Source organism: Lynx canadensis, chromosome D3 (genome assembly GCF_007474595.2).
Source record: "Lynx canadensis isolate LIC74 chromosome D3, mLynCan4.pri.v2, whole genome shotgun sequence".
NCBI lineage: Eukaryota > Metazoa > Chordata > Mammalia > Carnivora > Felidae > Lynx > Lynx canadensis.
Window position 1 is genome coordinate 10,621,208 of NC_044314.2, and position 144,179 is coordinate 10,765,386.

The 144,179-nt window shown below is 37.4% G+C and overlaps 1 pseudogene; it reads right to left on the reverse strand.

Annotated features, from left to right (window-relative positions):
• Nucleotides 1–31,913: 31,913 nt before the first annotated feature.
• On the reverse strand, nucleotides 31,914–78,738 carry LOC115527991 (annotated as a pseudogene).
• Between the last annotated feature and the right edge of the window lie 65,441 nt (nucleotides 78,739–144,179).

Sequence of the window (144,179 nt, forward strand, 5' to 3'; positions counted from 1 at the left end):
AAAATATGTCATATAGTAGGCATCTAATAGTTCTTTTTAATCTTATTAGAATAATTTTTAAAACATAAAGAAGAGAATTATAGAAATAAAAAGAGTAGCGAATGATATTGGCCAAAATATATATTAAATGCATATCCTATGTGACATACTACCAGTTTTGTTATGTATAGGTTATTATAGTACCAACATTTTATACATCAAAAAAAAAAGTCAACACATAAAACAATTATTGTTAAGGACTTAGCATTGAAGAAAAATTCAAGTAAAGTAAATGAAGTTACTATAAAAATCTACACAGGAATTGACTTTTATAGTTATTCTACATGTAAATATATCTGTGATATAGCAGTATTCTCTTAAATTTTATGAAACATTATATAAGTATTTAATATTTACAGGAAATATGAAACTTCTTGATAGCTATTCATCCAGTATGTACTGTTTATCCTTGGATCTTTTCAGTAGTTTAGATAGAAAAGAACAATTTGACAGCAACTGATGCTTTATATGTTAGAATTTTTAGCTAAATTCTTGGGCCCCAGTAGTATTGAGAGACAGGCCAGGGGTAATGATCTGGGCAAATTGAAAAGTGTGATAGTGATTAGGCAAATAAAGAAAGATATCACTGCTCTGCATGAATCATTACCAAACCATTTGATAATGTTCTCAGGCATTACCCACTGACAGACTTTTATCAATGGCTAATTAGAGGAGTCCAAATAAAGGAACAAACAGAGCTCCTAATTGGACCAATACGATAATCATCTGTTTTCAGAAGGAAACAGATATAAAATACTTAATAAAATTGGATATATGCGTTAATATATTTTTAATAATAAAGATACCTGTGTGGAAATGTTACAAGGAATTAGAAAAGTGTGTAACACTTTGTAACTTCAGGATTTGAAATGAGAACCACTATTGTCTGCTCATCTGTTGAGGTATGCCTTTGGTTTTATTTCATTCTTCACAGTTGCTCTAGATAACCTAGCCATCATCATTACCTCTACTGTCCAAAAGGAAAAAATAGCCATAGCTTTGTCTCTTAATCCCTCAGGCAGTGAGCTGTAAAATAACAGTAGCCACAGGACCAAAGTATAGAATGATGCACCATAATGGAGAAAATTAAACATTAGAGCTTCCAGAATAACGAATGAGATTCTTACTTAAGTACATATTTGGCATATCGAATAGATTAGTGTGCTAAGGCAGTATTTCTGGACCATCTTTCAGATACCACCTAATATCAACCAAATCTGATTTTAGAACTTTATCAAACTGCCAAATTAGTCAGTATGCATTTGTCACCACAGGTAATTATGTTTATGAACATATCTGACACATTTGCAACCGATTTCTTTCTCCACTTCCAATGTGGACAAAGTAGAGACAAGAGTTACTGCTCGAGCTTTTCCAAAACTCAAGTGACCAGAGGTTACAACAGATTAAAGAGAAAAATCACAACAGAGAAACAGAGGGAAATGAAGGAAAGTAGGAAGAGAAATAGAGAGGAGCCTCCTTGCAAGAACAAAACAGAGGTGATAATCAAGATCTGAAAATATTAAAAAGATATTAAAAGTATTAAAAGACCACTATGCACACTCTAAACTAACAGTTGCAGAAAGATAGATGAGATTGATCAATTCCCCAAAGACATAGATGTCACAACTCGGTGAGATGACCCTAAAACTCTACATTCATCCAAGCACTTTAAAGAGGAAAGCCTCCTTACAAAAACAAAAACAAACAAACAAACAACAACAACACAATCTCGATTCTCAAATAGCTTCCAGGTGAATATCTAAGAGTTATAGAGAAACAATACCATTTCAATTCAAATTCTTTGAGCAAATAGAAAGAAAACTATTAGATAATAGAAGAGAGGGGAAGATGTCCCAACAATTGTATAAGGCCAGCAATATCCTGATACAAAATGATATGTGTACAAGGTGTTTCATTGTTTTTTTTTATGAAAGAGACTGGGAAAACCTCAGATGTCTATGTATCGGGACATGATGCATAAAAGACGATATACCATATAATGGAATACTTCGAAATCATACAAGTAAAATGAGAAGCTTTCTATGTATTATACTTACTCTGCACAATTGTATGACATTTAAAGAGCCCCACGCTTGTTAATGCAAGAAGTAAGAATTGGAATAATGCGAATATTTACGCGATAACATGGAAAAACATAAAAATATATACCCATGCTTGTTTGTGCTTGCCATTTTAAAAGAAACACTGGAACAAATGACCAGAAACCAATAAAGTTTATTTCTTCAGTGGAGAGAGGATAAGATAATGTTGGGTTAGTCATAATAAACTTAGCTGAGCAAGTGATATGCAAGCTAGGATTCGGAGCATTTGTAGCAACTTGCCAGTTGGAAAGAAACAGGGAGAGTTCTTCCAGAATAAGGCTACAACATTTCCAAGAGAATGTAGGCTGAGAAATTTGGCACTGATAAAAGCCCAGTGTGGTGGATACTTACAGATCCAGGAGAAGAGAAGGTCAGGATGTGGTGGGGAATTCCAGCCTGCTTAAAATTGAAAACCCTGTAATCAGCCTTAGTATATCCATAATTCCCTTGCAGAGTGACATCATTCCTTTCCCAAGAATAAAATGATGGCATTGTAATTAATCTTATGATGCTAGAGAAGATAGCATGATGATTTTATTAAGCTCTTTGAAGTTTTAAGAAGAACAAATGAGCAGTATTCTTATGGCACTGAAAAGTCCTGATACCAGGGATGAATCATTGGCCTCCATGGATACAACAGAAAGATCAATTCTTTGAAAGGAGGACAACAAATCTTCATTTTTAAAGAATGTTCAGACCAGCAATGTTCAAACTGGGAGTCCATTTGGCCCTGCAGTTTCATCTCACAAGTAAAGATACTAAAGGAGGCAATTATTTGCTCAAAGTTCTAGCTTCAGAACTGGAGCAAGAACATACCATTTCCAATATGAGTCTACTGCTCTTTGCTCTAAAACATTCCTAATTTTAAGCAAATAGTTAGAAATTTTCTAAAAATACATAGTCAATAAGCCTCTAGTCCTTTAGGCACCATGTAGATCCACATATAAAGTATAAACAAAAGACATTTTAAAAAAATCAATTATTTTAAATTTAACCGAAGTCAAATTTGCTCGTGTTTAGACAGAGCTTTATTCTCTATATATGCAGGTTGTCTCACTAAAGAATACATGGTCAGATGACAACATCCCTTCCCCAGGCATTGAATAATGAAGAGTCATCTATTTTTTGGCATGTATAGTTTCCATAGGAATTTCAGAAGTCAAAACCTGAAATATCCTTTTCATGAGTACAAAAAATGTAACATATGAACATATTTAGAATAGCTTTTATAAAATGCTATATATCTTTCTAATTTTTTTAAATATTTTTTAAGTTTATGTTGAGGGAGTGAGAGAAAGAAAGAGAGAGAGCAAGCGGAGGAGGGGCAGAGAGAGAGAGACAGAGACAGAGAGAGAATCCCAGGTAGGCTCCACACTGTCAGCACAGAGCCTGACATGGGGCTTGATCCCATGAACTGCAAGATCATTACCTGAGTGGAGATCAAGAGTTGGTTGCTTAACCAACTCAGCCACCCAGGCACCCCTAAAGTACTATATTTTTAATCAGTGGAATAAATGGTTTGACATCTGAGATTTAACTTGATGCACCCTACATTACATTAGTTACGATTTATGACTATTAGAGAAAAAAATAACATTAAGACAAAAACCAACTGTACTTGAGTTTAGTCGATAAAGCTTTCATTTTAATGGGGATTTTTTTAGTTCTAAAATGCTTTAAAGAGTATTTTCAAAGTTTTTTTTAAATATATGGTTTAAAAGTTTTACAAATATGTAACAATTATGCTTCTGTATTTATTTGATGCTTGAGTATATTAATGCAAATCTCACTAATTAGTGGAGATGCTAAAAAACTTTTATCATTGATTATAAAGCTGTATGGCAGTCAGGTCACTTTTAAGAGAATTCAAATATGTGCACAGAGTTCCAAATGACACATGATGATATGAATTGTAAAAGCTTTATTGTCATTTTTTTTTCAATCTGAACTTCCAATTTTCCTTCTAACTTTTAATAAGAAATGGGGGTAAGAGCACAGTCGTTATACCTCTCCATTGCTCTCCATTCACTTTTACCCACCTATATGATTATTGTTTATTGACATAAAACAAACAAACAAAAATGGTAGTTAAATCACCTGATGGAGGTGTTAGCTAACTCTATGGTGGTAATCATTTTTCATTATATAAGTGTACCAAATAAACATGTCTCCATTCACTTTTTACAAAAATAAGATACCTTCCTAAAACTTAAAATGACAGTCTTTTCCATCAATTAGAAAACCCATTCTTAACTACATTTATTATCAAATGAAAGCATTATATTACAATCTCATAAATGGAAGGTAATCCCGTCAATAAAATGTAGCTATAAAATATACCAGTTTTTTTACAGATATAGCCAAATTTATATAAGTCATCACTAATTAAGGTTTATTTCAAAACAAGTATAACGATATATTGCAAAATCTAAATTATATTGTTTAACAGATCATAGAATTCTTCTGGATTTTAGTCATCAAGAACCAATTATGACCAAAAATTTGTATAAAGTGAATGTAATTATAACTTTTAGAAAGCTCACTAATATCAAGTTGAATTTTACTGTCTATCTTTCAGAGATTTTGATTCAGAAGATGTCTAATGAGACGGGGAGAAGCCATGTGCATTCTATAAGTTACTCAAGTAATTGACGTTGCCATACAAGATTGGAAATTTTACTATATGTTAAAAAGAAAATCAAGACTATCAGTATTTGAGCTGAACTTTCCAAATACTTAGGTTAATTGAGTTTTTTTTATTTGTAATCTTTTTTTTTTTTTTTCTTGAGAGAGAAAGAGAGAGAGAATTCCACAAGAACCAGAGAGAGAGAGAGAGAAGTGGGGCTTGTGCTCACCCAAATTGGGGCTCAAGTTCACCTGATTCAGGACTCAAACTCACGAAACTCATGACCTGAGCCGAAGTTAGATGCTTAACCAACTGAACCACCCATGTGTCCCTATTTGTAACCTTTCTTGTGTGAACAAATATATCTGATTTGCTGAAAAAGCACTTTGTCTTTACAAAGAAACTTTTTCTTCTTGCCTTGTTTATTTACTAGGCATACCTCCTTTAGGTTGGGTATGCAAAATATCCCTCAATTCCCTGCATGAGTGAAGAAAAATTCAGAACTGCATGAATAAATTGGTGAAATAATTTTTTTGTAGGGATTTATCTAATTTCATTGGAAAACTTCTGAAGTCCTGAAACATAACTTACATGGGAAAATGTGATTTGGATTCTAAATTGGTTATTACAACATAGTTCCATTATCAAGAATAAAACCTAGGGGCGCCTGGGTGGCTCAGTCAGTTGAGCGTCCGACTTCGGCTCATGTCATGATCTCACGGCTCATGAGTTCAAGCCCTGCATTCTCTATGCTGGCAGCTCAGAGCTTGGAGCCTGCTTCCAATTCTGCGTCTCCCTCTCTCTCTGCTCCTAACCCACTCACATTCTGTCTCTGTCTCTCTCAAAAATAAATAAACATTAAAAAAAATAAAAAAAGAATAAAACCTAGAAAAATACAGAGTAACTGCCATAATTAATGAAAAAGGATAATGTAGATACATTTACATCTTATTTTTGCCATTAAGGACTTAGGTAGACAACCCAGCAAGGATAGTTATTGCTATTTTTATATGAAATATGAACCTGAAATGGTTAACTATTGTCTTATAATTTCAATGATAAATTATATCTTATCATTTAAATTGTAATCTATTAAAGTATAACTTATTACTTTAAAATCAGCTAATATGTTTAACATCTTAAAATTGACTAATAAAAATCCACTTCATAGATTTATTGGGAATATATGTGATAGTGTGTTTTGTGTGGTTATCACAGTGCCGGGGAAATAGTAAATCCTCATTAAGTAGTTACTAAGCACCAGGAAACAGTCCCTGAATCAAGTGTAATTAAAGAGAAATAAAACATAGGTTGTTTTATAAGAAAAAACCCCCACAAGAACATACGTTTAAAAATCCATTTAAACTGCTACTACATTTATGACTGCATATATCCATAAGCTATATCTGAGAGTAAAATAGAAACCACAATATCCAAACAATTTTGCAATTCATCATTCTTTCGTTATTCTAAAAAAACGGGGAGGGTGGGGAGTAACATTATGGCAAAAGTAGCAAGATGTTTGAGGAGGGACTAAGTATAAGAGACAATATGAAAACCACAGCCAAGGCTACTTACGGTATCAGTTGACTCAGAAAAAATGGCTCAAAAAATTGAGGGAGATAAAAGAACAGTATGATTAATTTCCAATCCACAAGTATTAACGAGGGTAAGAGAGGGGGATAATGGGAAAAGGAGGGTGGGTATGGTAACAAGGACACTGTTAGTAAAAGATCAGGCTATGGGAATTTAGGTTGGGATTTTCAACATCTTTTGTTATTTAATATCAAGTATATTTTGTAGTATGTATATGTGCATGGCACTCAGGGTATCTCCATAAAAAACAAACAGCGCCTGGGTGGCTCGGTCGGTTAAGCGTCCGAGTTCAGCTCAGGTCATGATCTCACGGTCCGTGAGTTCGAGCCCTGCATCAGGCTCTGTGCTGACAGCTCAGAGCCTGGAGCCTGTTTCAGATTCTGTGTCTCCCTCTCTCTCTGCCCCTCCCCTGTTCATGCTCTGTCTCTCTGTCTCAAAAATAAACATTAAAAAAAAATTAAAAAAGAACTAATGAAAAAAATAAAATCTTTAAAAACAAACAAACACGTATGAAAGTATTAGTAACTATAATGACCCACGTAATGCGATGGGCTATGAAGCAGCTTCCAAGCTCCTGGTTAAGAACGTACTAGTCTCTGCCGTGTGCTTTCTTTCTCTTTTTTGCTAAAGAAAAGATGAAATACTGCTTTTGGCAGGAAATATTCACTATATCTGCCAAAATTACACTTGGTAGACAGCAATTCAAGTAGTAAATATATTTTTATGGATAATTAGTTGATTGAATTTCTGTGTGAATTAGAGGCTTTTTAATATTCATGACTAATTATGTCTATGAATATTTTATTAATTTCTGTTTTGTTTGAAATAATGATGCTACAATAACATGGAACCCAAATGCTTAATATTAATAAACTCTAAATAAGTCAATGGCAATTCTGTGATTAAGTATCACCCAAAGCTTCCTTGATGGAACAATATAATATGCAAAATGCAAATATTGTAGCTTAGGTACAGAGACATGCAATCCATTATTTTCCTTATAAATCAGAAAATCTCTATATAGAGCCACCCTCATTATTTTCAACACTTTTTACAGAATCACTTGATTATAAGAAATCACTCGATTACAAGCCCGTTCTTTGGTAACAGAATCCACAGAAAGGATTTCATCACCTGCCAAAGACATACACACATTGTTTTAAGCACACTTTTATTTACGGAGCTCACAAGTGGCCCCACTTTAAATTTGTATTTAAGCACTAATGCCAAAACATTGTAGTTATTTATTTACTTTTGTTTTTTTCTTTCACTGATCTGTATGCTTTTAAGGACAGACATAGCACATACATTATATTTTGGTTTTGCTTATTTCTGTATTTACTGGCATTAGCAAAAAAAAAAAAAAGTCTTCGGTGAATAGGGAAATAATTTTCTCTGAAATCCTAAATGTTTTAAGAGACATAAATTTTGATATTTAATTCTAAATATCAAAGCATGGGATGATTAAATATTTTCATAGTGACCCGATTTCTTCTAGAGTCCTACAAAAGAATGTTTTGTACGATAGCTTTATCTTTCACATCCATGCATCTCTTGTGCCTAATTACAGCCATAGCTTCACTGCCTTCAACTACTGCAACTTTTTCACTCCTGCCCAAATCTGAAACAACCACCATGGGAATCCAAGCAGGTGCATTTAGTTTTGAGACGGAAACTGAAGGACTTCATAGGAATCTGCTTTAGGTTCCTTTTCCTGCTTCTATTTTTTTTTTTACATCTTTTTTTTTATTTATTTACATCCAAGTTAGTTAGCATCTAGTGCAACAAGGAGTAGATTCCTTGATGCCCCTTACCCATTTAGCCCATCCTCCCTCCCACAACCCCTCAAGTAACCCTCTCTTTGTTCTCCATGTCTAAGAGTCTCTTATGTTTTGTCCCCCTCCCTGTTTTTATATTATTTTTGTTTCCCTTCCCTTATGTTCATCTGTTTTGTCTCTTAAAGTCCTCATGAGTGAAGCCATATAATATTTGTCTTTCTCTAATTTCGCTTAGCGTAATACCCTCCAGTTCCATCCACGTAGTTGCAAATGGCAAGATTCCATTCTTTTTGATTGACGCGTAATACTCCATTGTACATATACTTACCACATCTTCTTTATCTACTCTACCATTGATGGACATTTGGGCTCTTTCCATACTTTGGCTATTGTTGATAGTGCTGCTATAAACATGGGGGTGCATGTGTCCCTTCGAAACAGCACACCTGTATCCCTTGGATAAATACCTAATAGTGCCATTGCTAGGTTGTAGGGTAGTTCTATTTTTAGTTTTTTGAGGAACCTCCAGAGTGGCTGCACCAGTTTGCAATAATCCCACCAGCAGTGCAAAAGAGATCATTTTTCTCTGCCTTCTCGCCAACATCTGTTGTTGCCTGTTCTTAATGTTAGCCACTCTGTCAGGTGTGAGGTGGTATCTCATTGTGGTTTTGATTTGTATTTCCCTGGTGATGAGTGATGTTGAGCATCTTTTCATGTGTCTGTTGGCCATCTGGATGTCTTCTTTGGAGAAGTGTCTATTCATGTCTTTTGCCCAGTTCTTTACTGGATTATTTGTGTTTTAGGTGTTGAGTTTGATAAGTTCTTTATAGATTTTGGATACTAACCTTTATCTGATATGTCATTTGCAAATATCTTCTCCCATTCTGTCGGTTGCCTTTTAGTTTTGCTGATTGTTTCCTTCGCTGTGCAGAAGCTTTTTATTTTGATGAGGTCCCAGTAATTCATTTTTGCTTTTGTTTTCCTTGCCTCCAGAGACATGTTGAGTAAGAAGCTGCTGCGGCCAAGATCAAAGAGGCTTTTGCCTGCTTTGTCCTCAAGGATTTTGATGGCTTCCTGTCTTACATTGAGGTCTTTCATCTATTTTGAGTTTATTTTTGTGTACGGTGTAAGAAAGTGGCCCAGGCTCATTCTTCTGCATGTCGCTGTCCAGTTTTCCCAGCACCACTTGCTGAAGAGACTGTCTTTATTCCGTTGGATATTCTTACCTACTTTGTAGAAGATTAGTTGGCCATACGTTTGTGGGTCCATTTCTGAGTTCTCTATTCTGTTCCATTGATCTGAGTGTCAGTTCTTATACCAGTACCATACTGTTTTGTTCATTATAGCTTTGTAGTACAGCTTGAAGTCCGGGATTGTGATGCCTCCTGCTACTATTCTTGCTGAGACCTGAACCTCCCCACCTCACTTTACACAGGCCTTGTAATGCAAATAGCATATGTCCTCCTTGTAAAGGAGTTAATGATTTCTCTAGAATAGAGGGACCAGATGAGAATGACCTAAGGAAGCTATTCCAGACCACCTGTGCTAGATGCTAGGCATCTGGATTCTGAGGACTCCCTGGCTCCAAGGAGTAACACCTGGGGCCTCATCTTTGCTCTAATTGGTTCCAAGATGTCTGAGGGGATATGTACACCAATCCACTGTCCTCAATAAAAAATTCCCTAGATCCCAAGCAAAGTAGAGACTTCCTCTTTTCCAAGTCTCCTGGACAGTCTGTCTCTATACATAGTATCTTCAACAATTTCTGCTTTCACCTCCTGCTGGCTCACATTTGATTTCCATCCTGCATGAAGTCAAGGACCCTCTTGGTTGGTCCCGGGGGGACCCTCTTGGGCTCCTCAGACCTGGCTTGCCTGTATCAGTTGTCCCTCATGGAGACCAAATCTCTAATCATTCCCACTGAACTATCAGAAACAACTTGTTGAAATATTTGAAGAGCTGAAAATGATAGCTTCACTAGAAAACTGTCTCTGTGTGGGTGAACATTCTGACTCATGTCAGTATCCATAGCAGGAATATTTCTTTAACAGAAAGCCTACAGACTAACCATTGAAATTAATATGCTGTAAGTGGTTTTCTTAATTTTTGGACCCCACTGAAGCTACAAAAGTTACGTATCTCTCAAAACCTCTTCTCCACTTTTACTTCCCCTATTGACTAAACTCAATCAAAAAGAGAAAATAAGCACAACGGGAAAGCCCAACATTAATCTGAGTCTTGGTGTCTTATATCTTGTACAGTAGACCTTTCTTTGAGATCAATAAATGATTGTTCAGCTTTTGAAATTGTTGTTATTATAAAGGTGTTGATCAAGAACAGGGAGATACCCCGGTATTCAAGTCACTTTCTTTTTTTAAATTTTTTTTTTTCAACGCTTTTTTTTTTTATTTATTTTTGGGACAGAGAGAGACAGAGCATGAACGGGGGAGGAGCAGAGAGAGAGGGAGACACAGAATCGGAAACAGGCTCCAGGCTCCGAGCCATCAGCCCAGAGCCTGACGCGGGGCTCAAACTCACGGACCGCGAGATCGTGACCTGGCTGAAGTCGGACGCTTAACCGACTGCGCCACCCAGGCGCCCCTCAAGTCACTTTCAATATCCACTGCACATGGGTTATGTTTGGGAAAGCTTTATCTATAAATATAGCAAATAAGAATAATACACATCTTGTAATTAGTCTGTATTGATACAAAATTCCAGCTGTATGCTTTAAAATCTTATTCACATTTCTAAAATGTTTCAAAAATAAACTATAGTATAAATGTTACAATTTAAGAAATGGAAGTCTAAAATAATTCAGTTTGAGCCTCTTCCCTTCCACATATTAGTATATAAACAATGTTAGCTATAGTAATCAAAACAATGTGTCACTGGCATAAAAACAGACACATAGACCAGTGGAATAGAATAAAGACACCAAAAATAAACCCACATACACAATAAGCTAATCTTTGACAAAAGCACCAAGAATACATAACGGCCAAGAATACACAACGGGGAACGGATAGTATCTTCATAAATGGCGCTAGGAAAACAGAATATCCACATGCACAAAGACCAAAATTAGACCCTTATCTCACACCATACACACAAAAAAAACCCTCAAAATGGATTAAAGACTTAAACGTAAGACCTGGAGTCATCAAACTCCTATGAGAAATTCTAAGGAAAATGCTTTTTGACATTCATCCTAATAATTATTTCTTTTGGATATGACACCAAAAGCATAAGCAGCGAGAGCAAAATAAGCAAGTGGGATGGCATCAGACTAAAAAAGCTTCTGTACAGCAAAAGAACAACCAAGAAGATGAAAGGCAACCTATGAAATAGGAAAAAAAAAATTGCAAACCATATATCTGATAAGGAGGTTAATATCCAAAATATATAAGGAACTCATACAATTGTTAAATTGATTAAACAAGGAAGCCAAGAGACTGAGTTGACACTAACCTCTCAGTGAGCAAACCAGTAAGCCTGTAAATGCCTCGAGATTAGGAAGCCAAAACATTAAGGACAACCAATCCCAAGCAGCCTAACAGGCTTTTAGCTATAGCCAATCAAAAATTTCCTTACTTTGCTTCTGCCTTTTTTTTTCTTCCTATAAAAGCCTCTTAAGCTCGTGTGGGTGGAGCATTCTTAACCCTGTCCTTTTTGCCTCTGCTGTATTTTAGCCAATTTTTACTCATGGAAACCCTTGGAATGTTTAATATGTCTCAGTCTACCTTTTAACAGTTCTAGTGTCAGGATAAGAAACCAAAGGAGGTCCCCAACAATACCAAAGAGCAAGTGTGGGTACCTATTGAGCCTCGGTAGCTCACTGCTTTCTTGCTGCCTCCAGTGGGTAAATCCCTCCTATGTCCTGGACCCCTGCTCTGCAGGTCTTCATTAGGAGCTTTGAGACTTGACCTGAGGTTGTGTGTGTGTGTGTGTTTTCTTTCCCTGGGCTGGTGTCTTACTGGCTCCCATTTAAAAACTCTTCCAGGGGAGGGTCTGACTTAGAAACCCAACCCCTTCTGCTGTCGGACTATCTCTGACTTAGAAACCAGAGGGTCTAGGGTCAGACTGGGGTCGACTCAGAAACCAGACCAGTCCGGGATCAGAATGAATCTAAGAAACAGGGCTGAGGCCGGCGTGAGGTCTCAGGTGAGTGAGATTTTGTTCTAAGGCTCAACCAGCAGGTTAACCTACCAAAGATAATCTTGAATTACAGTGGCCACAGCAGAAAACTTTTAACCATCTTGGATAAGCACATCCATTAGGAGGTGCCCTAGAGAAAAAAGAAACCTCAGCCAAGCATTCACCAAAGTTTATTTGTCCTCCTCGACAGTTTCTGGTGACCAGGATGGGACTTGCTGGGATATCCCACTCACTCCACAGCCTGCAGTCAGATTCGGGGAAAACTGGCAGGAGACTGCAACGGGTAAGAACTCTTAGAAAGCCAACTCTCCCACACCTCTGTCTGTGGTGCCTGGTGGAGAAAGGAAGGCAAAGTTTCACACTGCCCCTTCCTTTCTAAATTCAGATGGGGAGGAGAAAACATTGGTTATTGATCTTTTCTCTCCCAGGGACTGCTTTTTGCTTCTTTTTTTTGTCTTCGGTTGTTTCCTGAGAACCTGGCTTGGCAACTGTCAGGTTAGAGCATCCCAAAATATAGCCAAACAGAAATGTGGTTGTTCCCTATTTGTGGTTATATATGGCTGAAGAGAAATGTGGCTGACACCGCATTTGCCCTTAGGGTTCTATGCACTGTGCTGGCTCCCAGGGGAATTGTCTAAAAGAAATAACCTTTCTTTGGTTATTTTTGGGAGTAGCTTGGATCTTGGGAGAGTAGTATCTTTTTCACCCTCTTTGGGTCCATGTTTTTTTTGGTGTGTGTGTGCGCGCGTGTGTGTTTTAATACTGCCAGGAATATTTTCTGTTTGTTCAGGCTGAAGAGTAACAACATGCTTGAACTTTGTTGTTGTCATGTTTAAAAGTAGCTCCTAGGGGAACCTGAGTGGCTTATTCTAATGAGTGTCTGACTCTCGGTTTTGGCTCAGGTCATGATCTTGCGGGTCTTGAGTTCAAACCCCACATTGGGCTCTGTGCTGACAGCACAGAACCTACTTGGGATTCTCTCCTTCTCTCTGCCCCTACTCCGCTCATGCTCTCCCTCTCAAAATAAATAAAGAAAAATAAATAAATAAATAAAGTAGCTCTATGGTATGAAATTGACCAAATTGGAAGGTGGTACTTATGGTCTGATACAAACTTATTATTTATTTTTTTATTGAGGAGTAACTGACATATAACATTATATGAGTTTCATATGTACAATGTAATGATTCACTATTTGTATACCTTGGGAAATGATCACCACAAGTCTGGTTACCATCCATCACCATGTAAAGTCACAATTTTTTTTTTCTTGTGATGGGCACTTTTAAGATTTACTCCCTTAGCAACTTTAAATATGCAGTTAATCATGCTATAAATTATATCCCCATGATTTATTTGTTTTATAACTGGAAATTAGTACCTTTTGACCCCCTTCATCCATTTTTCCTATCCCCAACCCCCTTGCATCTGACAACCACCAATCTGTTTCCTGTAACTATGAGTTTCATTTTGCTTTGTTTTGTTAATTTGTTTTGTTTATTTAGATTACACACCAAAGTGTGTATTAGTCTTTCTGTGATTGACTTATTTCACTTATAATACCTTCAAAATCCATCCATGCTGTCCCCAATGGCAAGATTTCATTGTTTGTTATGGCTGAGTAGTATTTTATTGTATATATAAATTATGCATTATATGTAATAGATATATGAATTATATATATATCACACCTTCTTTATCCATTCATCCATCAATGGACACTTCAGTTGTTTCCATGTCTTGGCTATTGTAGAAAATGGTGCAATGAACATTTTTTTTTTAGATAAATACCCAAAAGTGGAATTGCTGGATTATATTGTTCATTTTTTAATAAAATAAAAATACATGAAATAATAAAAAAATAAAAGTCAGTTTAAGATTGCTGATTCAAGAAAGGCATACCTTTAGAGTTATCAGCATTAAAGACAATAATTCCATTCTACCTAGGTTCACTAAAGGTCAAATAGGCTCATGTTACTGATATAGACCCTATGGAAAATATTATGGAGGTTCTTCAAATAATTAAAAAACAGAAATACCATATGATCCAGCAATCCCATTTCTGGGTATATATCCAAAGGAAATAAAACCAGTATCCCAAAGAGATATTTGCACTCTTATGTTTATTTCAACATTATTCACAATAGCCAAGATATGGAAACAACCTGAAGGTCTATCAATAGATGAATCGATAAAGAAAATGAAAATATATACACACATAGCAGTGTGAGTCACTGCTCTTTCATATATTAGTATATAAACACATAAAAATCAAATATTTTTGAACTTCAATTTTCTTCTTTCAGCCATATATGTATAAATATTAAATACATATTTTGGGTCAAGTATTTAATAGTTGAGGCAGATATAAAGATGTATAGTTTTGGGGTGCCGGGGTCGCTCAGTCAGTTAGGCGTCCAACTTTGGCTCAGGTCATGATCTTACCATTTGTGGGTTCGGGCCCGCATCCAGCTCTATGCTGACAGCTCAGAGCCTGGAACCTGCTTCCGATTCTGTGTCTCCCTCTCTCTCTGCCCCTCCCCTGCTCACACTCACATCTCAAAAACAAACATTTAAAAAATGTTAAAAAAGAAACAACCAAAAACATTAAGAAAAAAGATGTATAGGCTTAAACCAAAACCCAAAGCAGCAGTTTATTTCTTCCAAAATACCTGAAAAAAATTAACGTTAAGAATTACTTTTTCATGTTTGTTTTTATTTTTATTTCTAATTGTGTAAAATAGTTGGGAAATAAAAGGTAAGCTTTCAGATGTATATATACATACATACATATGTTGCTTTCTTTTTATAAATGTTTTCATTTCCTCCTGTTCTCCAAAAGAAATTTCGCTTTGTATACACTTCTTGGTTTTGTTATTATATCTTCACAGCACCATTAAAGTTATTTTTCCACTGTGACCCAGCTTCCATTTTTGCTGTTGAGAAATTCAATTTCAATTTAATATTTTTGTACTTTGATGTAATGTGACTTGCTACTTTTAATTCTAGTTTTTAATTATTTACAGATCTTACGAATTGTGTTTCGTCAAACACATCATGTTGTTTCTTTTTTTTTTAATTTTTATTTTTTAGAGAGAGGGGGCGAGTGGGGGAGGGGCAGAGAGAGAGGGAGACAGAGAATCCAAAGTGGGCTCCACACTGATGGCAGAGAGTCCAATGAGGAGGAGCTCAAACTCACAAACCCTGAGATGCTTAGCTGACTGAGCCACCCAGGTGCCTGCATCATGCTGTTTCTGTAGAGAGTTGCACATAACTAAGGATATAAGCGTTTCCTCATTACCTCTTTGACAGTCAGTGAAAAGCATATTTGTTGTGCCATTATCATTGCCCCTTAAATTTGTTTGTAGTTGGTCTTCTAATACTTTGCACACCTGGACAAAAAACATCAAAATTTTAACTTGGGGTTAAAATTTCTAAGCAGAATGGAAAAATGCTAAAACATTCTGTGTGAATATTTATTTTTATTTTATTTTTTATTTTCGAGCCCTGCCCCCTCGTGAATACTTAAATTTTTAGAGAACGTGTAAAATCAACATTGAAACTATCTATGCTTGAATTTGATGTTGACTTGATCAACTCTGTGAAAGTAAAAGCTAAAGCCAATATTAATTTTTTGTTAATTTCTCTCATAGAGGCAGTTCATAGGTTTTTAAGAAAAAAATATTAAAGTTATAAGCATTTTATTTCCCCTTTGCAACAAGGATTTATAAATTCCAAAGCCATATTTAACATTCATTTTATAAGTGCCTCAATTTACAGAAGGTGAGAAGAGAAATTTTCTGTCTGCCCTTGTAACCAGGGGAAATTTTTATAGCATTCGTGACATTAATGAGCTGAGACTTAGAGGAATGTATGCTTACCTGATTATCTCATCATGGGATTTTCACTTTTTGCATTTGTTTCTGGTCAGTTTCTGCTGCCTGTGATATTGAGAAACCTAATGGCCAGTAATGACCACACAATGACTCTGTACTTATTTGGATCCAGATTTTCCTTTGTCATCAAATCAGACTCTGTGGTATCTCTTAATCTTGTCCTACATCAGCCCGCACAATTCAAATAAGTTTGTTCCTTTATTTTATCAGGGCTTAATCAAAAATTGAAAATTATTTTCATTTTCTGCTTGCCAGTTCTCCAGGAACAAAATCTTTATTAAAAAAGGTGCTTTGTCTAATGCGTCATCTCTCTGGTTTTACTTGTTATAACATTAATGCATGCATCTGCTGGTGTTTCAAAATGTAAAACACTTCTGTAATTCTACTTTGTGAAATACTGGAGATAAAGAATCTTCGGGGGTTTGGGGGACAGAAATAAGAGCCTTGTCTATATCAAGTGCTATCTGAGGTGTTCTCCTTAGTTTCTCAAAAATCTTTTCCTCTACACTTGTTTCTTTTTTCATTGTCAAATACCTCTCCATGAAGCCACAGTTGAATTTAAAAGTTTTTAATAGATTTTTTGCAAACTTGAATCTTTCTTAGAAGCCTCAGATCAAACGATCTTTAAATTAATTCCAGTAGTACAGTTGTTTTTGGTCCCCAAAATCATACTGAACCATAAATTTTATCCCCATCTCCATGGAATAAGTCATCTATAATTTCTTTGATGTTTACTCTCTAATACAAAGTGAAAATTTGGGTTAAAATCTTCCAAGTCAACAGCACAATTGCTCTAAACCTTGAGAGAAAAATGCTTGGTTGGTAATATTAGTCACTATATTTTAGGTAATAGATTCTCAATACTGTTAAAATGCTCTATGCTTGTAAATCACAATACAAAAAAAAGTATATTCTGTGGGCATGTTTATATTGAGTATATGTGTATACACATGTGGTTATTTGCATTTTTATGTACTTGACAGATAATCTGGCCAGAATATTTCTCCAAAAATTCTGTTGTTTATTTCAAGATTACTTTAGGAACGATATATACCTAATTAATTATGTTTTACATCCTAATCATTTAAAATTGATGTCTTTTGATAGTTGATTACAAATACAGTACCTAGAAAAAAAGAGAATGGTACCCTTGTACATTTTTTCTACCTTTAGTTCTGTCAGTTACTACCAAAGACATGTTTCTTACGTTATAATGACAGCTTACAATATCCTGACATAGATTTCTATTTTATTTTAGTAAGCATTGAGTGTTTTGCTTAGTTCTAATTATTTTAATAAGATTCATTCAGCTAATGTATCTTTTGTTATTTATTTATTTACTTTTTTTGGTGGTTAGGTATTTATTTGAAAATAAAATGCATTATGGGAAATTGATTTCAGTTTCAATAGAAAAGTACCTAATAGATATGCAGACAATGAAAAAGAAAACTAAATTAAAAGATCCATTTTGAAGACAAAGCTTGTCTTTGAATTCCCATTTATAATCCATTACTTTTATAACACTACACCTCTTCAATGATTCTGAGTAACACTCTGTGAATTTTGCCTGAAATCTGGTTCAGACACTTTTCACATTTGAAACATATTTTACAACTGTAGCACTCAGTTAAACATATTTAACCGCTAATCTATATGACAAGGTATATTGACCATTAAAGAGTTCTTAGATAAAATCTGGGGTTGATTTTACTTTAATCAGCAATTCTGTAAAGCCAAGAATTAAATAACACTGGATTAAATATAACAAATATTAATAAGGAGTAAGAACAAGTAAAAATAAATTATTAAGGAGAGAGAGACAGAGACAGTGAGATAGAGTTCTTCTACATTCCAAAGAAGGAGTCTGATTTCAATAAAGGTGAGTAAAATGTAATGTAGCAAGAATTCTTCGCAGACATTTTAGCATTCAAATTATGGCAGGCATGTTGCATGGTACAGTTTTACAAGCCTGCAAAACAGTAACATTAATGGTCCAGCATCTTTAAAAATCATGTCTGCAAAATGATTCACTTGCACGCATACTGAATATTAATAACACCAAGGAGTTGTGTTTATTAACCTTTTACGTTAATGGTCAGAAATGGAACATGCTGAGAACAATTGCACGACAGAAGGGGGGAATGTTTCTGACGACTGTTGGGTTCCATTTGACAGTTCATAAAAACCATCAAGTACATATTATGTTCGATTAGCTGAGATCTGGATTCCATATGACAAGTCATTATTATTAAAGGCAAATGGAGGGTATTTTCAAATACACCCTGGAGTGAGGTAGACTAAAATATGATAGTGCACTCTTGAATGTCAAGGACATTTTGTGCAGTCTGTAATGGAAAACCACATGTAATGTGCAGTTTGGGAACTATTTCATGTTCCTCTGAAGACCTCAAAGCATCACACTGAATATTTTATTGGAATCTGTCACACTCTGCTATAGGTTCAAGTGCATAACAAATATTTATAGACAATCATCATTTTGATGACAGAGAATGTGTGAGAGCGAATAGTTAGAATATGAGTAAGTGTGTAATGTCCTTACTCTTTCTATTTCCTCTTCATTTTTTTTTACTTACAAATGATCAGTCCAGTTGCACATAATCTATAAGTCACTCCCTGTTAGAAAAGCAGAGTTATGAATGACTGCATGAGTTTTCAATAATGTAGTAAGTGATGAGCTATGATTCTAATTGTGCCTTCCTAAATGTCAGTTACACTCATTAAGAAGTGTGAAGACTTTTGGGAGTAGGGTGATTTTGTTTTAGGAATATTAAACTTTTGGGGCACCTGGGTGGCTCAGTTGGTTGAACGACCAACTTCGGCTCAGGTCATGATCTCATGGTTTGTGAGTTCGAGCCCTGCATCGGGCTCTGTGCTGACAGCTCGGAGCCTGGAGGCTGCTTCTGATTCTGTGTCTCCCTCTCTCTCTGCCCCTCCCTGCTCATGCTCTGTCTCTCTCTGTCTCAGAAATAAATAAATGTAAAAAAAAAAATAATAAAAAAAAAGAATATTAAACTTTTAAAGTATTCACATATTGGTAACCTCAGAAGCTAGTGCTTTTTTAGGGTACAGAAAATCTAAAATTTGACCACAAAAAAGGTACAGCGTGAGAGTTTTGTGTATAATAAAAACAAAGAACTTGGAATCAGAAGACCCAAATGAGACTGTGTTCTTAGCCTGCCGTTTAATATGTGGCATAAGGAAATGGCATAACCTCTCTGAACCTGTTTTCTCAATTAATTTCAATCCAAGCCATGTCACAAGTTTGTGCTTAGAATTATATATAAATGAGAAATTTTGTAAGCTCTACAAAGTTAAGGAAAAGAAACAAACTGTTATTAATAGTTGCAATTTAAATAATAACAGCTGGCCATTAATTGCCTGGGTAATGGGGTAAGGGCGTTTAGGAAGAGACAAGCAAGTAAGAATTACAAAGGGGCAAAAATCAACTTTTGTGGATTATATACATGTTCATTAACTTGATTGCGATGATGGTTTCATTTGTATATGTGTATATATGTGCATATATATATATATATACACAAACATACATATATACATATACATATATATATACACACACACACATTTTAAATGTTTGAGTTTATTATATGTCAATTATATTACAATAAACCTGTTTTAATGGGCTGCCTGGGTGACTGAGTTGGTTAAACATCAGACTCTTGATTTAGGATCAGGTTATGACCTTATAGGTCATAGGTTCGAGCCCGGTATTGGGCTCTGTGCTGACAGTGTGGACCCTACTTGGGATTCTCTCTCTCCCCTCCCTGCCCTCCCCCACTTGTTCACACTCTCTCTCTCTCAAATAAATAAACATTAAAAAATTTTTTAAAGTACTAGGGTTATTACCATTGCAAGAAGTATATATATATATACACACACACAGACACATATATATGTATATATATATTTACATGTATGTATATATACATATATACATGTAAATATATATATACATATATATATGGTAAAAGACAAAAGACGCTGGGCACAAAAGAATACACAATGTTCCTTGATTCCTATAAAGTCAAAAAACGGGCAAAAATTATATAGTATTAGAAGTCAAGATAATGGAAACTATTAAAAAAGAGGATAAAAGTAGTAATTGAGCAAGAAAATAATGAGATATTGAAAATATTCTATCTCCTTACCTGGATTGTAGTTACATGACAAATCATGTTTGTTATTACTTCTTGAGCTATATGTGATAATTGTGCATATTTATTTATGTGTGTTATATTTCAATTAAAATTCGTAAGGAAGGGATGATTTGTGAGCAAGAGTCATCTGAATTGGAACCCCTTGACCACCATTTGCATACTTTGCCAACCATGAACTGAATTATTTACCTAGATAAGTAAAGTTCTCTATCTCCATAAGACCTAAAGGTTCACCATAAGAACCTAAAAGGTTCAGTTTTATAGTTCTGCTAAGGCACTAACTAATAAGGCTTTTGGAATGCCCCCAAGAGCAATTTTTGGAAGAAAATAGGATGTTATCTGGTACATGGATCACTCTGGTTTCTCCATAGGAAAGGAACCAATATGATACATATGCATGGGTTTATTATAAGAAATTGGATGACAGTTATTGAGGCTAAAAAGTCCCAAGATCTGTAGTTAGCAAGTTGGGGACTCAGGAGTGTCAATGCTATAGTTCTGATGGGAAATATTAGAGTTTGGGAACAGTCAAGAAAGAATTCTTGGGACATCTTTGGTGCAAAAAAGGTGGTTTTATTAAAGCTCAGGGACAGGACCTGTGGGCGGAAAAAGCAACACTGGAGTTGTGAGGAGTGACTGATTACATACCCTCAAGTTGGAAGGGGGTTAGGGATAGCCTAGTTCTCTAAGAAATTTGGAAACAAGGTTTCCAGGACCTTAAGTGGTCATTTACTACTGTCTAGTAAAACCTCAGTCTTGAGACCCTTCAGATATATGTCAGTTGGTCATTTACTTGGAGGATGATTGCAAACACACATCTTGAGGTAAGGGGTAGAGAAAAAGTAAGTTCCCAAAGGGATTTTCTTATATTAAAGAAGACTTACAGGATCCTGGAGGTCAGGCTAATGTCAAGCTAAGGTTGTCTTTTGCCTCTAGCAAAGTATTAACACTGAGGCAGTTGAATATTTAGAGGAAGATCACTCTGTCTGTCTCAAGTACTTGTCAAGGCTGTAAGTTATAAGGAAGCTTAATTTTACTACTATATTTCTTTTGCCTTTGTTCTCCACATCAGTTCCATCTGAGTTCAAAGGCCTGAGAACCAGGATAGGTGATAAAAATTCCAGGCTCAAGTCTGAGTCTAAAGGCAGGAGAAGACATGTGTCTCAGCTTTTATTTAAAAATAAATAGTTAAGTTTTACATAATCCACAAGTTACCCCTCTGTTAGAAAATTAAATCATACAAAAAATTAAAATCAGGAATTACTGGGTGATTTTCACCCAATTAGAGCAAATTTTCTCTTACTCAGGTTATTTGTTCTATTCAGACCTTCTAAGAATTGGATGAGACTCACCCAGATTGGGCAGGGCAATCTGCTTTCCTCAGTCCACCGATGCAATTGTTAATCTCAACCAGAAGCACCCCACAAACATCCCTAGAAATAACATTTAACCAAGTATCTAGGCCCCAACCATCTGGGCCAAGATCCGGTCAAGTTGACACTAAAAAGTTAACTGTCTTAACTGTCACAATAAGGACAAAGGACAGAGGAATTGGAGACAGCATTGAGAAAGGCAAAAAAGTCCGTTCAGGCCTTCAGAAGATAGTATGAAAAAAATGCCCACTGTCCCAATCAAAGGAGGGACACAGAGACTCAAGCACAGTGAATTGAGGCTTTAATCAACATTCTTTCAAGTGCAGGTGTCTGATGGGCAGGCACCCTCAGGGCAGTGAGAGCAGACAATTTATTTCTTAGCCTGCAAGTCCCTCCCCTGGTTCCTCATTGGCTGAGTACTACAGAGGTTACAGCCTTACCCCCACATCGCCTATGCCCAAGTAAGGCAAAAAGTAGTCCGATTGGAATAAATGTACCTTTCCTGAGGTGACTCTGAGACTTTCAGTTCCTCCTTTGTTCTTTGGAGCATGCTCATTGCAAAGCCTGTGAAAGTAAGCCCACCAAACGGAGAGGGGAAGAAGAACCAGGAAGTAAAGTGTCCAAGGGTTTGGAATTCCATTATGAGCGGGGGGAGGTTCATACATATTTCCAATTGGTTGTAAACCTACTGTCACCTAGACAGCACAGTTTTTGGTATTTCTAAAAATGAATCATCTCCCTTACTTCTCATACCTGGAATGACCAAAACAGAATCCAACCAGCCATATATGCTTTGCAGTCTTCAGTTGTGAATTCCAGAGACGCTGAATCTTAATCTCTCCTTCAGAACCCTACCAATGTCACCACCAGGCCTGCCCATCCACACTACTTAAATATTGCTGAATTCCTTTTGATTTTATGTTTACTACCAGCGCTCTAATTCAATTGGCCATCATCCATTAATTAGGTCCAGTGACTGTGCTTTTGACCTAGTTTTCTGTGTGACTCTTGCTGCTGTAATCCATTTTCTAACTATCAGCTAGATTGATTTTTGTAACACATATATTGAATCGGTCAATTAAAGTAATTAGTGCAGGTTCTCCATTGTACTTAGAACAAAATCCCACAGTCCTATAATGACCTACAGGGTCCTGAATGAACTGGTTGGTCCTTTCCTTTCTCTCAGACCCTATATTACACTTAATAACTCTATTACAATATTAGGCTTCTCTGTGTTTGAGAAATTCTGCAAATTAATCCCTGCCTCAGAGTAGTCACATAAAGTACTCTTTCCACAGAATGCTCTTGCCTCATTCAACCCCAGAGAACTGTTTCTCGTCATTGAGGGCTCAGCCTAAATGCTACCTTTCCAGAGACTGTCTATGTCGACCTTTTCTCAAGTTTCTAGTTTACAGTTTCGATCGATCATTCTGAGTTAGACACTTCTCATAAAGAGTGGTAATTTGTTCTAATTTTCACTTGCTCCCTTTGCCACTTTTTGCATATCCATTTGTACCCAGTTTGCACAGGCAGAAGTAGGTGGAAAAAAGGAAAGGGAGACCTACGCTGCAATGTTATCTATCATTGTACTAAGTTGGCACTAACTCTAGTAGCAATAAATACACTATTACTATGAATATTTTGATATCACAACATGGTCCTGAATACAATGTTGATTTCACAATTTTTAGTGCATAAGATTTGAAATTTCATAAATATTTTGCCATTCACCAAAGTGTATTTAATGACATCATTTTTATTTCATAACTGAAGTTATGACCTAACTTTGATTTATATCATTCTAGCAATTTCTCTGATGAAAGAAAATCCAAATGGGGAAAAACAGCTGCAAATGTGAGCGAATATCTATTCTGCATCTGTAATTATTCTCAGTGTATCTAATGGAGCTGTTCATTGAAAGTGCCTCTCTGACACTGCTTTTTCACAAATAGGTAGAAATGCGTAAGAGACGAATGTTCACTGAGATATAAAATTTCTACTAAAACCTCACCTGGATGCACTGCAAACTCAGGAGTTGATTCTCTACACAAAACTAGGCACACATTTGGGGCTGGCTGGTAGAAATCATGAATTCAAAACAAGCAGGTTTGTTTATTTAAAGGATATATAAAGACAAAAATAATGTATTGGAATAATTGTCTTAATGGGTCAGACATTCAATATGAAAGAGAAAAAAATGACTCTTTAGAAGAGGAAACTTAGAGTGAAATATTGTATAGAGAGACACACATAAATACATTCCGGTAGAGTAAAATTCATTCTGATGCTGATTATACGTTTACACAATGGAAGGTACTTGAGTGATAAAAATCAATTACCTTTTTCTTATATTTCAGTTATCATCAAGGTATACCCAGAGAAAAGGATAGAGAGTGTAGTCCAGTTTATAATGACAAGGTATAACTCCAAATGGTGGGGAAAGTTTAGAGGCTAGACCACATAATAGAAATAGGAATACTCCAAGAAGTGAGTGAAATCTCTGAAACATAAGAAGATGTGTTGCTTTGTTTCCTATATCAGAGGGAGAAAGTTCACTGGTTTGGTTATAAAAGAAAAAAAAAAAAAAGTTCAGTCAATTAGAGCATAACAGCCTTTTATAATATTTATCTCGGCGTGATACAGAAACGATTTGGATTTTTGATTTCACAATGCCTGTGTATTTTTATGTATTGCTATTACAAGTAATCTATTTTGTATCATTCTACATAAATAATAAGCTGTAACTTTAAATTCATTGTTTCCCCTACTTGAGTTACAAGTTCTTTTAATTTGTTGATGAAAATTGATGGATCAAAATGGAATTTTGATGGTAAAGCCTCAGGTCATAAAACGCTTCATTTACATATCACATAGAATAGCACTTTCAATTTTTGCATTATTCTAAAATGTAACTGAGTATAACAACATTATTCTTTGCCGCACTGGAAGCGGCACAGTACATTAGCATGATGGTGGATTGATTAGATTTCATTCTACATTGACGAGTCAAAGGAGACAGCGCAGGGACCGTGCTGACTCCGAATTTATGAAATGGCAAGTAAAACACTGTCCGTTAACCCAGCGGCAGTTGAAGTTATTTCCGATTCCCTGAGACTCCATTCTAAACTCTACATTATAAATACCATAGGACCTTGAACCCTGAGTAAACTAAACTAAACTAAAAGAATGAAACTTGTATATCTCAACTGCAGTGATTTTTTTTTTGGGGGGGGGAGGCAGCTATTACCTCAAAGATAACAATGCTACCATTTATCCCAAGGGAAACGAAATATGTCAGCTTTACCATTGAGGTATCGCAAACCTGGCCAAGAGCGATCTAGAAATCAAAACAGCAGGATTGGTACGTAGGTGATGTCCTGAACAAATCTGTATGAATACAAGGCTACTCTAATTTGCGTTGACACATTCAGGAGTAAATTATTGAATACTGTTATATATCAGACACTGTGTTTAGCTCTGAGGATACAGTAGTGAGCGAGACATTTTTTTTTCTGAAACATTTTATTATTGTCCATTAAGACAATTTCTCACCAAAAATTGCGAAGTTGGCGCCTTTTTTCCTATGCCTTTTATTTTCCTTTGGTTTCAAGGTCATGGCAATATCTTGTTTCTCCTTCTCACTTCTCTGACTTTTACGTTACTGTCTCAATAAACATTTTTTTTTCTTCTAATTTTAGACTTTCCAAAGGTTTAGCCTCAGAATAGCTCCCAATAGTCATATATATAGCTATGAATCCTGATCTATGTTTCAGGCTCTGATTCACTTCTGATATCTTTACCCAGATGTATGACTTACTGTCATTCCAAATATAAATATATATAAATATATATATATATATATATATATATATATATATATATATATATTATTCCCCCCCCCCCCACTCAGAATCCTGTCCTTTTTAGTTCTTTAACTGGCCCCAATAACTTTCTTTCTACTTGGTTTCAAATCTTTGGCATCGACCTTTTATCTTCCCCCAGCCCCACTGTTTATTATTTACTTATAATTAATTGCCATGTGTAGTAAATACCACCTAATTTCCTTCCTCAAAGACTCTATTCTAATCAGGTCTTAAATATTCTTTGATACACAACCTAATAAAATATTCACACTTCATTACATGCATTCTCTCTTTCCCTTTTCTTCAGGCCATCTCTACTCTTATGAAAGCCCAGGCTTCCCTGTAATTCTAAAATATGTTCAGAAAAATGAACTTAGTGGTGCCTCACCAGCTCCTGAAGTAAATGCTGTTTTCATTATAGCATTTAAGACCCTCTGTGTTATAATCACCCCGTGTTTTCCAACTCACATTATCAAGAACTGTGTAGAATCTGAAATTTTAGCCTGATTTCAAGTTTCAGTTTCATGGATACTGGAAGAAAATGTGTCACTCCTGGGTCAGACACAGAACTTTGTTACTCACCGCACAGCAGGGAGCAGGAGAGGCAGATTACTCTTGCCTTCCAAGTCCGAGGGTCATGTCGGACGGCTCAGTTGGACAGGGGGCTTGCATCATAGCAGAGAAACCCTCGGTTTATTTATTTATTTTTAAGATGAAATTTATTGTCAGATTGGTTTCCATACAACACCTAGTGCTCATCCCAACAGGTGCCCTCCTCAATACCCATCACCCACCCTTCCCTCCCTCCCACTCCCCATCAACCCTCAGTTTATTCTCAGTTTTTTTTGTTTTTTTGTTTTTTAATTTTTTTTTTTCAACGTTTATTTATTTTTGCGACAGAGAGAGACAGAGCATGAACGGGGGAGGGGCAGAGAGAGAGGGAGACACAGAATCAGAAACAGGCTCCAGGCTCTGAGCCATCAGCCCAGAGCCCGACGCGGGGCTCGAACTCACGGACCGCGAGATCGTGACCTGGCTGAAGTCGGACGCTTAACCGACTGCGCCACCCAGGCGCCCCTATTCTCAGTTTTTAAGAGAGTCTTAGAAACTCTGAGTTTAGGGAACCTCGGACTGTTTAAGGAGGAGACACTGAGAAACCTTTCCAAAGTAGTGAAATAGTGTCTTTCATATCCCAGACAGAAAACTGATCTTGTCTTTTCCCCCAGGTGGAGACAACACCCTTGTCTCCCAAGGCTGGTTGGTATGTAAATATCTTCAAAGACAGAGTCTAGAACAGAAGAAGTTAAAAGATGTGAAAACATGCAAAGACCTGCTTAACTAAAATGTATTCCACTCCATTATCTCCCTCTCTATGAACTCTGATTTTATATTAGAGATTTTATATATTTTACATATCAAGGAGGCTTAGGACCCTGATGAAATGTGGTGACCAGTGAAGTAGTGAATTGTTGCTCAGATGAATGTAGATGTAGCCGCCAGGGTTTGTTTTGTGCCCACCTTGATTTTAGTCACTGGATTTTCTACTTTCCTGGTAAATAAAAAAGCCAAACAGCCTGTTGACAACAAATATTCATATCTAAAGTTGCGTATAAATGCGCACACAGATTATCCTTTAATTACAAGGGTGTGGCAGGGATGGGGTAAAACAAGGCAAAACACAGAAGCTTGATGGTACCAGCAGCCGTGTCATTATCCCCATCAGAAAGCAACACGGGATCTTGTTCTGGAAGGAGAATCACATAGACCCAGAAGAATTCCTGAAGAAGAGCAGTGATCTTTAGTCAAGTGACAATAAGCAGCTTGACGAAAGCTCCAGGATGGGGAAAAAGAGAATAAATGTAAAATCCTCATTATTTCATTTTACTTCCTGTTTCCAGGGGCAGATCCCAAAAGCCCAATCTAGTCAGGAGCCGGAGGACATGGGAGCCTATGGATACAAATGGCATAGATCAGTCTCCTGATCCATAGATGGCATTGTTGGTTTAGCATTCTAGGGCATCCATGTGCAGAATGCTTTCCTGTTACACGCAGATGACCAGCTTATACTCTAAGGGGATGGTGAAATGTTGATAGTTGAACATTTTGCAATAGTAGACAAATCAGCATCAACAAGACCATTCTTTTAAGTCCATTCATCACCGTGCATTGTCTTTGCTACTATTGCCTTTTTCTTAAGTAGACCCGTTGGGTAAGTGTAATGGTTATTCAGCAAAGCTGCTGACTTAAATTTGCAGAGAGGGTAACCTTTCCCCTGATTGCTATAAGGATACCCTCTTGTAGATGCCCGGTAGGTATTTACGCAAAACATGAATATTTTCTCAATTTATGTTGTTCCAAGGAGTCCACCCAATGTACCTAACCCACTCCTCCCAATCATCATTTTCTCCCAGTCCCTGACCTCCTTGCCAAGCATTAGTCAGTCTACTCTTATCTGTGACTTAACCTGATCTTCTACATAATGGGCACATTCAAAATTCTATTCATTGGAAGAATGAATCCCTCTATGTTTTTTCAAGTCTACTCTTTATTAAAGTAAAATTAGTACTTTCCACTGCAGGTTCTTACCAACATACCACGCAAATCCTTCTGTGAGGCAGTTTGATGTTTTTTGTTTTGTTTTGTTTTGTTTTGTTTTTTTCCTCTTGTTAAGTACTCAAAGTAAAGTAAAGGTGTGGATGAAAAAATATGTATGTTGAGGTAAGAGTAAGTGTTATCCATCATGAAATGTGTGGACACTTTATGGATATACCCAAACTTTTCCATTTATATAATATGTCTATTTTGTAATAAAATGTGGGCACTGCACATGTCCAAATGTATGATTCCATGGGTCTGATGATATCCATGTCAATATATGATTGACAGTTTAGATCACGTAGTTTTTTTTTTTTTTTTTTTGTCCTGTGATCAAATGTTCAGCCTCCACTGGGCCTAGCAGCTGGCCTAGAATTCCTTTAAAAATGAATATAAACCGGGGCGCCTGGGTGGCGCAGTCGGTTAAGCGTCCGACTTCAGCCAGGTCACGATCTCGCGGTCCGTGAGTTCGAGCCCCGCGTCGGGCTCTGGGCTGATGGCTCAGAGCCTGGAGCCTGTTTCCGATTCTGTGTCTCCCTCTCTCTCTGCCCCTCCCCCGTTCATGCTCTGTCTCTCTCTGTCCCGAAAATAAATAAACGTTGAAAAAAAAATTAAAAAAAAAAATGAATATAAACCAATAAAAGGAAGGATAGACTTACTCAGAAACCTTGAAAGTATTTTGTGATTCTCCTGTCAGGACTGCTTGCCAGGACTTTATTCTGCACTCCTATCTGCCTCCCACGTTGTTGGAACTGTTGGGTCGTAAGTTCCAAGTGACAGGGAAGCTCACACCAGTCTAGACTTTCTGTGGAGCCTGTTCATGTTTTGGTTCTCATTTAGAACTCTCAACCTTGCAGGTTATCGTGCAAGTAGCTTCTAGGAGCAAGTTCAAAGGTGATACATGTGATATATGTTGCCTTTCAAATTCAAAGAGATCCACTAAGAATTGTGTCCTCATCATGGTAGGTAGACAACTGCAGCTCAGTTCTCATTTTACAAGGCGATCCTATTCATATCAGTAGGCTCCCTAGAAATTTCACTGGGCTTCTCCTCCACCTTTGGTCAAACATTTGTATTGATAAGGCCTCTAATAAATGTGCTTGCTACTCTGCTTACCAGGTATAAATAGCATAATGTTGTTAATGTTATGGGCCAGTGAAATTTTTGTGGTATATCAGAATGGCTGAAACTTCTAAGAAATATATTATGATGGGGTGCCCGGGTGGCTTAGTTGGTTAAGCATCCCACTTCTGCTCAGGTCATGATCTCATGGTTCGTGTGTTTACACCCCACATTGGGCTCTGCACCAACAGTGTGGAGCTTACTTGGGATTCTCTCTGTCTCCCCCTCTCTCTCTCTGCCCCTCCCCCATTCTCTCTCTCTCTCTCTCTCTCTCTCTCTCTCAAATAAACTTAAAAAAATAAAAAGAAATATATTATGATGATGAACAGGAGGTTTGACCTAGCACTGAGTAAGATATTAAAAGTACACTCTTGTCCCTGTCATGAAAATGAAAAAGGTTTGTGATCTTTTTGTTTGGGAGGGAAAAGAAAATACTTACCAGGGCAAAGGCTTTATACCAGCCATTACAAGTTGTCCTGATTTGCTCCAGTAAAGATACCACATCTGAACCAAAGTTGGGATCGGCAATAGCACTTAATGAAGTATTAAATGATTTGTCTTTTTTCACAACCCATCTGAATTTTCACAGCCAGATAGAGAAGTTAAATAGAGATGGCAGGAGTCACTAGTTCTGAATTTTTTAGGCCTCAACGGGGGGTTCAGAATTGTTTTTTGTTTACTATTTGTCAGGAGTAGTCAATTCCCAGAGCTACCACTTAGTCCCTCCCACATTGATAGAGCTCATTTTGAAACAAATAAAATGGTTCTGACAACTATAAAATAGATCTATTCCCACTCTGTACTCTCTACCAGGGCAAAAGATCATAGAATAGGTCTATAGTCCCATTATATCTACGGCTAGATTAATTTGGGCAAAGACACAATCAGACACCTGACCTCTTCATCAGTTATTTGTCTCCGTTAGTTGTCCCTTACTCTGAGGGATGAGCTTATGGACCAGCCTAACATTAATTCCAATATACAGTCACCCCAGAGGTTTGATTATATCCATTTTTGTGGGAAACAGTGACTCTTTGGAAAACTCTGGAGGAGATTCACGCTGTATCCCCCAAGGATCTTTCCCCCAAGGATCTCAGCCTTCCAATCAGTGTAGAGCCTAGTGCTCTCCAAAGTGCTTACGATCAAGAACTGAGTAAGAGGCAGTATATCCCCACCACGGTAACTGCTGCACTTGCCCAACAATCTTAGGCTTTTTCCTTACAAGTATGTCACAGAAAATCATAGCAGGCTACCCAATAGTTTAACTTGTAAGGGACCCACAGAAGGATTGGCCAGGAGAGTTCCCTGTGCATCCCAAACTCTGATCGCGATTTCAGTCCTATGGCTATTGTGGTAACCCGGTCTCTGATACCTGAGTATCGACGCCGACCCTCCACCAGTGAAGGAAAGCCTTCATTTCCAGCGAGATCAGGAAACCTAGTCATGTCGCATCCCTCCTGCCTACATTTGGCCTGTGAAAGAATGCTCCATATTGAACAAGCTGAGGATTAATTTTCATTAATACTTTGTAACACAGAGAGTCAGAATCCACCCTTGCTCTCATCCATACCTGTCTAATGATTTCAAAAGTTAAAGGTCTCTCAATAAACTTTTACCTCCGTACCTTTCCTTAACAACTCATTTTCCCTATGTCTGCTCCCTGTGACTATAAAAAGGAACATGACTGTTGCCTTAAAACTTAGTATCACCACCACTTGATAGGACACTGCCTTGCCTTCTAAGTACTCTTCATTCCATATTATAACCAGTGATATTCTGGATACTTTTGTTGGCATAGTATGGAATAGATCACATATATCTTATTTACTGAAGCACAGAGGTTAATTAACTTTCCTTTTCTTTCTTCTTACAGCATTTACTTTAGAAAACTTGTAAGTACTCTGTCTTTTTAAAATGTATGTAAATATTTTAAAAGCTAAGTAAGCCTCTTGCCAAGGTAAAGCCCCAGAAATACCTTTCTCAAGGACCTGAGAGTCATGTCTTTGAAATATATTCATCAAAAAAGATAATGCAACTACTCTTGTCCCGGTTTCTGAGGGAGGGGAGGAGCCTAACTTTAGAAGTCACCTTGCACCCAAATTACCTCCTGTCATAAAGATACAAAAAGTTTGGGGGTGCCTGGGTGACTCAGTCAAGTTAAGCGTCCCACTCCTAATTTGGGCTGAGGTCATGATCGCATGTTTCATGAGATCGAGCCCCAGGTCAGGCTCCCAGCTGACAGTGTGGAGCCTGCGTGGAATTCTTTCCCTCTCTCTGCCCCTCCTCTCCTCATTCATTCATTCATTCATTCTCCCTCTTTCTCTCTATCAAAATAAAATAAATAAGAATTTTATAGATACAAGAAGTTTATTTTTCTTTTAGATAAAGCCTTCTGCTAATACATGTGGTCACCCCAATTACCATAAAATGTAGGATAAACTGTGCCTGGCAACGTGCTGTTAAACCCTCTTACCTGGGGACTGGGTATTGTTCATCTTGAGAACATGGAGGTAGCGACTCATATCTGCTGAGATATAATAAAGGGCAAGACTTTGTTCCATCTTTACAATCTCTTAGCAGGCTGTCTGTGATGTGCATCACATTCTGAATATTCAGTGATAAAATTGTTGTCTTTCTCTTCTACCTACAAAGGTAGAAAGGTGTTATGGGTTAGGAGATTTTGCTTTTAAGTGTATTTTCTTAGTATTCAACTCCGCTGTCAGCACAGGATAAGTGCTGACAACAGCATGAATTAGTGTAAATGAAAGACGGAAAACCAGGAGAAGTAAAGAGAGAAGCAGCTTCAGTCAAATGTAGCAGTGAGAGGGTGCGAATCGTTTCTGCCTGTACTGGGATGTAAACGTAAGACCCCCGTTCCAGCTCTTTATCCCGGGTGCAGGTATTGTTAACAGTGACACCATGGGAGTGGGGAAGAAATAGATTCTGAGATGCCCTGGAAATAGTTCTCTCTGACTTTCAGTCATTAAAAAGGAAAGAGAGAAAAAACAAACAAACAGAATTCCCACAGGCTGGATAAGCCAATTCTTTGACAATCATGGATTCGGAGGTTTTGAGACATAGACCCTTGACTACTTCCTTGGGGTAGGTGGCTGGTTCGATTAGTAATTGATAGTTGAGCAAATAAAGGAGACATGGATTTATCTTGTACACTGAGTTTGTTGAACGACCCACACTTGCGAAACCTATAAATACTGCATTTTTTTTTCATCTTGGGGTTTTTGTTTATGTTTGTTCTCTATCTGGAGTGCACGTGTATCTCCACGTTTTTGTAATATTGACATGCTTTCATTGATGTCAGTCTTAAATAACCACAACTCTATGAAGCTTCCCCTGGTTGCTCACTTGAATGTGATCTTTCTACAAGACCTAATCGTATAACATCAAAATTATCTACATGATGCATTTCGCAGTCAAATAAAATCGGGCTTATTTAACTTGCTGCAGCATGGGAAAAAGTGTCCTGCGAGGAGTCTCGAGAGTGTCACAGAAAGGGGAGTAGGAGGGACCTATACTGGGGGTTTGAGTCTGTGCTAGGTGATTTGAAGAAGAGAACTGAGAAGCATGAGCCACTTCTGGGCTAGATGATGCAAGAATGGGAACGGGGTGTATTTTAACGTCAGTTTGGAATGCAAGAGGATTAAAGCGGAGCTCAAGTCGGTCAGGAGAGGGGCACGTTTGGTCACTTTTGTGGCATCAGTGCGGCCTTGGCTTCGTGTGGTTCTGAGCCTCGCTTCTATTCTGCTGGGAATGACAGGGCCTGATGTTCACCAAGCTTTGCTTTCACTTTCTTTCATTGTCAACAGGACCCATGTCGTCTCCTTAATTATAAACCTCATCTATGAAGTAAGGTACTGAATCTTAGAGAAAATGTTTAAGCTCCCACAATTAAAATTGACAATGCTAATACAGACTCTGGAGTTCTGGTTCCTAACCCTTAGGTCCTTTACTAAGGAATTCTATACCCGTGTATTTCTCTGTAGAAAGTGCTTTGCACTTACTTACCTGCTTCAACCAACTAGTTTCTTGTTCTGACATGATGAAATTAACCAGATACTGAAAAAAAAAAATCAAAGCTCGGTAATTAAAAATTTTTAGATATGTGATAGTTAACCTAACTGCCTGGGTAAAGATCTTATTATCATAATTATTCAAGTATTCTACAGAGGTATATTGTATACTCAGGTATAGTATATACCTGAATTTTACTATATAAAATTTTACTATATACCTGAATTTTTACTATTTAAATCGTATGGAATGATATAGTAAATCCATAGGAAGGATTTACCACAGCTGACATAGGATATAGTCATTACAGCTTTCTAATACCTCCTGTAGACAAGAAAAAAAAAGATACATGTTCTATTTTTCTACTAAGTATCTCCAACATCTTGATCAGTATAATGGTTCTGGGTGGTTGACAACTTGATTAATCTGAGCAGTCTCTGATCAGAAACACACTCCAACTCTTTTGGCTCTGAAGGATTTTCTGTCTCCTTTGTGGATAAGATCAATCAAAACTGGGATAAACTGAGTAGATTTAGAGTGGAAGGGCCATATCTTGGTACTGAAAAACGCTCTGTCTTTCTAGCTCACTTTGGACAGCTTTTCTTAGAGAATGAAAGGTAATGAAATACCCTTTAAACTACCTCAAAATTGGATCTATATACTGTTGTTTCACACAATCAGCAAAAAAACCTCTGGTGTGATTTCTGGTCCATTTCTTAATAATACTTCTATACCAAACACGAGCACAATAGATATGATATCTTTTTAATATTATTATATGTGATATAAAAAGCCAAGGTTTACTCAGTTCTTCCCTTCGAATACTTTGTTTTATTTCTTTTGCTCCTAGCTCTCCTTTAACCTCTGCATTTTAAAGATATCAAACTGCTCTTGTTTCCAGATCACCCCATCTTACACCTCTGTATCAGTCTCATTAGTATTCCTTTCTCTACCGCACTCCTTTTTCTATTTTTTATCAGCCAAATTTTACATGCCTTTGAAGATTCACATCTGATATCATCCCTTCAAATGCATAGTCCATGGATGTATCTGAACGTATTGGATTCTTTCCCTACTACAGGATGCATTCATAATATTACCTTGGCGTGTTTTGTCCGCATGCTTATTTCTATACTACATGTCATGTGGCTTGTCTGAATTATTTATTAATTTATGGAATCTGTAGGAAGAAGACTAGTGGCAGAGATTTCCTAACTTTCCTGAAATCAACCTCTCTCCTAGCAAATTTCACATGTATCTTTATGTATATTTACCATTTTCACCATTATTAATATATTTAAATGTACATATTTCATAGTAGAGTCTAGTCCTTTTTTTTTGAGTCACAGACGATTTTCCCAGCAGACGGTCTGCCCATAGCATGTACTCAATGTGTATATGTTCCGTGAACTAATGAGGAAAGATTAACAGTACCAGAATCGTTACAAGTATGCGTAATTATATAGTTGAAAGCTACATGAACTGTTTGAGGAATTCAGAATTAAAGACACAACCCACTGCCAAGAAGGTCATTTTTATTTACGAGAGAAAAGAAGAGACACAGATAAAAACTGCACCAAAAAAGTTTGGGGGGGAAAATGGAGAAAAACAGAGATGAATATTTGTCTAGGCTTATTTACAATTAATGTATTTAATTATCACAATCTGCACATTTAACTTCTTCTTGACAATTAAATCCCTAATAACATAGTCTAATCAATTCTTTCATTTAAACCCACTAGGACATCTCTTTCAAACTCATGCTCATAAAGTATTCTGGTGAATGTTTATTCTACCCATATAAACTATCCAAATTTGCATCAAAGTGAAAAACACAAATTTCTCACGCAAATCGTGACGCTAAAGTGAGCATGCTCCTGAGCTTTGACTGCATTGGCATCATCACTTGGTCAAACATTTGGGAACAAATATGGAAGGGGTGCCTGGGTGGCTCAGTTGGTTAATCGTCCGACTTCGGCTCAGGTCATGATCTCACAGTTTGTGGGTTCGAGCCCCGCATCAGGTTCTGTGCTGACAGCCTAGACCCTGGAGCCTGCTTCAGATTCTGTGTCTCCCTCTCTCTCTGCCCCTCCCCCTTCACTCTCTGTCTCTCTCTGTCTCTCAAAAAATGAATAAATGTTAGTTTTTTTTTAACCTGGGAAAAGCTTTTGATAACGTAATCTTTCAAATACCTTTACTTTGTTCCATCCAGTTATCTCAGAGTTCTACAAATAAAGGCAACTGTTAGTTACCTGTGCATATACATAACTGAAGGGTACGAGGAGAAGTTTTGCCAGAGTGGGTGTATTAATGATGCTGAAGTCTGTCACTTGACTATGATCTGATTACTGTGCTCTCAGGCTCTGTTTTCCCTGAAAATAAGGAAATCAGGTGTCTTTCGTGTCATTTATTTCATTGCCAATGCTCACGGCCGGCCCCTCAGTATAGAAGGAATGGAAGTGAAGCTTCAGCATTTTAGGATGGTAATGTGGAAGAGGAATAGGAACTCCTCTCACAAGTCTGCAGCTCCAGCTGAGACATGGGGTTATATTTTTCCTCCAGTCAGGGTAGAAGTGACATATGGGACAGCTTGTCCCACAAGTGATAGCTACAAGCTTAACTGCAGACCATGGACTCTGTCATGTGAAACAGAGTACAGCCAGTTCTTGTTTTGGTGACACTCAACTAAGTTTGCTTTCCGTTCCTTCCCAATCAATCAATTTGAAATCAACACAAATATTGGTGTAACACAAGGGATTGTACTAAAGTTGTCGATAATCTTGGTGCTCATATAATGTAGACTTATAAAGTCTAAAGAAAGCTAAGCTCTAAAGAGTTTCGTCTTCAACACACCCTAGAATGTCTTACCTACACTAAGAAGAGTATAGCGTATTATCATCAAAAGCATGCTAATAGCATGGAGACCTCTGAGCCCTTCTCAGTAGCACGGGACTTTGCTTCCAACCAATATAGTATCAGAAATACAGGGTATGTTCTTGGGACTGAAAGATAGGAACCCTAGTATTAGATTCAGAAAAAAAGATGGAATATATATATATATATATATATATATATATATGCATGCACACACACACATATATACATATACATACATACATATATACATACATATACATATACATACATATACATATATATACATACATACAGAGAGAGAGAGTGCTACACAGTGTCCAGAATGTGTTAGTTGTCTCCAGCCTATAAATGATTTTTGTGATCCCAGGTGGTGATTTCCTTGAAAGACAATCGGCAGTCTGTTTAAGGGAAACAGTTTATGTGAAGAATGTCATGAATCTCATTCTTACATTATTAGCTTTCATTGCTCAGTTACCTTACCACAGATTTCTCTCTCTACCATCATGCTCAAAAATGGCTAGGAAGATTGAGTCATTTAGCAAGAAGTTTCAAAAGGATTGGAGTAAAACTATATGCTCTATCTACCATAATTCATAGAGCATGAGCAATCAATATGATTAAACATCATATTTTTAAAAAATGCACAATTCTCTTGCTTACTAAATATATTGCTTCCATTTAAACCTATTGAGTTAGGGAATTCTATTTATTCTAGAAAAATTTTAATGTAGCTAATAGATTTTAATTTCTGATGCCAAAATTCTTCTGTGTATAATTAACACATTCTTAAAAGAAGAATCAAAAAATCATTTCAGTAAAGGTAAACAGTGAGATCAACAAATCAACATTATATAATGTATAGCATTCATATTAAATTTCATCAGGTTAACGCTCACAATTATCACCTGCACACTTAATTGATAACTATATAATGTTATGAATATTTTGTGGACTAATAAAATACAAGTGAACTTAGTGACACGGTATCTGCCGGGAAATGATATTTTCTATGAAATAATTAGAAGCACCTATTTTTGACATGCTTTTTGTAGAAGAGCTTTTATTTTTCTTTTTAAAATCTATTCAGGGTAAAAATCTGCATAGTTACTGATCAAAAACTATCAATGTTTTACTAAGACCATGTATCATAGAAGTTACATGTGAAAAATCATCACATTTTTGTTGGATTCTGTGACAGGTTTACACGGTACAATAATAGAATAGACGCTTACAAATGGGGAAGTAATACTTCCTAAATTTGTCCTTCAAATATCCCTCACTACCTTCTTTACTTTCAGATTTTACTGATTGTTTCCATCTTGTTACAAAATCTATTAAATGTAGATTATTCTTTTAAAAGCGACCTTTGTAATAAAATTCTTATAATGAAAGATATATTTCTTATTGCAATTAGTGTGATTTATTCATTACAATTCACATATTATATATTCAAAATGTAGTTTATAAAGTTACTAATGTAGTTTTAGATTATTAAGTATTGAATATCACTAAGGCCATAAAAATAAGCTTATGAAGGGATAGAGTATGTTTTATCTCCTTTTTTATAAGTTCAGATAGGGAGAATCCTTGATCTACTGTTAAATAGGTATTACAAATTAAGTAACCACTGAAAAGGAAAAGAAAATTGCAATTCAAAATTAGATATATGATTTACCTAATAATAAATATAAAAGTGCCATTTAAGAGACTCATCATTATTTAATTTATCTCCAAAGAACTCTGTAAATGGTTATTAATGTCTTTGGTAATAGGTGAACCAATGTAATATACTGCAGGTTTTTTACTGTAAATCTCCCTAGACATTAACTGATAATATTGTTCTTGCATTTCTTCCCATTCTTTAAAAATAGCCTGTAATATGAATATTCTGCATACTGCAATCAGTGTCTTTAAATGACGTAGGCTTTCACGTCTGTATAAAATCAAAGAAAGTAGCACCAAGATCGTCTGGACCAAGAAACAACTTTCAAATACTATCTAGTATTTTTGTAAATGTCTATCTTCATGTAACTTGCAACTAAGACCTTTGTAATCCTATGTTCTGATTATCTAATTTTTCCTAACAAACTACCTCAACATTTAGTGTCTTAAAACAAACCAACCCCACATTTTATCGTATCTCTCGATTTTTGTTTTCGTTTTATTTTGTTGGATCAGAAATTGGGGCGGTTCTCATGTGGCCATTCTTTTGCTCCACATGGCATTGACTCAGCTCACGTACTGGGATTTAGTTGGCTGATAGACTGGCAGGCAGGGAGGGTCCAGGCTGGCTCTGCTCATGTCTTAGATGCCTAGGCAGGGCTGGCAAGGAGGCTGAACTCCCTGGGACTATCGATTGGAGTGACTACACGTGGCCTCCCCATCATGGCGGTCACAGGGTAGCTGGACTTCTTGGCAGCTTTTGAACTTTGAGCTAGTCTTCCAAGAGACAATAACCAAACCTGCCAGATACGTAAGGCCTAGTGCAGGAAATTGACAATGTCACATCTATAGTATTTTATTTGTAAGTCAATGAGAGAAGCAGCCGTCATGGAGAGAAAAATGAAACTCCGTAGGAGAAGTCGCAAAAATATTGTGGCCATTTTTACTATACTAGTATCTGCCCACTGGTTATAAGTTATCAGTTACTTATATGTCTCTCACATGCAAAATAAACTCAGTTGCCTCCAAGTTCTCCAGAAGCTTCATTCCATTCCATCATTGGTTCAAAGATCAGAATCCCAGCATCCAAATCGGTTCTAGATGCAGATGAGCCTCTTCAGGTTCAGTAAAATATTCTTGCACTTAATCTATTACAGTAGTTTTCGAAACCTGTATTTTAATTTAGAAACTTTTAACTTGTTATATTTGGATTATGTATATCCTGTATACTTTCTTCTAAGTCACAAATATAATACAACTCAGCAGACATTCTTGAATGTTATCTATAACATATATGAGTCTGTACTAAATCATTTCTGTGCATTCTGGGGTTCGGTTCCTTGAATACGATTTCTCTTGCACTGAGACCAGCAGACTACAGAGACATGTTATGTACCGCCTAGGCCCCCACACATCCAGGTCATAGTGGTACAGTTGACTTAAAAACTTTGTGAGGTTTCTGTGAACTGAAATATCGTTTAATTCATTAGACAAAGTCACACATATCTCACTCTAGACTCTTTTATACTTTGTGCTGATAGTTTACTATGCAAACGACACATTTAGATACTTAGAAGCCTTTTTGTCTATTCAAGATAGGTTTAATAAACATGCCCTTAAGATTCTTAGAAACCTAACCATGACTGTCCTTCAATCTTTTTGAAATCCCAATAAAGTTCTTCAAGCCTCAGTGTTGAGATTAACTTTCAGCCCCTGTTTTGTTGGAAGTGCTATGGATTTAACCTTTGCCTCGAAACCATTTTCTACCTGAGGGACTTTTTAAGGAAGAGATTGGGCATGAAAAATAGTTTTCATTTGTTCCCATTAATCCCTGGCCCTTTAAATGTCTTCTAAATTCTGCTTAAAACTGATTATTTACCTTTTTTTTGGTACCTCTTTCTCTAAGCATACCTGTCATATATGCCTAAAATAACTATTTAGTAATTTCCACATGACCATTTTCTTAGCCAAATCCAATAGGTCATAAGGTATATTTTCTATTCCAAGTATTACTGACCATGTTACCAAACTTCCTGGCCATTTATTTAGGCTCCAGTAACAACTTCCTTACTGTCTTTTCAATTCTCACTGAGAATATCCTGAGGTCATAGAGCCCTTCTAGCCTATGCTTACCCTGTACTCCCAAAGCCAATGCCTTGCACATTCGTTTTAGTTAAAACAGCATCAAGCTTCCAGGTCAAATATGTTGTATTGATTATCTACTGACGAGTCATAAATTATTCCAAAAGATACAGACTTAAAAAAAAAAATTCTAGTTTCATTATATCTGAAATATCTGTTGGTTAAATATTCCAATTGAGTAAGTTTTTTTTTTTTTTTTTTAATTTTTTTTTTCCAACGTTTATTTATTACAATTGAGTAAGTTTTTAGCTCTAGAGACATTGACTGAAGTCAAATTTTGGTATTAATCCAGCAGATGGGGTAGTTTGGAAGCCCCCAGAGTGCTTTGCTCCCATATCTTGTACCTTTGCTGGGGGTCCTGGACACTCAGATATCTTCAATCAGTGAATCCTTTCTGGTAACACATATGAATTTTGGATTAGTACACGATCATAAAACTGACGCATTATATTTTAATTGCCTGTTGTTTTTATTCCTCTTAGAATGTAATGTTTGTGAAATTGGGTCTTTAGTTAAATAGCATGTCCCCAGAGACTGGTGGAGTGTTAGATACAAGTAATTATGTGCTGAATGAGTGAATATGTGAATGAATGACTCTGACTTGACTTGAAATGAATTCTAATAATTATTTTCCCATAACTGGTTACAATGTTTATATCATTCATTTCTTTCTTCTTCTTTTTTTTTTTTTTTTAATGACATAACTGGATTTTGGAAGAAATGTCCAAATTTTAAAGATTCAAAAAGGAGAAATGCAATTTTTTTTCTAAGAATAAATATAACAGAAGAGTTTGCGAGAAGCACTGTTTGTATAGAGGAGGCAAACATCTTATATTTTCGTCTGGGGCTCTTTAACAAAAATAAAGATTAAAAAGAGAAAAATAGCTTATTAATGAACATCACATGAGTAAGACCTAAAAATAAGAGTAACTCAACGTGATGACTAAGCACTCTGGTTTATATAGCATCTTCAAGAAAGAACAATACATTTGTGGAAGAATAACAGGACAGAGATAACATTTGTAGGCTTTCTTGGGTGGCGGATGGTAGGAAGGTAAACATATGGGAGGAAACTAATGGAGTAGGTTTTGTTTTTTGCTTGTTGCAAATGAGCTGATAAGAGTCTGTCTCTAGAAAAAGGAGAACTTATATCCTGTCTTTAGGCAGAAAGGGGAGAAGGTCCAGAGAGCTTTCCCTATATTTGTTGCTTTTTAATTACCATTAGCTGAAAATAATTTTGATGCCAAAGTAGCATATTTGGGGGTGGTGTATTTTCTTATTCTTCATTTGTTTGTTTGTTTTAGTCTTAAATAACTCTTCTGCAAGCACGGTCTTTTGGAAACAGGTCTTTTTCAAAGAAACAAATGAATATTTGCTTTGTCTGTTCTAGAATTTCTTCATAAGGAGGAGCTCAGGTTCATTAAATCTGGAAAGAAGCTGGAGTTCTTGCTCTGAAATTTTGCTAAGTAAGCCCTGGTACTCTTAGATCGTATGTTATCCATTTGTATGACTTTCAGCAGAAACCAATAGAGACTATGGAAGGGCACGCTGAATAAAAATAGAAAACAAAATACTGGTACTACACAACTGTTTGAACTCAAGGGTACATAAACTACAAGCAGTGGCAGGTTTATGCCACTAAGTGGGCGTAATATGCATCTTGTGGTTAGAATGTCTGCATTTGTATATGGCTAGAAGCACAGTTATGCAAATAATTCAAGTCTCAGTTCTTTCCTTGGTAACACATGGCTTGAATTGGAATAGGCATTAAAGTTCTCCCCCAGTCATAGACCCTTCTCTCGTACAAGAGGCACAGAAGGAAGTCTAAAGCTAAACGGGAGTGCAGTTGGATTGAAAAAACAAATGATAATTAGCATCACTGATACCATGACAGTTACGTATTTTGGAGTTAAAAGGCTACTATGATCTAATAACACAGAGGGCAAAATTAAGCGCTGGTTGAAAAGGAGTTAGGTATGCAAATTTGGGGTGCTGCCACCAGCTGAACAGATGTTTGAAAACTTAGCCGAGTGTGTTTGTTCATTCTAAATATGTTTACATAATGTATTGTAAGCTATTTTCTCAAGCCCATTTGCATGGAAATGTACGTGTGGCCCTGATTCTGCCATCTTTAATCATGTAAAACTGCCGCTGGCTTCGGGTGGATTTATGCACGAGTCAGTCGCGGCGGAATCCGGCCCATGGAGAGGGTCGCGCAAAGAGTGGAGCAAACGTGCCCATTACGCCTGCATGTTCTGTGACACAGCAGCGCCTGGAGGCAAAGCCTGGCAGGGCCTTCACAGGTCTGGAGGGGAGATTTAGAGAAAGTGCTCTGAGTTACTCAGAGAAATTTAATCATTAAGTACTGCACACTCGAGTTGTTTCAGGTAATTAATACCATGCTATTTTTTTCTCTAAATCTATTTCTCATGCTAAATTTCTTCCTCAGTGTCCTTTTCCTACTCACCCCCCCCACACGTAACCCCCGCACGTCTTGATCAATGACTTGACTAGTGGAAAAAATACACTGATGTAGAGGAGGTCTGAATACTTAGATGGTTATCTTCTTCGTACCATACACAGAGCACTAGCAGCAAAATAATTAAGGCATTGTTTTCATAAATTTCTCCTCCAATTTCAACTGTTAGTCTGGTAGGTTAAAACTTTTTTGTATCTGCGCATTCATTTATTTAAAGGCTGGATAATTTATACTCCTCAGTAATGATTTCTAGCAATTGTAGATTTTTAAAAATGTTTCCAAATTAAAAAAAAATTGACAAGTTCATTTACTCAATAAAAAAAAAAAAAATATTTAGTACTTCCTGTGGCTAGATATTTGTTTCCAGCCTTCAGAAACCCACTGAAGGAATGAATGAACTAGAGGCAGGAAAAAAAAAAAAAAAAAAAAAAAAAAAAGGTCTGCCTTCAGGAAGACCATAATCTTTTTAAGAAGAGTACAAAGACATTAAGCAAATTAAAATCAGGAAATTATGATGATAAATTTTATCAAAGAAGAGTACAGACAAAATTGAAAAGAATCACTGGAAAGACTTACTTTGGATTGGGGCATCGATGTAATCTTTTTTTTTTTTTTTAAAGTTCATTTATTTATCTTGAGAGAGCGAGCGAGCTTGGAAGGGGGAGAGAGAGAGAGAGAGAGAGAGAGAGAGAGAGAGAGAGACACTCCCAAGCAGGCTCTACACTGGCAGCGCAGAGCTCAAACTCAACAATTCGTGAGACCCTGACCTGAGCCAAAATCCAGTCAGTGGTCAACCTACTCAGCCACCCAGGTGCCCCTGTAATCATCTTTGAGTTGGAGAACTTTAAACTAACACCTGAATGATAAGTTTAGATTTCATCTTATGGAGAGTAGATCCAAATTTCCAGGCAGATAGAACAACATATGCCAAAGTTCTTAGGTGAGAAACTGCTTGTAGTGTTCGAGAAACTAAAGAAGCAAATGTGAATTCTAAGTTCACAGGAAAGGCCAGAACAGTTAACAATGGCTTAATAAGCATAAGTCTGATAATACGCGTCATCATGATCCTGTCCCAGAGTCTAAATTTTACCTGAAGGCAATGGAAACTCACTAAGAAGCTGTTAAATAGAAATCTGCCGGGGCGCCTGGGTGGCGCAGTCGGTTAAGCGTCCGACTTCAGCCAGGTCACGATCTCGCGGTCCGTGGGTTCGAGCCCCGCGTCGGGCTCTGGGCTGATGGCTCAGAGCCTGGAGCCTGTTTCGGATTCTGTGTCTCCCTCTCTCTCTGCCCCTCCCCCGTTCATGCTCTGTCTCTCTCTGTCCCAAAAATAAATAAATGTTGAAAAAAAAATTAAAAAAAAAAAAAAAAAAAGAAATCTGCCACAATTATGTATTCATCTTCAACAAATATACGTGGCTGATGTGTTGAAAATCAATCTGTTTTTATAGGAGTGAAAGGTTGGTAGATATTGCTATAGTGATGATTACTTAAGCCAGTGTGGGAGAAATAGCCATGAAATGCAGTAAATTGATTTCAGAAAAATATCGAAGTGAACATGAGCAGAGTACAGTGATGTAACAGATAGATAGCATAAAAAATTCAGAAGAGTTTACACCATCAGCCGTATATTGGTTTAAGCAACTTGGAAAATAAAGAGAGGCCTCGTTTCGTGAGAAGACGCAAACAGAAATGAAGAAATCAAACGTAACCATGGTTTGAAAAGTCTGTGCTGACATGTTGAAGCGAAAATATTAAAGAGAAAGTGGAAGTGTAGGTCCGGAGCATAGAAAGCCTCTCTAGTTAGAGAAGTGAGATTTAGAAAATCATTGGCACGTAGAGGGTGGTTGAAAAGTCACCGGGAGCGAAAGAAGAGAGAAGAGTAATGGGCTGTGTTAGGTCGAAAATTTGTTTCACCTTCAAATTCATGTTGAAGATTTAACCCTCAATGGGATGGTCTTTGGAGATGGGGCTTTGGGAGGTAATTAGGTTTAGATGAGGTCATGAGGGTGGGAACCTCATGATAGGATTGATGCCCTTATTAGAAGAGAGAGAGCTAGGCCAGTGTAAATCCCATCAGTCGTATCTTGCGTAATAGGCACCTACCTTTTATTATCAGACTATCCTGTTACATTTGCCTTTCACTTCAAATATCACATTAGTCTTTCGTATGGTGAAGTTTATTCTTTTCTAAAATATCAAACCTCAGGGGTTTTCTTCATTCCCTCTGACAATTATTTTGTCCTCATGAAGCTTTGGGTAGGTATGTGTGACACCGGCCATCCTCCAAAGTTGCCCTTTTCTGTAAGCATTTTATGTTGATGTACTTTTTTTTTAAGTCATCGTTTTCTCTATTGTACTTGAGTTTTCCCTCCCCTGTGTTTGCATCCTCCTTCGCTTCATCTGAAACCTACATTCTCAGAAGGTAAATCTTATCCTTTTTTTAAAATTCTTATAACATGCCCATTGGTACATCCTTTTAGTAACAATCCACACAAGGGCACTTAATAAGCAACTTTTGGTTAAGACTTATGCTGTGGAACAGCGATACAGAGAAAAAGGCATTTAAATAAAGGAAGATAAAAGTAGGAAAAAGTGCGTAATAAAAAAAAAAGGCTTGTATCTAATTAGGTAAGAATGTGGAGTGTTTTTTTTAATTTTTTTTTAATTTTTTTTTTTTAGCGTTTATTTACTTTTGAGACAGAGAGAGACAGAGCATGAACGGGGGAGGGTCAGAGAGAGAGAGAGGGAGACACAGAATCTGAAACAGGCTCCAGGCTCTGAGCTGTCAGCACAGAGCCCGACGCGGGGCTCGAACTCACGAACCATGAGATCCTGACCTGAGCCGAAGTCGGACACTCAACTGACTGAGCCACCCAGGTGCCCCGAATGTGGAGTGTTTATATGTCTTATCTGGAATTTAAAACTTTGCATTATAGGACCTGTATCTTTTTTTAAGATATAAAGAAAACAGTGAGGCTTAATGAAAAGAAATGGATTATTTAGAATAATAGACACACAGGGCTGGAAGAATGTGTACCTCACTCACCAGTATCCTTAGGAAATAACATACCAATGCAAAAAAGACAACAATATTTTTAGATAGATTTTTAATTATTTTTATGTATCCACATTAACCGAGAATTCATAGATTTATTTAGATGCCAATTCTTCTCACAACTGCTGCCAACCATATTTTTTACAACGGCTCCTTTCAATGCTTTAGAAAGAAATACTCTTAGAGGATCTTTATTTAGAAGTATACATTTGCCATGATAATGAAGTTTCCTTATATATCTAGTTAAATGTAGAAGTATTAAGTTTTATCAAGATGCCTTTCTTGTATTATTTGAAATAACCATACGATTTTTCTCTTTGCCCAGATATTGTATACTTATATTCTACCTTAAACCCTAAAAATATAAAACAACAAATAAAGTCTTTGTTTCTATTTAAAAAAAAGTAGAAGAAAAAGAAACACAACAGACCAAAAGCAAAAAAGCAAAACAAAACCCAAAAAACAAACAAAACACACATGTTAGATCAGAATACAATCAAATCATACACACTGACCTAGTCATTCCAGGACCTTCACCCACATCTCAATCAGAACTTTATTTCCTAATGTTCTCTTAAATTTTGTTTCATCTATAGTTATTTTATATTTTACTCAAGACCATTGTGTGTGCGTGTGTGTGTGCACATATGTATACACACTACCATACTGTATCCTGTCCCATGCTTATTTCTTTCAAAAACCGCTATCTTCCTTTGTAATGTTTATGGAGAAAAGCTATTATCAATTACTCTGAAATCTGCGGTATGAGTGGGAGGCAGGCACACTGATTGAACTTTTGGATCACATACTCATTCCAAATTAATCAGACTTTTTTGAAGACAATTAAGCATTTAAGTGTTACTAATCTCTAACAAAATGTGTGGATGTATATTTGATTAACTTAAATAGAGTTGATTTGGGACCTTAATTACATCCGCATAATCTCTTCCACTCTGCCATATTCTAAGGGCTAGAAGCAAGTTACAGGTTTTGCCCACTCTTAAATGAAGGATGATACAAGGTGTGAACCTCAGGAACAGGGACCATGGGCCATCTGAGAATCCTGGCTCTCACGGTGGCTCTTAAGAACAGTCTTTAAGTCTTAAAGTGCAAGATGTGAATCAGACTTCTAAGCAAAGTATTTCTTGGAGCAAGAAGGCTCTGTTTTTATCACTAAATTTTATGCAGTTTGACATAAGGACATGAAAGTATGGATGGTACCAATTTTGTGTAATAAAGGAGGGCTGATTTCATTGCTAACTATAAAGAAGCTAGTAGGTATTATTAAATGTTTTATCCAACCAACAGAAATTACATATTCCATTGAAACTTTTATTGAAAACTAAAAAATATTCTTCTTAATGTTGTTCAAAAGGAAAATGCATGCAATTTTTTTTAACTCTAAGCATATTATTGGACTACAATGCAAGGTTAAGTAAAAAAAATAAACATGGATTTGGAAAACACTGAAAACTAACACAAGCAAATCACTCTGCTGATGAATAAATATAAAGAGCCCCCATAAGTAATAACTTTTTGATTAAAAGGCAATTAATACTAATTTAAAGAAAGGAAAAATAATAAATATACTGCAAGATACTGTGAGCTCTGAGTTCACAAAAACATGCATGTACTTAAATCAACATTTTAGAAAACAAATTCAGAATAGTTCCTTCTTCTATGTGCTTCTAAGAAGGAGTGGGAAGATTAATATGAGGGCTTTGGATTAAAATTATTTAATAATAAAGATATAAAGTAATTGGGGGGCCTGGGTGGCTCAGTCGGTTGAGTGTCCAACTTCGGCTCAGGTCATGAGCTCACGGTTCGTGAGTTCAGGCCCCTCATCGGGCTCTGTGCTGACAGCTCAGAGCCTGGAGCCTGCTTTGGATTCTCTGTCTCCCTCTCTCTCTGCCCCTTCCCCACATGCATTCTGTCTCTCTCTGCCTCTCAAAAATAAAGAAAACTAATAAAAAATGAAAAAAAATATATAAAGTAACTTCAGAAGCATTTAAGTTACACATTACCTGTCTATCATCTATTTATCCATCACTGTGTGTATATTTCCCCAATATTAGTATTTCTAGCCAACTCAGAATTTACGCTGTTATAACGGAAGTGTGTTCAAAACAATGAAAGGATCTGTGCTATCTATTTAGTATTCTGGAACCAATTCTAGTGTGTGTGTGGGGGGGGTGGGGGTGGGTGGGTGTGGTGATAACCCCAGGCATCCAACAAGCAAGTCTCTGGACACTGGCTGGATGTCCTACAATTTAACTCAAATCTGCCACTATCTACCAGAGCATCAGATTCCGTAGGTTAAAAGGTCAGTTCCTCACGTCTGCTCCCTTCTCCCACTTCAGAAGCCAGCCTCAAGCTCAGGTTGTTAACCTGCACTTCTGACCCACTGGCTCTAAGTTAGAGGTTCTCATGAACCCCTCATTGGGGTTTGATTAATTTGCTAGAGCAGCTCACAGAATTTAGAGAAACATTTTCTTATTAGATTACCAGTTTATTGCAAAAGGTGTAACGCAGGAACAGCAAGAAGGCAGAGATGCACAGGGCAGTGTGGGGGGAAAGGCTATGGAGCACCCATATTCTGTCTCCTAAATCTCCACGTGTTCGCCATCTCAGGAACTTCCCGAACCTGGTCCTTTTGGGTTTTCATGGAGATTTAATTATAAAGGCAGGATCAAGGAAATCACTAGCCTTTGGAAACTGATTCAAACTTCAGTCCTGCTCTCCTACCCTGGGGTCTGGAGGGTAAGACTGAAAGTTCCAGTCCTTTCTCAGCTGCCATCCTAAATTGGAGTCAATAAATCATTTCATTAACATAACAGAAGACACCTTTATGGTTCCCCTCAGGAAATTAAAAAGGTTTTAGGAAGTCTGCCAGGCACAGTGGACAAAGACCAAATATATTTTATATATTTAGACCAAATATAAAACATAAAATATATATTATACATATAATATAAAATATTATATATATAATTTATTTCTAATTATAAATCACAATATCACACTATCCAATTACGCTCACAGGATAAGAAATAGTTTTTTTAGTAAACCTTTTAAAATAAGGGTATATGGTTAAATCATGATATGAACACATCTCTGAAATATATATATATTTTTTTAATTTTTTCAACGTTTATTTATTTTTGGGACAGAGAGAGACAGAGCATGAACGGGGGAGGGGCAGAGAGAGAGGGAGACACAGAATCGGAAACAGGCTCCAGGCTCCAAGCCATCAGCCCAGAGCCCGACGCGGGGCTCGAACTCACGGACCGCGAGATCGTGACCTGGCTGAAGTCGGACGCTTAACCGACTGCGCCACCCAGGCGCCCCTGAAATATATTTTTTTAATGTTTATTTATTTTGAGAGAGAGAGAGAGTGTGTGAGCAGGGGAGGGGCAGAGAGAGGGTGAGAGGGAGCAGCAGAGCCCCCCCACGCCCCCCATACAAGGCTTATCTCACAACAGTGAGATCATGACCTGAGCCGAAATCAAGAGTGGGACGCTTAACTGACTGAGCCACCCAGGCACCCCTGAAATGTTTAAGGACTCTGAAAGGAGAATGATATTAATTTGTTAATTCAAACAATTAAATAATTGTTTCTAATAATAGCATTATATTATATTGCTTTTGAAGTAAACAGCAAATACAGTATTAAATTATTTTATGAGACTATAATCCTATTCCCAAATGGATACGTTAAGAAGCTGAGGATAAGTAAATTATCCTAGTTAAGAAGAAAAATGCTTTCCTCACTGAGTTGTACAGACAAAATATTAATGCTTTCAGCATGGGATTAGTTAAGTGGTAGTAACTGAGAATACCTATACTATTAATTTAGAAATAGAATATAAATATATTATTTTGCATATTGAACTCTCGAATTAACACAAGCAGGTACCATGTATATCTGCTATAGGGCCCCTTTATGTCCACTTCAGACTACATTAGATTAGATTGAAATGGGTACCATCTAACAATTTTCCCCCGGTTTCTTCCCCAAAATCAAATGGAACTGAGCACTGGTAGGCAGGTAGTTGAGGGGGTGAAAATTACGAGAGAATAAAAAGTCAAAAGATAATGTTGATTCAAATAGACTCAATGCAATTTATTCCTGTTCTTTTTGAGTGAAGAGTTTATAGAAATGACTTGAATTAGTCTGTTACCCTTGGCAGCTGCTAAACTCCCCGTTGCTCAAATAAGGGATATTCATGTTAATTTCAATTTCCCTCAGTGATTTCATGGAGCAACTCCATTCTCCTTTGGCTGTCAATAATTTTTGAAAAATCATAAATGCTATAGAAGAATGGGTACCGTTTTGACACTTTTAGGATTTAATTTAACAAGGAACACAGAAAAGCATAAAAATGGAAAAGAACAAACATGTGTTGAATTTTAGGGAGGGGGGTGGAACAGGATATAAAGGAAAAAAAGGTAAAAGATTACCATGTAAAGCGAGATCAAGCAAGAAGAATGCACAGGATTCTTTCACACTTTTTATCTGTAATACAATGCAATAAAATTTACATTTTCAAGATGAAACCTGCTTCTTCAAATGGTCAAAATCTGAATTCTGGTATCCTATTTTTTGCACATTGCTTTTTACTCAGGTCCCACTTTTCATTTTTAAAACGTGGCATTTTTTGAAAATAAAATGAATTGCCACGCTTTGTGAATTCATAAGTGTATTCTCACCCAAGGTGGAGCTGTTGGAGTAGATCAACTCTGGATAATCCCAACAAAATATTTGGCATACTAGCCCAAAGTGCAGGTTGGAAATTTTGCTCTGGGCCCTTTCACAATTCATCTTTGGTAGCTACTCTCTGGGCTTTACACAACAAATTTATAACAACGTAGGAGCATCGTTACTTTTCTTTCCAAGGCAGTGGAGTTAAGGGGTATGCCATAAACTATAGGTTCTCTGGTTTTGAATGTTGTTAACTTTAAAAAAATTTTTTTCAACGTTTATTTATTTTTGAGAGACAGAGCACGAGAAGAGAAAAGGCAGAGAGAGAGGGAGACACAGAAATCGAAGTAGACTCCAGGCTCTGAGTCATCAGCACAGAGCCCACTGCGGGGCTCCAACCCACAAACCGTGAGATCGTGATCTGAGCCAAAGTCAGACGCTTAACCGACTGAGCCACCCAGGCACCCTGGATTTTATTAACTTTAAATGGGAACCTTGTTATACATAAGGTTTTCAACTTTTTATTGTGATAATCAAAGATACCAAACATTTACCAACTTCATTTTTTAAAAGGCCATGTATTTTTGAAAATTCAAAATTTTAAGTGAAAGGAATAAAATGGAAATTATGATTTTTAAAGTTAATTCATTTTTGAATGCACACTAAACTTTAGGAAAGATAAACTTACAAACTTAAAACTGAGGATAGTTCTTTAAATTGAATGTCACTTGACCTTGTACTAGAGTTAGAATTGCCTGATAAAATATGGACCTCCAGTTAAATTTGGATTTGTGTTGAACATTTGGGACATACCAAAAAAAAAAAAAAAGTTGTTTATCTGAAATTTAAAATTATCTGGTCATCCTCCTCTACTTTTTACCAAATCTGACAAACTCTAACTGGAGTATAATTTAATCATGTATTTACCAAACTTAATTTGCAGTTAAGCATTTGAAAATGGTCATGAAAGAACACAAAGCAGAACCGGGCATACCAGCAGTCAACAAACTTGCGAAATGATCGACGCTTTTTCTAAAATGGTACCCTGTTTTTCCAAACTTCTCTCTTTATATGTTTTAAAGTTACTTTTCATATAACTAGAGAAATAATGTTTTCTAAGACAATAAGCTGAGGGATGATTAAAAATAAGAATTTACTAATATGACCTGATACAAAGCAATTATATAAATCTATTTTCAAATTTATCTTAAGAATAAATATAGACAATTATAAAAGGAATTTTGAAAACTAATGATAAAGAGTGATTTGCTATGCCAGAACTAAAACACCCCAGCACTGATTTATAGAATGACATAATAAATCCAGAATTAGACTCATGGATTCAGTGTAACTTAATGGAAAGCTGGAACTTTAAATAAATTGAGAAATTCTGAATTAATTAATGGTTTACAGTCAATTTAATATCTATTTTTAAACAATAATCACACACAAGTTAAAATGTCATCTCTTTATAAAAATAATAAATTCTATGAAACAAATACTTAAACCTTCAAACAGTAAGAGAATGTGTCAAATATAGAATTTTAAATCAGCTGATATATGACAGATTAATACATCTTTTAAAGTTAGCTAACAAATTGTAAATACTTTTGTAATTTTTGTATGACATAAAAATGATATATACAGATTAAAAAAATAAAGTGGAGATTTATTTCTCTTTCATATGAAAGAAGTATAAAATTAGGCTAGCTAGGACTAATAGGGCAGCTTTCTAATGGTGTGGGACTAAGGCTGTTTCCCTTAGATTCAATATGTTCCCTCTAAACCTACTGTGTTGAGGATTTTTATCATGATTGGGTGTTGTACTTGGTCAAATGCTTTTTCTCCATCTGCTGAAATGATCATATGGTTTTTATCCTTTCTCTTTGTTGATGTGATATATCATACTGATTGATTTGCAAATATTGAAACAATCTTGCATCCTGACAATGATTTTTTTTTGATATATTGTTGGTTTCAGTTTGCTAATATTTTGTTGAGAATCTTTGCATTTATATTCATCGGACATATTGACCTACAGTTCTCTCTTTTTTTTTTTTTTTTGGAGTGTCTTTATCTAGTTTAGGTATCAGAGTGATGCTGGCCTCATAGAATGAATTTGGAAGCTTTTTTTTCTCTTCTAGTTTTTGGAATAGTTTGAGAATAATAGGTACTAACTCTTCTTTAAATGTTTGGTGGGGGCGCCTGGGTGGCTCAGTCAGTTAAGTGGCCGACTTCGGCTCAGGTCATGATCTCACGGTCCGTGAGTTCGAGCCCTGCATCTCGCTCTGTGCTGACAGCTCGGAGCCTGGAGCCTGTTTCAGATTCTGTGTCTCCCTCTCTCTGACCCTCCCCTGTTCATGCTCTGTTTCTCCCTGTCTCAAAAATAAATAAAATGTTAAAAAAAAATTTTAAATGTTTGGTGGAATTCAACTGTGAAGGCACCTGGTCCTGGATTTTGTTTGTTGAGAGTTTTTTGTTTACCAGTTTCACCTCATTAGTGGTAATTGGTCTGTTCAAATTTTCTATTTCTTGCTGATTCAGTTTTGGGGGGTTATATGTTTCTAGACATTTATCCATCTCTTCTAGGTTGTCCAATTTGTTGGAATACATATTTTTTATAATCTGTTAAAATTATTTGTATTTTTTGTGGTGTCTGTTGTTATTTCTCCTCTTTCCTTTCTGATTTTTATTTGAGTTCCTTTTCCTTCTTTCTCCTCCCCCTCCTCCCTCTCCTCCTCTTCCTCCTCTTCTTTTTCTTCTCCCTCTTCTTCCTCTTGTTGTTGTTCTTCCTCTTCCTCTTCCTTCTTCTTTCCTTCCTTCTTCCTTCTCCTCCTTCTTCTTCTCCTGGTTAAAAGTTTACCAGTTTTATTGATCTTTTCAAATAACCAGACCCTGGTTTCATTGCTCTGCTGTATTGTGTTTTGTTTGTTTTTGTTCTAGTTTCCATTTTATTCATTTCTGTTCTAATCTGCATTATTTCCTTCCTTCTACTTCTTTTGGATTTTGTTTGTTCTTACTTTTCTATCTCCTTTAGACGTGAGGTTACGTGGTTTATTTGAGATTTTTCTTGCAACCTGAAGTATGCCTGTATTCCTATAAACTTCCCTCTTATAACAGCTTTTGCTGTGTCTCAAAGGTTTTGGACCATTGAATTTTCATTTTCATTCATGTCTATGTTTTTTTCTTTTTTCTTTTTTGCTTTCTTGTTTGAACCATTCACTGTTTAGTAGCATGTTATTTAGCCTTCATATATTTGTGTTTTTGCCAGATTTTTTTCTTGTGGTTGTTTTCTATCTCATAATGTTGTGGTCATATAAGATGGGTGGTATGACTTCAGACTTTTTGAATTTGTTGAGACTTATTTTGTGGCCTTAAATGTGATCTATTCTGGAGAATGTTCCATGTGCACTTGAAAAGAATGTGTATTCAGCAGTTTTAAGATGGAATGTTCTGAGTATCTGTTAGATCCATCTGATCCAATGTGTTATTCAAAGCCACTGTTCCTTGTTTATTTTATATTTGGATGATCTATCCTTTGATGTAAGTGAGGTGTTAAAGTCCCCTACTATTATTATATTACTATGGATTACTTCCTTTTTATTTGTTATTTGCTGTTTTATATATTTGGGTACTTCTGTATTAGATGCATAAATATCTATAATTTTTATATCTTCTTGTTGGATTGTTCCCTTTATGATAATATAGTATCCTTATTTGTCTCTTATGAAAGTCTTTGTTTTAAAGTCTATTTTATCTCATACAAGTATTGCTACCCTGGCTTTCTTTTCACTTTCACTTGACTGAAAAATGCTTTCCTATCCTTTCCCTTTCAACCTGCATGGGTCTTTAGATCTGAAATGAGTCTCTTGTAGGGTGCCACTTTCATATCCATTTTTTCACCTTATCTTTTTTGATTGGAGTATTTAGTCCATTTACATTCAAAGTAATTATTGATAGATATGCACTTATTTCCATTTTGTTACTGGTTTTGTGGTTGTTTTCTAGTTTTTCTCCATTCCTTTTTTTCTTGCTCTCTTCTCTCATAGTTTGCTGGCTTTCTTTAGTAATATGCGCTCGCTCTCTCTCTCTCTCTCTCTCTCTCTCTCTCCCTTTGCATGTCTAGTACTTGTTTTTGATTTGCAGTTACCATTAAGTTTGTATGTAACATGCTCTGCAAATATAAGTCTATTTAAGTTGATGGTCACTTAAGTTTAAAGTCATTCTTTACTCTCCTCCCACTCTTGTTGATGTATATAGGGTGTTGTACTTTACATCTTTTTATTTTGTGAATCCTTCGACTGATTATTATTGATATACCTAGTTTTACTGCTTCTGTGTTTCCTTCTTTCTTATTCCTATGTATGGTCTTTCCTTTCAACTCAGAGAGTTCCCTTTAACATTTATGGTAGGGCTGGTTTAGTGATCATGAATTCCTTTAAATTTTGTTTGTGTGGGAAACTCTTTATCTCTCCTTCTATTCTTAATGATAGCCTTACTGGATAGAGTATTCATGGCTGCGGGGGTTTTTCTTTCAGTGCTTTGAGTATATCATGCCATTTCCTTCTGGGGAATGCCTGCAAAATTTTCTGCTAAAAAATTAGTTGATAGACTTATGAGGTTTCCTTTGTATGTAACCATTTTATTTTCTCTTGCTGCTTTTACAATTCTCTCTTTATCACTACTTTTTGCCATTTTAATTACTGTGTGTGTTTTGGTGTGGACCTCTGTGGATTCATTTTGCTGGGGGCTTTCTGGGCCTCCTGGATCTGAATTTTTCTTTCCTTCCTTACGTTTGGGAAGTTTTCAACTATTATTTCTTCAGATACATTTTATGCCCCCCTTTCTCTCTTATTTTCCTCTGAGATCCCTGGGATGTGAATATTATTGTGCTTGATGGTGCCACTGAGTTCCCTAAGTCTATTTTTATTATAATTTTTTTCTTCCCTCCTGTTCAGTTTGATTTCATTCTCTCGCTCTGTTCTCTGCTTCCTCTAGTCAATGTATTTTAATTTTAAGGGTCTCACCGAGGTCTCCACTCTTTTCTCAAGTCCATTGAGTATCTTTATGACCATTACTCTAAATGCTCTATCAGTCATATTACTTGTCTCCATTTTGTTTAGCTCTGTTGTGGTGATTTTGCCTTGGTCTTTCTTTTGGGGTATATTCCTTTGTTTCCTCATTTTTTCTAAATCTCTGTGTCTGTTTCTGTGTTAGGAAAATCAGCTATGTCTCTTGCTCTTAAAAGTAGTGGCCTTATGAAGAAGAGGTCCTGTAGTGGCCTACAGTGTAGTGTTCCCTACTAACAAGTACCTGGTGCTTCAGGGGTATCTCTGGTGTTGCTTGTGCCCTACTCTTGTGGCTGAGCTGCTTTTTCCTTCAGTCCAGTTGTCTATGATGGTTCGCTGTGCCTGTTGTGGGCAGGGTTTGGTCTCTGTGTTGTTAGTGGGACAGTCTATGGCCGCCTTGGGCTTGTATTAAGTCAGACCAGGAATTTGCCAGAGATCCGGTTGCAGCAAATTGGTGGGTGCCTTCTCCATCTTGTCCCCTGAGAAGCTTTTGTTGCCGGGTGGGGCCTGTAGTTAGACCAGAGGTCTGCCTCCAGCCCCTCCTGGACCATGGTTGCACTGGTGTGTGTGGTTATCTTACCCTCTCCCTGGGGCAGGAGGCAGTTTGGAGTAGTGCTGGTCTCTGTAGGGGCTGCTTGCACCCTGACATGCTTTTGACATCACTTTGGATGGGTTCTGGCCCAGGACATATGAAAGGAGGCAGGTCCGCCAGAGAATGAAAGGGTAAGAAGACCCAGTGTTAGCAAGGTTTGCACAGGTGTGTTGTAGGAGGGCACCTGGAACCAAGGCCTGGCTGGAAGGGGTGTGTTTTCAGACCACGGGGACAGGTTGCACTGTTAGCAAGTTATATAGGGAATGGTAGCACTGTGCTGGTTCCCACAGGTGGCTCCGTGTCTAGGCTGGGGGGTGGGGAAGGGAAATGGCACCAGTCAGCTCCTTTGTTCCTGGAGAAGTCTCCCATCAGTTCTTGGTCCTCTAGCACAAGCTCGGAGATTAGTAAACAACTCATTGTCCCTTATACCCCTGGTGGTTTTCAAACTACTGCTCTTATGCTGTATCTCTAAGGGACTATTCATTTTACTATCTCTTCCAGGGTGGAGAATCAATTTCCTGTTGTCCTCCCAGCTCTCCCAGAGCCAAGCCCACTGATTTTTAAAATTCCAAGTTTACTTAAGCTATGCTGATTGTAAGAACTAGTGAAACTATCCCCCTCTGATTTTCTGTGGATTCCTAGTGCCTAACGTGCTTGGCGTGACATCTGGTCCTTTCCTTTTCCATGCTCAGGTGTCTCTCCCTTCTGTAGACAGTCCCACAGGTCCATTTGTCTCCTGACCATATCTCTGCCCTTCCTACCCTCTTGGATGTGGCCTCCTCCCTACATTTAACTGCAGAGAGTCTTTTCTCCAGTCTTTGGATTGTTTTCTGGGTCATTTACTCTGATGTGGGTGTTATCTATTGGGATCAGTGAGACAAGGCGAGCTTAGGGTCTTCCTCTTCTGCCATCATCCCTGAAAAATCAAATATATATAGATTTTTTTGGAAAGTAACTAATAAAACTAGGAAAAAGGTAAAGGACATGAAAAGCCAAGAAGCAAAAAAAATAATTTTGAAAGGTACAATATGATCTACCTCTTTAATAGTAACATGAATGCAAAAAAAATGCCTTTTGTTTCACTAAAATATGAGGAAAGTTATCAAATATTGAAAGAGCCCATGGGGCACCTGGTGGCTCAGTCGGTTAAGCGTCCGACTTCAGCTCAGGTCATGATCTTGCTGTTTGTGGGTTCAAGCCCTGTCTCCGGCTCTGTGCTGACAGTGCAGAGCCTGGACCCTGCTTCAGATTCTCTGTCTCCCTCTCTCTCTCTCTGCCCCTCCTCTGCTCACATTCTCTCTCTCTCTCTCTCCCACTAAAATGAATAAACATTAAAAATTTTTTTTAAAAAAAGAGCCCAAAGGCTGGGGGGTACATTCTATTAATGTGTGGACTAGATAATGTATACAACCTATTTTGAAGTATCTGGAAATAAAAAAAAAAAATTTAGATCTATGCCATTCAACTCATAAACACCTTATCTTGAAATACATACTAATAATAATGAAACAATTCACTAACATACATGAAAATAATCATTGCAGAGTTTTTATATTAAATATTGAATCGAGGTTTTATTAACCTTATTACATAATTTGTGATATCTTTTTGTAATGGTATTGCATATAGACTGTATGAAAATGAAACAACTAGGGAAGCCTGGGTGGCTCAGACAGTTAGCATCCAACTTTGGCTCAGGTTATGATCTCACGGTTCATGAGTTCAAGCCCCGTGTCAGGCTCTGTGCTGACAGCTCAGAGCCTAAAGCCTGCTTTGGATTCTGAGTCTCCCTCTCTTTCTGCCTCTCCCCTCCTTGTGATGTGTCTCTCTCTCTCAAAAATAAAGCTGTTTTGTTTTGTTTTGTTTTAATGAAAGAACTAAATGTATTGACATAAAAAGCAACTAGTATTCTGTCATGAGAGTAGGTACCATATGGTATGTTTGACATAATCCAATTTACTAAAAGAATAACAAAGTATAATCAGACAGATAGACAGAATGTGAGGAATATACCAAAATTGGGTTGTTCTGTTAGGTTGGTACAGACCTAGCAAACAATTCAAAGGAGGCATATAGAATGATTTTGTAAGTAGAGTAGTGCCTTTTCCCAATTCTTTTCAAGTTCCTTAAAATGGTGGGCTCAAAGTTTGGTGATAAATGTCTTTGAGAAGAGAAGAGGAAAGAAACTTACATCTTTATAGTTTTTAATAATTTCAGGCTGATAGTGGAGTCGATTTAAGCCTTTAATTATCTCTCCACCCATGGCCTTCTTAAAGGCCATATTTTAATTATGTTGTTCAAATGCCAAGTAACGCATTTGGCTGGAATTTTCTTTTGCCTTAGCACGATATTTTTGGGTCTGTGTTCATCATCTATTATTCATTTATTGTTTGGTGGTGGGGGGGGTTATTTGTACCTTGATTTCCCTTTGGTCCTTCCCCCTCCACTACCGTGAAGGATAGACAAAAATCATGTTCCGATGAAAGAGTCGTTGGTTTTGTTTCTTACAATGAGCTGTCCACTAGAGTGCCCTCTCTACTCTTTGGTTAACCAGAGATCTGCAGTCTCAAGGGATGCTTTCCTGATTTCAGCAGTCATTCAGAATAGGCATTAATCTTCAGCATTATAGCCTTTTATTATTTTCCTAAAATGCGTGAAGTCTGTTAGTCTTCATTCTTTTTCCTTTGTCTCCCTTCTGAGCAAGTTATTTCGTGAACGTTGACAGATTCTGAAGTTTAGAGATAGACAAAAGACCCACAATAGTCAACATAATACTGAGAGAGAATGAAGGTGGAAGACTGATGTAATACACCTTGAAAACTTACTAAGAAGCTATTGTAAACAAGTCAGTGTGGCATTGGTAAAAGAACAGACAAGTAGGTCAGTGGAACAGAATAGATAGGCCAGAACTGGATCCACACAAATATAGTCAACTGATCCTTGACAGAGGAGCAGAGGTAACACAGTGGGGCAAAGTGGTCTCTTCAACAAATGGTGCTGGCACAACTGGACATCCACAACTAAGAAATGAATCTAGACACAGACCTCAAATGTATTACAAAAATAAAATCAATATGGATCACAGACCTAGATGTGAAATGTAAAAGTATAAAATCCTACGAAGACAGCATGGGAGAAACCTGGCTGACCTTGAGGATGATGATGACCTTAGATACAACGCCAAAGGCATGGTCCGTGATAAAAATAGATGAACTAGACTTCATTAAAATTGAAAACTTCTGGTTCCACAAGAGGCAATATCAAGAGAATCAGAAGAGGGGCGCCTGGGTGGCGCAGTCGGTTAAGCGTCCGACTTCAGCCAGGTCACGATCTCGCGGTCCGTGAGTTCGAGCCCCGCGTCGGGCTCTGGGCTGATGGCTCAGAGCCTGGAGCCTGTTTCCGATTCTGTGTCTCCCTCTCTCTCTGCCCCTCCCCCGTTCATGCTCTGTCTCTCTCTGTCCCAAAAATAAATAAACGCTGAAAAAAAAAAATAAAAATAAAAAAATTAAAAAAAAAAAAAAAAGAGAATCAGAAGACAAATCACAGAGGAGGGGGGCTTATTTGCAAAAGATACATACTATAAAAGACAGCTATCCAAAATAAAAAGAACACAAAAACCCCAATTAAAAAAATGGGCCAAAAACCTTAAGAGACACCTCACCAGAGATGATATACAGATGGCAAATAAAGATGAGGAGATGCCCCATATCATATGACATCAGGGAAATGCAAATTAAAACAGCAATGAGATACTACTGCTCATCTATTAGGATGGGCCAGATCCCAAACACTGACCACACTGAACGGTGGCGAGGATGCCGAGAGGTAGGAACTTCCAGACATTTCTGGTGGGAATGCAAAATGTCACAGCCGTTTCGGGAAGACCGTTTGTCATTTTCTTACAAATCTACACATATTCTTACCTTATGATTCTATGGTTGTGCTCCTTAGGATTTATCCAAGGAATTGACAATTTACGTTTACACAAAAACCTTCACATGGGTGGTTCTAGCAACACTATTTAAATGCCAAAACTTGGGGCGCCTGGGTGGCGCAGTCGGTTGGGCGTCCGACTTCAGCCAGGTCACGATCTCGCGGTCCGTGAGTTCGAGCCCCGCGTCAGGCTCTGGGCTGATGGCTCAGAGCCTGGAGCCTGTTTCCGATTCTGTGTCTCCCTCTCTCTCTCTGCCCCTACCCCGTTCATGCTCTGTCTCTCTCTGTCCCAAAATAAATAAATAAACGTTGAAAAAAAAAATTTTTTAAATGCCAAAACTTGGGAGCAATCAAGATGGCCTTCAGTAGGTTAACGGATAAATAAACTGTGGTCCATCCAGACAGTGGACTATTGTGCAGTGGATTTCTAGGGCACCGAAGCCACTCTATCTGATACTACAATGATAGACACAGATACATCTGTCCATCCAAACCTATAGATTTTACATCAAGAATGAACCTGAATGTAAATTTTGGACCTTGGTTGTTAGTGATGTGTCTGTGTTGATTCACAAAGTGTAACAAAAGTACCACTCTGGTGTGGGATGTTGATAGTGAGAGAGGCTGTGGGTCTGTGAGGGCGGAGAGTATATGTGGAATCTCTGTACCTTCCCTTCAGAGGACCTAAAATTGCTCAAAAAGTGTCTTTAAAAAATATATTAGCTCTGGGTAAATTTGAAAAAAAAAACAGACATCTAGAAACATGTAAAATAGGAGTTTGTGTTAAATTTTAATTATTGTGGCCAAGAAAGTTAGAAAAAAAAAAACCTGGATATTTAGGTAAAGTTCAGGAGAAAGAATACATATAATGTTAAATACTCTTCTAGGAAGAAGAAATACAAAACACCAAGGCCCTAAGGTAGTGACTTTCAACTAGAAGCTACTCTGACCCCCTTGGGCTGTTCGGCAGTGTCTGGATGTAAGTTTGGGTTGCGCAACTGGGGGCAGGGCTTTCTTCTGGTATCTAGCGAATAGAGGCCAGTGGTATACAGAACAGTCCCCTATAACAAAGAATTTTCCAGCCAAAATATCCGGTCAGTAGTGGTGACGTTTGAGAAATCCTGCTTTCGGATGACAGTGCGCCTGTCCTTTTGCAACATAGCAAGGAGACTGGTGGGGCTAGATCAGAGTGAGAGGTGGAAGGCCCGGCTGCAGAATATGGGAAGTTACACTGGAGGGGAGAGAAAGCACATCCTCTCCGAGAGCAGGGCAAACCTGAAGGGTTTATCGCACAGCAGTGCCGTAAGCCTACGTGTGGTTGAACAGGACCCACGATGCTGGAGAAGGGTACTGTGCTATGATAGGCAACTAGGGGGGAGCCAGGCAGCCTATGTGAGAAGCTATTTCCAGTAAGCAATAGTGTCGTCATGGACCACGTCATAGTAATGGGGAAGGTGAGAGGTGGCCAAAACTTGAATACATTTGAAAGATAGAAAGAAATTCTCACCATATTAAATCTGGGGAGAGACACAGAGACAGAAAGGGAAAGAGAGTGAGTTTGAGATAAGGAGAAAAAGAACAGCAACAGGAAAAGTACACCTGCCATTGACCAAGACAGAAAAGGCTCTGGTCAGAGGTCTTGACCGTCAGAAGCTCAGTTCTCTGTGTTAGTTTTGAAACCAATTCTATTTTTATGTCAGTATATCTGAATTCCTATGATGGTGCCTGTGTTTCACAAGCTTGAAAACATCTAAGAAAGAAATTTGGGGGTTGAGATGGAGTTTAGGTGTCTAATTTGGATGTTATAAATGCAACAGTTGAAGAAATTGGAGATATGTGAATAGAGGAGCTAGAAACCATAGAAGAGAACAGGCAGCAGCTTCCTGATTTTGATGACCTACTACATGGAAGAAATACTAAAATTATTCAGGAGTGTTCCGTAAGACACGTAAGCACAATGGGAAGAACTTAATAAAATGGCGGATTTTAACTCAAAATAGTGAAGAAAAAGAAAAAAAGACAAGCACCTTAAAAGCCAAGGAATTACCAGTTAGTGAGCTTTTTGTGTGCTATTAGTTTGTGGTAAACGTGGATGATTGTCTCTCAGAAATATTCTTGGATTGGAAGAGAGAGGAGATCCTTAACATCCTATTCAGCCTGAGTATGAAGTAGAAAATTCTTTTTACTGCCATTCACTACTATGTTGCCAAGTTTTACTATTAATATGGTCTACTAATATACCACACTCAGGTCCTTGGCTGTCAGGGAATGTGAAAAATATGCCAAAATATATTAAACAATATTTATCTACAGTGGAATTTACTATATGTTAGTATGAGTCCTAGTTTTATGAAATGACTCTGGTTCAATAAACAATATTAAACTATCTTTTCTTGATTCTTAGTGAATTAACATGGACCATTTTTTCCCCAGAAATCTGCACAAAAGAATGATAATTTTCACCCCAATATAACTACTTTTGCAGCTCTTTTCCCAGGTGCTGTTGTTAAAGAAGGTGATGCCTTCTAGACTCAGAACTGTCTGAAGAAATCTATTTTGTTAGTTTTCTCTAGTCAGCACTATTTAACATTTTTGGTGAAAGATAAATATTATCTGGAGGGCATTGTACACTTTGTTCTCCATTTTAAAATGTGCAAATATGAGAAGCGAGTGTCTATTTTTTGCAATTATTAACTTTTTCTTGAATAAGAAAGATGATTACAGCTAAATTTCATAACACTTGTCACTTAGGAATTTAAGAATGCCTGAAGCAATCTGAAACTACTTCAGCTGCTTTGGGCTATTTTAGAAAATAATTTGATACATTTTTTTGAGCATTCCAGAGGGGTATGACCCTTTCCCTTAATGGCTGTAGCTTGAATTCTTACATAAGTACTTTGGTATGGAGGTTGGTATGAAATATAGAAGAATATGTGAATAAATGAATAATTAATAATCATCAATGATAAGAGTTTGTGGTATAGCGGATTGAGATTCAAAAGCTATCGCTTCCATTATTTTGAGAATGTTTATCATGATATTACTTCCTGAGAATCTTGGTTTGCACTGAATTTTTCTTCTTTAAAATCAGGACTATAGTTGGCTGATAAGGGAAGACTTCAGGCATTTTTATCAGCTACACTCTGGCAGGACAGACTGCTGTGACAGGTAAAAAAAAAAGATACCCCCCTAAGTGTTGATTCTCCTTGCACAATTGGTTCATCATTTTGACAGACAAATCAACCCAAAAGTCAAGGAAACTATTTTTGGATGGTGTTTTTTTTTTTTTTTTTTTTTTTTTTTTTTTTTTTTTTTTTTTTTTTTTTTTTTTTTACAGCACGTACCATCATTGTTGTCAAAACTGGTTGGAAACGCAGACACAAGCCTATTGTATACTTCTGTTTTATTTGGCAGAGTCAGAATAATTGCTATTATATGGTAGGATATACACCTAGCTTATCCCGTTAACACATTTCTCACAACACACCGGAAGCATTCGCATGAATAATAATTCTACAGTTGGGAGTTCAAATTCTAAATTGTCTTCAAATACAGAATTTTAAACAAAAACAGGAAAGAATTGGGTTATCCAACTTATCCACTAAACACAGAAACTTGCAGTAGACTTGAACAGGTAAATCACCTCTCTGTGCCTATTTTCTCATATTCAACAAGGGATGGTAATAATATACTCCTTATGCTAGTGATGGGAAAGGAACATACGAGTACCTTATGCGAAAGTACTGACAAACTGGCCATGTCTGTGTGGATATAAGGTTATTTGCCATTATCAACATATCACACTATGTAACATCTCTCCCTTCATTAAGCCTAAACACCATCCTTCTAAGGGTAAAAGAGTCTTTCTCATTGGGTCAGTCATTGAGCCCACTTTTATTGTGCATAATAGAGTTAATAAGGGGATACAGAAAAATAGAGAAACCCAAGAGAATATGGTATTATCCTAAGAGCTAGTTTCTGTTAAAGAAAGGAGAGTAAATGAGAGAACTACTTTAGTAGAATAGAGGGAGAAGTGGTGTGTGTGTGTGTGTGTGTTTTTTTTTTTGTGTGTGTGTGTGTGTGTGTGTGTGTGTGTGTGAGAGAGAGAGAGAGAGAGAGAGAGAGAGAGAGAGAGAGAGAGAGATTGGTAGCTTTGTGTGCATCAAGAGTTAAATATTGAAAGCAACTGTCACCAGTACGTGTGAGGAAGGAATTGCCTGCAAACACCAGGGCCAGGTCTAAGGGCCTATAAGGGAAGGGAGTTGTGCAAGTATGAGGTTGAATGCTGTCCTTAAGTAAAATTTCAAGCCTTTGTTCATCGTGGATGTTTTGCATTAACTTTGACTTTTCAATGGTGCATTGAAAGGACCAATTGGCGTTTGTCATTGGGATTTTTTAATGTCTGCTTAAATTTTGCACCTATGGTCTTGCCTCACTTGCCTCACCCTATTCTCTGTCCTGACATGGCAACAGAATGGAGGAAGGACTTTTAGAAGTTTTTTTTTTTCTTTTTTAATACATACAAGGAATTAAATCTCTGCTTCCCATTTTCTCGTAGACTTAGATAAAATTTTGTTTCAAATAATTTTGGGAAGTCTGGTCCCCATTTCCTTGAATGTGCCTCCATTTAAAGGTAGAGTATTAAGCCGGTTTGTTTTCTCTTATTGCTGTTTTGTGTTTATTTGTTTGTAAGAAGTTACATAAGCTATACTAAAAACTCTAACTCAGAAATCAGAGGAAAACCAAATGTGGTACTTACATTTAAGTTATGTAACATCTTTTGGTAACTAAAAGCTAATTGTGCCTTTTAAGAAGAAGAAAGAAAGAAAAGAAAAAGGGGGAAAAAGAAAAGAAGGAATAAAGAAAAGAAAAGAAAACAAAAGAGAAAGAAAGCAAGCAAGAAAGAAAAAGAAAAAAAAAGAAAGAAAGAAAGAAAGAAAAGAAAAGAAAAAGAAGGAATGAATTTCAGTAGACAAAGAACATTAGATTGTGTGATACAAAACAATATAAACATTCACAAGTGAAAATAAGAAAATCATCATTATTCAGGCAGTTACATTAATGAGAAACCCAACTGGAGCAAGACATACACAAAAAAGGAGGCTGTGATAAAATATATATGAAAGAGAAGTCATTAAGATATTTCATATTTTCATGAACAACTAAAAACTCTAAATGGTGATCTGGAATGAAAATGGTGACATTTGAAAAATAATTCACAATATGTTCAGGAGTATCTCCGTTACCTTGCTTTTTCCAACACACGTTCACAATTTGACAAAGTCTCAGGGAGAAAATGGAGGAGGTCCCCATGATGGAGTTTCTGGTGGAGGGATGGTGGAATAGAAACTATCATGCATCTTCTCCCCTCTTTAGTCAGAGCTACATATCATTGATTTCATGTCTCAACTTGGGGCTGGCCATGCATGCAGGATTTCATTTTTTTTTTAAGAATCTCTCCTAAATCTTTATAAAAGCTATTTCTTTGAAAACTTTTAGAGTTAGTCCACAAAATTTCATTTTAAAATTCAAATCATGCTGTTTCTAAATTTCTTTTGAAATATCAGTAATTTGAAATAGACTTCACACACATTTTTTTTTTTTATTTTTTGTTTAATTAAGCTGTGTGTCCAAAAATAAGACTGGTTTAGGAGTGATGTAATTGCACAGGGAAAGGTAATATTCCATCGCTCTCATTCTATAAGTTGCATAGAATGTTGAGATACTGAATTTATATTTGGTTAAACAGTGTTGCTAGCATTACTTTTTCTAAGTTCTGAAGCTAGACTCTTAAGAGTATAAAGTCCCAAAGATAAATATTAAAGTTCAAACAAAAAGAAATTGCCCAAAGAAGCTATCTTTGATCAAACATGGTTTATTCTTGTTTGAAAGACTAAAAGAATAACTAAAGAATACAGCAACAGACTCAATGGAAAGAATTTCACAAAAGATTTTATTTGCAGTGGACTTGAAGAACAAAGTATGGAGGTGTGAGTTTAAGACATTCTTTTGCAGATATCCCATACTTCATTTTGTCATATGAACAAGAGAGATTCTATAAGCCTCTGACTCACCCCGGGGCTCTTATAAGTTCATTTTGATCATACCATGACTCCAAGTGTCCCTGCTCCTATCTTGGCATTACTGATAAAAGTAACACACTACCAGTCATCCTGTAATTAAAAGAAGAGTTTGAAAACACTCTTTGGTAGATTTTGTGAGTTCGTAAAAGAATGTTTCAGTATATTTCTTGAGTTTCTAAAGGGAAAATGGGGAGAGGAAGAAGACAGTGGATAAGAAGATGGGGAAAAGAAGAAACTGTAGTGGAGAAAGATTGAGGGGGAAAAAAGAGTAAAACAGAAAAGAACAGGGGATGGAGAAGGAGACAACTGAAAAGTAAAAATTAGTTTCTTTAGCCATCCTGGATGTTTCATATGTCACTCTAAGTCACTTTTGCCTTAGCAGAAAAGTCACTAAATTGTCAAAAAAGAGGGAGGAAAGAGAGAAACAGAGGAAGGAAGGAAGGAAGAGAGGAAGGAAGGAAGGGAGGGAGGAGGGGAGGCAGGGAGGAAGGGGGGAGGGAAGAAGGGAGAAAGGAAGGAGAGATGGAGGAAGGAAATTCTTTTCTAGATGCCAATCAATATTAGATTTAAAATTTCAAAAGTAGTTGGCTCACCTTGCCCTAAATTGAAAGCTTTTGTGTTCCAATTCATTCTATAAGAAAGGAAAATGAAAATGGGTCGTAGGATTCAAGCAATTCTGGATCCACGCTCCACCTCGTTATTAATGGGGAAAGTTCAAGGTTGAAATGGAGCAACTAATAGATTCCCTCCACTTTCTAATCAAGTCTTATGTATTTTTGTGTGTGTGTGTGTGTGTGTGTGTGTGTGTGTGTGTGTGTGTGATGTTTGAAAACAGTGTAAGGGATAGCCAGAAGCTGATACTTTCCAAGTTTTTTACATTATTTTTTTAACTTTAAAAAGGCTTTAAACCTAAACCTTTCTAACTGCATTTTGCATCGTTCGGCTACTGCACAGTTATATTTTCATTCCTATATCCAACAGGCCTTTTCCACTTATTAGCTGACATTATATTCTGCAACAGGTGAATTGGTGGATCATTTCCTCTTTGAAATCCTTGTTTCCCAAGATTGGCTTAACACCATTCTCTCTTCTGAGCCTTTTTTTAAATTCCTTTCTACCACTTGGCCATCTATCCCAACCCCATGGCCTTTGTTGCTGTAGTTGGGGTTGTTGTTGTTGTTGTTTTATATTTGTGTGGTGTGCGTGTGTGTGTGTTTTACTCCAACCTAGGATTCTCTTGTAAGCTATTTCTTTTCTCTTTCTACATATACTATTACTTGGTTAGAGATGTATTCCATCCTATAGTGCATATAGAAGTGCAATTACTACCTCTATGCAGAGACTGTTGATTCTCTAACTACAGTCCACCTCCCTGTCCTTCATTCTGTATATCCACCGACAGTCTAAAGTTCTCGAATTTGCTTTCCCAGGCGTTTGAAATGCAAAGCTCAGCTGAGTTATTCTTCACTCCAAAACTGTTGTTGTAGTTATATCCCCGATAGGAGTGATGACAAACAGCTCACAACCAAATGTGGGAAGTCGAGAGTTACCACTTCTGACTCGTTCATCCTACCAATCCTTGGTGATGTTATTATTCCTTTGTAGCCTTAAAATAAGTGCTCTTTTGAAAGACATAGGTAACCTCTCCTAATTCCCGTGAGGACCAGAGGACATATTTCTCAAATGTAGTATGTGACTTATATCATCAAAGCCAAACGAAGGCTACTTTTCTTTTTCTTTATAGGGTTTTGCAAACAAAAACAAAGGACAGACTATGACTTAAATGAAGGATCTTTATAACAGCAGAAAGATCGGCAACTCAAGAGACCAGCAGTTGCACCCCTGGTTTCCTCAGGCTGCCATTTGTTGCTTGGATACATACACATCTTTGTTTCTGACTGTGCTCTCTATGTGGGTCTCCTGTCTAACAGCCAGCGTGCGACCAAGGAAGGGAAATGTGGTGCCAGCATTCCAGTGGTGGGGTGATATATAGAACATAGTGATTTTGACTTTCTTAACTCTAATTAATTTCTTAAATTTTTTTTTAATGTTTTTATTTATTTTTGAGACAGAGAGAGACAGAGCATGAGCAGGGGAGGGGCAGAGAGAGAGGGGGAGACACAGAATCTTAAGCAGACTCCAGGCGCCGAGCTGTCAGTACAGAGCCCGATGTGGGGCTCGAACTCACAAACCGTGAGATCATGACCTGAGACGAAGTCGGACGCTCAACCGATTGAGCCACCCAGGTGCCCCTAATTAATTTCTTTTTTTTTTTTTTCAACGTTTTTATTTTATTTTTGGGACAGAGAGAGACAGAGCATGAACGGGGGAGGGGCAGGGAGACACAGAATCGGAAACAGGCTCCAGGCTCTGAGCCATCAGCCCAGAGCCTGACGCGGGGCTCGAACTCACGGACCGCGAGATCACGACCTGGCTGAAGTCGGACGCTTAACCGACTGCGCCACCCAGGAGCCCCTAATTTCTTTTTTAAGGACAGTTGTACATTCACAGAGCCGGAAAATTGCTATTCAAAATGTCCCTAAGGCACTTTTTCTGAAAATGTAAAGAAAGTTTCACACATTCACCCTGTACCTCCTACCCCCTGAGCACCCCCCCCCCCCCCCGCCACACACACACAATTGCTAGGAAACAAAGAGTGAATAAGATAATCAATGATAGAGCTGACTCAGGTAGTAGAAATTATCTGAGATTGCACACTGTTTTCAGTATTGGCTGTTGTATGCAGAAGGTGTGGGAACTATCTGGAAGCCATATTAGCAAGGAATAAATTGTTGGTTGGTAGGGTGGAAATGCAGATCATTTTTATGACCTATTCCAAAACAAATTCTAGTCTGAGAGTCAGCTCTGTCCCCTAGTCATACAGGCTCACTCCGCAAGACAGAGCAGAAGGCAACGTGCTAGTCTATCATATGTCTTACTTCTGCAACAAATAGGTATTAAGAGCATGAAGTAGGCCTCGGGAGGTGTCCTGATGCTGCTGACAAGAACGACTTTGTTCTGGGAACAACACGTGTCCTTTTTTTGTTAGGACGAGCTTCTGTTAGGATTTGGCCTTCTGGGAAGAAGCGGCTCATAGAGCCTGCCCACCAATTCATCAGACGTTCGTCAACATCACCTACGAATAGAGTTGAGATTCTAGCCGTGGTTCCCAGCCCCGATGGCTGGCTGCACCACTGGACAGAATTAATGGAATGTTTGTCATTATCCTTCCTTGCACCATATGTGCCTTAATGACAGGGATGGTGTTTAATTAATCTTGGTGTTTCTAGAATCCATTCACAATGTCTGAAACATATTTGGCATTCAGTAAATGTTGCTAATCCAAATGACATTAATTAAGCTGCTATGAACTTATCTTCAAGCAAAATTCTGGCTTTTGTTTTAGTTATAAATCAGTGGTTATCATGCAATTAAGTAAGTGTCTTTAAAAATTAAAGGGGTTGGGGCGCCTGGGTGGCGCAGTCGGTTAAGCGTCCGACTTCAGCCAGGTCACGATCTCGCGGTCCGTGAGTTCGAGCCCCGCGTCGGGCTCTGGGCTGATGGCTCGGAGCCTGGAGCCTGTTTCCGATTCTGTGTCTCCCTCTCTCTCTGCCCCTCCCCCGTTCATGCTCTGTCTCTCTCTGTCCCAAAAATAAATAAACGTTGAAAAAAAAAATTAAAAAAAAAAAAAAAAATTAAAGGGGTTAATCCCAGCTGAAATACTTAAATATTGAGGAACGTTAAATAGTGTATTACTTTTCTGGGGCTGCCAAGACAAAATATCACAGACTGGTTGGTTTAAACAACAGAAATTTATTTTCTCATGCTTTTGGAAGCTGGAAATCCATATCAATGTGTCGGCGGGTTGTTTGCCCAGGACCACTGTCTTTGGTTTATTGATGGCCACCTTGCTGTGTGTTCCCATGATCTTTCCTCTGTTGCAAACTTCCCTGGTATCTCTCCTTTTCCTATAATGACACCGGTCCTATGGTTGAGAGCTGTACCTCATTTAACGTTAATTCCCTCTTTAAAGACCCTGTCTCCAAACACGGTGGCTTTGAGGGTTAGGATTTCAGCTTATGGACTTGGGAAAAGCACAGTTTTGTCCATTACACACAGAATAGTGTATCTCTCTTCGTTTGTTTCAGGTACATTTTTTATTACTTTATTCCTGTTCAGATCATGCAAACATATTTAAGTCACAAGGAATATGTGGTGTCCAACAATGAATGTGATTTCCCGATGTCTCTATTCAGTAGAGGAGCTAGAAGTGAAAGGGTGTGACATTTTAAATCCAATGTGTACTTTTGTTAAAGATATTTTATATCACTTTTCATAACATACTGTCTTGCCAAAAAAAGTAAATAGCTTTATTTGCCCTGAGTTCCACATATAAAAAAGGGTTGCTTACGTATCTTCAAATGTGACTCATGCTATTATTTTGTGATGTCAATGATACGTGACATGGTAAATTGCATAACACTCAAAGCAAGTTTATCTTGACATTTATGAGTAATGACATTTACAGAGAATAAAAAAATGAAATGGTTTATTGTTTTGTTTTCTCAGATTTCAGAAACATTATTAGAGGCTTCTAAATCAATATAAAACCGGGAAACACAGACATTTAGATATTGAAGAGGCTAAATGGATTTAGTATGCTTAAACCACCAAAACATTTATTGCACCCCAGATTGTATCCAGACAAGAAACCGTGTCTTTTAAAAAACACACAAGCAATAAATGTAAAAATGGAAGACCCCATAAAAGCTTTAATTTGTGATAATTTTCAACATATGTTCAGTAGCAGTGTCTGATTTAGATGTCATCCATACACAGTCATAGCTAGTCATTGGCTTGTCAAATTTCATATTAATCTCTTAGTCCATAAGAAGAATGATTTTTTTTAAAACTAAATAAAAGTGTGCATGGGTGAGCCAATCAGTAAAAGAGAGAACTGAGTTTCTCGGTAGCTACATAGTTCTCTAGAAGTGAATTAGATCACTTTGGAAATAATTAACTCTTATGCAGAATGTATCAGATCAATAGAGCCTCAAATCTATTATAAATAGGTGAAACATACATCTATAAAAAATAAAATCTTGAATCAACGTAGCAGTTAGTAGGCATACCCTATAGAATCATTTCCACAAAAGTAAAGTAGATGTTTTTTGATACAGTGCTGGCAAATATTGCATACATTATTTTCTATCTGCAACAACCTTTTAATGTAGAATGTAATACCCTTATATTAATGATAAGACCTCAGGGTAAATATGATTCTTAAATATCAGCTGCATAGCATATGCAAAGGTGAATTGAGATTCAAACATATCAGACTGAAAAGGCAGTGCACTTTGTATTACTTTTAATATTTTTGTGATTTATGCTGAACAGATCGATTCAGCAAGAATGTGGCGTGGCACTTGGCATCCCATTGGGAGGCACCAGCTTCCTAACCAACAACCCAATGCCTGTCCCCAGTTAGAGTAGAAACCACACTCCCCAGGAGCGTGTGCAAAACACAAATAACAAAGAAATAAATGTGTTTGTCTTTCCTTGGCTAAATAATTTAGTCAAAGTGAAATTCTGCTCTCAGTTTAGCATCTGTTAAGAATAATTCAAGAGTTTATAGTCAGTACTACTTCCGTTCCTATGTTTTTTCTTCTTAAATGCATGTATCTCTTCCTTGCTCTCCTAGTCCACTTGTCGCTAAAAAATATATTTACCAGTATTGTTTTTTAGAAAAACCAATTTAACCTTGGCTTCTTCTTTCAAGTTCAAAGAACACAATCTTCCTAAAGATTTAAATCTGAGCCTTTAGATCAAAGACATTATGCTTTTACTGGCTGGAGATTATTATGAACACAGTCATTAAGTTATTAGCCTTCATAGGTAAAATTAGAGAACTATCTACTTTAGAAAAATGATTCATAACTATCCTCTTTTATTTCATATTTCACAATAAGATGAAGTTGATTTCTGCCACTGTTGAATGGTAAATGTATAATAACCTTCTTGAGAAATCGGGATCCTATTTAACAAGTGGTCCAGATTTCACATGTTTTGGATTTAAGAAACGTGCTCAAACTGGCTTTTGTGCTGTGTCATTCTCTAAGACATTTTGAGTCTCATTTTACTTAAATTACAATCTAAACAGGCAAGAAAAAATTGCATTTTATTTTTTGTTAGGAGAATTCAGTGGAATGATACGGAAGTTTTTAACGACATGAACATGGCTTATGACTTTGGAGAAGGTAGAATTACTAGGCAAGTGTTGCATAAAAGCAGAACACAATGCAGCCTTTGAGGGCACTGACTCTTGTGAACCCAACCTGAATGGCTCTATGTTCCCAAATTGCTGATTTGGAAACATAAGGGGTTTAGATCACACACAAAAAATGGCATTTTGAAACAAATTTGCCTTTATACTCTCTGGTCATAGCCTTGGGATATGAATCATTTTCCAAGCAACATTCCAAAATAAGGGAAGTGTTCATCACAAGTTGGAAAACAAAATCTACAATGAGGAGAATGATAGGAAGATGTGATGAAAACATCATTCCATTGCTCGCAGCGTGTTTTACGGTTACTCTGTTCTATCAGTATAAGAGATAAACCTATACATTGGAAAAAAATGCCCCCCCAAATGTTAATTAACTCTATGCTACTTTAAGGAGAGTGACGTAGCAAAATGATGACTGAGCAATAACACAGCAAAGGCAAAAAGAATCAAACTCCCAAGTGGAGTAGTGTGGGGGTGGGAGAGTTTCCTCATGCATTCTCTAAGCTGTGCTTTTCTCACCTTTTGGATATAGTCTCTACTCTTTTTCCATCCTTATTAGTTTTCCTGGCTGTTCTCCTCTAGGTCAGGACCAAACATCTGATATCAAACATGGTTTCGGAAAACAAGGCTCCATGAAAACACAACGAAGTGGAATACCGGAAATCACATGGAGAATAAAATGAGAAACTAGAAAAATGTTTGGTAAGTTATCTGATTTACCTGTGGACTGGTTAATAGATTAATTGAGAATATATGGGTCTTGTTTCTAACTCTTTTCCCAACTAACTACAGGGATAACTCCTTAACCTCCATCTACCTCAATTTTTCCATCTGTAAATAGAGAGAGTGAAACTTATGGTCCCTGAGTTTCTATCTAGGGAAATATTTTATAAAGTTTTCACATAACTCTGTGAATTGTCATAAAGTGTGATCTATATTGTGGAAAACTACAATTCAAACAAAAACAGTAAATGATGTCTAGAATGATAAACTATGAGATAAACAGAAATTTCTCTCTCTTTATGTAAATGCTGCTAAGAGGAAAACAAAGGTGCAATCTAAATTATACTCTCAGGACAGTGCATTTTAATGAGAGATTATTTGAGACCCTACAGAGGCCTGGGAGATGGGCCAGGACTAAACAAGAGATAAGAAGGAATCATCCTAGCAAAAGTGATCTTGATACCATATATTTCTCTAAATCAAATATTTGGCTCAAAAATCATACAGAATGGTGGATGGATTGGGATAATAATCTCATAAATAATTGTATCATAGGACTAGATATATAAAAATGAATACATTTTCTGAAAGTGAAGACAGAGTTTTATTTTTCACACGCGTTAGCTACACCTTGATTTCGCGACTGTGACAAATATTTAGGGCACGTCTAGTCCGGACGTATTTCGAACATTATATATATCATAAAAATGTTCTATTTTGAAAGACCGGTACATTTATACAGATGTCAACACCAACTACATGTTCATTAGTTGTTGCCCATGAAACACCATTCAAATACTTCAAGAAAATAGGTGTGAAAAACACTTGAAATAGGAAAATAAACTTGAATGTAATAAAAATACAGAAGGTGTTTCATCATGAGCTCAGTTAGGTGGATCTGAAAATTCTCAAGGTAAGAATCATTGTCACACACCATCCCTCCCCTTCGCTTAGCCCCTCATTGCCAAAATGTGCTTCTTCCTTTCTCTATCCAATCCCTGCACCGAAGTAGGGAGCAGAAAGCATCACTGTCCTTAGGATGCCTTTGTAGATGTGGACTCCCAGCAGCTTTCATTAAATTACCCTTCAAGAGAGGCTTGATCTTACCCTAGGGAATGCTTGGGCCCCTTTTGCTACTAAGATTCTTTTTTTTTTTTTTTTTGGCTTTTATTTTTATTTATTTATTTTTAATATAATGTATTGTCAAATTAGCTTACATAAAACACCCAGTGCTCATCCCAACAAGTGACCTCTTCAATACCCATCACCCACTTTCCCCTCTCCCCCACCCCATCACCCCCAGTTTGTTCACTGTATTTATGAGTTTCTTGTGGTTGTTTCTAACTATTTTCCCCCGTACCCTTCCCCCATGGACTTCTGTTAAATTTCTCAAGATCCACATATGAGTGAAAACATACGATATCTGTCCTTCACTGCCTGATTTATTTAACATGATACCTCCCGGTTCCATCCATGTTGCTGCAAAATGGCATGATTTCATTCTTTCTCATTGCCAAGTAGTACTCCATTGTATATATAAACCACATCTTCTTTATCCCTTCATCAGTTGATGGACATTTAGGCTCTTTCCATAATTTGGCTATTGTTGAAAGCGCTGCTATAAACGCTGGGGTACATGTGCATTCTTCTCAAAGCTAGTACAAATAGTCCTAAATTTTGTGGGGAATCACAAAAGACCCTGAATAGCCAAAATAATATTGAAGAAGAAAACCAAAGTGGGAGGCATCACAATCCCAGACTTTAGCCTCTACCGCAAAGCTGTAATCATCAAGACAGTATGGTATTGGCACAAAAACAGACACATAGACCAATGGACTAGAATAGAGAATCCAGAATTGGACCCACACATGTATGGCCAACTAATCTTTGACAAAGCGGGAGGGAGTATCCAATGGAAACAAAGACAGTCTCTTTAGCAAATGGTGCTGGGAGAACTGGACAGCAACATGCAGGAGAATGAAACTAGACCACGTTCTTACAGCATACACAAAAATAAACTCAAAATGGTTGAAAGACCTAAATGTGAGACAGAAAACCATCAAAACCCTAGAGGACAAAGCTACTAAGATTCTTTAATTCTGACTATGCTTTAGTGTTATTTTGGGGTCACCCCAATTTGGGCAAAAAAAAAGTCAGATAAATCGTGATCTCTTGGGTACCACGCGATATCTGAGAAATCTGTGAAACATGCTACACATTTTTTAACGTTAGATTTAATTTTTCTTTTCTCCACCACCATTATATTCCTGCATCTCCTCATTGTCTTTTTCTTCTTACGGTTACATATACCACATATTCTCATTTACCTCTAACATAGTAATATATGCAAACACGCCATAACTTTTTATTGCATTTCTCATGTGTATAAACTTTCCCAATCTACTTGTAAGCTCTGAAGCCTTCATCCTCACAAGCCTATAGTGAAACACCCCTGTACGATTCACTGAAACAGTAATAGCCAAGATTTATTGAGTCTCACCCTGTGTGAGGGTGTGTGCTAAGTGATACTGTCTCCACTTATGAGGTAGAGGAAAGCTTTGCGGAGCTAAGTGGCTGATAAAGACAAAGCAAAGATCAGAACACCACCTGTTATGGGGCGCCTGGGTGTCTCAGTCGGTTAGGCATTCGACTTTGGCTCAGGTCATGATCTTGTGGTCTGTGGGTTCAAGTTTCATGTCGGGCTCTGTGCTAACAGCTCAGAGCCTGGAGCCTGCTACGGATTCTGTGTCTCCTTCTCTCTCTGCCCCTCCCCTGCTCATGCTCTGTGTCTCTCAATAATAAATATTAAAAAAAAAGAACACCACCTGTTAGACTGCAGGCCGGGACTTTCCACTGATTTGCAGGTATAAATCTATCACTTTATATCATTCTGCATATATTTATATCAACTGAAAGGACCAGAAATACAGACCCCACACTTAACTTTGTAGTGTTTTGTCCTGCTTTCCTCAATCACTGTGAATGTGTGCTTCGGGATTTATGGTTTGTTCTATGTGCTGTGGATGTGAATTTGATCAAAAAGCATACAACCTAACCTGTTAGCTATGTGAGTGGTTATCACCAGGGCACTGAGTATGTGAGTACTCTGTTTGCCTGCCCTATCTAAGCCTTGGTCAAACTGTGACCAAGACTTGGCTCCATTCAGGCACGGAAGCTCCTTACTTGTCTTATCAGACCCCTCCATTGCCACCTTGTGCTGGGAAATGATCGATTGGAAGAAGACCTTCACTCCCACGGACTCCCAGGCAGTATTTCCAACCACCCATTCTGAACTATTGCCTCACTCACAAAGGCATCTGTGATCTTTCATGCCACCGTCCTCAAATAAATACATAAATAAAGCGCTAGGCTATAATAAATTAAACTAAACTAACATAGCCTGTCTTTGTCAGGCACCTTTGGTTTGGTAAACTGTCTGGGAGTGTCGACCCAACCCTGATGTACCCACCTTGAGCGAATGGCTCAGGTTCTGCCACAGGAAGCCCAGGAATCTGAGGGGTGATGATCGTCAGGAGCCTTCAAACACACCAGTTATGTTAACCCACTCTGATGAGGGCCCCAGCTTCCCCCAGTTATCTTCTGAATGGTTTTGTCATAGCAATGTTTGATTTTCTTATTTTGCTTTGAAAAACACACCTTTATTAAAACAATTTGTGTAGCAAAATATTACAGGAGGGTCACCCCTAAAGCGACCTTGGTTAGCGACCGTGACCTCCTATTGGTTAGATGTAGTAGATTCTCTCCTTTGTGTTCCTCCCACAGGACCTGTCCCTCCCTGCATGTATACCCATTGTGCGATTTACCAAAACATACTGAGATCTTATCTGCCCTGAATTTCTTTCCTTTGGAAAGGGCTTTGTGAGAGCAAGGACTAAATTCATTCATCCTTGCATTATTAACACCAAGCCCAGTGCCTGTCACATGGTGGGTACCCTAAAAAGCTTGAATGAACTATACTTGAATTTAGAAGGAATCACTGTGTCTTAGTGGTTCAGAGACTCCTCTCAGTTTTAAATGTTTGCTGTGAATTTTAAACTACATTTCAGAAATCTGTGACAACTCTGCTCTTCAGTGTTAAAAATTCTACCGTAAATCTCCCAAGTTCTACAATAAACAACTGTTCAAAAGGGCAGATCTTTAACCCTAGTGAATGAGCTGTCCCTTAAGCTTTGCTTACAAACCTGCCTACCTTTGGGGCACCCGGGTGGCTCCATTGGTTAAGTGTCCAACTCTTGATTTGGACTCAGGTCATGATCTCAGATTTGTGAAATCCAGCCCTGCATCAGGCTCCATGCTGACAGTTCAGAGTGTAGTTTAGATTCTCTCTCTCCCTCTCTCTCTCTGCCCTTCCCCTGTTCTTGCTCCATCTCTCTCTCTCTCTCTCTCTCTCTCTCTCTCTCTCTCTCTCTGTCTCTGTCAAAACAAAACACAACAAAACACACACGCACACACACACACACCTGCCTACCTTTGGCACATTCCCTGTGTTTCCATTCTGAAACAGTATGTTCAGTAAGTTCCTTTTACTGATTCCCAGCAGTTAACAATTATACCGCATAGTTTTATTTTTCCTTCTGTCTTTGGTCCAGCTTGTAGACATCAGGACAGTACATGCTGAAATTGACTGTCAGTGATATGTCAGGGATAGCTTCATTCCAAGAAATAGGAACAAATATACTAGTCTCTACCTTCTGAAATTGTATTTTTCTCACTTTTTTTTAAGTTTATGTATTTATTTTGAGAGAGAGAGAGAACTCTGAAGGGGCAGAAAGAGAGGGGGAGAGAGAGAGAGAGAGAGAGAGAGAGAGCGCGCGCGCCCCAAGCAGGCTCTGCACCATCAGCATAGAGCCCAATGAGGGGCTGGAACTTGCCAACCATGAGATCCTGACCTGAGCTGAAATCAAGAGTTGATCCCTTAACCAACTGGCCAACCCAGGTGATCCCTCACCTTCTTTTTAATGTAATTGCCAATTTCTTTCATTCTGTAGAAAAATATGGGCAACTATAGTGAGTTTGTTTTCTATTAGACATTGCTTACTTCATACGAGAAGGGGGGATTTTAAGTTACAATATTGCCATATATTTAAAGAAGGTATTTGGATAAAATGACATTGGAAAAAAAAAATGCCTCCCTTATAAAGAGTTTGACCATCTATTGACAATGTGACCTGAGACTGAGAAGAAAATTTAAAAAAAAAATTAAGGGGAGAAATAAAAGTTACCTCTTTGAAAAAAATTATTTTTTTTTTGAGAGAGAGAAAGAGTGATACAGAGTATGAGCAGGGAGAGAGAGAGTGGGAGACACAGAATCTAAAGCAGGCTCTAGGCTCTGAGCTGTTAGCACAGAGCCTGATGCAACGTTCGAATTCATGAACCACGAGATCATGACCTGAGCCTAATTTGGATGCTTAACCGACTGAGCCACCCAGGTGCCCCAAGAATGTCACCATGTCTAAATAACAAATAATCCTTGGCATCTAGAACTAACTTGGTGCTTCCATATTCTGGGAGGACTTTATCTCAACTTTCATGTAAACTCTTTCATGCTAACACGTTGAATTTCTCCACCCCTTCCTTCAGAGCCCGATCCAACAGCCACCACTGTCGCCTGTAATAGTTTTCCTTGAGAATTTTCTGGAAGCATAATGCTTCCTTTGGTTACAGTTTCAGCTGCACTCCTTTCAACTAAAACTATCAAACAGGAGAAGAAATTTTCTAAACACCTGTCCCGCCATGACTCTGGCCACTGCAGTTCATACTCTGCTCTGAAGCTGCTACCACCGCAAGGGGACCCATGATCCAACCTATCCGGTAGGTGGCTCAGTCGTTTAAGTATCCAACTTTGGCTCAGGTCATGATCTCACGGTTCATGAGTTCGAGCCCCACAGAACAGAGTCCTGCTCTCTTCGAGCCCCACAGTCCACACAGCCCGCTTCGAATCCTCTGTCCTCCTCTCTGCCTCTCCCCAGCTCGCACTCTCTCTATCTCTCAAACATTTAAAAATAAATAAATATTAAAAAAAATTTAAAGGTGTTATGCTATGAAGTAACTTATAAAATTTAAATGGGACGGAATGCAAAAAGATATTTTCAAATGACGTATCAGATAAAGGGTTATTAGTATCCAAAATCTATGAAGAACTTATCAAACTCGACACCCAAAAAACAAATAACTCAGTGAAGGATTGGGCAGGAGACATGAATAGATACTTTTCCAAAGAAGACATCTAGATGGCAAACAGAAACATGAAAAGATGCTCAACATCACTCATCAGGGAAATACAAATCAAAACCACCATGAGATACCACCTCACGCCAGTCAGAATGGCTAAAATTAATAACTCAGGCAACCACAGATGTTGGCGAGGATGTGGAGAAAGAGGAACCTTTTTGCCCTGCTGGTGGGAATGCAAACTGGTGTAGCCACTCTGGAAAACAGTACGGAGGTTTCCCAAAAAATTATGACCTAGCCATTGCACTCCTAGGCATTTATCCAGGGGATACAGGGGTGCTGTTTCAAAGGGGCACATGCACCCCAATGTTTATAGCAGCACTGTCAACAATAGCCAAAGTATGGAAAGAGCCCAAATGTCCATCGACTGATGAATGGATAAAGAGGTGGTACATACATACATACATACATACACAATGGAATATTACTCAGCAGTCAAAAAAGAATGAAATCTTGCCATTTGCAACAACATGGATGGAACTAGAGTATATTTTGCCAAGTGAAATAAGTTACTGAGAAAAAGACAAATACCATATGATTTCACTCACGTGTGGAATTTAAGAAACAAAACAGATGCACATAAGGGAAGGGAAGAAAAAAAATAATATAAAAATGGAGGCAAACTATAAAAGACTCTTAAAAACAGAGAACAAACCAGGGGTTTCTGGAGAGGTATTGGGTAGGGGGAAGGGCTAAAGGGGTGAGGGGCATTAAGGAGGAAACTTGTTGGGATGAGCCCTGGGTGTTATATGTTAGTGATGAATCATTAAACTTTATATCTGAACTTATTATTACACTATATGTTAACTAACTTGGATTTAAATTTTTAAAATAAATAAGTAAATGAAAAGGTAAATGGAATTATCTGATGTTGATTGTAAAACATGTAAATTATAAAATCCAATTTCCTTTCTATTTTACTGGTATTTCAAAGATATAAAAGATATATTAATGAGTTATGAGGAGTGATTATGAATCTGCTCCTATAATTAAATAAGCTCCTCCTACCTTTTTTTTCTGACTACAAAACACATATAAATCCACATGGCTATTGCACCCAGAAAAATTGACACACACATACACACAGGTAAAATCTTTATATAGTTTATTTAAAATGTTTTATGTTGTACTTGTTGTCTTTCCAGAATCATACCAATGATAAAATTATTACTTTTTTTTTTTGTAATCTGTAAGAATTTTGAAAGAGTTTAGTCCTTCAGTCTTAAAGACTTTTGTTCATTCTCTCTGCATCCTACTAAAAGAAGTGCAATACTATATTTAAATAAGAATCCTGAGACCTCAAATAAAATAGTATAATTTCAATTTCAGCTGGATTTTGGTGAAGTTCATAATATTGACTACTTGTTAATTTAATTGGTGTATATTATTAGTGTACTGTACTCTATGTGATCTAAGCAGTCCTCAGGTACTGGTGTTTACATTGAGAAATAAATTTACTGTAGAGGAGAATCTAGCAAGGAATGTGAGTCATCAGAGAGAAGTGAGAGGGAGGAGTCAAGTGAAAAAAAAATGTGTACATTTAAAAAATGGAGAGATTCTACCACCATCCAATTTGGCTAAGAGAGTAAATGATACAAAGACAGAAAATTTCCCATTTGGGTACGGTGGAGTTGTGGGGGAGGCCAATGGTGGGAGAAGGCAAACCTGATTGGACCCTATTCAGGAGAAAAATGGGGTATGATGTGCACCAAGAATAAAAGCAACACCATCAAGACATACTTACATAGAGCAGAGCACTGGGACAGTATATGAAGGGAGATATCTGGTCAGAGGAGGGTTTTTATATAATATTGAGATATAGTATCTTTATATGCTGATGTGAATGTTCTAACAAATGATAAAGGAAAAATGGTGGCTCATTTCTGGAGTAAGTTTTTCATCTAGATAATAATTGAAATCCATCGCCAAAGTGCTGTACTTGGCCTTATATATTCAGGACAGTTATTCCACTTTAACAAGAGGAAAGACAAAGTATATGGGTCTCAGGCAGAGTGGGAGATTTAATGAACCATTAAGATGAACCATTGGCAGGATGAGCCATTCCCTTTGGTTGCTTCTCTTTCCCTAGTGAAATAAATCAAGGACATCGTCTGTGAATATAAAAGGAAGAGCCTGTGATGGAGAGTGTTTTGACTAGAGAAAATTAGTAGGCTTGATCACCCATGCTGAGAAATTCTGGTGATAAATTCATAGTGAGATAAGGTAGAATGGTTAGCATTTCACTTTGCACTGCTCAAATACAGACATTGAGTAAGTGGAGGTAACTTTCAAGGTAAATGTAACAGAGAGAGAGAGAGAGAGAGGAACAAGGGAGTTGAAGATGTGTGCAAAGGAATGATTAATTTCAGAAGCTTTGGAATCCTAGCTGGAAAGGGAGGAAGGTGGAAAGACAGTAGAAAGGAGATGGGCAATGAGTAATTGATAGGCCCAATGGACTGGAGGTCTCTGCTGGGGCAAAGAATGTTTAGAACTTTACTATTCGAGGGGTGCCTGGATGGTTCAGTTAAATGTCTGACTTTGGCTCAGGTCATGATCTCACAGTCCTTGGGTTTGAGCCCTGCATCGGGTTCTGAGATATTAACTAGAGCCTGCTCCAGATTCTTTGTCTCCCTCTCTTTGTCCTTCCCCTGCTTGCGAGTTCTGTCTCTCTCAAAAAAAATATAAACGTTAAAAAAAATAACTTTACTATTTGAATTAATTTTAGCACTGTGTTTAAATTTTCTGTTGACTTTTTAGGTACGACTATTTGCATTAACTTTTTAATTAATTTTAATTGTGTAGTGATTGTTCTTGGGGTATATTATGCCTTCTTAACTTATCACAGTCCACTTAAAGTTTCTAATATTTTATATAAAGTAGAAGAAACTCAAAACAGAATAAATACCTTCCCACCCTATGTGTGCACATACGTAACATAATGTGCATATATACAAAACGTCTATAACTATTAAGACATAGCTATAGTGTTTTCTTTAAACAATAATATATCATTTAAATAAATTAAGAGGTATCATAAATATTTACCAAAATATTTAAAAAAATGTTTTCCCCCATGTTTGCCATTTCTGATGCTCTTTATTCCTTGCTACAAATCTGAGTTGCACATGCTGTCAGTCTGCACAGACTCAATAAATTATTTTATTGTTTCTTGAAGAATAGGTCTTTTGGTGAGAAAGTCTCTCAATTTTTATCTTAAAATTGCATTTTGCCTTACTTTTGAAAAATATTTCTTTCTGATAATGTTTGTTTTCTTTTCAGAACTTGACAGATATTGTTTCACTGTCTTCTGGTCTTCTTTCTTTCTCTTTTTTTTAAGTTTATTTATTTATTTTGAGAGAGAGAGAGGGAGAGCAAGCACACTCACAAGTGAGGGAGGAGCAGAGAAAGAGGGAGAGAGAATCTCAAGCAGGATCTGCGCTGTCAGTGCAGAGCCTGATGTGGGGCTCGAACTCACAACCCGTGAGACCATGACCTGAACCAACATCAAGAGTCGGTCGCTTAACCGACAGCCACCCAGGTGTCCCTGGTCTTCTTTATTTCTGATGAGAAATCAGGTGGTTTACAACATGATTTTACTGTATGTTATCAATCATTTTATCTCATGCTTATTTTAATATTTTCCTTTTATTTTTGGTTTTTAGTAATTTCATGATTTGATGTCTAAGAGTAGCATTCTTTCTATATATCTTTCTTAAACTTTTGTTAGGTAGCTTAGGTAGTTTTGTTGTTTTTTTTTAGGTAGGTCACAAAAAATTGGGGAAAATTGTTAAAGGCTTCTGATTTTTTTTAATGTTTATTTATTTTGAGACAGAGAGAGAGAGAGAGAGAGATCCATCACCAACAGGGGAGGGAGGGAGGGAAAGAGGGAGAGGGAGAGGGGGAGAGAGAGAGAGAGAGAGAGAGAGAGAGAGAGAGAGAGAGAGAGAATCCAAAGAAGCAGGTTCCATGCAGTCAGCATGGAGGCCAATGTGGGGCTCGATTTCACGAACCATGAGATCATGACCTGAGGTGAGATCAAGAGTCAGACACTCAACTGACTGAGCCATCCAGGTGCCCCAAATTTGGGAACTTTTTAGTCATTGATTTTTCAAAAACATTTTGGCCCCTTATCTCTTTTCTGGACCTCTACTGGTTGTGTCTCAATGTTCTCTGAGGCTTTCCTCATTTTTCTTTTTAATCTTCTATTTTTCTTCCTTTTCTGAAAATCCCATGATGGCCAATGGTCCATATCCAAGTTCACTAAGCCTACCTTTTGCCATTATTTGTCTGATCTGAAGTCCTTTCAATGAATTTTACAGTTTAGATATTGTAAATATCAGTTTTAGAATGTTAATTTCTATTACTATTACTATTACTTTGTTGAAATTTCCGATCCACAACAATATTTTTTGTTTACCTGTGTATTGAAAGAGTAAATATCTCTAAGATTCTCTCTGCTGATTCCAACATTTGAATCATCCTGGGGTTGACTTCTATTGAAAATCATCTATCTCACTTTCAGAATTTATAGCATGTGAGAAATGCTAGAAATACACAACTACTATTCTAAAAGTCCTTCTGGAAAGCAGTGTCCTAGGAAATTTACTGATAAAGATCCTGTTTTACGCTAGTATTGAAGAGTTGATGAGTTGAAGGGGTTTGGATTAATAGAGAAGAGTAGGATTCTTAAAGATATGGGAGTGAGGAAACTAATTCTGATGGTATGGAGAGAAATTTGAATAATCAAGTCTGTTATCGTCTCCTTTTTTTTTAATTAATTAATTTTGTTAAGTAAACTCTACACCCACCCAGTGTGGGGCTTGAACTCAAGACATTGAGATCAAGAGTCATATGTTCCACTGACTGAGCCTGCGAGGTGCTCCTATAGTTTTATTTTCTTGACTGTGTTTTTGTCCAGTATTTGTAATTTAGAAAATTTACTGTTATAATTCCCAGTGACTAATGGACTTCATGACATGGGAATTGTGATCACATGGACTGACTAAATAGCTAAAGTATTTGAATTCTTAAGCAACAAAGACCTTACTTACATTGATGTAATTGCCCTTAGTAGGAAAGAATGGAGTACTTTGTAGGACACACATTGTTTTCAAATAAACCCAAAGTAATTTTCTTTGAGAAAGTTATTTACTGATATATATATATATATATATATATATATATATATATATATATTAATGGCTTCAAAAGTACAGTTCAGAACATATTTTTTTGAGAAACACTAAATGACATTTTTTTTGATTTTTTAAATAGATAAATGTCAAGTTATTGGTTAAGCTAATTTGGCTGTTGTCATTTTTCTTGGGAACTTTGAAATGTTGTGTTTAAAATACAGAGATAAAAATTTATTTATTTTTTCTTTTAAGCTCAGGTACAATAAATAAACAAATTCATACATACAAACATACATACAAGCATACATAGAGTGCACATTGATTTCTATTCATGAATAGCACTTTATTATAATTCAAATGCTAAACATATTAGATAACATATATAGTCATAATTTTACAATATAGAAGTTAATATGAAGTAGACTTTATGCTTGAGTTCATATAAAACAAAGTTTGATGAATATACATCAAACTTTATACAATATACAAACGTGTGTATAGTTGTCAATTTTTAACAGGTCGTATACTGATTCATGTAATATATGAAAAAAAGAAAAAAAAACAGAAGTTTTTGTTATCAATGTATGTAAAAGTAAGACAAGCCCCTTACATTTGTGAGTAGAAAATGTGGGGGCGCCTGGGTGGTTCAGTCAGTTAAGCATCTGACTATGGCTTAGGTCATGATCTTAAGGTTTTTTGATTCAAACGTTGTGTCAGGCTCTGTGCTGACAGCTCAGAGCCTGGAGCCTGCTTCAGATTCTGTGTCTCCCTCTCTCTCTACTCCTCCCCAGTTCACACTCTGTTTCTCTCTGTCAAAAATAAAATAAACAATTATTTTTTTTTACAAGAGTAGAAAATGTGAATGAAATTTTAGGCCATTATTGCTTAAAGAAAAAAATAAATTAAAATGAAAATCATGTTAACTTCTACCAATGTGTTTAACATATATATATTTCTGATTAATATATATTTCTGATATATTTTCTGATCAGAATATATATATATATATATATTCTAATTAGTATGCATACCTGAATATAATATTATGAATATATATATTTTTATGACTAAATACTATGGCTTTAATTATAACCCAATGAGTTTTTCCATTTCTGAAAAATGTTGACCCTATATTTCTCAATACTGCCCTTGTAAATTAAACTATAACAAGGAGACAAAATTAAACACCCCAAGATTTTGGTTTTTATTTAAAGAATATACTCTGAGTCACTTTGTTAAAATGATTGGACGATATAGTTGCTGTAAGAGTGGGTAAACTCAATTGTTCACATTTGAAATGAAACAAAATGAGTAGCAGTATTACATGGTTTAATTCCCATTAGAGCCAGGAGAGATACTGAAAATATTGACCGTTGTTTTGGCAATAGCAATGGCACTGACCAATGAGAGTCAATTCACCATCCCATCAACATGGACACCAGAACCCTTTAGAGGCGACACTGGCCGGCAACAGGTGGCCAGGATATCATAGCAGATCAGCTGGAATTTTATCCTAAATGTACGTAAGATCTAGATCCTCTTGAGAAAAGAAGCGCAAAAAGATCAGGGAGCATACCCAAGAAAGTAATCCACTTTGAGTATTTTTTTAAGTGAGAGATAGAAGGAAATATATAATAGGAATATTCATGCTTCATACTTGATATTGCAAGAATAAGGTTTTGCTTATTGGCATCTGTCGGTCCATTTACTTTGAATGTATAAACATATATATGTATAAATATGGTTACACGTGTAATTTTATGTCAACTCCCTAAATCCTCTCTATCTAAGCATATAATCTGAAGGCATGCTGGCCCAAAGCGAACAAGGGCTGTCTGCAAACATTGAGGACATCTCTATTAGTATTCGCTTACTGAATATTATTAACCTAGTGCGCTAGGTACAGTTACTTGTGTGAACATAAAGCAATGAAAACACATGAGATGACACTAAATGTTATACAGGGGATTATGATGATAGGATGTGGTGGTAGCAGGTGGTTGAAGGCTACATGACTTCAAGTGGTCACAAAAGATCTCAGATAGGATGTCATGCTCAGATCTTACCAAAATTAATTTAAGAGGGTTTCTCACCGCTAGTTGCTGAGGTTACAAAAACTATCACCTGAGACATCGCTAAATTATCTTTCTTGAGTTCTGACACCTTCTATTTGTGAGTTATCGTGAGTTCTGGCATTCGTTTAATTTCTTCACCTCCTCACCCCTACCGCCAAGCCCAAGCTGGACCTTCTTCTATGATAACATGTTGGTTGTCCTTGCTTTCTGATTCTGGGCACCACTGCCTTGCTCATTTGCTTCCAGTTGGTTTTGCACCTTCTTTGTTACCAGTCCTGCCTTCGTGCACAGCTCAAGATTTGTGATCAGAATCTCTTGCCTTATCTCCCCTATATCTCGAAGCACATATCTATGAAAAGGTAGGCATGGGTTTGCCTTTTATTCTGGGAGTTCTTTGCAGAACCTAAATATTTTCCCATTCTTACATGAGTCACACAAGTGACTCTGTGAAGTGAAGTATTTACAAGGACTGTTTCTGACATACTGTTTTAGTGTATGTCTTCTTATAAAACTGATGATTTGGGCTTTGATTGAGAACATGCATTTTGCAGTCCCCTTTTAAAGTGGCTACCTTCCTGGAAAAGTTCTACTCATTTATCAAAACCACTCAAATATAATTTCCAATCTCATGCTGCCACTTACTTCTTTTGTAATAATGAGGGGCTTCTTATTTTGTATTGGCGCTTTGTAGCTAGGACTGTCTGACTTCAGTTATCTCATTGCCTTAACTGTTCACATGTCTGTCTCTTCCACTCTTCTGTGCCGCCCTAGACGGAAGGTGACACTGACTGCTTATCCTTGCATACCCCTGCCTGCTGCTGTATGAAGTAGGAAAATCAAGGCCATTATTCCTCTTCTGAAGGCTCACTTGAAAGTACATTCTAAGAAGGGGTTATTTATATATTTGTGAAGATGCTTTTAGCAATAAATGGAAACTCAAATACTAAATCACCCCAATGTGTATAATTGAAATTTCATGACTGTCTCTTTTTCATTGGTATGAAAATTCACAAAGATATTTTTGGGTGTTCAAAGAGTAAGCTATACAACATTGGAAAAGCTATACAACATAGCTAAAACAAAACAAAACACTTGGTAAAGAACCTCAAAGAATATAGAATAATTTGTCTTCTGGTTGTCAGCGTAGTTTTTTAGCATGTAACAGACTAGTCTTAATTATAATGACACAAGAAAAATAAGCCTGCGGTAGAATAATCTTATAATATGGTGTAGCCACCGAGGCTCATTTATTATTTGACCCCCGAGATTGTTATTATTTTCTCAGGGGGACTTAAAATTAATTACTCCAAGTTCAAATTTAAGGAATACAAAATAAAAGAAAAGCATGCCCAATTACCATTAATTTAATAGGTATTAATTACATAGGTTATGTTTAATTGGTAGTGCTTTTAAACTTTATCATAGGAAAGATATTTAATGCCATGCAAGCTTTTTTAGCAATCAAGTATTTTCTGAATGTTCTTGGTAACAAAAGGTAGAGAAGTAGTAATTTTAACTTTTAATTTTACGATCATACATGAGGTTTATTAATGGTCTATCAAGACGGTTATGATGCACACTTACTATTTGATGTTAAAACGTGCATTAGCAGAAATAGAGTAGATTGAAAAAAATTATTTTTGATAGACAATAGTATTTAGCCTTATGAAAAATATGTAGTTCATTAATAAGTAACTAGTATATATTTGCTTTATTTTAAGCAGTTGATGTACTGCTATTTCTTCCTTCTGGTAATAAAATTCACCGTGTTAGCAATCAAGGTCATTATTAAAATCACAGCAATATTATGTAATGAACTGCATTAGTGTGTAATAGATTTTATATATTTATATATCTGTATAATTACTTTAAAAACATTTACAACTTACAGTCTGTCTATAGTACTGAATGACTTCAGTGTTTAAAAAGTGTTACTGATTCCTTGTGTGCTTAACTCAACCAGGAAATAACTTCAGCGTTAATGAGAGAGGAATTTACTGAAATTATCTGCAAAAACATGACTGAATGACATGGAGTCAGTATAGGTGATCCATTAAAAGTCTGAGGCTTCTAATAGTTCGAAGCATAAGGATAATTAATTGTTAGAAAATCTTGTTAAGGGAACAGAATTTTTCTTCCGAACCGCAAAACCATATCCCATAAAATGTATCTTCACTGATAAGGCACATTTAGAATAATTCTCTTTTTCATGTTATAAACAAAGTTAAAAATGGTACAATACAGGAATTAAATTTTGGAGCCATGAGAAGACAGCAAGGAAGCTTAAATGCATAGCACTAAGTGAAAGAAACCAGTCTGAAAATGCAACATACTGTATGATTCCAACTGTATCTACATTCTGATGAAGTTTTGGAGTGATGGTGGAGGGTTCAGAGCTGATGGCCAAGAATGAATTCTTGAAGATGTCTTTGGTGCAAATAAGTGATTTTATTTAAGCACGGGGACAGGACCTGTGGGCAGAAAGAGCTACACTGTGGTCATGGTGACAGGTGACTGATTATATACCCTCAGGTTGGGACGGGGTTGGGGATAGAGTAAGTCTCCAAGGAATTTTGGAAGCAAGGTTTCCAGGACCTTGAGGGACTAGGTTAGGAAAACGCCATTTATTACCATTTAGTAAAACCTCAGTCATGAGACCCTTAGGGTGTATATCAGGGGGCTATAAGCTTGGAGTACGATTGCCAGCACATATTTTGGGGCAGCTGAGATAAAGGAAGTAGACTTACAGGATCTTTGAGGGATCAGCATAATATTAAGCTAAGATTCTCTTTTGCCCCTAGCAAAATGTCATCATTGAGGCAGCTGAGCTCTTAGAGCGGGGTCACTCTGCCTGTTTCAAGGACTTGCCAATGGGCTGTAGGCAGTAGGGGTATTTAATTTTCATTTGCTTTAGTTTCCCACATCACCGTGGCAAGCACTTAAAACCTTTCCTTTATTCTTGGGTAGCCAGGAGTATCCAAGGAATATCACACATATTCCACCTGGGGGGTGGTGTGTGTGCTAGTCTGTACATTGCCCTCCGCTTGCCCCACACTCCCTCATCAATTCTAGAAAAGACAAAATGATGGAGACAGAAAAAGATCAGTGATTGGCAGGTGTTAAGGGTGAATAGATGAACTCTAGAGGATTTTTAGGGCAGTGAAACTACTCTGTATGATATTATCATACATGTCTTTATACCTTTGTCCACACCCACAGAGTATGCAACACTGAATGAACCCCAATGTAAACTATGGACTTCAGATGATAATGATGTCAATGTACATTCAATTTGTGGCAAACATACCACTCTTGTGGAAGCTGTTGATGTTGGAGGAGGCTGCGGGTGTATGGGGCAAGCAGTAGATGGAAATTCTCAGTGCTTTCTACTCAATTTCGCTGTGAACATAAAACTTCTCTAAAGTGGGGTAGGGGGCAGGGAAGAAATTCCAGAATAGCAGAGTAAGGAGCTTCATTGTCCTTCTCCAGTTCTACCTCAGTGCTCTATTTGGGGCAGGAAGCCAAGAAGATCGGATTACATTCCCCTCCCAGCATTCAGCATGAGACTACATTTACCTTGTGAGGGGAGGCTGCCCACTTTGCTCATTCACCCAGCCCTCTTTGGCAGACTTAATGTCAATCAAGCGTGATTGAAGATTGTGTTTCCATTTTTCCACCAACACTGCCAGATAGACCTTAAAACATTTACTAGAGATAAAGAAGGGTATTTCATAATTATAAATATGTCAATCGTCAAGACACTACAATTTTAAACAAACATGAACCTAGAAACGGAGTCCCAAAATGCAGGAAGCAGAAACTGACAGAACTGAAGAAAGAAATATACAATTCAACAGTTATCACTGGTGACATCATACAACCACTTCCAACGATGAATAAGACAATGAGGCAGAAGATTAAAAAGGCAAAAGAAAGCCTTAACACTATAAACCAATAAGGTGTAAGACACCTATGGAATTCACCACACTCAAAGCAGCAAAACTCTTTTCTTCACAAGTGCCCATTGAACATTCTGTAACATAGACAAATGCTAGAACTTAAAAGTAGCATAAATAAATTTAAAAGGATTGAATTTTGCAAAATATGTCCTCTGAGAAGAATGGAAATACATGAGAAACTACTAACAAAATGATATTTAGCAAGTTCACATGTATGCGGAAATTAAGTGCACATCTAAATAACTAAGGGACCAAAGAAGAAATCACAAGGAAAATAAGAAAATATTTTGAAGCAAATGGAAAGGAAAATGCAACATACTAAAACATATGGCATAGAGAGAATTCCTTTCCTCGAAAGGAATTTATGGCTCATAAACATTATATTAAAAAAAGGAGAAAGGTCTCAAATCAATAACCTTCTAATTTAAAAAAAATAGAAAAAGAACAAACTAAACTCAAAAGAGACAGAAGGAAGAAAATAATAAGGATTCAAGGAGAAATAAGGGAAATAAAACAAGAAAAGCAATAGAAATAAATAAAAAGTCAAATCTTTGTAAAAATCAACAAATTGGCCATCCTGAGATTGTGCAAGAAAACAAAGGAGGACACTCAAATTCCTAAAATCAGGAATAAAAGAGGTGACATCACAATGAAACTTACAAAATTACAGAAGGTAATAGTATGATAGTAATAATATAAGGTAATAGTATGGACAACTTCATGACAGCAAAGCAAAACCAAATTAGAACAGATAATCACATAAAAAAAGAACAGATACATAAACATTTGAGTCGGGCATGCAGGTTCTGTTTTCTGTTGCCTGTTTCTGATAACTACTTAGGGAAATTACATGTAAAAATATAATATTTGGTCCTTGATAAATTCCACCTCTGAATGTCTACGACTATACCGCCACTCTGCTCCCTCTGTAGACTTAATTATTGCCTAACTCACATCAACTAGTTATTGCTAGATGAACTTGCCATAAGTGAATATACGATTGTCATTGAAACCAGGGTCTTTTTGAGGGTGTAGAAGTTGTTGCTATCAAAAGTATGTGGATACAACACTTAACAATTACCATTCCAAGCACACCTACCAGCGATAAGTTTCAAGGCAACTTAATCGTGTAATATTTAAAGCAAGTCCATGCGCCATGTTGAATAAAAAAGAATTAGGGGCACCTGGGTGGCTCATTTGGTTAAGCGTCTGACTTCGGCTCATGTCATGATCTCGCGGTCCGTGAGTTTTGAGCCCCACATTGGGCTCTGTGCTGACATGTCGGAGTCTGGAGCCTGCTTCGGATTCTGTGTCTCCCTCTCTCTCTGCCCCTTCCCTACTTGAGCTCTCGCTCTCTCTCTCTCTCTCTCTCTCTCTCTCTCTCCTTCCAGAACAAATAAGCATTAAACAAAAATTAAAAACTTATACAAAAGAATTATATTAATCTTGCATAAAGCTCGAGAAATGTATATACAGTCCAGCATTTCATGTCCTGTACTTGGAACAGAGTTATGGATTCAGAAGCTATTAATCTCAATAGCATACAAATAGACACAGACCTTTATGTTGCAAAATTGGTGAAAGTACCAAAATATTTCTTAGCTTTAACTTCAAACAAAACTACCTTCTATCTGCTAAATGCCAGGAATCTTTGAAATTCCGAAAAAAGTCAGAAGTCCTTTCAAGCCTGCATTAAAAAATATTATCTTTAAGAGATCATTTTTCACAGTCCTGAATCCCCCAATGAGATGCTATTTTCTTCAGATAAAAGTGTGGTTTTTTTTCTAATGTGTCCTTGACCTTAAAATTAGCTTCCTTCTTGAAATTTCCTTTAACTAATTGTACTAACAAGGCACAATGAGAACAGACGTGGACCATATGTGGTCTCATATGTGGCTTGTATTTCGTGTGAGACAGATGTAAGATAAATAGAGCATATCTTTTTTCTTCTCGTATATGACCCATGCATTTTCATCCTAGAAAGCCTGAAATGTGCTCTAATACCTGGTTGTATCTTTCCAAACACACTCCTGAACGAAGCTGGAGCGGCAAATCTTTAAAAACAAACAAATGGAGAAAAACAGAAATGTTCCTTAAAAATGGCATGGTATTACCTATTTTTACTTTGAAATTCCTTGAAATTTGTAAGCAAGTTTTCATGTTAGGTGGGATATCCATTGTGAAGGGGTTTGTGAAAGCATGTGACATTATTGCTGTTTATAAAAGGATAGACATCTCTTTGCTATTTGGTATTGTAGTCATCTTGTGATAACAATTTTTTTAATGTTTTTATTTATTTTTGAGACAGAGAGAGACAGAGCATGAGCAGGGGAGGGGCAGAGAGGGAGGGAGACACAGAATCCAAAGCATTCTCAGACTCTGAGCTGTCAGCACAGAGCCTGATGCAGGGCTCGAACTCGCAGACTTTGAGATCGTGACCTGAGATGAAGTAGGACACTTAACCGACTGAACCACCCAGGCGCCCCTTTAGATAACAATTTTTATTTTGGGGCTATATATAGCATAAGTTTAAATCATCGAAATAAATCTTTACTAAGTATCTATTTATGGAATGAATACATTGAAATATTTAATATTTAAATGTTTAATTGAAATATTTAATATTTAAATATTTAATTGAAATATTTAAATATTTCAAAGATGAGCAGGCCGTACTTACTACTTTTGGTTGAAGAACCGACATTAATGACATGAGTGAAGAAAGATTCGATATCACTTCATGTTAGTATCTCATCCATTTATTGTGTATTTACCTGATGCTAGGGACAGTTTTTAGGCATTGGGTATCTAAAGCCAACCACAGCAAATTACATTTTAATTAAGAAAACAAACAATAAGTAAGTCTTTATACACATAGATACAGATATAAACATAAGTTTAGGGATAGACCTAAAACCATGGAAACACATAGAGATAGATGCAAAATAGAGACATGATTTTAGATAATGGTCATTATAGTAAGAAGTCAGTCTGGGAGACTGGAGACATATGGAAGCTAATTCTATGATGCTTGATAATCTTCCTTCTCACAGAAATGTTTTCTTCTTTCTGAGGTTAAGTGTTGCCAAGTTGAATTACGAAAGAGAATTTCTAAAAATCTTAACATTTCAAAAATAACTGAATCTTTCATATATACATTTGTCCTTTTTTTCAGACTGTGCAAAGATGATATATCCCTGCTTTCTGAAAGTGGGTGTGTCGCTGCCTTTCAGTTAGTCTTTATTAAAGATTATATTCATTTATGTCCTATTCCTCTGCCTGCTTCCAAGCCATAGGGATTTTTTGACATTTACGCTTCATACATTTAAGGTCTTACCTTATATCTAGATTAGCACTGGCCATGTTTTATATGCAATAAATACCTGATGAATTTAACCAAAGTGATTTTAATTAATTCCAAAAGCCTCATTACTTGAAATGTTAGGAAAAACAATTATAGTAAACTTGGAAAATATACATATATAATTTGGTTTTTATTAGTTATGTAAAATAATACTTTATTGAATTATTAAGGGGGGGTATAAATTTAGAATTAATTTTAAGTAGCAGCAGCTTCCGATTAGTCCCCAAATTTATTTCTGAAAACATGGTAACAGATTAAGCTATGCCTTTTCCATCCTATAAAATACGCGGAGAAGCTTGTCCTTTGACTGCTTGTTTATTAACTTGGGACACAAAGCCTGGATAGCTCAGTCTGTAGAGCATTGGATTCTTAGTCTTTAAGATGTGCTGGCACTACTTTGGTTAATCAGAGAAGTCAACAATGTGAAGAACCAAAGAAAACTAGCGACCATAATGTCATTGAAGGTGAAAACAATGGGATCTTATGTAGTTACTGTGTTTACTATTCTGCACTTGATCTTAGCCAAAAGGTGGAGAAGCGATGTGTGTTTACCATTCTGGATTTAAAAGATAGTTTACGGTTCTTTGGAATAACATCCATCCATATTATCTTTCCTGGCAGTGGAGAGGTGGAATGTCCAAAAATTAAAAACCCAATTGTTACTGGAAATCAACAGGCATGGAAAGCATCCATCAAAAGGAGAGACTCAGGCTAAACCCAGAGTTGGCAGAAATAAATATCTGCACAGATTATTAATGTTTGTTATGAAATATGTTAGCAATATCCTATATTTTGCTTAATATTTATTGTTTACATTTTTGAGAACAACAAATAGAAATGTTAATGAAAAATTTGAATTTGAAATATTTTTTGGAAGATAAGTTGTGTATAAAGCGTGCATTGGCTGAAAAAAGAAAGACAGAATGTGTCGTTAAATAGATACCAGTATTTTAGGAAATCATGGAAGGACATAGGAAGTGCCTCTACTTTTTCTTTTCAAAAATAGAGCTTGCTTTTACTAGACTCAAATTTATATTTCAGTGTTGCTTTTATTTGGAAAACTATGACAATAATATTGATTTGACATCTTGCTCAAGAAGTTCAACTTTATCCCCCAAGTGGAGGCAATGTTAAAGCAAAGTGATCCCATAGTAATTTAACACTGGGGAATTTGGGAAGGGAAGGGAAGAAAAGGACTGGAAATTGAAAGACAAAGAGTACAGAGGGCTGAACGTACCAGTTGGTCACGTTCATTTGTAATCTCATGATAGATTTTGCGTCGGAAACGAAAATCCTAATGAGGCAAAAACCAAGCAAAATAACTAAAGCGAAAGCCACACACATCTCTCCTTTGACTAACGGAAATGCATCTTTCCTTTAGAAAGTTTATAAATCGCCACTAAGATATAAAGGCAAAATTGATACGAAGGGATGCTTAAGTGACAAATGTGACTTAAGCATCATTTGCGCACGAGTAAGCGGCTCATGTATCATTTGTAGTTTTTGAAGACTGTCTTACACACGAACACTTCAGTGACAGAACTGTATGAACGTGTGAACGGTTCAAGAGCAACGTGATGTGTGGCGTCAGGAGGCCTTAATATCTGTACTGAACCACGTAGTGCACAATTTAAATTGTTGCCCTAGTAGTACTGATCGGGAACATGAAACAGAAGACAGATCTCCAGTGAGGAAAAAAACAAATCTGTAATACTGAAACCAGGATGTTCAGGGAAAGTTGTACTTCTTTCTTTAAAGAGAAATTAAAGCATTTATCTAGGATGATCTCTGCCTACGACAGATCGCCTCACTTCAGGGAAATAATCCAATGTCAGCCAATAACACTAAATCATAGTCATTGTCATCTGTATACTGAATATTTCACAGGAATTATTTAAGATAATTGGATATACAGCGGCATTGTTTTCCAATTAGTATCTGGAACTGAATGTGATAGGTGTAAGATAAATAATACTTCTCAAACAGCTTTGAAATGAAAAGTTGAAAAGTTATGCAAACTAGCTGGCTTGCCTGACATGTAATAGACGCTTACTGAATGTTGGTCCCTTCATGTTAAATGCTAAATGTAGCAAGAATCTCAAACTTCATAATGTCTCCTTCAGTCTTCTGCCCTATGCTCTATTCGCATAGTGCAAAACACTGAGCTGCTTGCATCTGTTCACTTGGGTATTTATTCAATTAAAATTATGGAACATTTATGTGTCCGAGACCATGCAAGGCTCAGAATATAAAATGAACTACCCTCATTGTCTTTAAGTTCTCATGATCTTTTTCTCTCTTTTAAATTTTATTTTTTATTTTTTATTGTTTATTTTTTAAATGTTTATTCTGAGAGAGAGAGAGAGAGAGAGAGAGAGAGAGAGAGAGAGAGAGACACTGCTCGCACGCAAGTGCATGAGCTGGGGAGGGGCAGAGAGAAAGGGAGACACAGAAATCGAAGCAGTGTCCAGGCTCTGAGCTGTCAGCACAGAGCTTGACAGGGGGCTCGAACTCACAAACTGCGAGATCATGACCTGATCTGAAGTCAGACACTTTACCGACTGAGCCTCCCAGTCGCCCCTAAGCTCTCATGGTCTTGATGAGGGACCACAAGGCAAGCTGAGGACAAACCACAAGCTAGCACCCACCCCACCTCCCCCTAAGTGGGGTATGTGTGATATTCCTCAGGCACTCCTGGCTGCCCAAGAACAAAGGAAAGGAAAGGAAACAAATGGTTAACTGATAGAGATCACAGCCATACAGGACAGGAGTGTCCATCAGTTTACAAAGGTCTTAGTCAATTACAAGAAACAGGCAATCTGATCAATAGCCTAATCTCCAGAAATCTATAGACTCATTTTCCTGGAGCCCCTAATATCACCCTCCCCCCTCCATCGTGATGTGGGGAACAGAGGCAAGAAGGAAATGGCAGGTAAAATTAAAATTCCTTATCACCTGCAGCCCATTGACAAACACTGGAGGCAAGTATAAAGTATTAGCATTTCTCCAGAAACCCCCTACAGTTAGTGCCTTACTAGAGGAAGAAACCTTGGCTTGACAATAGCAAGGCCTCAGGTATTTTAGGAGTCCTCGTTAGCACATCAAAGTCCTTCTGGAGGCCTCCCTTGTGCCTTCACCTCCCCAACTCCACAGTATATAACCAGACACTCTTCACAACCCCAGTGCAACTCTTTCTGCCCAAGGGTCCTGTCCCTCTGCTTTAATAAAATCACTTTTTGCGCCAAAGATGTCTTCAAGAATTCTTTCTTGGCCGTCAGCTCCAAACCTTCCACCGCTCCAAAACTCCATCGATCGGATAAAAATCTGAGGGGAATTATGATTTCCGGTTATCATTATTTGTATATTTATTATTTATTGCATTTATTGTTACTAATTTATTATTTAAAGAAGAAACTGAGGGAATATGTTGAAATGAGGAAAGCAGGAGTTGAATAGGTGGATTGAGGAGAGGTATGGACTTTGTAAGCAGTGAGAGGGCACTAATCATTAAGAAGAATTATACCTAACAATGTAGAGCCAATTAGAATGAATAAACAATATTTTCTTCAATGTAGTCATTTGCATTTATAAGCTTACTGGGTCAGATTGGTATGAAATCTATTAGCTTATATGTGATTGGTAACTATGGGAATTATATCAAAATAGCAGTGAAGTATGTTGGATTTCAAGTGATTTTCACCAGGTAGGATTAGCCAGCACAGGGCCAAATTATAATTTCCATTAGGGCAAAACCCACACAAACAACCAAAACACTTTTAGCATTATGTTGTGACAAGGAATACCAAGTACCTTCAAATGAACGCTCTCTTCCAAATCGGGCACCCACGCCTTGTTGGTCTGATATGTGCTTCCTTTAATTTCAGCCCCCCATCTTCGAGCTTCATTTATTTTGCCTTGTCTCAGGGCTCTAAGAAACACATTACCAAATTTTCCACATTTTGCATTGTTTAGTTTGAATATCTGTTCTAACATTCTCTGCCGTCTTGGAGAAGTTCAAGTTCTCCATATTCCAGTTTTTGGTAGTGTTTTGGTTGGAAATTTTCAGAAGTTTGAGAATGCAAGTTTCCCACATCAATTCCATTTTTTTACCAGAAGCTTTGCAGCCCGAATAGCAAACAGGGTGCATCTGAATTGCAAACAGCAGTAACTTTTGATCCACACTCAAAAGTGATTTAGGGGTATGTGCCACTTGTACTCACAAAGATTGGAGCTTATAACAAAAGCCTGTGAGTGTTACCACTCAGCAGAGATATTTAGGATTTTAGAGCAGAGTATGTCCAGGCACAGTGGTGTGGCCCAAGCCATTTGAGAGATAATTATTGCTATCGATCATTAATCGAAACTACTCTTAGGACTGAAAGACATAATCTTGAAACCTGAGGAATGCATAGAGTCTTGGGTAGTGCTAGAGAAATAGTCGAATAAGAAAGGTGGCTCCCCAAAGATCTCCAGAATGAAATGGAATTGGTTTATACAGGAATGTGCTACAGGAGGAAGGCAATGAGGTACTCATTGTATACCTGAGCAGGCTGCCTACTTTGGGACCACCTAAGGAGCTGACTGGTCCTATCGCCACAGTGGATTGTATTTCTCAGTTTTTCAGTTGAGAGATTTTTTTCAGGAATTTATTTCACAGCAAAAATGGCGGTATCCTTAAGGTAGAATTAAAAACAATACTTAAAAATAAATTTATACCTCACAGACTTACTATTCTAATATATTGTTCTTTATTGAACTTTGGAAATATCCTTTCTTGAAAGACATCTTCTCCTTTATCGTCTTTTATCATCTGTGTATTAACCCTCAATTCTGTCCTTCACTGTGGCTTACTGTTACATTTCTTTTTACTTATTAACAATAATGGGATGCCAGGGGGAGAAAGACAGACGTTCGATGTCTCCCAGTGGAGCTTATAATACCATCTACAGCAATTGATAGTCACTTGAAAAACATTTTGTTACCCTCATGCGCTCATATGAGCCCTCATTGTACTCCCATCCTTTTCCCGGGTCACTGCTCTCCACCCTCCGAAGTAGCCAGTCTATAAATTGTTCAATATGAAATGTAGGGATTACAGGGCGCCTGGGTGGCTCAGTCGGTTCGACTTTTGCTCAGGTCATGATCGCACGGTCTGTGAGTTCAAGTCCTACCTACATCAGGCTCTGTGCTGACAGCTCAGAGCCTGGAGTCTCCTTTGGATTCTGTGTCTCCTTCTCTCTCTGCTCCCACCCCACTCTCTGTCTCTTTGTCTCTATCTCTCTCACAAAAATAAATAAAGATTAAAAAAAATTGAAATGTAGGGATTACAGGTAAACAAGGGATAAAACTATTAATTTAATTATTCATTGGACATTTCCTATTGGATGTTGGGAATACTGAGAGGTTAAAAAAAAGAAAACACATTGGCCATTAATATTGACAACTGACTTACAAACATACTGTGAATTGTGGACCTTATGGTCAGTTTCACCTGCTTCAGTAATCTTGCATTCTCTGACATGCAGAGGCTAATAAATGAGCAGTTTATTTTTCTCAAGCTGCCACATGCACACTGGCAAAGAGTATTTGCCAATATTCTTTCATTTTTTTTCAATTTTCTTTGCACACATAGTATCAAAGGAGATATCAGAGCTTCACCAATAGTTCATTTTTTTTTCCCCCAGAGGAATAAGACAAAACAGAACTTTTCTTAACATTAATACAATTACAAATCTAACTGCTTTGATATAGTTGGGCAGGGCAACTGAATTGTAAGACCCTACCAGAACTGTAAGAAAATTAAATAGTTTTATATGCTGATGACTGTCCAACACATCCTGTGACATGGAACAGAAAGATCCATTTGGGAAAGAAAGAGATTCTTCGGTTATTAGACACACTCTTTTTTGGGCAGAGAACAGACTCATTTTTGTATGTGATATTCATGAACGTTTCCAGAAAAATTTAATAGGATAAATCAGTGTATTTTTTTCTAATTTAACTTTTTTTTTAATTGATTGTTTTACCTGGAAGTGAAATCCATGTCTTTGGTATGATTCATCTGGGATAACACATCTCCAAATGTGGTATATTTTGGAAGTCATCTATTTCTAAGACCTAGATCTCAGAGCATTAGCTACCAGAGAGGCATTTCCATCAGAGTCTCATATGGGTGCTGTTCAAGGCACCCGGGTAGCTGATCTCTATGTCTGGTTCTGTTTTTATGAGGTATGAAATTTTGCATCAAACATGCGTCTTTAAAGCAGCCACACTTTGTCCATGCAGTCACTGCTCTTTTATTGGAATGTGTGTAATATATTTCAGGGAAATTTAATCAATAACATGGAAAATAGCATTTTAATGAATTGTCCAAAATACTATGTTTATATTACACAGAGTTTCTAGAATACAGTTAAAACTTCTAGTTAGTACCTACAAACAATTTAGGGATTTGCGTAAAATTGTATTTTTGTTTTCTTACACACGGTAATACAATAAAACCACATTAATGGGGATTATATTACCTTATAACTCAAACTAATCTGAAGCTTACTCTCTGGACTTCTTCCCTAAAAAATAATTGGGAATCTAAACTCTGGGAATATTGAGTTAAAAAAAAATTCTGGTACAGGGGTGCCTGGGTGGCTCAGTTAAATCCCCACGTCGGGCTCTGTGCTGACAGCTCGGAGCCTGGAGCCTGCTTTGGATTCTGTGTCTCCCTCTCTCTCTGCCCCTCCCCCACTCATGCTCTCTCTCTCTCTCTCTCTCTCTCTCTCTCTCTCTCTCTGTCAAAAATAAATAAACATTAAAAAATGTTTAAATCTGCCACGATTAAAAAAAAATTCTGGTACATCTTTTTATATTTACTCTTAATTTTTTAAAGAAGACATTATGGTTAAAGATCAGAAGCAGCAAATGATGTTCTTTTAATAAGAGCTTTACTGAGTTATATTCCAAACAGTGCATAATTCTCCTACTTGAAGTCTATGATTCAAAGTCTTTTTTTTTTTTTTTGTAATTCACAAGGTTGTGCAACCATCCCCCAAATCAAAGTTCAGAACATTTCTGTTTGCCTGTGAAGAAACTCTTTACATTACAGTAGCCCCCATTTTATTTAGATTCCCGGATCCAGTCCTTGGCAACTAGTAATCTCTGTAGATCTGCTTATCCCGACCATTTTATGTAAATGGAGGGAATCCTCCCTCCTGCCTCTCTCTCTCTTCCTTTCTCTCTGCCCTTCCTCTGCTTCTGTTGTCTCTGTCTCTCTCAAATAAACTTAAAAAAAATAAAATAAATAATACAGTTTATTGCATGTCAATTATACCTTGGTTAAAAATAGAACAACAACGACAAAAAAGCAGAGGAACATGGGACATTTCATTAATGTTCTCCTTGATTCTGAACTCCCTCTTTGGCTAGAGACAGGCTATGGAATTAACCAAATACCTCCTCATTTTCTGGCCCCTAACAGAAGTGGAACTGTCCTCTAGTTTCATAATCTTGAAATAATCTTGTCTGCAGAGTGTGGTGCCGTCCTGTTCTCTTGATTTTGCATAGGCCAGGTGACACAGAGGAAGGTTAGTCAATGACAAGAAAGCTTGGGAAGGTCTCACCATTGCAAACCACGGAACACTGGTTGTCAAAAAAAGAGAAATCAAAAAGGTGGAAATGACCTTTGGCTTTTTCTCCTTCCAGCCCTATTCCTGCATACGAGAAAGCTACAACTTGGACAAACTCATTATTTTAACCAGTATCATGGAAGAATTTAGACTTGTTAACACCCCACACTTCTTGTCCTGGGATACAGGTCCCTGTCCATACAGGTGAGGGTACTGAGAGAATCATTGCCATCAATTTTGTGCTATCATTGATGATGTCAACTGCCAGCCACCATGCCCTTCTATAAATAAGAGCTGTGTTTTGTTTCCATCAATGAAAAGGAATTGATGGTGTTGAGTTACGTTGGGAAATAGAAGGGATTTGGAGTCAGAAAGTGCCCTGAAAAAAAGTGGTGAAGAAGAAATGAAGGAATAGTTGGAGTTATCAATACTGTGTCCAGAGGATAAATGAATGTTTCATTGAGGGGCCTGACCAAGACCGCTGAAGGACAGATGATCAAGTTGAAGCATCCCACATTCTGAAATCCTCTGAAAATTCTCTTTAATTTTCTGGGCCTTGACCTGATCCATCAGACTTTGGAAGTTATAGATGGCCCTGCCAAGTAGCAATCTATAGACTCTACATCCCACGATGTTACTTGAAAAAAAAAACAACACTGTCCCCTGAAGGACAAGCATTTGATGAAAAACTTTGACTGGTTTTATGAAGTGGAACACAGCTCTGAGAGACCCACACTTCCTTCTTCTTTTACTCGATGCTGACCCTTGGGGAGGCATCTGAGTCCTGGGAAGGCTGTGTTTATGTGCCAGGGATCCTGCAGGATATGCAGGGGGTGTGTGCTCACCTTAAACGCCTCAAAAAGCATAGCAAAACTGTGGTTGTAACACAATTATTTGGCTTTCAATACAATTTCATATAAAAATAGTGTATTCAGGGGGCGCCTGGGTGGCGCAGTCGGTTAAGCGTCCGACATCAGCCAGGTCACGATCTCGCGGTCCGTGAGTTCGAGCCCCGCGTCGGGCTCTGGGCTGATGGCTCGGAGCCTGGAGCCTGTTTCCGATTCTGTGTCTCCCTCTCTCTCTGCCCCTCCCCCGTTCATGCTCTGTCTCTCTCTGTCCCAAAAATAAATAAAAAACGTTGGGAAAAAAATTAAAAAAAAAAATAAAATAAAAATAGTGTATTCAGAATGAATGTTCTAAAAGTATATATGTTTTTCCATGTTTGGAAAATTGATCTAAAAGGAAGAAATCTTTAACTAAATAACTATCAGCTCTGAGAAAATGTTTGTCACCTTCTCTTGTATTTATTACTGTTACCCTAATAATATGGAACAACAGAGATTTTAAAAGTATAATGGGGGAATTCTCACAAACTCGCTACTGACTCAAGCATTTCAATTGTATTTCCCACACACTCAAAGTGGAGTAATTGCTTGTTTCAATAACACGAGTTAGTAATGTCTAATGATTTTGTTGTTGTTTGTTGAATTGTTTCTGTAAAATCAAATACCAGTCAAATCTTCCTAGTTAGCTATAGGTTTAAATTTCTTGGAAACTTAAAGAATTAAAATTATATCATGCTTTCCTTCGAAGCCTTGGAAATTTAATTTGTAATCTGTAGACACATTTGTAGAATATGTGAATCAGTGTTATAAGTATATGTGCAAATAATATTATACATATGGTTATATAGTAAGATAAAATAAAAATTAGTCACATGACATTTCATTATCAGAGATAGATTTCATTTTATAAAATTTAACATTTATCTACTACAAATCAATAACTTCTACAGTAGATTTAGGTAAACTTTAAATTGTTTTAACTGAACAAAATAAAACTTCACCTAATGAGAAAACATTATTATATGGAATATTTGAAAAATTAATGGAAATATCTAATGATTTTTACCACCTTAAAATATGATGTTTTTCTCTAAATAACTGAATGTTATTCTGAGAGAATTTATTCTTATTCTGGGAGAATTTTTTTTTTTTCATTTCATTTGTGGATTATGTAAAGAACACATAAAAGGATATAAGAGGCATTTTCCATCTTCTTGCAGTCCTAGACCCAACTAGTCGAGCATTTAACAGATACAAGCAACAACAGAAGGAGACAACAATTATCCTTTAAAACTACAAATGGAGTCTGAGAAGGGAATGCAGACCAGTCAAAGCCATTACTCAATCACTGTGTACACATTTCAGCACTGCCCAATACCCATGAGATTCACAACAATTGTAGTAGCCAGACTATTTATCATCTGTCTATAGTAGAGAAATCACTGCCTAGTAAGTCAACAAATTGGCCATGCTACATTTACATACATACATGTACATACATACATACATACAACAGTAAATAAAGAAAAAAGTTAAAGACAAAAATTATTGGTAAGGCATTCAACGCTCACCATTTTTTTTTCTGCCTCTTGTGTCTTGAGTCTTTTGCTTAAGTATAGGTATAGAAGTATCAGTATTTGGATTTCTACACGTAATTCTAAAAAGAGCATTTAATAGCCCTGGATGGACTATGGAATTTGCACTAATTAAGCATAGTTGATCACAGTGTTTGAGTAGAGGAGACAGATAATTGGTTGTTTTAAAATTAAATTAATTTATATTCTATTGTATAGAATGTATATAGAAAAAGAGAAATTGTGATCATTAATGATGAATACACATATGTGGGTTTAGGTATGCATATCGATGCATATTAACACATATCAATGTATCTTATATGTATAAAATCAGTAATGGAGAATTAGAATTCTAAAAATATGTTCACCCTGGCCACTGATTAGAGAAAAACCTACTCTTCTGGCTTAAAAATATTCAAGATTGCCCCTGGGTGGCTCAGTCGGTTAAGTGTCCGACTCTTGATCTGGATTCAGGTCATGATCTCAAGGTTCATGAGTTCGAGCCCCGCATCGGGCTCTGTGCTGAAAGTACAGAGTCTGCTCTGAATTCTCTCTCCCTCTCTCTCTGTGCCTATCCCACTTGTGCTCTCTCTCACAAAATAAATAAATAAACTTAAATAATATTCAAATACCTGTCAATGACTGGAAATATATTTTTTAATGTTTTTTAAATATATCACAAAGTCCTTTTATGCATGGTATCCCATTCTAATCCACCATGTAGTGACTCAGACCTGTGCTTTGAATGCTCAATGTTATAAAATTTCAGATGAAAATCGAGCACGGTCAATCAAGTGAGTGAATTACTCAGAAATTTAGCGTCTGTATTTCATGCGAACAATATTGCGGACCCCTTTTCTGTGTGCAAATCTCTGGAACAGTTAGGACTTTTTTTTTCCTTAATAAGAATATTTTAAAGCATGGTGAATATTACTTCAGAAGAGGAAAAAACGAAACAAATATTAAAGGAGCATAGCTACTCCCAGTGAGATTTTTGGATCTGAAAAAGTCAAGAGGTATTTTGAGAAGACAGCCGATACGTGTGTGATAAGGAGAATAGGAATAATTAAATAGGAGAAAGGCCTGTTTAAGGGATGATTTGTGAGTGGCCTACAGGAAAACTCTGGCATTCCAGGAGCATGAGTTAAACTGTTGGATTTTTGTAATATTTCCGCTGATGGATCATCTTCTCTCTTGATAAAACAAACAAAAACTTGTACGTTTATGTTTAGACTTTGATAGTGGGATTCTGCGCAGCATATAGGGTCTCGTATTACAATGAGATGAACATTTAGTGGAAAGGAATCACTATAACTGCAACTCTCTGATAGAAAGCATCTTCTTAACTGCATTTCCCAATGGGCTAAACTTCAGGTCGGCAAAGCCAGTGTCCCAGACCTATTTCTATGGCCGCCTTGTTTTGAGCCTTAGTCCTGGGTTCACAGTGATGACTGAGAACAGGAAGTCCCCTCCTCCTCCGCTGCTGCCTGGAATTGCTCTAATTTGTTCTGGTAATGGGCACCGGATGTCAGAGTATGAAAGGAAGCTGGACCGGGCAAAGAGATTGCCGTTCTGACCTTCTATTGAGTTCCAGAGCTCTTGCCCTTTTTTTGTCTTCTGTGAAAATCAAATAGTCACAAACGTAAGGAATGAAGTGGGGACAGAATGTCTCCTGCTGCAGAAGCTGCCACGGCAGAAGAGAGACGGCTGCTCCACCCTGCAGGGGGAGGGTGGCATCTGATCTGTCACACTTCTCTCAGCTTCCCCCCTTTTCTGGGGGGGTGCAGGAAAAAGAGGAAGGAGGGAAGAGAAGAACCTGTAACCTCCACATCCTCAGACATATGTCCTGTGTCATGTGGCCACGTCTTCACAACTGCATTCACTCAACTGGGTCTTTAGTGTCTCATTTTTAGTAAAGATGAGAAATGGGTCTGAGGTTTTGTTTTCCTTTGCCTTTTATTTTTCAATAACTAAAGGGCTAATTTTTGTTCTTTTTTTGCTCATATAATAGGTATGTAATTTATTGCATTTGTCACTCCATTTGTCCTGGTAACATGGTGTAAATCTGAAAAAGTCTCCAGGGAGTAAATCAAAGTGAACATAGTCTGATGCCTGTTGCCGTTGATAAGAGTCCAAAGTGGTGATAAAGTCGATCAGCTAGGACGAGATTTACAAGTCGGAGCATTTAGATCTCATTTTATTAACTGATATGCTACAGGTTCACAGGGTTCCCTGCTATTTTTCTGTTTGTAGTGAAGTTTATAATCCAAAAATTTTTAAATGGTAGTGTTTTTTTTTTTGGTAAAAAAGAGAAATTTCTGTTTCCAAGTAATGTTCCTACAGCAGGCGTCTTTGTTTTCTTCTATGAAGGTAAAATTAGAGAGAGAAATAGCATCCTTTATTGAGGGAATAAAAAAAAAAAAGGTATCTTTGTCATCCAAACAGCATTTAATGTCATTTGAAATTTCAGACAAAGATCTAAAATTATTTTAAAATGTATTTATCCACTATGTTCTTAACAGTGATAGGAGGGATAGAATTTAAGCTTAACAAGAAATGTGAGGCTTATGCAGAGGTTGTTGTCCATATAAAATACTGTGCACCTTCGTCTAATTAGACTCGTCACGGTTGCTATTTTCCTCTTTGATTTTTGCCCCCAAAATATGAAAAGATCCAAGTACATTTTAGTTTTTCCTGAGGTTTTTCATAATTTTATAATGTGATTTTTTTTCTGTAGTATTTTGTTCTATTTAGGATTTCTCTGAGAAGAACAAATATTCTCTAAAGAAAGATACTAAAAGCCTCTAGAAAACGCAATTATCCCTGTAGGTAGCCCTAATTCTACTCATTAATGTTGCAAATGTTATAAAATTGTAAATGTTAATTTACTCATTCAGTGCACCCCCATGGCATCCAGAAGCATCTTCTATGGTTTGCTCTACATGATTCCTGTGGGAAAACTAACCCATGTGCAGGGAAACACGATGGAGTATCAGGTCCCTGGCAGTAGGGACAGAAGGAAAGACGGTTCTCAAACCATGGTTCCCTCTATCCATGTAGCTTTCTTGACCTCTTTGACACTCACATCTTCTCATCTTTAAAACAAGATTAATATTTTTTTATTCTGTAAATATTCATATGATATATTTGAGGAAGCCCTTGGAACATAATAGACACCCTAATTTTATTGGAAAACATTGTTAGATTTCAATGCATTAGACATTAGTGATCTCAGCCTGTTAGCTGGATTTGTACCATTTTGTGAACTTTATGAAAGTTTTATGGCTGTAAATGTTATGTATACAGTTACTTATGAACAGTTTCACAGTGTTACACCATGTTTTGACATCTGTTAAAACATATTTAATGGACTGAATGTAAATATCCACACCAGCAGCCACATTGCCTCTTTGGAACGCAGAGGAAAATAGAAAAAAAGCAACTGATATTTCTTCAGATTAAATGGTAGACCGAACTTCCCAGGTCCAAATATTTTTAATCGTATGGCCATAAGGGGAAATCGACAGGAATCAAGTTAACCTGTGGTATTTCTTTCTAGGCTTTCGTTTGGAACATTCTACTTTCTCTGACTTAGCCTCCACACCACCTCTGCCTTTAAACACCACCTCTGCCTTTAAACAAGGCAGCACTCCTGGAACTGACCATTCCCCGTTCCACGGTTTTCAGGTTTTGCCAGTACTGGCTGTTAATGAGGCAAAAGGTGCTCATTACCCTGTGTTGTGTTGTTTTGTGTTGTGTTGTGTTGTGTTGTGTTGTACTGTATTTTGTTACTTTCCTGCTGTTATTGTTTATTTAATAACTTAATTTGTTCTTTTGTTTTTCAAATTTTTATTTAAATTCTAGTTAGTTAACATACAGTGTATTATTGGTGTCAGGAGTAGAATTTAGTGATTCATCACTTACATACGATACCCAGTGCTCATCCCAACAAGTGCCCTCCTTAATACCCATCACCCATCTAGCCGGTCCCCCACCCACCTCCCTCCATCAACCCTCAAATTATTCTCTGTCATTATGAGTCTCTTATGGTTTGTTTCCTCTCTTTTCTCCCTCCCATATGTTCCATCTGTTTTACTTAAATTCCACATATGAGTGAAATCACATGTTATTTGTTTTTTTCTGACTGACTTATTTTGCTAAGCATAATACCCTCTAGCTGCAGCCATGTTATTGCAAATGGCAAGATTTCATTCTTTTTGATTGCCAAGTAGTATTCCACTGTGTGTGTGTGTGTGTGTGTGTGTGTGTGTGTGTGTGTGTGTATCACATCTTCTTTATCCATTCATCAGTTATGGACATTTGGCTTCTTTCCATAATTTGGCTATTCTTGGTAGTGCTGCTGTAAACATGGGGGTGCACGTGCCCCTTTGAATCAGCATTTTTTCTTTTCTTTTTTTTAAATTTTTTTAATGTTTTATTTTATTTTTTTTTTTTTAAATTTTTTTTTTCAACGTTTATTTATTTTTGGGACAGAGAGAGAGACAGAGCATGAACGAGGGAGGGCCAGAGAGAGAGGGAGACACAGAATGGGAAACAGGCTCCAGGCTCTGAGCCATCAGCCCAGAGCCTGACGCGGGGCTCGAACTCACGGACCGCAAGATCGTGACCTGGCTGAAGTCGGACGCTTAACCGACTGCGCCACCCAGGCGCCCCTGTTTTATTTTATTTTTGAGACAGAGAGAGACAGAGCATGAGCAGGGGAGGGGCAGAGAGAGAGGGAGACACAGAATCCAAAGCAGGCTCCAGGCTCTGAGCTGTCAGCCCAGAGCCCGACGCGGGGCTTGAACTCACGAACCGTGAGATCATGACCTGAGCCGAAGTCGGACGCTCAACTGACTGAGCCACCCAGGCGCTCCTCGAATCAGCATTTTTGTATGCTTTGGATAAATGCCTAGTAGTGCCGTTGCTGGTTCACAGGATAGTTCTATTTTTAACTTTTTGAGGCAACTCCATACTGTTTTCCAGAGTGGCTGCACCAGTTTGCATTCCCACCAACAGTGCCAAAGGGTGCCCCTTTCTCTCACGCTTGCCAACTTCTGTCGTTTCCTGAGTTGTTAAGTTTAACCATTGTGACTCGTATGAAGTGGTATCTCCTTGTGCTTTTGATTTGTATTTCCTTGGTGATGAGTGCTATTGAACATCTTTCCACGTGTCTGTTGGCCATCTGGATGCCTTCTTTGGAAAAGTGTCCATTCATGTATTCTGCCCATTTCTTCCTTGGACTATTTGGTTTTTGGGTGTCGAGTTTGATAAGTTCTTTATGGAGTTTGGGTACTAACCCTTTATGCAATATGTCATTTGCAAATATCTTCTCCCATTCTGTCGGCTGCCTTTTAGTTTTGTTGATTGTTTCGTTCCCTGTGAAGAAACTTTATCTTGATGAGGTGCCAATAGTTCACCATTGCTTTTGTTTCCCTTACCTCTGGCGAGGTGTGTAGTCTAAACGTTGGTGTAGCTGAGGTCCAAGAGGTTGCTGCCTGTGTTCTCCTCTAGGATTTTGATGATTTCCTGTCTCACATTCAGGTGTTTTATTCATTTTGAATTTATTGTTGTGTAAGGTGTAAGAAAGTGGTTCAGTTTCATTCTTCCACATGCCACTGTCCAGTTTTCCCAGCACCATTTGTGGAAGTGACTGTCTTTTTTTCATTGGGTGTTCTTTCCTGCTTTGTCAAAGATTAGTTGACCGTATAGTTGTGGGTCCTTTTCCAGGTTTTCTATTCGGTTCCATTGATCTATATGTCTGTTTTTGTGCCAGTACCATACTGTTTTGATGATTACAGCTTTGTAATATAGCTTGAAGTCCAGAATTGTGATGTCTCCAGCTTTGCTTTTCTTTTTCAGGATTGCTTTGCATTTTGGAGGTCTTTTGTGGTCCCATACAGATTTTAGAATTGTTTGTTGTAGCTCTGTGAATAATGTTCATCACCCTCTATGTTAGAATCATTTTTTTTGCTTTATTCTCAGGTTATGAATATTTTAATCATTTCCTCCCCATGAGAGGCTTTGTCTCCCAGGTTTTTCTCACTGCAACAGACAGACTCACTTCAAGTAGCCCTGTTTGTTTCTGTAAAGAGAATATCCATATATTGAATATGCTTTTACAATGTTCCTCATTACAATTTTCTTTTTCATATTTTTTTTACGATTATATTTTCTTTCCCATCAGCAATCACTTCTGTTGGGAAGAAGAGAACCAGAAGAAACGAAACTCTTATAATAAATTTATTCCAACTAAATCCGTCTATTTAGAGAGAAGCCATGGATCTCCAGGACTGACATAATAACACTGGAATACAATGCATAGATGTACACATATACAGATACGCTAATCTCACTTGGTAGTATCTTGGGAAAGTTTTTTTTTTTTTTTTTAATTTTTTTTTTCAACGTTTATTTATTTTTGGGACAGAGAGAGACAGAGCATGAACGGGGGAGGGGCAGAGAGAGAGGGAGACACAGAATCGGAAACAGGCTCCAGGCTCCGAGCCATCAGCCCAGAGCCTGACGCGGGGCTCGAACTCACGAACCGCGAGATCGTGACCTGGCTGAAGTCTGACGCTTAACCGACTGCGCCACCCAGGCGCCCCAGGAAAGTTTTAAAATAACATAAGGTCATTATGGTAAGCAAGCATTTGGGAGATGGCAGAAGGTCTTTCATTTAGAGAGAGTGCTCTTATTTATCACCTGCTTTACTCCCCCAGTGCCATTTAGTTCCAATAGCAATCACGAAATGAAAATTTTGTCCGAAAATTATTAACCGTTGTTTCTCTACCCTGTCTCATTAGAGTCCTTTAGCTCTTAGTTAATTGAAAAAAAAAAGAGCAAATATAGAAGAGCAGTAAAAATAACTGCTATGTGAAATTGCATCTGCATAACACCGACAAAAATACAGCCGTTTCTTCTGCTTCAGCTTCATCGGGTTAAGCAGAGAAAGATCGCCCATCAGCACTGATTCTTGAATTCTTAAAAAAAATAAAAAGAGAATACTTCTAAAAATACAGTCTTGTTAAAATTGAAAACACACTATATTGTGTGTGTAGGAGCAGTCTGATTCAGGAATTTTCTCTTATAAATAATGTACATAGCAGAAGGCATTGGTACAAATAAGCAAAGTGATGGAAATTAACTGCCATTAATCTTGAGTAGTGGAATCAACAGTGGGTTCAACTATAAAAACCACTAAGCATATGCTCTTGAACACATTACTCAAAATCCCTGGTGAAAGTTGCTTCCTATGATAAATGAGAAGGTTAATAGTGTTAGTATCAATTTACATAATTGATGCTTTAGCTTCCTAAGTTTTTAAAAACTAATTTGGTTTCTATAGCAATACTAGTTTTCTATAGGGTGATATATTATTTGTGGATGGGTTTGTGATAATGCACTTAATTATAAACTAATTTATAACTAAAACTGTCATAGGGAAACCTTTTGTCAGATAATCAGTAGATAAAAAAATCAATTTCTCTATTTTCCTTAGGAAAATGTTTTCCAGTTAACCTGTACTTGACAATTACCATGTTTTCTTTCATATAATACTTCTTTTTTTTTTAATTTTTTTTTTCAACGTGTATTTATTTTTGGGACAGAGAGAGACAGAGCATGAACAGAGGAGGGGCAGAGAGAGAGGGAGACACAGTATCAGAAACAGGCTCCAGGCTCTGAGCCATCAGCCCAGAGCCTGACGCGGGGCTCGAACTCACGGACCGCGAGATCGTGACCTGGCTGAAGTCGGACGCTTAACCGACTGCGCCACCCAGGCGCCCCATAATACTTCTTTTTAAAACCCGTTCCTCATTGCCTTAAATGCTTTCCTTTTATCCTTTCTTCTCCTGTATTTTTTTAAGTTTATGTATTTATTTTGAGTGAGAGAGAGAAAAAGTGTGAACGGGGGAGGGCCAGAGAGATAGAGAGAGGAGAATGCCAACCAGGCTCCATGCTATTAGCTCAGAGACCCACAGGGGGCTCAAACTCACAAACCATGAGATCGTGGCCTGAGCCGAAATCCAGAGTCAGATACTTAACCAACTGAACCACCCAGGCCCTTTCATTCTCCTTTCTTAAGGAAAAAAAAAAAAAAAATTTGTATGATTTGAGAACTTTCTCTAAACAAACACACATAAAGAAATCTTTCCCACTGAGGAATAATGATGGAGGAAATTACTACCATTGGGTAAAGACATTTTTCCCCTCTCAGAAGGCTTAGTTATAATATACTTTTATCATTATGAAGAGATATAATAATCTATTAACATTTACTAATAATGGTATTATAATCAACTTAGATAAGGCATTAAGAAACAATCAAAAGGGGCGCCTGGGTGGCTCAGTCGGTTAAGCGTCCGACTTCAGCCAGGTCACGATCTCGCGGTCCGTGAGTTCGAGCCCCGCGTCGGGCTCTGGGCTGATGGCTTGGAGCCTGGAGCCTGTTTCCGATTCTGTGTCTCCCTCTCTCTCTGCCCCTCCCCCGTTCATGCTCTGTCTCTCTCTGTCCCAAAAATAAATAAACATTGAAAAAAAATAAAAAAAAAGATACAATCAGAAAATAATCTAATACTGCATTTTGGCAATCACTTTGACTCTAAGACAAATGCATGGTTTTAAAGGAAGATGAGAAACATGTCTATACCTATGACTATAAGATGGACCCATGATATAGTGGAGAATAATGCCTCTTCCCACCAATCACCATGGAAATAAACACAGGAATGGATGTGTAAGAGTTGCCTTCCTTTTCCAAGATTTTCTGGGTTGAGTTCCTTATGAAAAAAAAAAAAGTGTTTTTAACTGCCTTGCAATGACATTATAAGGTTAACATGGATGTTGTCTGTGGCAACTTTTCATACACTCATAAAACCTGCCCAGGCACTCATATACACACACACAAAAAACCCCACACATTCCTACCTTCAGCAAAAAAAAAATGGACATAATGTCTGTAGAAACAGTAATAAAATAAACTAACTTGGACGTCCCAAAGAAAGTCAGCTTCACCTCTTTCTTTCCCTTATGAGTAAATAAATTACTTAAACTTGTCCTAGTTGGCTTTCAGTCACTAGACAAGGGAAGCCTGAATAGTTCATTTTTAGACAAGAAACTGCTGCATTTTGGATCAACAAATAGAAACAAATATCAATGTGACTTCTAAGTGTTTTGTGCTCATTAGAGAGATTATTTACAAAGATCACTTGACAGTATATATGTTCCTGTGTAAGAGATAAAGGGAATAATTTTCATGGTGGTTCACAGGAATTAGAGAAAGCACTGAGTCCATCAGGAGCCTCTGTGGAAGATGTGGGATTTTATTTAAACTGAAATGAGGTCAAATATTAAGATTGGATAAAAAAGGAAAGATTTATTCTTCAAGTCGGGACACTTAGGAGTACAGTCTAATAATAGTATAGTAGGATTAGGGATACTTTACAATGATTCCATGGCAACCATGGCATCTGCTGTAAGGAAAGTCTGAGGGATGGAAACCAAATATTCTTACACACATTTGAGGTCATAGGGCTCCTTCCCAGAAAAAGATGGGCATCTGTGGAGTCCTGAGGCTCTCTGTATAGCCAGGGAGCCATGGATATTTACCTTAATCATGAAAGAAAGGGGACTGAGGACTATCTCCTGGAAAGGTACTGATGATTAAGGCACTTGGACAATCTTCACTCTCCTTGAATATGAACATATAGCCCAAATTTGCCTTAATGAAGGACGTTCAGGATCACCATGGTGCAAAGTCAGAGTGCAGGCAGAGGTTGATACACATTGGTTAGAATAGACCAGTCAGCCCACAGGGACACACGTGCGAGGGATTGGGACTACAGAATGAGATCAGCCCTTTTGATTAGTCCCACTGTACTAGCCATAGTTATGCCACTGAATTACTGAGTGTCAAAACCAGTTATAACTCAGGTCTCTAATTTCAAATGGGAGACTCTGAACTTGGTGTTATGTCAAAGAGGTACATTTGTAATCTTTGAAAATATTAAACTTTATCACAGCATATTCCCATTTGTGAATATGCTCACATGTAACTACTGACATGACATATACATGATTTTAGGTGTGTTAATACATAGAATCTGAAAGTCTTTATAAAAATATTAATAGTAGTAGTCTATGAGAGCTGGACATATGGGTTGTTAACATTGTATTCGTTCTTCATAGTTTTCTATAAAAAGTAAATATTTATGGTACGTACATATTGTGTTTATACGCAGGAAATATTTTCTTTTCCCATATATGGAAATTAAATTAATCTTTTGGTACACATAACCACAATTAATGGTGTGCGACCTGATGTCTTGAGTTTGCATTCATCCATAGCTATCCATAGCTATATTTCCCCAAACTTGAGAGTGGGGATTCTCCAGCATCTCACAGTAACACTATATATAAAATTCCAGTGTGTTTTCTAGCACGTAGTAGGTCCTAAATAAATATCAGTTAAATCTATTTCCAAATCAACTGTATTTTTAGATATAACACGTTACCTTTTTCTCATCTTTAGGTTCACAGCTTGAAATTGCATAACCAAAAGTGATATGTCCAAAATACATGGAATCCATTTATTCCTTCTATGTTACTTCACGCAAAATTATCGCTCCCAGTCTCTCTGTGGCAGCGACTAACATCTGGAACAGGCTTTCTCTATCTTTTTGCACCATTGGAGCTGCCATTTCAAATCCCATCTAAAACCATATCTTTTTCTTTCTACTTCCATTATTGCATCCCATAATTACATTATTTAACTCTGTCAAAGGCACGGGGATATGGTTTTCTATGAAAATGCCTTGCACACAAATACAATGCAGTCACATACTGTTTTAAAATTAATTTCCTAGAAACGACTGTCCCCGAGTTAGAAATAATCTTGTGTTTATTAGCTTTCAGAAAACCAGCCATATACCAGATAAAATATTTTTAAAGATAGACAGATTTTTTTAAAATGCTGGAAGGGTGAAAACAAAAGATACATTGCTTAATCTGTAAGTGTTCTTCATACAGTATTATGCTGTGTCCGTGTTCTGGCCACATGTACCAAATATTCATTTGGTACAGAAAAAATACATCGTCTACTTCTGGGCTGAGAGTACTTAGTTCGGGGAGAAAACAAAGAGAATAATAGAATCTCCTTGTATTCCTTTTGTGGCTATTTTTACCAAACTGTATGCATTTCAACCGAGATAAAGAAATTCTTTTCAAATAATTACATTTGTAATGTGGAAATAAAGATGATCCAAGTGAGAAAAAAAAAAAAAAAACAAGCAAACAAAGGCCATTCATCCAGAGTTTACTATATATAGGAAGGAAGTCAGCCACCATCACTTGCATTCAGCAGGGAAGCCAAGGCAGACAGGGAAGTGTGTAAGTTTCATAGTAGAATAAATGGAAGGCTCAGGTATGCTCTGATTCGCAGTTGTGGGGAAGCTGTTGGCACAGCAACCAGAGGCAGGGCAGTTCCTGTAATTGGCTTGGGGAGCGTGTTTGGCTTTCTCTGGTTGGCCCTCAGTTGGAAGCACGAACGCACGTCAGGCAAGCTGTCGGTCATGGGCCAAGTTCTAACCTTCTGGATAGATCACCTCCAAGGTGGTTTGGCTTCCTGACTGGTTGCTGCAGAAACTGTGGGTCAAAGTTGTCACATCATAATGGTCTGCCCATTTGTGCATTAGTATATTCAGCCTTTCAATTAATTCAAAATCTAAGTGAACATAGGAACTTTGAAAATGAATATTAATGTTTATTTTTTAAGTCTATTTATTTATTGTGAGGGAGACCGTGCAAACATGGTAGGGACAGAGGGAGAGAGAATCCGAAGCAGGCTTCATGCTGCCAGGGCAGAGCCCCATGCAGGACTCATTCCTACAAACCGTGAGATCATGACCTGGGCCCAAACCAAGAGTTGGATGCTTAACCAACTGAGCCACCCAGGTGTCCCAAAATTAACCTTTATTTTTTTTTTATTTTATTTTTTTTTAAATGTTATATGTTTTATTTATTTATTTATTTATTTTATATATATGAAATTTATTGACAAATTGGTTTCCATTCAACACCCAGTGCTCATCCCAAAAGGTGCCCTACTCAATACCCATCACCCACCCTCCCCTCCCTCCCACCCCCCATCAACCCTCAGTTTGTTCTCAGTTTTTAACAGTCTCTTATGCTTTGGCTCTCTCCCACTCTAACGTCCTTTTTTTTTTTTTTTTTTTTTTTTTCTTCCCCTCCCCCATGGGTTCCTGTTAAGTTTCTCAGGATCCACATAAGAGTGAAACCATATGGTATCTGTCTTTCTCTGTATGGCTTATTTCACTTAGCATCACACTCTCCAGTTCCATCCACGTTGCTACAAAAGGCCATATTTCATTTTTTCTCATTGCCACGTAGTATTCCATTGTGTATATAAACCACAATTTCTTTATCCATTCATCAGTTGATGGACATTTAGGCTCTTTCCATAATTTGGCTATCGTTGAGAGTGCTGCTATGAACATTGGGGTACAAGTGCCCCTATGCATCAGTACTCCTGTATCCCTTGGGTAAATTCCTAGCAGTGCTATTGCTGGGTCATAGGGTAGGTCTATTTTTAATTTTCTGAGGAACCTCCACACTGCTTTCCAGAGCGGCTGCACCAATTTGCATTCCCACCAACAGTGCAAGAGGGTTCCCGTTTCTCCACATCCTCTCCAGCATCTATAGTCTCCTGATTTGTTCATTTTGGCCACTCTGACTGGCGTGAGGTGATACCTGAGTGTGGTTTTAATTTGTATTTCCCTGATAAGGAGTGACGCTGAACATCTTTTCATGTGCCTGTTGGCCATCTGGATGTCTTCTTTAGAGAAGTGTCTATTTATGTTTTCTGCCCATTTCTTCACTGGGTTATTTGTTTTTCGGGTGTGGAGTTTGGTGAGCTCTTTATAGATTTTAGATACTAGCCCTTTGTCCGATATGTCATTTGCAAATATCTTTTCCCATTCCGTTGGTTGCCTTTTAGTTTTGTTGGTTGTTTCCTTTGCTGTGCAGAAGCTTTTTATCTTCATAAGGTCCCAGTAATTCACTTTTGCTTTTAATTCCCTTGCCTTTGGGGATGTGTCGAGTAAGAGATTGCTACGGCTGAGGTCAGAGAGGTCTTTTCCTGCTTTCTCCTCTAAGGTTTTGATGGTTTCCTGTCTCACATTTAGGTCCTTTATCCATTTTGAGTTTATTTTTGTAAATGGTGTGAGAAAGTGGTCTAGTTTCAACCTTCTGCATGTTGCTGTCCAGTTCTCCCAGCACCATTTGTTAAAGAGGCTGTCTTTTTTCCATTGGATGTTCTTTCCTGCTTTGTCAAAGATGAGTTGGCCATACGTTTGTGGGTCTAGTTCTGGGGTTTCTATTCTATTCCATTGGTCTGTGTGTCTGTTTTTGTGCCAATACCATGCTGTCTTGATGATGACAGCTTTGTAGTAGAGGCTAAAGTCTGGGATTGTGATGCCTCCTGCTTTGGTCTTCTTCTTCAAAATTCCTTTGGCTATTCGGGGCCTTTTGTGGTTCCATATGAATTTTAGGATTGCTTGTTCTAGTTTCAAGAAGAATGCTGGTGCAATTTTGATTGGGATTGCATTGAATGTGTAGATAGCTTTGGGTAGTATTGACATTTTGACAATATTTATTTTTCCAATCCATGAGCAGGGAATGTCTTTCCATTTCTTTAAATCTTCTTCAATTACCATCATAAGCTTTCTATAGTTTTCAGCATACAGATCCTTTACATCTTTGGTTAGATTTATTCCTAGGTATTTTATGCTTCTTGGTGCAATTGTGAATGGGATCAGTTTCTTTATTTGTCTTTCTGTTGCTTCGTTGTTAGTGTATAAGAATGCAACTGATTTCTGTACATTGATTTTGTATCCTGCAACTTTGCTGAATTCATGTATCAGTTCTAGCAGACTTTTGGTGGAGTCTATCGGATTTTCCATGTATAATATCATGTCATCTGCAAAAAGCGAAAGCTTGACTTCATCTTTGCCAATTTTGATGCCTTTGATTTCCTTTTGTTGTCTGATTGCTGATGCTAGAACTTCCAGCACTATGTTAAACAACAACGGTGAGAGTGGGCATCCCTGTCGTGTTCCTGATCTCAGGGAAAAAGCTCTCAGTTTTTCCCCGTTGAGGATGATGTTAGCTGTGGGCTTTTCATAAATGGCTTTTATGATCTTTAAGTATGTTCCTTCTATCCCGACTTTCTCAAGGGTTTTTATTAAGAAAGGGTGCTGGATTTTGTCAAAGGCCTTTTCTGCATCGATTGACAGGATCATATGGTTCTTCTCTTTTTTTTTGTTAATGTGATGTATCACGTTGATTGATTTGCGAATGTTGAACCAGCCCTGCATCCCAGGAATGAATCCCACTTGATCATGGTGAATAATTCTTTTTATATGCTGTTGAATTCGATTTGCTAGTATCTTATTGAGAATTTTTGCATCCATATTCATCAGGGATATTGGCCTGTAGTTCTCTTTTTTTACTGGGTCTCTGTCTGGTTTAGGAATCAAAGTAATACTGGCTTCATAGAATGAGTCTGGAAGTTTTCCTTCCCTTTCTATTTCTTGGAATAGCTTGAGAAGGATAGGTATTATCTCTGCTTTAAACGTCTGGTAGAACTCCCCTGGGAAGCCATCTGGTCCTGGACTCTTATTTGTTGGGAGATTTTTGATAACCGATTCAATTTCTTCGCTGGTAATGGGTCTGTTCAAGCTTTCTCTTTCCTCCTGATTGAGTTTTGGAAGAGTGTGGGTGTTCAGGAATGTGTCCATTTCTTCCAGGTTGTCCAATTTGTTGGCATATAATTTTTCATAGTATTCCCTGATAATTGTTTGTATCTCTAAGGGATTGGTTGTAATAATTCCATTTTCATTCATGATTTTATCTATTTGGGTCATCTCCCTTTTCTTTTTGAGAAGCCTGGCTAGAGGTTTGTCAATTTTGTTTATTTTTTCAAAAAACCAACTCTTGGTTTCGTTGATCTGCTCTACAGTTTTTTTAGATTCTATATTGTTTATTTCTGCTCTGATCTTTATTATTTCTCTTCTTCTGCTGGGTTTGGGGTGTCTTTGCTGTTCTGCTTCTATTTCCTTTAGGTGTGCTGTTAGATTTTGTATTTGGGATTTTTCTTGTTTCTTGAGATAGGCCTGGATTGCAATGTATTTTCCTCTCAAGACTGCCTTCGCTGCGTCCCAAAGCGTTTGGATTGTTGTATTTTCATTTTCGTTTGTTTCCATATATTTTTTGATTTCTTCTCTAATTGCCTGGTTGACCCACTCATTCGTTAGTAGGGTGTTCTTTAACCTCCACGCTTTTGGAGGTTTTCCAGACTTTTTCCTGTGGTTGATTTCAAGCTTCATAGCATTGTGGTCTGAAAGTATGCATGGTATAATTTCAATTCTTGTAAACTTATGAAGGGCTGTTTTGTGACCCAGTATATGATCTATCTTGGAGAATGTTCCGTGTGCACTCGAGAAGAAAGTATATTCTGTTGCTTTGGGATGCAGAGTTCTAAATATATCTGTCAAGTCCATCTGATCCAGTGTCTCATTCAGGGCCCTTGTTTCTTTATTGACCGTGTGTCTAGATGATCTATCCATTTCTGTAAGTGGGGTGTTAAAGTCCCCAGCAATTACCACATTCTTATCAATAAGGTTGCTTCTGTTTAGGAGTAATTGTTTTATATATTTGGGGGCTCCGGTATTCGGCGCATAGACATTTATAATTGTTAGCTCTTCCTGATGGATAGACCCTGTAATTATTATATAATGCCCTTCTTCATCTCTTGTTACAGCCTTTAATTTAAAGTCTAGTTTGTCTGATATAAGTATGGCTACTCCAGCTTTCTTTTGGCTTCCAGTAGCATGATAAATAGTTCTCCATCCCCTCACTCTGAATCTAAAGGTGTCCTCAGGTCTAAAATGAGTCTCTTGTAGACAGCAAATAGATGGGTCTTGTTTTTTTATCCATTCTGATACCCTATGTCTTTTGGTTGGCGCATTTAATCCATTTACATTCAGTGTTATTATAGAAAGATACGGGTTTAGAGTCATTGTGATGTCTGTATGTTTTATGCTTGTAGTGATGTCTCTGGTACTTTGTCTCACAGGGTCCCCCTTAGGATCTCTTGTAGGGCTGGTTTAGTGGTGACATATTCCTTCAGTTTTTGTTTGTTTGGGAAGACCTTTATCTCTCCTTCTATTCTAAATGACAGACTTGCTGGATAAAGGATTCTCGGCTGCATATTTTTGCTGTCTAGCACCCTGAAAATCTCGTGCCAATTCTTTCTGGCCTGCCAAGTTTCAAAAGAGAGATCAGTCACGAGTCTTATAGGTCTCCCTTTATATGTGAGGGCACGTTTACCCCTTGCTGCTTTCAGAATTTTCTCTTTATCCTTGTATTTTGCCAGTTTCACTATGATATGTCGTGCAGAAGATCGATTCAAGTTACGTCTGAAGGGAGTTCTCTGTGCCTCTTGGATTTCAATGCCTTTTTCCTTCCCCAGTTCAGGGAAGTTCTCAGCTATTATTTCTTCAAGTACCCCTTCAGCACCTTTCCCTCTCTCTTCCTCCTCTGGGATACCAATTATGCGTATATTATTTCTTTTTAGTGTATCACTTAGTTCTCTAATTTTCCCCTCATACTCCTGGATTTTTTTATCTCTCTTTTTCTCAGCTTCCTCTTTTTCCATAACTTTATCTTCTAGTTCACCTATTCTCTCCTCTGCCTCTTCCATCCGAGCCGTGGTGGTTTGCATTTTGTTTTGCATTTCCTTTAAAGCGTTTTTCAGCTCCTCGTGACTGTTCCTTAGTCCCTTGATCTCTGTAGCAAGAGATTCTCTGCTGTCCTGTATGCTGTTTTCCAGCCCAGCGATTAATTTTATGACTATTATTCTAAATTCACTTTCTGTTATATTATTTAAATCCTTTTTGATCAGCTCATTAGCTGTTGTTATTTCCTGGAGATTCTTCTGAGGGGAATTCTTCCGCTTGGTCATTTTGGATAGTCCCTGGTGTGGTGAGGGCCTGCAGGGCACTTCCCCTGTGCTGTGGTGTATAACTGGAGTTGGTGGGCGGGGCCGCAGTCTGACCTGATGTCTGCCCCCAGCCCACCGCTGGGGCCACAGTTAGACTGGTGTGTGCCTTCTCTTCCCCTCTCCTAGGGGCGGGATTCACTGTGGGGTGGCGTGGCCCGTCTGGGCTACTTGCACACTGCCAGGCTTGTGATGCTGGGGATCTGGCGTATTAGCTGGGGTGGGAAGGCAAGGTGCACGGCGGCAGGGGGGGCGGGCTTAGCTCGCTTCTCCTTAGGTGATCCACTTCAGGAGGGGCCCTGTGGCAGCCGGAGGGAGTCAGATCCGCTGCCGAAGGTTTGGCTCCGCAGAAGCACAGAGTTGGGTGTTTGCGCGGAGCGAGCACTTTCCCTGGCCGGAACCGGTTCCCTTTGGGATTTTGGCTGGGGGATGGGTGGGGGAGATGGCACTGGCGAGCACCTTTGTTCCCCGCCAAACTGAGCTCTGTCGTCCGGGGGCTCCGCAGCTCACCCTCCCTTTGTCCTCCGGCCTTCCCGCTTTCCGAGCAGAGCTGTTAACTTATGACCTCCCAGACGCTAAGTCGCGCTTGCTGTCGGAACACAGTCCGTCAGGCCCCTCCGCTTTTGCCAGCCAGACTCGGGGGCTCTGCTTGGCTGACGAGCCGCCCCTCCGCCCCGGCTCCCTCCCGCCAGTCCGTGGAGCGCGCACCGCCTCGCCGCCCTTCCTACCCTCTTCCGTGGGCCTCTCGTCTGCACTTGGGTCTGGTGACTCCGTTCTGCTAATCCTCTGGCGGTTTTCTGGGTTATTTAGGCAGGTGTAGGTGGAATCTAAGTGATCAGCAGGACGCACGGTGAGCCCAGCGTCCTCCTACGCCGCCATCTTCCCAGAATCCTCTCCAAAATTAACCTTTAAAGAAGGTTTTTCTTGAGGACGATATATTTGAGTTCATATTTGAACAAAAAGCAAGAACTAGCAGAATTAAAGGAATTGGGTTAGGGAATGGAAAAGAGCTTTTGAAACGAAGTGAGGAGATTTTGCAAAGACTGTAAAATAGGAACATGCACAGAATGTGGATAAGCAGAAAAGCTTCGTGGTCATATTCACAGCAATTCAAATCTGTCTCCAGTGAGTTGGCTGAGGTGTGCTCAAACTAGAACACATATGGCATTTCAGTAAGAGGGAGGGTCATCCACAGTTAGGGTTGTGAACCTAAGCCTAAGAATACTGAGATGGCACTAAAAGGATTGGTCAAATTAAATCTCTTCTTTTCAAAAGAGACTTATTTCTACTTTTTCAAGAGTGGATTGAAGAGGAACACGAATTGAAAGCATTTAAACTCTTGCAGAACCTTCCGTAAAATATAAGGGATTAAACCATTACCAGTGGAAAAGGAGAGAGGTAGATAAATTAAAATAATGCTTCTCAAATACCAGCATATATATGAATGAACTACAGATGTTAAAATGCAGATTCTGTTTGGACAGAGTCTGGCATAGGGTCCTGATACGCTTCTAGCAAGATCCCAAATGATGCTAATACTGTTAATTCAAAAACTCAACATTGGTATCTGAGCAGCAAAGGTTTCTGAAACAAAATTCGCTGATAAAATAATCTATTGAAACATGCACAAAATTTTAAATGGGTCAGTAATATGCCCTTATAAATTAAAGGAAAGTTAATTATAATATATTAATTTCAGTATGAAAGTATTTGGATATGACCAAGATAGAAGACAGATAGTCGTTTTGCACCAGTATTTAAAGTCAATGCTGTTGTTAGCTGCAAATACAGGCAGAAATACACATGCTGTTTTTGTAATAAAGAAAACCGGCAGCGTTGCCATTGTTGACCTATCTTTGCAAAATGTTCAAAAATTGTGAAGGCGTTCTAAATAAAATGCATTATCATCTTCTCTCCATTTACGCTAGATTTCTATTTCTAAGGTATGTATGCATCCCGTGCGTTTAAAGTCATGCAACACTTCGTGTTTTTTCTGCAAAATGGAGTAAGGTTCAAGACTCAAAAATTATAAACACATATAACAGGTGTGAGACATTCTACATATTGTGCAGGGCAGAAGGAAATTCTTCATTCTTTGCACTGCAGACATGGAATCTCCATGGCCCTAGTCAAATATTCTATTATTCTCTATTCCATCCCTAGCCTTATTTGCAGAGACTGTTTCCAGGCCTTTTTTGCTAATACAAACAACGTTGCAAGGAAAATTGTGAGCGCTTATTTGCTTGTAGCAAAAATTACCTTGTGAATTTGACAGATATTGTCAAATTATTCCCACAAAGTGGTACCGATTTGCACTTCCATTATCAAACACTTTATGTTTAGACGACAGCCTTTAGGATGTTTTCTTTGCTATGTTTCCTGCCCCTGTAGCAACCATGATGATCAGGACTTGGGACAATTGGGATACTGAGCCATGAGAATATCCAGAGAAAGAACATTCCAACAGGTAAAAACAACAAACACAAAGACTCTAAGGTGGAAACATGCTTGTTGTGTTTGAGTAACAGCAAGGAGCTAGGACTAGGCTGAGTGAGAAGGAGGGAGCGTGGCAGGAGTGGAGGTTATCAATTAGGCAGGCCAGATCTCTAAGGTCTTTGGAGGGTTTGAAAACGAGTGTGGAATTTCTTTCTGCAGGTAATGGGAACCTAATCGTTTTGGATTCTCCTCATCAGTCTAAGAACCACAAGTGCCAGTCTTAATATGTTTTTTTCTAAAATCGTCAAGAGTCTCTTCAGCATTTTGCTTCTGATTCTGAAGGTCTATATTTTTCTTCTCAAATTAACATTATTTACAGTTGCAAAATCTCTTAATTTTATTATTAAAAGCAAATACAATGTGGCAATATTTTTGTTGACTCCTGGTAATCAACAGTTCAGCAGAAAATATAAAGACTCTTGATAATTTCAAATGATGTATTTTTTTCTTTTTTTTTTCCCCTTTGGCACGTGTGTTCACACGGTACTTTGCTGAGTTTGTACAGAGTTAACATAAACCTATTCCATCTATTATGAACATTGTTTTATTTACTTTTTAAAAATAGAATATTTGATACAAATATTTGAAAGCCTATTATTTTTATAACCTTTGAGAAATGAAAATAAAATGAACATCATCAATTTACTACATAAATTAAGAAAGTATATTACTGATATTCACCAGGAGTTCTTTCCAATTCTATTGTTCATTGTAATTCTTTTAATGTCTTTATTAATTTTTGAAAAAGAGAGAGAGTGAGTAAGTAGGGGAAGGGCAGGGAGAGAGGGAGAGAGAAAATCCCAGACAGGCTCCGCACTGACAGCAGAGAGCCCCACGCGGGGCTCGAACTCACGAATGGTGAGATGGTGACCTGGGCTGAAGTGCGATGCTCAACCGACTGAGCCAACCAGGCACCTCTGTTCATTGCAATTTTTTTATCATTCCATATTTTCCTAATTAGAATGACCACAAATAGGTTATCGGTGATAAATATGCTTTTTAATAATGCTTACAGTGAACTTTTGGCAATGTGCTATCATACTGCATTTAGCTTTTTCAAGTTAGCATTAAATATCTAAGATTTAGCCACGGTACGCAGTGAATTGACATACTGCCAGGTTAATTTTCACCGATACAAAAAGTTCTACACACGCATCAGCGAACGTGTTCTGGAAAGTTAGGAAGGCCACGTTCAAGAAGTTTTCTGCAACTTTTGTCTGTTTTAGATGGTCCAGACATACCAAACACCTATCAATCAGAAAGCTCCTTTGTCATGCCTTATTAAAATGAAGGAAGTCCGATCTGCATATGTGAGGGGGGGCAACAATTTTAACTTTCATTCAATGTCAATTTAATTTCAGATTCCTTCCCACACCCAGTTTATGGTTTGTACAAATTGCAGCATTGATGTGTTTGCTAGGGTAATGGTGATGATATGTCATTAATTCCCCAGAGCGTATCATATTTTCTGAACACATGGTGTAGGAAAGGTCACATTGAATTCATCCATTTTGCTCTACTAAAAATAAGCTATCACCACCAAGCTGCTATAATAGAGGAAGGATACAGAGCAAAACTGTGAGCATATTATCATGATAATTATATTTATGTCTTCTATAACTTATCACAACTAGTTTGCACTTAGATGACAACTTCATAAAATGTCATTGTATTAACTTTTGATAATTAAAAACGTAGGAGAAAAATAAAGAACACTGACTCATAAATTTTTCTCACTCTATTAGAATTTCTCCATCCTTGGGTAAGAAAGACAAAGTGGCCTTTGTCACTTGGGCTTTCGTTCCCAACAACAGCAGGTTTCCAGCTATGTCCACAGGACTGCTAAGATTCTCTACCAGTCAGTCTAAGTAACTTAGGCCTTAGACATATATAACATATTGCAAGTCAGGAACTTAGGAGGTCCTTGTTGACTCAAACATAGATCTGATCTAAGTTCAATAAAGAGAATTTCTAATGGAATAGTCACGTTAAGGTGTCCCACGGACATATGTCACTGCAATTCTTAAGGGGTCATAAATGTGCCCCTGCTTCCCCTGGGGATTAAGTAATAAAATTCTTACTTGGATTTCCAGTTTAGGATTGAAGTGTATGACATGGAGATTGCTTTGTTTCTCATCAGAAATTTCAGTCTTGGCCTCCAACTTACTCCTCCCTCACTCAACTTCAGATTTCAAGGATTTTCCAAACATGACAACTCCATCCCCCGTTTTTGAGAAAATGGAGTTTATTAGATGCAACCAAATGAGTATATAATTGGAGACTCATTTTCGGTGTGAGGCTATAGCTTCAAACTGTACTTCTTTGTGACGGTTGGGGTCCGTGTGGTAGTCGTGGCCCCCATATTCCTGTTGTTGTTGTTGTATGTCTTTGCTTGTCATTATTTGTTCCAGTCTTCCTTCATATGAGAAAGCAGGTAATTACACCAACTCAACACTGTTCTACTGTTATCTATGTGGTGTCACCGTGGGTAACTGTTTTGGGAGATGTTATAGCTTCTGCTTGGTCATGGGTACTGTGGACATAAACAGTCCTTGGACTCCGGTTTTGTGATAGCCAAGTTTAGTTTCATACTCAGGTTTCCCTGTCTTGGCATCAGCATGACTTTGGGTGCTCAACCAGGGAAAGCCTACCATTTGCAGATAACACTTGTGCAGATAACTCCTTGATTCTCAAGGAGACCCCAAGTATGACCCAGAGGTATGGAAAAGTATCAGTTGAACCACATAAGCAACAAAAACCAGGCAGACACAAAGAAATGATTGAAATGGTGCCTGGTGTTTGGAAGACAATAGAGTGACTCAGATAGAAATACACTTTATCTCAGACAAACCTAGATGATAAGGTTATTTATCACCCAGGTCCTAGTTTTGAGCTGTGGTCAGATATGGAGGCTTAGGCACTGGAGATCATGGTTAGAGCAGATCAGTACTTACATTTACATTTTTTAGATAGGACCAAAGAAGCTTTCAGTAAAGGATAAAATGCTAATAAGCAAACTATACCCTATTGGGTACTCTATCCACGTCCCATGAACTATAAGTTTTCTACTCTGACTGCTGAGGACGCAATATATTCCTGGCCCTGTGTGAGTCCTTTGCTCCTTGAGAGTGATGGTCTCTCCGACATTAAGAAGTTTCAGCTCACATATACTCTCATAAGTCCTGAGCTAAAGATGCATGAGACCCCCCAGTCATAAAATTGGGGAAGTCTTAGGCTCACTAAGTTTCCCCCCTCCCTTTGCCTGATGTCTGATATCTGAAAAACCTTTGTTTTACAGATTTGTCCTTTATTTGTAGTTGTTTCATAAGTTATAATCAACCCAGCTTCTGTTACTTTATTTTGAAAGATATCCTAGAACAGAGTTTAACATATTGCTATTTTGGCTTTAAAGCATTCAAACCTTGCATTTTCCCCAAGTTTAATAATCTATGTTATAAATACATCCAAGAGCAAAACATATCATGCCTTTGGAAAAGAAATGGAAAACACTGTCCAAAAAATAATTTATCTCTACCTGCTTTTCAACATATATTTATTTCCAGTTCCTTCATGTTCATTTTAGGTTAATTCATTATCATTTTCTTTTTAAAATATATGACTACATATATTTAATGTTATACATTTAACTTTGACTAATATTATTTCCTTCTTTGTTTTGTATACAACGTGTCCATTTAAATCATTACTGTCAATAATTCATGCATATAAATTAAATTGGTAAATAAAGCGATAAGAGGTAGTCCGAAACTGAACGTTTTTAATCCTCTTAACTATCTATACATGGAATATCAATAAATGGTTTCCAATATTTTATATTATATGTTTAATTTTTTTTAACATTTATTCATTTTTGAGAGACAGAGGTGAGTGGGGAGGGGCAGAGAGAGAGGGAGACAGAGAATCCAAAGCAGGCTCCAGGCTCTGAGCTGTCAGCACAGAGCCCAACATAGGGCTCAAACTCACGAACAGTGATATCATAACCTAAGCTAAAGTCAGATGCTTAATCAACTGAGCCACCCAGGTGCTCTGGTGATGAAATATATTTAAATAAATGAGTATGATCAATATTGTATTGATTGATATTGTCTCCATGTTTATTCTCACGTATTTCTGTGTATTATATCATAGCCCTCATTATCTAGCTTCATTTACAATTATGTTACAGTCCTTGTGTGAAAAACATGGTAAAAAATTATCCAACTTTCCAATTTTTATTATAGTTGGCAGAAATAATATTAATGATAAAATATGGAAGTCCAAAACTGTACATCTCTGGTTGAAGATCAGACACACAACTAAAGAAAATCCTGTAATAGAAATTCATTTCCTTACACAACCCGACACAACCAGTGATAGCAATGTTAATAAAAACATAAATGAGATCAGCAATTCAGCCTTCCTGATTTGTGAAATTTTGCATTTTCTTTCTACATTTGGAAAAATCTAAGACTTCTAAGTCATCTTCAGACTATTATATTGGTTTCTGGTAAGAGGCATTCAACTCTTTAATTGCCCCGCTTTCCAAAATTGTGTTATATTACCCAGTGCAACTATAGGCATTCAATTTTCCTCATTCTCTGAAAAAAAAATACTTTGAGAACTCTGCATACCACAAGGCCCCTATCATGGTTGGGTGGAGAATGGGAAAATAAAGATACCTAGCAAATTTAGGAAGACGATTTAAGAAAGAACTGTTGTGCTATTGGCTTGTAGATCTAACTAGAATCAAGCAGAGCATGGGCCAACTTGGGTTTTGAGAGAGCTGTAATGTGAAAACATCCACCATCACTCTCAAGCCAGCACAAACTGTGATTGTGGAAGACAATCTCCAGGTGACAAGAGGCAGGAAATGGGGTGAGAAAGGGACTAAGCCCCGTGGAAGTATCTTCTCCAATCCAGTTTAGACATAGTCCAGGAGAATAATGCATGAGAAGAGACGGCCAAAATACGATGCCATCATCTACAGGGAAAAGCTGCTGGGTGATGTCCTTACCTAGAGGACAGAATTAAGATCTAATCCTAGAGCATCTGCCGTCTCCAGGGTTAGGGCTCTTGCCATGCGCACATGTTCAGAGTTGCCGCGTGTTGTTGATGCTCTGGGCACCTGGTATTCTTTCCAAATACAAGAATGTATTTATGGGCTCTATATCTGCTGATCATTGAGTATTGTTTCTTTAAGTTTTGAGAAGGCTTGTCTTTCTGGTATGCAGGTGTCCAGACCAAGAGGAGTCAAATTTGAACGTGATAAAAAAAAAAAAAATAGATGTCACTTAGAGTTCCTAGAATTTGAACTGAATCGTAGTAACTGGACGAGAATTTTGCATTGTCTCCTGGAGGAATGAGGGAATGTGTCTGCACATAGCAAGGAGAGGAACCCAATATTGGGAGGACAGGTAGACAGCCTGTGGTCGTCATTAAGTCTGTCCCTCTCACATCGCTGCCTCTCCTTCCAGGAATCTAATATGATTTCAGTGTCCTGCTCTATTGAAGGCCCGTAAAATGTAAGCAGAAGTGACATTGGTTAGGTCCAGGTGGAAATTTAAAGAACCAACAGACAACCTATCAGTCTTTCTTTACCCAGCCCTGACAGCAGTCATCAATTCAATATAGTGTCTGCCTTGATAACTTCAGTTCTGGAGTAAATACACACAAAGCGGAGTCCCAACTACCCTTTATAAAACGTAGGCTTCAGAGGAAACATCACTTGTTTTTAAGACACTAACATAATACAGTTTTTGTTTTTTAAAACTATATAGCCTGTTTTAATCTCGATAGATACAACCATTTACTGAAAATTACTCACTTAACACAGGAAAATTAAACAAAGTGAATAATTTTTATCCAGTGCTATTTTCCATGTTAATTAATTCAGACATTAGTCATAGTCCAGTATGACTTTTTAAGCCAGAATATACTTCTTTCATTATTATTACATGCAAAAGAAACTGTTACCATAGGACCCATTATTTTTGTGGTCCATATTAGGGGGAATACAGTCATACTCAAGGAAAAATTTCACTACAAGAGGCAGTACAGCCTGGCACACTGTGAACTGGAGTAGAAACAATCCGGCACACAAATATTGAGGTAATACACAAAATATTGAAGTAATACATTTTGCATATTTTTCCCCCAGTGACAATGTTTTTTTTTAGACCCAGGAACTACATAGATAGTGCATTTCCCATTTAAGTATGTTTCCCAGTGAGAAGCAATCAGGGAAGCAATTGTTATCTTGTTGCAAAAATACCTACCAAGAGAGCACAGAGCAAAAAATATGGCTTGCATTGTAGCCATCAATTTTATTGGTGAAGAAAACAACTACTATTCATTGGTTTAGGTTAGAAATACTTTTGCTACAGATTTTCCTAATGTGAAAATGTTCTTCTTGGGATTTTCTAGAAGATGTATTGAAATGGAAACAAAGTAAGTGTTTGGACATAAATCAATCTCTACAAGTTAAGTTGCTTCCTAGGAACTGAATCTATTATTTATAATATATAGTGAAAGCAAAAATTTAGTAAGACAGATCAAAACAGTTTTGGGCAGTAAAGCTAAATTTACTTTACCGAGAGAATACCGGCTTTTTAATTAAAATTATTTTATGTTTCTCCAACAAAAGCATATACCAAATAATACTTGAATCGACCAGATATTTAACATAAAAATTCTTCAACTGCCCTTCAATTAGTGTATTCTGGTTATATGTGAATGAGGCTGTGATTCAGTAGCATGACATGAATTCACTCCCATGAATGTAATTATATGTTAGATTTATTTTTTTTTTTTTTTGCATAGACTAAACATCAATTTTATTTGAATGTAAATGAAAAATGTGCTACAGTGTTCTTTTCCTCACACCTTTGAAATAATTTTCGGAGAATAATTTTTATTTTGATCTTGAATATTAACGTGAGGTATAACGTTAATATAGGAATCCTTAAAAGCAAACCCAGAATGTTCGAAAGCCTCAGAGTGCCATGGGTCGGATTACCCTGTGATGTTTCCCCGTATGAATGTTCACGTGGCCCACTGCCAATCTTATAACAAGTAGTGTTAGCGCTTGTTACACAGAACTGCCTTTATCGTGTCTTATAAGCTTTCATATTTTGGATACTTTATTGAATATAAAATATCCAACTAAGTCAAGTGCCTCTTGTTTAGTGTAGAGTTCAAGTGTAAACATGAAAACTAATGGATTAAGACATTCATTCTCACATGCAGCAACTTTGGTTTGTGTACCTGTGCGAAGTGCACTGTAATCATTTTGATATGAAGTGCGAGTTAAGTTGATGAAAGTACCATTGATTTTAGAATGAGGGCTTTCAACGGGGCTTGCTGGCAAACAAAATTACAATATACGTACAATTGCAACGCAGGCACAAAAACTTGAAAATAAAGGAGCTAGATCCGAAGTGGAAGAAGCGTAAGATGGCCTATTTAGGAAAATCTGCTCATCTTCCCGAGATTCAAAGAAAATTCTAAGATTTTTAGATTCTTTATCATTCCAAAATTTTAAATCCAGAGTAAAATTTCCCATAAAGGCATACTCATAGCTTCTGCATCTTTTCTTTCGGTTTTAAATTAGGCTCCAGAGGAAATAGCCTTTACTGCATATCGCCCTCATGCTTCAGCAGAAAAGGTGTGTCAATCCCATTGATGCACTAGAGGGTGGGGTGGAAGTGATGATCTCTAATAGCAGAGAGCAGAGACCATGGTGGCAGAAATTCCCACTCTCCTGGTGGAGCTTTCAAGGGAAGATAACGTGTCAGAGAGACAAGGATGAGAACAATGGTGGTTTCCCTTTTTTAGTTCATGCTACTCAAATCCTAAGTCAAATGGAGATGCAAGTAAATGACTTGATTTCACAACTATCTACCATAAATCATACTTGATATTTTAATACTTGATTTATGAGTCTATACATTTTTTCATTTATTTATTTTGAGAGAGAGCGTGAGCAGGGGAGGGGCAGAGAGAGAGAGAAAGAGAGAGAGAGAGAGAGACAGGCAGACAGACAATCCCAAGCAGGCTCTGTGCTGTCAGCACAGAACCCATCGTGGGGCTCTATCTCATGAACCGTAAGATCATGACCTGAGCCGAAATCAGGAGTCAGATGCTTAACTGACTGAGCCACCCAGGTGCCCGAGTCTATACATTTTTGGTAGGGAGGAAATAATGGTATTTCTGCCAACTCCATTTGGTCATTGTGGTGGCCATGAAAACCCCCCATATGATCTCCTGCTGTATGGAGCACAGTTGACTGCCAGCCCCCACTAAGACCCTCTGAACTGTGGATCCACAACAATATGTTTGCCGGCTTCATGATTCCAAGAGGCTGCTCCCAGCCGTGACTGACAAAGACAAAGCTCCTAGCGCAGGCCCATTTTTATGAGATTTCATTTGCAGACTGTTCTGAGTCAAATACCTCCCATAAGCTCGACCAAAACTTTACCAGAACGGTGCCACAGTGTTAAATCTTTACCGTTACATTGGTTTGGTAAATGTTATCTGCATGAATAGAATAATTATGACCGTGGGCAGCTGAAAATAATAGAGCTCACCAAAGGGGAAAGCTAAGGGACTTAGGGAGCATGTACATAATCAATAATATGCTCTAGAGGTGTTCAAAATTATCACTGAGAAGTCTGTGTAGGAGCATGGGGAAATATTTAGGTATATTATTAGGTTAGAAAATGCTATTTAAGTTTAGATTGCAAGTAGGTAAAGATACAATTCATATTGCCAGAAACTTGAAGTGAACAAATTTGGAAACATGCTAGGGTTGTAGGGATGGTGGGGGTTTTAATTTTTACTCCTAAAAAAAAAAAAAAGGTAGTTTTCAGTCACCGAGTTTGGAGTGTTGTTTTATGCAGCCAAAGAACTGGAACACTAGGGTAATATTTCATTTATTGCCCTGCCTGTGTTAGTTCCGGTTCTAGTGTACTGGAAGAGAATGAAAAGAAGTTGGTCGTTAAAAGAATTATTTTCTCCTACTATCCCCGGTGGGTGTAGTAAACAGAAATGGAGCAATGTATTTTGTACTTTTTTGTACTTTGAAAAATTCATAAAACCCTCTAATACACAATCTGGAAAGGGGAAGGCCTCATTCTGGCCAATGCATGGTTTTCTCCATTACTTCTAATTTGGGCATTGTTAATATAATCAGCATAGTTAATCTGGACGTTGAGTGACAAGGCTTCATGTCCTGGCTGAATTCATATGAAGTTTCACATCTGAGGCATGACATACAAACTGAAACATAGAAGTGTGTCAGAAATTGGGAACAACATCTTATTTTGCAGGTCCTGAAATTATTGAAAATGGAAGTAACTTACATGGCTTCTCACTCTAAATGACATTATGAATTTACAAGAAAATAAGAACAAAGCTTGAGCTTAAGCTGGACATGGGTGGACTCCATACATCATGGCCCCAGTAGTGAGAGATTTCACTTCTGTAATGCACGGCATGTTAATAGGGAACTTCCGTGTGACTTACAACACAAGAAGTTCATGATTGAGGAATTGAACTCGTTGGAAAGAGAGATCTCAAGTTCCAAGGGGCTGGTATCTTTCTACCCTTTAGCAATGTAACTCAGACCTGCTAAATCCGAACTATGTTAAATGATAGTTGTGAGGAAGACAGTTTCTATGCCTATGTTTCTCTTCATCTCTGAAGGCGTATTCCTGGATATAGAGCAGATTTTAAAGGAAGACCCTACAGTATAGTGGATGTCCTTAATCTGTCAGTAACTGGCACTTAACGATTTAACTTGTAGTGAATCTCAAACATTTCCATTATAAGTATATTCTCCTGGTGCCAAAAATTATGAGGAGCCTCACCCGTAGTCCAGTCCATTCTATGCTTTCACTATTATCTGTTGAGTGACACCTCTCTTTTGCTTCACATTCTCCTCAAGCCACCCACCCATTTCTTAACTCTGCAGGCAAAATTTCTCAAAAGACATATTTATATGGACTCTTCTCTTGTTCAGTTTGGTTGGGCTGCCAGCCCCACTCTTCAATGGAACTATCTTTTGACGTTATCAGAAATACTTTTTAATTTTCCTCCCATAGGGCCAAGATCAGGACCTGAGCCAAAAGAGTCAGACACTCAACCAACTGAGCCACCGAGATGACCCAAGAAATGCTTTTGATATACATAGTCTGTCAGTAGCATTTGACACACTGTTTTGTCATTCATTGTACACTCACAGTCCCATTCTTTTTTAACTTCTTAAAAATTCACTGGACACTTGCCCTCAGTATTTTTTGCTAGTTCCCCTAACCATCGTAAACTCTATTGTTGGAGAGCCGCAAATACCCTGGGTCTCTTTTCTTCTCTTCATTCATTTAAAAATATATCTAAACTAAAGGAAAAAGTCAAGTCAGAATAGGTTGCAAGAGGGTAGAGGAATAATACTGTTTGAATCGTGGTTTACACAATATTCATAAGTCATGTTCTTTTTTCTCTCCCTTGTCAGTTGTCTTCCCGCCAATGTGGTCGTGAATTGGATTTGAGGACTGAGCGTGGTGACTCAAATGATGGACGGTGCCTGGAACTAACTCTTCTTCACCAGAGAGCTTCAGGAACATGCAAACCCAGCCTTACTGGAAGGTGCCAATTAGCTTGTGTTTTTGTGTGTGTGTGTGTTTGAGTAGAAGACAGTTCTAGGAAAAAAAAAAGGTTTACCTAATGGGTTGCAGATTTCAAACAGCAAGCATTTGGAGAGTCTCATATACCTCACATATAATGAGTACATCATGAATATTGAGGTTTCTGGTGTCTCAGATAGGTACTTATTGGTCTTTACATCTCTTTATATCTATGTTCAGCACATATTCATATTTTACTTACCTTATCTCACGTGCCAAGTCTTAAAAGTGACTATTTTATCATGTCTTGCATCCTCTACAAATTATTCCAATAACTCATAAGCAACTCACTCTGTTTACTTTCATGCCTGCCCTTATTTTCTTGTCTTCCAAAGAAATGAATAGTTTCACATACGGCAGTTATCACATATTAAATCAATACTACCTAGATTTTCAGATAAAACAAAATACAATTCCAAAATGATGTTTTTTCTCTCTCTCTCTCTTTAACTCTTCTGTTTCTTTTATAAAACTTTCTAAGTTGGAGGCAATAGGAATGATTGTTTTGAAGTCCTGTCACTATGTTGCATGCTATAAGTTTGGCTAAGTGAACATAAATGATAAAATTTTCAGGATTCCTCAAGGAAGTTCAACCCCTAGATTCATTGAATCATCCATTCAACAGATATTTGCTTAAGTCCTGCAATCCAAATATGTGGCTGAGATATTATGAAAGGGAAGAAAGTGAATTGGATATCTTGTCTTCTTCAAGTTTGGCAGAGGTTAATGCATGAATCAACCACATCGGTCTCCCCTTCCTACGAATACAGTGTGATTGTTTCCCAACCTTCAATTATGCTGGGGCCAAGGGACCAAATCCTTAACAATGAATCATGAGTGAGAGTGATCTGAGCTATTTCCAGGCCTTGACCTTAAAAAATATTCTGCAAAACTGTATATTTTCTCTTCCTCTTCTGCTCTACACTTAAGTTATTCAAAATTTCCAGAAAGCAGAGATGCGAGATGGAAACAACTTGGATTCTTGTGTCAGTGCTTGGGGACGAACTTCTTAGGAGAGCTGCATGGGAGCACAAAACAAATCCTCCTACCTTCAGAAGAGCCTAGTGTTAAATGCTATTACCAATAGATATTCCAATGCAGTGGAAAAATTGATACGAATTCCTGGGAAGAAACAATGCTGGTGAATTGAGAGCAGGGAGACGTCTCTTCAAGACAGGAATTTGATAAGAAGACATAGAGAAGATGTCATTGAGGAGTGTGTTTGACAGATTTGAACACTAGAAATAGGGTAAAAAGAAATGAGGACAGGTAACAGTATACATAAAAACAATATCCTGGAAAACATGAAGCTTTCAGGAGTCAATTAGGCAACTGTAAGCAGCTATGTGTGGAAGTTGCAAGTGTAGTATTGAACCCCAGAGTGTACTTTTGCTTTTCTAAACGTGTTTAGGATTGTATTGAGAATGTTCGAGCAAGAGAGTGAAGATACCAGAATTATGATTGGTAAAATAGTCTAAAACTCTCAGGATTAGTTAGATGATTTGTGGGGCCCAGTAAAAAAGGAAAATATGGGTCTTGTTCAAAGATTTTTGAGCCAGTACCATACCAGTCTTGATGATTCTGAAATCCAGAACTGTGATGCCTCCAGCTTTGGTTTTCTTCTTCTACATGACTTTGGTTATTTGGCATCTTTTGGGGTTCCATACAAATTTTAGAATTGTTTGTTCTAGCTCTGTGAAAAGAATGCTGGTGTTATTTTGATAGGGATTGCATTGAATGTGTAGATTGCTTTGGGTAGTATCGACATTTTAACAATATTTGTTCTTCCATGAGCATAGCATGTTTTTCCATTTCTTCGTGTCTTCAATTTTTTTCACAAGCTTTCTATAGTTTTCAGCACACAAATCGTTTACATCTTTGGTTAGGTTTATTCCTAGGTTTCTTAAGGTTTTTGGTGCAATTGTAAATGAGATCGATTCCTTGATTTCTCTTTCTGCTGCCTCATTATTGGTGTACAGAAATGCAACTGATTTGCATACGTTGATTTTATATCCTGTGACTTTGCTGAATTCAGGTATCAGTTCTAGCAATTTTTTTTTTTGGTGGAATCTTTCGGGTTTGAAAATTTAAAGATGGCTACAGTAGAATGTTGCTCTGAGTGTGGGGGTCTAAGAAAAGACCCTCATGAGACTGCATGAGTCACATGCTCATGGAGCTGTGTCTGCAGACCTTAGCTACTAGCGATGATGGGAAGGAGAATACGATGTGCTTAGATGGAATTGCAGCCAGTGTCAATGTATATATGAAGAAACAGTTCACAGTTCTCAGCGAAAGAACAGTATTGGTGAGTAAAAATTATTTGATAAGCCACTAGGCATGGCAGATGTGGCAAACAATATGAAAGCCAGTGTCTACACATGAATATTTACTATGAGCGTAAAAAAAAAGTTTCTGATCTATACATATATGTTCTCCCTACTGCGGAAATGAAATCCACGGCTTTCACATGGGGAGAATAAGAACTGTGTGCTGCAGGTATAAAAGAGAACCTGTAGTTTCTCTGTATTTGGAACTTTCTGTTGAATTACATAGTTGATTACCTGACTACTGAAATCCATTTCACTACTGTTTCCCACGATTGTCTCAACTGGGTTCTACTAACTAGGAAATTCTATACATTATTAAGCTGGTCAGAATTGGTGAGAGGAGTTACTTCGATACTCACGGATGTTCTAAAGATAATCCTCTGATGCCTTGAATGAAAGCTTCTATGCTTATCCCTTCTATTATTATTATTATCCCAGATCAATTTGTGGGGCTAGTCATTCCTACACCCAAAATCTAGCTCCATTACGAAAATAAAGTATTGAGAGGGCAGCATACATATCCATAAGAGTTTCCTTTGTGCTTTATGAGAGAATATTTTATTCGTTTTTGTTGTTGTTGTTGCCATTTCTTTCTATATTAGTCTTGCAAAATTGCATTAGGTGTGAATAATGCAAGAACTTAAAAATATAACTTGAGGTAAAATAAACATATAATTTCTCCATATAAATCCATCATAAAAATAAATACAAGGTTGATCGTATAAATTGTTAAATGTACAAATCAGTTCAGAGGAAGCATGCTTTGGGCAGAGAAAAACATTATAAATATTAATATTTTCTATTGCCATACTGAAAAGGCTTACATTAGCATAAGGTCCCTTATTTTTTTACTTTTTAATTCAAAATATACTTAGAATAGTTTTGTTGTTGTCTTTTATTTCTATCTCATTTTTCTTATTTCTGTCTCAGTCCCTAATACACTGTCGTTCTTTGATAGTATTATGGCACATAAAAAATACAGAAGCCAAAGGCTGAATGATTGCCATTTTTCCCCCAATGCCAAACTTCATGGCATATAAAAATAAAAGTTCCAAAAGCCTTGCATTTTATTATGATAGATCCTGTGGAACAATAATAGTGACATTTTTCTTAACATTGCCAACACTTATGAATATGACTTGATAAAATTGCCATTAATAGGCAAAATGTTAGCCTCTTTAGTCCTCTTATTCCAAAGTACAAGTCGTCTTACCCACAAAATTACTTCTAGTGACATGTGTTTGTCTCCCCTCCAAGTGCCTCTGACACAGCACATTTATGTCATCAACATTGGGAGTATAGTACTTGGGTTTGGTTGGTGATATTGACTATTTATTTGCTCTTTTTTTTTAAGACTATATTTTTATAGCAGTTTTAGTTTCATAGCAAAATTGGGAGGAAGGTAAAGAGATTATCCCTATTCTCTCTGCTGTTATAAATGCACAACATCCTCTGTTATCAACACCCCCCCTCCCACCCTCACCGGAGTGGCACATTTGTTAATAAACAAACCTGCATTGACACATCATAATGACCCAATATCCACAGTTTAAATTAGAGCTCACTATTAGTGTTGCACATTCTATGAGTTTAGACAAATGTATAATGACATATACCTGCCATTAGAATATCATACAAAGTATTTTCAGGGCTCCTGGATGGCTAGTTGGTTAAGCCTCTGACTTCAGCTTAGGTCATGATCTCTTGGTTCATGGGTTCGAACCCTGCATCAAGCTCTGTGCTGACAGCTCAGAGCCTGGAGGCTGTCTTTGGATTCTGTGTCTCCCTCTCTCTCTGTCTCTGCCCCTCTCATGCTCTGTCTCTCTCTGAAGAGTAAATAAACCTTAATTTTATTTAAAAAATATTTTCACTGATATATATATATATATGTATATATGATATACATATATATATATATATATCATATACACATGTATCACATATATATGTATATATTTGCTTTCTTAATGTGACTTGGGAGAAATTCTAAAAGAGGACTGTTTTTTCCTTATTTAGAGTTTTACCACTTTTTTACAAGAATATTGTATTTTACTTTCAATGTTAATCAGAAAAGAACATTGTTTTCTGTCCCTCCTCTACTCAGTTTTATTTTGTTAAACTTTTAGGACATTGTTTTTTCTTCGTTTTTACCAATATTTGCAATTAATCACAGTGGTATGTCATCCTTTGCAATATTTGGAATAACTGAGAATACTTTTTATCTCATTACATCCTCCACTTATAGAGTCCTACTTTTATAGGACTTTGTATTTGTGAAATACACAAAGCCCCCAGAGGGGACAAAAGAGAATGAGTTTTTCTGAAAACAAACAACAAAAAGAGTTTTTATTCTTTTTGAACTAAAACATACAAAGCACTGATGAGTTAGATGAGAGAGATTATATTAAAATCTAAGGAAATGCTAACAAAGGCAATTAGAGAGAGAACCAGTGGCATCTGATAATTGAACAAGTCTTCGACCAGATGATACGCTCATACTCTTATGCCAGATATGAAAGAACTAGGATTTATATTGTCAAATTGGAAAAAACAAATCCAGCCTAGATTAGGAGAGACTTCATTAAGAAGGAAGATGAGAGTAGGAGAGAGCACGCTCTGATATCAGAAATTTGCCAGTGTCTCAAAATCAACAAGAAAAAGGCCTTTAAAAGAGGGAAAAAAAAGTAAGAAGAAATAAGCAAATATTAACAGATATTTTTCTGGGAAAGTTTGCCAGCCAAGGGGTAATGACCTGAGAGGTCTGACATGAAAGCATCTTGCTATGGTCAGTCCATTTTAAGGAAAAGCTGATTAGGGCGCATGGCCCACTTTTTAGGCTTGGGGGCAAGGAGAATCAGGGACACGAAGGTAGGACAGAAGTCCGACTGAAGTTGGGTCAAGGTAAAATAGAGGGCCATAATTGAGCAGTTGTGAACATTTGGTCAGATGGTATTTTATTATTTTAGTGGAATAATGAACTAAAGAATTATTTTAATGAAATCATTAGTTTCGAGGAAGGAACTTCAACGGTAAGAGTTGAAAAGCTATCACTGCTTGACACTGTCACATGGTATCCACCCTGAGCCACCTGCCCAGGCCTTCTAATCTCTAGGACTAAAAAAGGGGACTGTGGCTTTGAGTCTCCTTGGAAATACTATCATTGTAGAGGCTCCACGTACTCTTCCTTATTTTCTGATTTTGGCTGGGTGCATACACTAATCTGTCAAGATAAACACATCTGATGTTTTTTAGAGGAAAGTGCTTAAGAAAAACCACAATCCAAGTCATGTTTCGATATTTGTAATAAGGGCCAGCATTGGAGTTTGACCGCCCAGGGCTATAGAGAATCCCCACCATACACACCACGAGAGGTATTCAGAGAACGTTAGTGTGAAAGTGGCCCCAAAGTATTTATTACACAATCTGAAAAGCTGTGCACAGTTGCTTAGCTTTCTCTAGAGCTACACGAGAGGGAGTCTGTGTTTAACACAATGAAACAAGCTTCAAATGTATGTAAATGGTATTTAAAGGGTGTTTATTATCATTGCTATGATTATTCCACAATTTACATATATTATGAATATTTATATCCAGACTTGTCTTCTCTATGATAATTTAGTTGAGTCATTTGATAGCAAACCACCTATGTCCATTCTGTTCACGCTTGCCTACACGTTCACGTATCTACCTCCTTAGTCACCCTCTACAAAATACCCAAAGGTAGTAGACTAAGATCACTGGCTCAGGTGTCATGCTTCCGAAGCTTGAATTCTGATTCTGTCACTTATTATCTGTGAAGCTTTGAGGGACCTGCACTCTACCCAAACGTTGCATGGGAAAAACATCTACCTAATGGGGATGTTATGCTGATTGATTGAAATCCTTACATGGAAGGAACACATAAGAGTAGTTAAGGTAAAGTAAGTATCGATTTATGTCTTCCCTACCTACAGGCTTATGTCATTTAGTATACACGTACAGGCAAACTTCAAGTAACAGGTTTCTAGTAATTTAATCCCAGATTAAATGGCTGGGAGAAATCTCCTACAAATCACAACTATTAATTTCACAGTTAGAATATAGAAGATAGATAGATAGATAGATAGATAGATAGAAGGTAAAATAGAAAAGCATAATATATGTGCATGTCCAATTTTGTTATTTATTATTTACATAAACTGTTCAAAACGTGTGTATATATGAGTGGGTGTATGCATGCGTGGGAGTGTCTATTGATTTAAAGTTTTAAAATTCACTAAGACATTTGGTGCAACATATTAGAAAATATTTGGAAATGAATGATAATGACAAACATACCCAAATGTGTGGGCAACTGCTAAGGCAGAATGTACAGGAAAATTAATATATCAAATATAATTAATATATCAAATAAATATAAAATAAATATATCAAATTATATATCAAATTAATTATATATCAAATTAATATATCAAATTAATATATCAAATTAATATATCAAATATTATATAATATATAATATATTATATATTATATAAAATAATATATCAAATGTTCATAATGAAAAAAAATGAAGGTCTAAAATTCATGATATAAATGACCTATTTAAGAAATAACCTCCAGGGGCACCTGGTTGGCTGAGTCAGTTGAGCATCTGACTTCGGCTCAGGTAATGATCTCACGGTTTGTGGGTTCAAGACCCGCATCCGGCTCTGTGCTGACAGCTTGGAGCCTGAAGCCTGCTTCAGATTCTGTGTCTCCCCCTTACTGCCTCTCCCCTGCTTACATTCTCTCTCTCTCTCTCAAAAAATAAATAAAACATTAAAAAAAAGAAGAAATCACCTCCTAAAAATGGCAAACTAAACCCATAGTAAGTACAGAATAGCAACCAATGAAGTTAAGAATGAAAGTCAATGAAATAGAAACAAAAGCTTGTTTTAAGATTGGTAAAATTGATAAACCTCTATTTATAATGTTAGAAAGAAACAAGAGTGCAATTTATATTACATTAAGGGAAAAAATGTAGTGAAAAGATAAGGAGTGTATCATGAAAAACTCTATGCCAATAAATTTGGCAATTTAAAGAAAAAAAAAACTTGATGGATGCCTCAAAGCACACAAAGTATTCGACCTGGATTCAAAGGAAATACAAATTGTGTGTAGTCTTATATCCACTCTTAAATCAAAATTTACCTACAAAAAACTTCACACTTATATAATCACCAAGTGATTGGTGACTTTTATCAAACATTTAGGCATAAATTGCACCACGTATGGACAAATTCTCTCATGAAATAGAGAAGGAAAATAAATTGTCCATTCCTTTTTTAAGATCAACATTCCTGTGACCACAAAGCATAAAGATAAAAATCACAAGAAAATAAAACTATCTGATGCCATCACACCCAAAATCCTTAACAAACTGTTACCAAATCAAACCTCCCAGTATACACACACACACACACACACACACACACACACACACACATCTTAGTCCATAGTGAACAAGAGGGATTTGTCCTGAGTCTGCAAAGTTTGTTTTACATTGGAAAAATCAATCAATGTAGCTCATCATATTGAATGAGGGGTTTGGTCAAACTATCCTTTCCCAAAAGACTTCCAAGTATTTCGAGCTAAATCAAACACTCCATGTTCCTGCTCTGCTTATACATTCGTACTCAACTCCTAGCATTTCTCAGTATCCACCTTAAAATCCGAGTAGGCAAATTTTTACGCACTCCATGAAGATGTTATTCTTTGTCATGGTATCGCACATATGGTTACCTTCCTTGATGTAAGTCGAGCTACTCGTTCATCAAGCTCAACATGAGCAACGTCTCTTTTGGAAAGCTTTCCTGACTGCCTCCGTGCTCCGTCTGAAAAAACATTAGTAGATTCGGCCATATGCTTGTTGTTCTTGCAGTATTCTGTGATAAATGTATCACAACACTTATCAGAGTATGAGAAATTCAGGGCCCTTTAATGGATGTCATGATTATTTTTTACAATTTTTTAACCTATAGTGTTTTATTAGTTTCAGGTGTATGATACAGTGATTCAACAATTCCATACATCACCCAGTGCTCATCACAAGTGCACTCCTTAATCCCCATCACCTATTTGTCCATCCCCCAGTCTCCTCCCGTCCCTTCTGGTGACAACCAGTTTGTTGTGTGTAGTTAAAAGTATGACGTAGGTCACAGTTGAATCACTATATTTTACACCTGAAACTAATATAACGTATGTTAACTAACTGGAATTAGAATAAAAACTTAAATTAAAAAAGAGTCTATTACTTGATTTCCCTCTCTCTCTCTCTCTCTCTCTCTCTCTCTTTCCCTCTTTCCCCCTTTGCTCATCTGTTGTGTTTCTCAAAGCCCACATATGAGTGAAATCATATGATATATGTCTTTCTCTGATGGACTTATTTTGCTCAGCATTGTACTTTCTAGCTCCATCCATGTCCTTGCAAATGGCAAGATTTCATTCATTTTATGGCTGAATAATATTCCATTATAATACCACAAATTTATCCATCCATCAATCGATGGACACTCGGGCTGCTTCCATAATTTGACTACTGTAAATAATGCTGCTATAAATATCAGAGTGCCTATATCCCTTTGAATTAGTGTTTTTGTATTCTTTGGGTACATACCCAATTGTTCACCTGCTGGATCATAGGGTAGGTCTATTTTTAACTTTATGAGGAACCTCCATACTGTTTTCCAGAAGTGCTGCACCAATTTGCATTCCCACCAACAGTGTACAAATGTTCTTTTTTCTGCACATCCTTGCCACCACCTGTTGTTTCATATGCTGTTGATTTCAGCCATTCTGACAGGTGTGAGGTGATATCTGATTGTGGTTTTGACTTGCTTTTCCCTGATGGTAAGTGATGATGAACATCTTTTCATGTGTCTGTTGATGGCATGATCCTTGTAGGGAATGGCCATACAGGAGTGAGGATATATGTATGTACGTATTTATTTTTTGTTTGTTTGTTTTTATCTACTTACAGCACAGTGCCTCACGCGTAGGAACACTCAATAAACATTTGTACAATGAATGAATGTTGTTTATCACTTGCACTCACAAATATGACAGTGTAATAGAGTGGAAACTGTATCAATTCCGGCATCAGATAGAAGTTTGAAGTCTGGCTGCAGATTCTTCTCACTGCATGATATTCCCTGAGTTTTAATTTCCTCATGCCTTATGTGAAGATAAAAACAGCGGCCAACATATATCATGATGCCTGACAACCCCATGTCACCTAAAAGTGGCACAGCATCCTTTAACTACTGCTGGTGGAAGAGGATGCCGGGAAAACTACTATTCATTGTGCACAACAGCATCTCCTCACTTTATAGAAAGTCGGACAAGAGATGTGAATCCAAAGGCAGGATTCACATAGGATCTTTGATGACATACAGAGAATACTTTGTCCCCTAAGAAATTTTATGGTTCACCTGTTGTAAGTTTTCTTCAGTAAAGATGGATCATGTGACAGTAAGTACAACACACACTTTGTCATAAAAAAAATCTCTGATTTTCCAAGACCTGACTCTATTTGTCTCATGTTTTTCTCAAATGTAAAAAAGGGCCAACCTCCACCTGGCAGAGATGTCATAAGGATTAAGTAAGATTATGTGTGTATTTCTACCATAGCACTACCATCCCATATGTACTATAAAATGGAATAGCTGGGGCTCTCCATTTCTTCTGCAAAACCGAACACTCTGAACTTGACACGCCACCCTCTAGCTCATGAGCACATTTGGCTCTTAACCAGCGACATTTGTTTGCTAAG